Source organism: Anser brachyrhynchus (assembly GCF_964034855.1).
Source record: "Anser brachyrhynchus genome assembly, chromosome: 2".
In the NCBI taxonomy this organism is placed as follows: domain Eukaryota; kingdom Metazoa; phylum Chordata; class Aves; order Anseriformes; family Anatidae; genus Anser; species Anser brachyrhynchus.
This window is the reverse complement of record NC_137695.1, coordinates 78,625,626-78,769,804: the sequence shown is the minus strand read 5'-3', so window position 1 is coordinate 78,769,804 and position 144,179 is coordinate 78,625,626. Positions and strand designations below refer to the sequence as shown.

Below are 144,179 nucleotides of genomic sequence, written 5' to 3'. Positions count from 1 at the left end.
ATTAAAATCCGTTAATTATTTGGGATGGTAAGAAAACAAGTACACACATCTCACTGTGCTTTGTTCAAAAAACTATCAAACCATTTTTCCTACTTCCAACTAAAAAGGACTCTCTGCATTCAAAAATCTCTTCACTATTTGCAAATTGGATGTTCCCATGGACTAGTGTCAATGAAATAATCCATTTTACTGTGTAATTGTATTTGATAAGTTATACACAGTCAGATTTTTCTGTCCCTCAAGCAGCAGCTTACACTGTGGAGATGTTTTGCTGAAATCAATGGCTGTATTTGTAGCATAAAATAATACTTAGCACCAGTAAAGCTTGCAAAAGCTACTGCATAATGACTAATATATTTATTTCTATGTCAATGCCTCTCTAGAATTCATACATTAAAAATTAACCTTTTTAATAATAGATATTCCAATTTGAAAATGAGTGTGCTCTGTGTGCTTACTGCTCCTGAAAAAAAGACATTCCTCATTTCTGTGTCTTTGTATTTTAAGTGCTGCAGTCTTCTGATGTGGTCTAAAAATTATTTTTTCTCTACTGAGAGACAGAGACCACAGCCTCTAGCTATATAAACTTTTACATCAGTGATGTTAATATTCTGCTACCAATGCAACTAAGAGAGGATATGCTTTCATGGACATTTTACTTTGAAGTGAAATCCTAAAGCTTTAATTTTTATTAATGCAAATCCCTGCTAAAAGCTACCTTATCCCTGGTCACATATAAAGCAATATAAGATCTAAAGGCATCTTTGCTTTCAGACTTCAGTATAAAACAGATGGTGCCTGCAAACATACAACCTTAGGCTCTGATAATGTCAGCTTTTATAACACAGGGTAGGTAGAGACGATTTTTTATTTGGGAAGACTTTGGGAAGACAGTGAAAAGACAATGGAGTGCTTTACACAGTCTGAAACTGTGAAGCACTTAAAAAACTTGAAAACCGCACAAAAAAATAATAATAATAATAAAAATGTATGATGGCAGTAATACTGCAAGGTTCACTGAAGAAAATAAGGAAATGGTTGTTTCCTCAGGAACGCATTTCCTGCAAATTCACACTGCATGTCAGAAAAGTGGGATTTCTCCTGTCTATCCCATAGTGCTGTAAAATAAAAGGTCCTGATGGTTTTCCTTGGGTTACAATAACAGCAAAGTTCAAAGGCCAATAGTTAAATCATCATCAACTAAAGAAGCAGCACAGTCATCGAAAGTAGCATTTTGGAGCATTTGGAGCATTTTGGATGCGCTGAGTACCACATTCTAGCTGCAGTTCTGTTTGAGCTGGTCATGTTATAAGGGAAGTACATAATTGTTCAGTGCATCTTATCCCACTCTGCAAAAACCACTGTCATGCTACCAAGTGATATGTGACTACAGAGTGACGTTGCTACACTGTTTCTCCACATATGCCAGTCTAACCTTAATGCTTTCTACTTCTGTGGGACATCAGAAATATTTAAAAACATGAAAAAATATCACATACATGACATATACTAATGGCAGACTGTATTTGGACCTCCGCAGGCATGTTTTCTTACAATTTTATTCTACCAGCTGAATTCTGCAATGACTTGCAAGCTGTTGTAGACCAGATCAACTCAAAACATCCAGTCTCCTCGCAAAGTACACTGTGGACCTACGAGAACCAGTGGTGACTTGGTAGCAGTAAACAGCTTCTTTGTCAGTCACAACCATGCACCTTGTCACTCAGCTTGAAACTTGGGCAGAACAAATTCTTTTCTGATTACAAAGAATTAAATAGATATACCAGTGTTTGTCCTTACAAATGAGGAGTGTTTCCTCTAGCACCACTGCTATCCACAGCTTACTGGTAACAGTAAATACTTCTTTGTGCGTATTGTGCCTGCAAACCACTAAAACTTTATACAATGAATAAGCTACATGCAGGCCTTCTGTGGATGGTTAAATTTACTCTGACAGAATAACTGCATTGCATTGTCAATGGCTGTGTGCGTATGCGTGTTTAGTGTTCAACAGAGCTACTGTTATTTCACATGAAGAAGAGAGCAACAGGGATTTTATTCTCTCTAGTGTGCCTAGAAGGACAACTTCCAGTAACTCGTAGCTTTCCCACAGGTGCCGCAGATGTTAAATACTTCCTGTGTGTTGTACTTGTATACAATGCTTCACAAGTGAGAACTTGACTGTTACAGTCTCTGACAGAAGCAAGCTATTCTGAGGTACTCGCTCATGATCTAGTTAGTGGAAACATATTTCAATGTTTCTTTTGTAAGACATATAATGCACACTAAAATAATCTTTGAAGGAATTGTAATAAACTGAGAATTTTGACACTAACAAAACCCCTCAAGTGACATAGCACACACTATTTTGTATGTCACTGTTGCCTTTTTTAAGAGTAAGGACTTAATTTATCCTTATTGGTAGACATGATATCAAAAAAATAAAATAAAAAATCTAACAAAGGGTGGACTGTATCAAAACATAAGCATTTCCTGGAGAAGAGAGACATTATATGTAAGAAAAATAAAACACCAGCAGCCAAAAGTGCCCAATCATGTCTGTCCGTGTTGAGATTCAGGTACTCATACATGTTGCACATTTGCACTATGCCTACCAGGCCTCTCTGAGACTGCCCTTCTCCAGTGCCAGCTACAGACATAAAGTGGTCATGGTCTTATTTACAAACGGTTCTGCCTACAGCAGAAATAGCAGGGGTGATTAACAATGACACCCCCCATATCTTCTTCATACATGTAAAAAAACACACATGCACTCAAATGTTAAGAGGCTTAGTCAAATTTGTTCGAAGCACAAATATGAGTATCACACCAGATTTATCCTAAACAGAGTGAACAGGAAAGACTTTCAGTTCTTGTTTCAACAGCTGGTACATGCTGTAGCACTTGCCTTGCCACTTCAGTTCCTGTCTTGCTTACATTTTACCTAGTGCACAGATGTATGGCTATGCCTTAAAGACCTGTATCATCACAAACATTTTCAAATATGGTTTTAAGAAAGGCATTTGACCTTAACACACTTTGCCAATATCATCGGTAGCGCAGAGCTGAAGCTGAAGAGTTGCTAACCTTCTAGCAACACATGCTGCTTTCATTGCTGGCCATTTGTTACAGTGCTGGCTGGCTGAACAGTAAATTTCAGAGGGAAGTCCTGTTGAAGAGCTGGGTATATTTAGCATGCTACTGGGAGCTCTGTCCAAATGATACATTGACTCATTGGAACAAGCATTGTAGAAGCTGATTTAGTAGTAAATACAAGCTAACAGTGCAAATATTCCCTAGCAAGTTAGGGAATTACTTTACACCCTTTTTCACTGAGATGTCTTTGCAACCGCTGCCAGTAGTCCCTGCCCTTGAATATCTTTGCATGACATAACATACATTGGATACATGTATGTATGCCAAAAAGTTTAGCCAGGAAAGCATTTGTTGTCATAGCCATATTATCTACAGTGGACAGCAATCTCTTCACAGATAAAATAAGTACCATTCACATGCATGCAGAAAAAAAACTTTAGTAGAAGACCAGGAACTTTATGTTAAAGTCAGCTCCATTTCAATCCATACTATGCAAAAGTCTGGATTTTGATATTCCAAAAGATACTTTTTTTTATTACTAATGTATTTTCCAGTTTATTAATTTAAATGAAAATCACCTCTGTGGGAACAGCCACCAACCCCCCAAATGCATTAGTTTTGATTTAAATTCCATGCTGAGAATAGAGGTCTGTAAAGGCATTGGGACAGACATTCAAAGATATTTAGGTAACTACTGATGCAAGTTAGATAGTGGGAAGGATATTCAAAATAACTGGCCAGTACAGAAACTTTCAGAAATCCTTTTGAAAGGCAGCCTGCTTCATTAGGCAACACATGCCTTTTAAAATATTACTGATGAGATTTTAAGTGTTACAAAAGCTGATTACTTTCAACAGAAATGGGAACTTCACCAGTAAGACATGATACCATTATTATTATTACTTTTGTGTTCTTTAGACAAATGGAAATGGTGATGTGGGGGAGGTGCAATTCATATTTGTTGAAGACACAACTGAATAACAGTGCCCAAGACCCAATTTAGAAAAGGCAAAATTACACCTTTAACAACATGGTATTATTGAATAGAAAAAATATTTCTTACTCCCTGCTATAGAATATTTAGTAGTACTTTAAACTCAGTCAGTATTAAAAGAAAAAAAAAAGTCTTCTTTCCAGTTTAGCTTTACAATTAAATATACATATATAAAAATACAGACATTAATAATCTATCAAATTCATGTTAATTATGTCAGCAAACATAATTTTGATCACATTTCTGTCTTGATGAATATTTGTACAGAAACCTATGAGATTTAAAGGAAAGAGAAAAAACAATGTTACCTACCCCCTTTTACCTGAAGTAACTCAGAAGCCTGAGTTACTTCACTGACATGAAAATGAGCAGACACGTGTTTATTTGTATGTGAGTTTGCAAAAGTTGCATGCATAGTTTAGGAAAAAAGATTACACAATTTACCTTTTTTAGCCCCTTTGTTATTCAGCGTTTGATGGTATTGCAGAAGGCTAAGAAAAAATGTAGGAGTAAAATGGTAAAGGATAGGTAAGTCTGCATTGCTTCTCTGTATTAGATTACCTCAGTGTATTTTATCTGTTCTTTATGAATATTTAAAAAATAAATAAATAAATAAAAATTTGGGGGCTTTCTGTTTCATATTAAAAGAATTAGCCCATTTTCCTTTTCAAAACATTATTATGTATCAGACATTATTTGTGAACAGAAAAACAGTTAAATTTATGTATTTTCTCATTCCCACTACATTAAAAACCTAACTAAACATTTTGACTGTTCAAACTCAGCTTCCTGAAAACCTGCATGAATTTTAGTAATTATGAATTAATTTACTTTGTTCAGAGAAGATTTTCTAAGGTGTGTATATTTATATCATCATGCCAGATTGAGTTTAAGCATTATTTGAGTATTATTTTTCTATCTCTGGCTCAGTCTATATTTATTTATTTCTCATCTGAATATGTGTTCCAAGCATTTTCTTCTATTTTTTAAATTTCATTTTTTAGTATAGAAAATACTTCTTTAGCTAGGAAGTTCACACCTTTAATGGCAATATTAAATGAAGACTTAATATTTATTTACAGATACTGCTGAAAATTTCCAGGCCAACTTTATCCCTTAATCACTATTAGTGTGTATATATACACACTTATAAAAACTGAAGAAGATTGCAAATAAAATAATGCTTTTTGTTAAGATTAGTTGTAAAATGTTTGGCAGAAACTAAACAACCAAACAACTAAGCAATTGCAGCTGGCTTAAGTCACAGGTTTGAATTAAATTAATTATTTCCTGGAACTTCTCCATAAAACAAAAGAACTAGAGTGAGCTGGCATCTAATCGCTGCTTTCCTAAGTAATCCTTGAGTCAGGAACAAGAATCCCGATTGCTTTCCTCCCAGACAAGTGTCCAACAAACCAGAGCACTCTCATTTATCAAGGATACCTGCTTTACATTAAATTAAGCTGGTTAGGGTGTGCTTTAACTGAATTTCCATTCTTCAGTAACAAAGATTGTTGCTATAAAATGCCATCCAACTCACTCGGAGTAGCTTTTAGCACATTATGAAATTGTATCCAGTTGATGGTATCAAGTCCCTCTGCCTCTTCATCTTCCCTGGTCCAAAACCCACATCGTCATAGGCAAAAGCACGACATACGTGCCTGTTCCCTTACATTACTGAGGATTTTGTTTCTTTATTTGAGTTGATTAGCAACTCATATATTTTTCCTGTCTATTCCATGTTCATGTTAACTGGCCAGAATTCAGATCTTGTGATGCTACATAATTGAAGAGAATTTCCCATATTGATCCTTACAAAAAAAATGGTACCAGTCAGTGTTTGCCAGTCAGCTATGCCCTTCTGTATTTGGTGAATTTAAAAGACAAATGACTCCTCATTGGGTTAAAACTAACTGTTTAAGTAATCCACTGACTTCAAACTAAATACATAGGCAGTACAGGATTTGCAGGATTCGCTCCCACTGAGATTTACATCTAATTTTATAATGTTTGTAAAGAAGAAAATACTTAATCACCAACTTTTCTAGTTTCCAGAGTGATTCCATGTTCCACTCAATCAATGGTTATACGCTTGGTATAAAAGATCTTTCTCCAGTATGTAGATAATATTATGGATACATTAGAAGGAATGGCATCTATGTATGCGTCAAATTCCCCTTCCAGCCTTTAAACTTAGTGCCCAGATCCCTTGACTCACAATGGCAGATGCTATTAGTCTCTCTTATGTGGTCTTCTGGATCACAAGGAATGCAGAATAAGCTGCTTATTCCTATACCAAGACACAGGAAATACATGTCCTGGTCCGAATTCTAAACCTTTCCTTCCCAGGTTTTTTGGTTTGCTCAGGGTGGGTGAAGACACTATCCTAAAATCCCAAACTAGAGGCATATTGCAATTTTCATTTTTGCATTTTCTTGTCTTCAGTCCCAATATTTTTAATTGTTTCCATGTCAAATCTTAAAGTGTCAACATTGTAGAAGAGCATACTACAGATGAAGAATAAGCAGAGCTGACATAAAAACTGAAGGTGAAGAACAAATTGAAGGGGTGCATAACAACATAGCCAGAATCTCACTGTAGGTGTTCCTTTAGCAAAGCAGTTCAATACTAATTTTCTCCTCAAATTCATGGTATCTTTTTTTCTTGCAGGTAGCACCAAAGTTGAAATATGTTTTGAAATAAGCTCTTAAGCAAACAGAAGTTTCATTTTCTTCATTTACTGATTCCACTTATATTGTAAATAAGCCCTACTCTGCTGAGATTCACAGTGATATAAAACTAGCAAGAGGACACTCAAACTAGTGACCAGGTAGTATGCTTAATTCTTCCATTAAATTATTTCATTAGAGTTTCACTGTTTTCATGCCAATTTCTTAATTAGTTAAGAAAGGCAGATTGATTGTATTTATTGTGTTATGAAGTTTTAGTTTGTTCTAGTTTGGTCTCAGTCTCTAACTTTTTAAACATCATGGAAGACTAATGGCAGTTGTGAGAAATACTGCACTGTATTTCAGTATGCTCCTTTTCCTGTCATCAGTAACACAAAGACAAAATTCAGAACAAAGGCTTCATGGTAGCTCAGCACACCTCACAGAATTTTGTTGTACAAAATGCAGTAAAGAACTTTCCCATCACATATTTTCTTCTGTGGCAATGCTAAAAATATTTCTTTAACACTGAAATTTTCTGAGGATAAAAAAATAGTGTTCTCAATATTACTAAAAATGCATGGATTTTGATTATTTTAGCCATGACTAAAGCACACAGAACTAAATGTTGTATTCAAGCAGACACTTCTTTTGTAGATCAGCCATCAGTGTTTTGCCTGTGTTATGTTCTAATACGAATGGGTACAAAGAAGAGGACCTCTGTTAAGTGTTAGTCACACCTCAGTGCATAACCAAGGCCGTGTATCACTGAAAGCAGTGGGAGGCTGACAAAGACAATAATACTTTGGATGGCAAATCTTCAACTACAATTTTAATTCCTGTTCAGTTGAGAGCTTAGAGGTGCATATGTTTAATCAGGGAAATCACAAGTTTGTATAATTTTGTCATGGTTTCATTGACATTAACAGAGCTTACAGACATTAAATATCAGCTCTAAACCTCCTTGTGTGTTGGGTCACATTAACTTCATAGATGTGCTCAAACCTTAGCTTACCTAGAAATTTGCAGTTTGTTGGTAGGATGGTAAAAGAAAAATGCTCTTTAATTGGTCTAGATTAATCATACAGAAGCTTTATAGATCTTTCTGTCTTTTGTAATTGTACGTAACGCTTGGAGTTGACCTTAAAACTGATAGAATCCTCCTGTAATCACCTACTTACTGCTGGCATTTAAACAAACACAAAACACTTAACACAGCTTACAATGTTATGTTGATTTCCTTTTACAGGTGCAATGAGAATAGGAAAATACTTTTGTGATTTACCTTGTACTTAAACTCTCTCATCACCACTAAATACAAATTGACTTTATAAGACATATTCTGGTTAGATTTTTAAGGGATTTTGAAAATTCAGTCCTTCAGGAATTAAAGTCAGAACTAGATTTGGGTGAAAATGTGTAATAAATAAATGCAGGCAAACCCACCATGTAAAGTATTTTCAAACAATTACTGATTTTATGAATTCATTTACATCCAACAATTTGTTCATTTTGATGGCTCTGTCAAATAAAAAAATGAACATCAAAACCAAAATGTCTTATTTCAGCATACTAGAATTACTCTTATTTTGTTTACTCAGTGAGCCACTGTGCTGATGTATCTTTTAATTAAAATGCAGCAAACAATTTCATTTGTTTCACTTTAAAAAACAGTGAATATGTTTGCTACGTTTTGTTTACATACAACCTGAAACGTTTTTTACATAATTCCACCACAACCACCAAAAAAAAAAAAAAGGTTAAATGCTAGCAAATCAGAAAGCTGTTCCTTGAACACAGTAGAACTTCACACAGTCAGCAGTTACAGTCTACAATATAGCTTAAATTATTTAAAATTAAAAATAGTTTGGCCCTACTTTTTAACTCATAGTGACAAATGACTTGGTTATACCACCTCACATAGTCAGGAATGCTACAGAAATTCCCTTTCCAAGTCTTAGAGTCAGATTTTTGGATCTAGGTAGTTCTGTCCACTTACAGGTTCATTTTCATGCTATTTCTCACAAAACTACAAGAAGCATTCTGAAAGTTTTTGCAGTTGGAACCAGATGTTGTAAAGCAAAAGAGCTGTGTAGATGTGAAGGAAGTCAAAATTGTTTTGGCAAATAAAGAGCCTTTTTCTGAAACCCAGTTAAAATAATAATGCTAATATAAGGGGAAAATATATTGTGTAAATATTTCAATTAAAGATTTAAAAATGAACAGATATTCCTGTCTACAGTTTCACACTGATACTTTATTTCTGTATGTTAATTTCTCAGTTTATGATATCTACTTACATATCTGGCTGGGCCGCCACAGCCCAGAATATGCACTGAAATGCTTATTGGCATAGTTTCATCCATTATAACCAAAGAAAAAAAAACCTTGACTGTATTATTTTTTCAGTGGGACAACCTGAGAATTCTTCACTGGCTGATTCTACATGATAATAATTTCCATATAAAAGCAAGGAGATTGCTATTATCTAAATTACCATTTTGCATGTATTCAATTGCTTCTGTGGTCCTGGAAAGTATGAGGATGTACTCAGCTTTAACACCTTTTAAAAATTAAATTCATCAGCTGTGATAAGAGCATGACTGGAGATTTATCACAGACCACTGAAGCATTTAACTGATATTCCACTAACCTTTTTGCTCCATATGAACCTGAACAGTGTTCTCACAGTGCAATCAATGAAATGAGCCTGCCCATTCCTAATGACTGCTGCAGGGATAAAAAGTTCCAAGTCCTGGAAAATTACAAAACCAGAATGAGCCAAATTTTACCTGATACCTTTGAAAACACTTGTAGTTTACCATCATCTGATATTTCATACTTCTAGCTGGCAAATCTTTTGCTGCAAGGAAATAGGAAGGAATGAGTGATAAGTAATTCAAGGTTAATTAAAATTATGCAAATTGATTGTTGGTGAAATTCAGCAATTTATTTCTTCTGGTTTACAAAAAAAAAAAAAAGGATTCTAAAAGAATTCTAGAAAGAATGTTGACAGGTTTTGATTATGAATTAATTAGAAAGCAAATTGTACTGATAACACATTCAAAACATTTATAACAAAGTAACAAATATCTCATTAACTTTCTGATTCTGTAAATTTTATTTTTTATGTCTTTAATTATGTTTACTTCTCTTCGGTTACCGAAGATATACCCATACACATGGATAGTCAGGCCTCTTTGAGGTCAATGACAGCATTTTGCAGGGCTCAAAGGGAACAGAACTTGGTCCCTCTATGAAGCATGACATGAATGAAAACAAAAATTAAAAGTATGTTTTTATATTGTTTGGTAAAGTACTAGATATGAGATACCACAGGATAAACTTTGTGTCATAAACAGTAGTTCAACAATGGTTGTGTCATCAACAATGATTCACCAGTTAATGGCATCAACTAATGCTAAAACTGATACTTTGTGCAGATTCTTCCATACCAGCCTGGACTATAGGTATAATGTTATAGTAAGGGATAAGTTGGAAAGCAAGGCAATAATTTAATTTTTCTAACTATAGCACAAAAACTGAATAATTCTATTTAAAACTCAGTGCTTTTTTCCACGTTTCATTAAAAAACAGAACTTTTAAAATTCAGCATGTTTAGTTTTACAACTTTAATAAATATAGTACTGACATTTTTCAATAAGAACAAAATTACAAGGTGTGATAATATATTGTTTGTGATAAAATTCACAAACAATAGAGCTTCAAGAAAAAACAATAAAGCATAATGAAAAAAGATACTGGATATCTGATGTTAAGTCATTAGAGAACATTTGTAAATTTTTCAAGAGCACCTAAATCATTTTCCAAGTTTAATTCAAAGTCTGTATGACTTTGTTTCTCAATGATTAATCACTTCTAAAACTGGAATAGAGTTCACAACAGTGAGAGTAAGTATGTTCGAGAAATGAATCACAAAATGCTAAGGTTCAAGAGAGTCAGCATATTACAGTTGTTTCCAGATTAATATCTGAATTATCACGGTAAATACTTAGTGCACATGCATTTTAAGTTTTAAATGTCTTAGCCTATTTTCTATGATCTACTACACATATAGTTTCTGACCGGAACTTTCTTACAGAATAGTCCCAGAGGATACAAGCCTAAGTTGACAGTTTTATATTATAGAACCACACCAGGCAGGCACAACTGATCAAAACCGGGACAGTTCTCACATACAGCATCACACAGAAGTCTGAACCACTGGACTGGCGGTGCATACACAGAGAACAACGTTGTATAAGCCGTGAGACTTAACTCGTCATCCCTGAGCTCAAGCTTGAGGCACCCAGTCGCACTTCTCAGCTCTACTCACCTCTGTTTGCAGAAGCAGCAACCGCAGCTGGGCTCTGCAACCTCAAACAAAGAAAAATAAATGCCTACAAAAGTTTGGCATACATAAGCCAATATATCCAAAAGGCAAACATTTCATCCAGTTCCTCACCATCTTCTCAAACATTTGACATAGTTTTAAGTACCAGAAAGACAAATATTAGAGACAAAAATTAACTTCTAATCTTTTCTCTAACTTCAAACTGAGGAGTCAAGTTTCACTACCTCTTTTAGAACACCACCCCCTCAATATAGATCTCTTTAAGCTTTTGCCTGAATTGTGTTCTTTCAAATTACACCTAAGTATGCTTTTTTTGTGATTCTTAAAACAAAGCCATGCCTTTGTTTGACATTTACACCCTCCTCATACATAAACAGTTATGTTATTTCAGTCTAAATCACCAGTTTGCAAGGCTTTAAATGTATTTTTTCCTAGCATGTTTTTCATTTGTCTGCCCTTACAGCACCTTAATCATTTTTTGGTGTTCTGTAATTTCCCTGTAATTTGCAAGAGTAGTGCTGATTTGAACTTATTTCTTTCTATATATGTTTCTGGTCACCCACCTTCACTCCATTAATTATAAGACAGTGACTTAAGACATGACTTAATGTCTTAAGACAATGGGAATTTTGAAAGTACTTTTACATGTACTATTGTAAATATTTTCTCTATGTCTTATCTGACATCTCACTTTTTCCTACTAAGCTGTTTCCCACTGTTTCCCACTATTCTTGCATGTTTGTACTCTGAAATGCCAAGCGACAAACTTGTTTGTACAGTGGGTTTTATTTCCACAGAAGCATTTTAAATTTTGAAAAACCTTTCTTTAGGGTTTCTCTTAATAATGACACGCACTGACCTGCATAATGATGGGATCAGCAACCAGGCATAGTGCAATGGCTTTTAAACTTTCAGAACTTTCAGAAAAATGTTATAAGCAGCAAGTTTACATGTACATGTATTTTTTAAACAAACTGTAGTTTGCAGTATATTTGTGGCCCACAGTAGTCTACATGGGGAGTTTCACTGAATAATCTGTCTTGAAAAAAAAAAAAAAGTATGCTGTAATTTAGGATGAGGGCAGAAAGAGGAAGATAAGAGAGAGTTGTCTATGAGGCAGTGGCCGTTTTATATGTTTTTTAAAAATATAGCAACTAAGTAGTCCTAAGTCCATGGTTTTGACTTTCATTAGATAACGGTATGCTGTAATTTAGGATGAGGGCAGAAAGAGGAAGATAAGAGAGAGTTGTCTATGAGGCAGTGGCTGTTTTATATGTTTTTTAAAAATATAGCAAGTAAGTAGTCCTAAGTCCATGGTTTTGACTTTGATTAGATTTGAGAGACAAAGAAAGCCCAGGGGAGTAGATGGGGAGGAGCTGGAAACCTAGGGATGTAAGGCCCCTCTCCACTGAGGATTTCCAGTGGTGGAGGGCTGGGAGCCTGGCCTGCGCGTCAACCACAGGTCAGAGTTAGGGCTGACAGAAATGACAGGCTCACAGGTGTTGTTATAGTGGGACTGGAAAGCAAGCTCCCAGACTAGCCAAGGATGGAGAGGCGGGTTATCCTATGAGGAATATCAAATCCCCGGGGAGAGCAGGGTGCCTGACCTGTGGCTCAGCTGAGCACGAGGGCTGGGCCTATAGCTATGGTGGGAGGGTCTCCCAGCGTAACCCAAGGATGGAGACACGTTTCCCCACTGAAGATACCAATTCCAGGTTTGGCTCTTGCCTTGGGAATCAAGGGATCAATCCCCACCAGGAATTTTATAACCTCACTCAAATCTTCCCTTGAGCCTCTCTCCCACTGATGGCATGCAGCAGCCAACCAATGAAATGCTTTCAGCACAAGGAAGATGTGGACCTGTTAGACTGAGTCCAGAGGAGGGCCACAAAGATGATCAGAGAGCACCTCTCCTATGGGGACAGGCTGGGAGAGCTGGGGACGTTCAGTCTGGAGAAGAGGCTCTGGGGAGACCTCATAGTTGCCTTTAATACTTAACGGGGTCTTATAAAAAGGATGGAGAGGAACTCTTTACTCTGTTTATTTTCTGGTTTTCCATGTATAGTGAGTACGTTCATCATGCTAGTAGTATCTTGATAAGGAACAGTTCATATGGCTGTTTTTTTTCGTTTTTGTTTTTTGTCTCTTACATTTCCTTAACATTACAAGTGCACATATGCACACATGCACAGAGGTCTTCTACCAAAATTTATGTCAAGATACACACCCACCAGCTAAAATGCATTAAAATTGCAACATCCTGGTAGATATTTTCTTTCCATACTGAAGACCAGATGCTTTCACTGAGATGTGACTAAGAAACAGGTTTTCTTTTGATGATGGTAAAGAGAACAGGAAGTGTAAGAGAATTTAATGCTGCTCTATCGTACTAGCAGAGGAGGGTGAAATATTTTCCTTCTCTCTCCAAAACATCAGAAATAACACTCATGAGAACTACAAGAAGAGTTCAATAAATTAACTCTGCATAGTATAACTGGAATTGTAGAAGACCACAAGTATCTAATCTTTGTACTGACCAGAAGTCTGCTCTGCTACTGTAAAGAAACACTGTTTTATATTAAGCTTTTCTTTTTCTTCTTTTCTAACAAACTTAGATATGTTGCACTAAAATTGTCAAAATGAAAGGTTTACCTCTAAAGCAAGAAGAATTTATTCACTCTTTGCTCCTAATCAATACTCAAAGGTTAAAGGTTTTTTTTAACACAATGGAAGAAAATTAAAAGCAAACATAAATCTATCATTCCTGCTAAATGTTGCAATTTATAGGGGCTAATGGATTTATTCTTTTTTTCACTGCATAAAATGCTTCTTTTCAGATGACGGTTACCATTTCTTAATTAAGTATTCACAAAACTGCCATGTAAATGTACATAATTTATTCCCATCATATTGAAGGTCTGGGAATTTTGCCAGTGAATGAAAGATTGTATTCCATAGTTAAAAAAAAAATAAAATAAAAGGAAACAAATATTTCGGTGTCTGAAATGAGAGATTCATTCCTTAAACTGGCATAGTCATAAATCTAAATTAGAGCAAACAGCACAGTCAGGGTAATATCTAATCAGTCTTTCAGCTCAGGATTTCAGAGGCTTGGAATGGTGATTACTTAATAAGGCACAGAATATCCAAACCTTTAAAAGAAGACATGAATGAGCTTTGTTGTCAACCTACTTTCCTCTTTGGAAAACAGAAGCTGGTGCTGCAACTAATCTCTGCTTCTTTGTACACCAGAAGGCGAGTTTGGGGCTTTGATGACTTAAGAGGTTTTCTGTCATATTAGAGTTGCCAACAGAAAACTTGGTGCAGAGCCAGGGAATGAAGCAGATATACGACCAGATGGAAGTGCAGTCTCAGGAGGCTTGACCTTACAGGGAAAAGTTAAAAAAAAAAAAAAAAAAAGCCTCAATATCTCTGGCTTCTGGCAGTATAATCAGAGCATCATGTGTCCGTGTCCTTCCAAAAAAATCTCATCACAGTTTCACATACACTTTAGTACTCATAAGTCCCTGTCACAGGCTGTATTCATTTCTACCTGCAGAATGGCAGTATGTTCCTCTTTGTTGAAATGTGACAGAAAAAGCCATCAGAGCATAATCCAGACTGCTGAGTTCTCCTGTTCATCCCTTCTTCTGCTGCACGCCTGCTGCAACAAACTGGCTTTCTGTGCTCTACCCAAAGTGCCTACCATTAAGTCTGACTGAAAAAACTGCATATGTGACACAATCAGATGCTGGTATTTTACAACAACCTCAGTACTTGCAACCTCCCTAACAATAGAGAAAATCTTGTAGGGACTCCAGGTAACAGTCAGTCTGGAAATCTGGCTTAAACCGGGGCCAGGGGGGAACAGAGATCCACTTAAATTCTTCCTGCCCACTTTAATCTTAAGAAAGACCTCTTTCTCACACCACCGGTCTTCCCAGTTTGGGAGAGTCTTCCTTTAAAGCTTTTACCATCATCCCTTTGGCATAGCATCCAGTGGTGTACACTAATTGTATGGTTGGTTTTGTAGGATAAATAAATGTATATCTCATTTGACTGAAACATTCAATTAACTCCATGGACAAAGATGTATCCTTATTTATATTTTCTGAGGTTAAATATATATATATATATATATATATATTTTAAAGAGGACCAGTATGGTATTCCTACAGTCTTTAAAATATTTCTTAAAGAAAAGATATTAAGAAATGGGGAGAGGAATCTTTGCCTTCAGGTTTTGAAAGTTCAAGCTAGAGGTTTCATCTTCTAATTAACATATTCCAATTAAAAGTCAATTCTAAACAAATACTCCCTCTTAGCAGTATTACTTAGGAGTTGTGACATTCAGGAAAAGGCAAAAAAAATGCTAATACTTGTGATAAAATCATAAGAATCAGTCATGACACAGTAGATGAGGTATTTCTGCTCTGAAAAACTGCAGTGTAGGTTACTGCACCCAGAGAACCCCAAAAGAAATGTGCATTAAACATTTCTTGTAACATAAAATGTACTTGTAGGAAGGTGACTGTCTTAGCAGAGTCTGAGCAGAGCTATGCAGCAATATTTCTTAGTTATAAAGTCAGTGAGAAACTGCCACCAAATAAAGCAGAGCTTTCTTTAAAACCTCAGGTACTCCTGTGATCACCAGCAGTATACATCTGAAAACAGCTGGGAACCTATAGGGAAGTTAACCACCTCAAACCTCTCCTTGTTTTACAGCAGTTTTTGTTGTGACATAGAGTCAATTCTTCTTAAGGGTGAATGAGAAGTCAGGCAATTCTTATCAACTGCTGTCTCATCTGACAGCTACAACATACCCTTATCTGAAAACCGAAGTTGCTCCTGAAGGAGTCAAGATCCTGCCTGAGGTCAGTACTGCAATCTCACCCCAAAACCATTAGCTGATGTAAATCCAGTGCTTCCTACAAAGAATTTGCTTTTGACCAGCCACCAGATACAACTTGTCCGTAATTAAAAACACTGCCCAGTGCAGTGCAGCAATGCAACAGTGATTCAGGAAAGTTGGGAATAACTGTAGGGAAGTTCTACAAAATGTAATAAACAATCCTGATCACAGAAAATGAAAAAAGAAAATTACAACTTTGGCAATAGCTGTCACCAAAACAGCAGTAATGTGATAGGGATAAAATAAATAACACAAGTCTAGTAATCCTAATAGTTCAGGAGAACAATAGTTCATGAGAATCTGTGTTCACTGGACCTAGTACAAACTTTCTTCCCTCCGTCAAAGAGCAGGGACAAAGCTGTGAGAGCACTCAAATGACTTTCCCTATATGAGCACAAACGTTTGTTGATACCCAACTTTTCCTCAATGGCTGGAAATTTTGGTCCCAATTTGACATATTTTTAAATCACTTAATTTTTCAAATAGCCTGAACTTCAACAATTTAAAAATCTATTATGAAAAGAATCATTTATTCACCTGACATAAAATGGCCAACTGCTTCTGAAGATTTACAACTGAAAAACTACTAAACCAAAAATTAATCTGATGAATCTGGTGACTTGATATGAGACAAAAATATAAGGAATCACTTAGATATAATTGGTTTCAAAAGGAGTGAACTCCACAGTCAAATCCTCTTCAGCTCTACTGTCAGTGATTCAACATATAAAATATTTAGAAAGTTAAAAAAGAAAGTTACACCCACTACCAAGCAAATAAAACTATTTATATACTCTCTTCTAACTCTAGCAGATGAACTGAAGTCACTGAGGTAGAATAAATGCAAATTATTGCAATCTGAGAAGATTTATAAATGAGAAATTCCAGAGTTGTAAAGATGCCATGATATCTGTATGGTCTGTTTGTGCACAAAGATTCTGGATGTTGCAATATTAACATGTCTCAGAGACCCCTCCTGTCAAAAAGTCAGATATACAGCACTGTCTGGTGAAAAGCCAGTAGAAGGATTGTTTATGTTTTCCAATTTAATTGCTTGTAAAACTGAATCAATATTAATCATACTAGCTGGCAAATAGGTAAGTGAAATGAAGGAAGTCTACTGAAGAAACAGCAATATAGCATTAAATTCATACAGCTGCAAGCTTGACAGCAGTCACTGCATATCTGAAAATCCATTCTACTTCCTCTCATATGCATATGGTTACAGCTTGCTTTTCAAATAAATCTGATCAACATTTTGTGGTATGTGAACATTTTCCCATCTGGTGGATTGTTCATAAAACTCATTTTCCCTGATTTAGTGAGGCTAGGAACACACCAGCCTGAATGGTTTTAGATTTGTATTTGGAACTTCTGGGCTTTTGCAATCCCTCATATGTCCCATAATATGTTCCTAATTTTACAACAGATTAATTTATGTTTTAAAGCTAATAAGCCAGGTGTCACAGTGTTTGGCTATTCTTTTCTGCATTATGCTATTTTATTGTAAAGGGTCATGCTCACTGAGTCTCTGTATATTTTATATCAAAAGATGAAATTGCCTGAAGTTTTAGATTAATTTTACATCCTTACTATAATGTTCAACCCTCTTAAAATGACTCTGAATATCCCCAAAAATATTTATTAGTCCACAGGCAGTTCTTACTTGCATTGAAAAAGTGGCTGCAACCAATAGCTCTAATGGTGCAAAATGGGTATTATTTTTCAAATTAAATTAAGGCATTACTGTTTCCTGCACTGATTTTTATCTCAGCAATCTTATTGTTTAATGACCCCCAAATGTTGGCACAGTTCAGCAATTAAGACAACATGGGAATATCTTAGTAAATATCTTAGCACCACACCTGCAATAAGTCATGCAAGATCTTTCTGATCATCCCTGGGAAGCAGGGAAGTATGGTAATACAAAATGTAGAAACCAGATACTTTCAGTCTTCAGTGCAAACCCTATATCTGTCCACTAGTTTATAGAAAACAGGAAAAAAAGAAAAAAGAAAAAAAAGAAAAGAAAAAAAAAAAAGAAACTTAATTATCTTGTAACTGGGCATATTTGTATTTTATATGCTTCTGCCTCTGACACTTCAATCCAAACCATTTCATTTAGCCAGTGACTAAATGTCCACCTGAGTGGTCAAAATATATCCCATGATTGGTTTTGTACCTACTCATTGTGCCTCACATGCTTTTCCTTCCAGAAATTTGGTATATTTCTACATTTACTCTTGCCTTGACATCACACGAGGTTGAAAACACCACCTGTGTTGCCATCCTCCCAAATAGCAGCCAGTGATTAGAGCAGACTCAAACAGATATTGAAGTCCCTCATTGGATGGCCTACACTAGGTGCCACCTTCATGTTATTAAAGCATCAATCATGGTAGAGCCCTCGTGGTGTGCAGGGAGCTGCTGAACTAAATGAAGCAAAATGAACCTCTCTGTCAAGCCAGTAGAAAACATGCTAAGCTTATTTCAGGAGCTTCCCTTTTCTTTTCATGTATTACTCAGTTCTTCAATACAATTTAAAAGCAGTTCCACCTTGAATGGACTGCATAACATTCAAAAATCTTCCACCATGTAAGCTAGTTTACCAACAAAGCAGGTTGGAGGTACAGAGCAGAAGCTTCTTAAGCTGAGAAAAGCTTTTGAATGCCAGTCTTCTGCTCATTGGAAAACTTCTGCAATTACTTAGCAGTTGTTGATGAAAGGTATGACTGATACCACCCCATAATTTTAAACAAAAGCAATGATGAGAGCTATGTCCTCTATTAATTTGAATGTTGCTGGGTTGTACAAAATTTGGAGGTACAACAGATTGGGCCTCACAGAAAATGCAGCTGGGAGAGACGTGAAACAAGTGGATCAGAGGCAGGCTGCCGTGTCAAATAGATCAAGCACCCTGGATGAGTACTCCACACCCCAACTGTAAATATTAGGGAATCAAAATGATTGAAGTATTGATGCGTGTGGATTCTCATAAGGCTGTGAGGCTGACTTTGAGACAACCTCACGTGTCACTTGGGCACATGCATGGAAGTAGTACTTCACACATCAATAGCCTTTGTATCTGAATTTTGAGGGGATTTGAGCTTCTAGGCCACTTCTCTTTCAAAATCCTGTTCTGTGATGCCATTGCACTTTATTCCATGGCGATTCTGTATTCCATTTAAGCAGCATTTTATTTTTCAAAACTTTAAAAGGGTGGTGATGGTAGGGAGTATTTAACTGGAGAACAATTGAAGGACAGCTACATTTAGATCTTAAATCTTGCTTATGAGGCAAGCTAAAGCTTTAAAGAACAGAAATAAATCCCCAAAAAAGGCAATAAAAGGTAATTTAATTAGAGACCTGGCAACAAAAGTATGGTTTTTATAGCATCATCCAATGATAAGTACTCTTTCACCTTTCTCTGCATGGGAGGTTGCCAGTTTTACATCCAAGGATTTCTTGGCATCACTGAGCAAAAAACCTCACACATTTAATATAGATGAAGGCTGAAGACAGTTTAGCAGGGTTAAGTATTAGCACATCGAAACCACTTGGAGTATATTTCTTCCTTTCATATAGCAAATTAATGCAGATAGTCATTAAAGAAACAGGTATATTAAAACAGAATCAAAGCCATGTATCAAATCTCATTGCAAATCTTGGGGAACATGTCTTTACAATAATATGTGGCTTGACCTTCAGCTCCAAATATCCATTAGACATTTCTAGCTGCCATTCATTCCAAATTAGTAAAGTATACAAAGTGATTTACTCCTGTGAATTAACATGGCCTGGATCATTACCAAAAACATATGCCTATTTATTAAGTACCTAATCCACTTTCCCTTGATAATGATTCTTTGCACTTAACATAGCATTTTAAATTTCCAAAGAAATTCATAAAGTACCATGCAGTGCTTCCTTCATAAATAGAAAAAAAATACATAGTTTTCACTTGGGAGATACTGTGCATATAAAATGGACAGGACAGGCAGCTAGGTTCTAGGAGTGACAGCTGGTTGTATTTTTAAAGCCAATTTTTAGAAGTTTTTATAGTTTACAATCTAGAGTGTTTGTGCAGGTACTGTGAACAACCATCACCATTCAAGGCAATTAATAGGCTGACAGTCTGTGAGGAACCAAGGCATCCTCTTCACTTCACCACTGTTTGCCTCGCTGGGTTGTTTAGTTGATCTCTCACCTTCTTGTTCTGGGGAGAGGCATACTCAAATCCCCAAGGAAATTGCAGTATCTAACTTAATTTCTAAGACAGCATCAAAACAGGAAGAAAAATACTTTATTTTAATTGCAACCATTATTTGATTTGTTTAATACAGTTTCCTGGAGAGTCAAAACAGCAGATAACAACATTAACAATTTATCAGTATTAGCTGTGATTTCAGGGGCTTAAGTTCTTAATAGAACTTTAGCACAAAGAAAATATTACCTACCTCCCATTTTCCTGAAAACATCCAAAAATTATTATATTTAATAAGGTGATAAAACTGACTAGTTCAACCCTAGCTGAGATTCCTTTTCTGAAGACTTGCTATAAATTTCTCACTGCTTCCAAACTTTAGATTCCTATTCATTTTTATGATTAGACCTTGTATTTAGCTACTTTCTCAGCCCCTGGGCTTCTAGGCCCAGTTCTGAGGTCAGACAGTCTGTCAGGTGTTAGGCTTTGGTATTTTGTTTCCTTCCTTGAGTCTCAAATTAGGTATTCATTACCTTCCATAAGCCCTTTCAAATTTAGCTTAATTTGTAGATACAGTGAATTTTTTTGGCACTCAGGGGACTTTTGACGGCTATAAAAGTAACATCCAGTTCATCTTAAGGACTTCTGTTTTCACACATGATAAAAACAAATACTTAGAGCACACAGCCATGTCTCTGCTTTCTCCCACAGTCCAGAAACACTTTTATTTTAATCAGCACTGCTAGTGATCTTCAGCTTTTCTCCTATCCAGCATAGCTTGTGACCACATACTCTTGCACCCATTTCTATTACAACCTTTTGTTTGTCATTTTTCCAGCTTTCATTCTTCTGAAAAACAAAAACAAACAAACAAACAAAAACAACCACCAAGCCAAATAAAAACAACAATAAAAACAACAAAAGACATTAGTAAATCCATGGTATTTAGCTTGGTTGTATTCACTTTGGAATCGGCCAGTGGTTGAGTATGCCACTTACCTCATCCATTAATGACATCCACGGAGTGTGAAAAGCATCCTCAGAGTTCTTATGCCCAAGCCCTTTAAAAAAAGAAATCATAACATATATTTTATAATATTCATATCATATGTCACTTTTATTCTTCACATTAATGATACTCAAAGCTTCTGATTTCTGGAAAAGTTGGAGTTCTATAACCACTGTTTTAATACAATAAAATAGCTAACTGCCTCTCTGGTGTTGGGCTCAACGCACGGGAGTATGAAACTCAATCATAACAGAAAAGTAACCATAAAACATTCAAAACTGTGCAGTTTTAAGATGCAGAACCAAGCTGACCATCTTCTCTGGTCCCCACTTCCAAAAGATACAAGAATGCAGATTTAGTCATGAGCTTCTCATGTACTTTACTAAGGAAACAGCAATTCTTTACATGAGAACATAGGAACCTTGGAGCAGCTGTATTGGATGAGATCAAAGGAGATCTCCACACAGTTTCCTGAGTTGTGACCATGAATGTGTACTTAGACAAGAATGCAAGAATATGATGAGCTTATGCTGTGTTTCCTCCTGGCATGTTCCCGTGCTCCAAGCTTGTCTAGGGGAGTTCCCAGGCCATCTTTGCTATTATGCAGCAGTTACTGGATTTCTTTTATGTCATCTCTTCCAGTCTCCTTTTGAATCAACATAAACTTGTATTTAAGTCTACGGTACCTTTTGACTAGGAGTTCTGCAGCACAGCTACTTGTGAAAGTTGTCAGAAGGGAATGAGACAAGGGTATCTATTGACTTTGTCAGCACTGACCCTGTCTCCACCATGCAAAGTGTCTGCACCACACAGAGTTTTGTAGGTATTCCTTAAACTTGCTTTCATCTAGCTGCTCAATTTACTAATGGAGATGAAACAATTCTGTTCAGGAAATTCATCCACTACAGACACTTCTCAGTGTCCCCAAGAGTCACATACACCCAATGCTGGATTTGAGAGTGCTCTGACCTCATAGGTGTTAATATGTAGACTATCTGCATTAAATGCAAACTAAGCAACTGAATTAAATTCAGTCATGCCTCCCAAATGCTTGCACAGTAACATTCCCAGAAGCAAAACCAAGCCACTAGTGGATGGGAACAAGGTCTGGGAAATAAGGGTAAAGGGAAATAGGGTAATAGCTGCCACAAATCTGCAGAGCATAAATTGTCATTTATCCATACCAACTTTACAGAATATTATCAAAGCATGGTTAAAATTCTGCTTTTATAGCATATAAATAAACAAACAGTCTTCTTGCAAAATCAATCAATCAATCAATAAGAAAAGTCAATTCTTCTGTGACAACAACAAAATCGTGAACCAGGCCAAATAATTTATCTCCCAGGTTTGCAAAGCAATCACTTTTCTTCCTCTTTAATATCCAACTCCCATGTAGAAACTACTGTAACTTACCCCTCAATACTGGAGTTTAGGACATTTTTTGTTTAGGATATTAAATTAGCATTTAATTCATTTTTCTTAAAAGATAATCAGACATTGTCTATACCTTGTATCATTACTAGTTTTGGATCTTGTATTCTATATGATTAAGTGATTAATTTTGTTTCACGTAATTTATGTACAATCTGTTTTCTACTAGCTTTCTGAAATGACACCTACATATTTTTGCATCTACATAGCAAATTATCTCCCTGAAAATAATTTTCAGACATTTAGCATAGCATAAAGAAGAGCATATTTTGCTAAACCATAAACTATTGCTGTGTAATTTTCTAATTATACAGCAAAAATATAAAGTACTAATAAAAGAAACACAACTCATTTTAAAAGAACAAAAGACGTTCTAATGCAGGGTAAAAGCAGTTCGCTTCAGATAATTATCAGTATATTATATTGATAAAGTAATTACAATAAGGAGCAAAACTATTCCAAAAGCTTACAATAACACAGCAGCAGATCAAGCTGAATTCCTGTTCTAGATAATCACTAACAAATAGATCTGCTTGACATGGTTCAGAACACATGACCATTTCAATGGCTATAGCAAAAGTGTTATTGCTCTGTTTATTTGATGAGGGTGTCAAGTCTTGATCAATAGGGACTGCAAGGCTTAGGTAAATATTCGTCAATGAAAACGTCCTTCTGGAAGATTATCTCTGTAGAACAAGTACTTCATGTCTCCATAACACGAGCAAAAATGTGCGTCTGTGGAAAGTGCAGGGTGAAAGGAGAAGAAATTATCTTCAATTACTTCCAAACAGCAGTGGAAGTGCTTCAAGGTTGTCTGCTGCCTGCAGACTTGTTAGTTTCTTCATGGAGTGTGTCACAAGGGAGGAATTGTTGAAGCAATACCAGCACTGTAAAAAAATGTATATACCAATATGATGCATGAGTCTAATCTCTGCCCAGCAGATGCTAATGCCTTGTTTTCTGCAGTAAAAAAAAAAAAAAATATATAAAAGTGACTAAAGAACACAAAACTGGTCAGTTCATAGTGCTAAAGCAGGATCAGTGTTAAACTACTACATAACATGGGTAGATGGAGTGCTTTACCTTAAAAAAAAAAAAAATGTTGCCAGTCTGAAAACTCCTACAGAAAGTCAACCCTTCTGAGGCTCACTCATGCTCTCTGGACATGATGTTTCCAGGAAAGAAGACAGAAGTGCACACAGCCCAAGGGTTGTGCCATACGTGGTACTTCTCAAAAAATGAATGTAACAAATGTGCCTGTCATAAACAGCTAGAAGCAGTGTTACCCCCTGAAGTTATAAACTCGGGTTAGGCTCATCAGAAGAAAGCCTGCACTAATGATGTCACACTTCTGAACTCTGCTTTCATTCTACAGTGTTTCTACATGATGAAGAAGCCTTCAATTAAGCCTTAGAACAAACTGACTGTAGATTGCTATCTTCTGGCACCTACTCTGCTAAGAAACCTCACTTCTGAGGGACCTTTGCTTTAATAAAAAAGTAGAGCAGTGGTGTTTCAGGGAACAAAGCAGAAACTCAAGACCTGAACTCCTGAACTCTGGCCAAACGGCCTTGGGCATGTCATTTTGCAGTGCCCTCTCCTTGGGTGAAGTGAGGTTGGCTGCATTCTTCATTAGTTTCACTGTTTGCTCTGCTGGTTCTGTAACCTGTCTGCGAAAACCACATTTAACAGAAGAAAAAGAAAAAAAAGAAAGAAAGAAAGAAAAAGTTTGACACTGAAAATCATGTGTTCTTTTTTAGATTTGCTTTAGAATAAAAAATATTTAGCCCCTTTACTTCTGTTGACCATTTCAAATAAAAGATAAGAAAATGTGCATATGCCACCAAGGACACGTGGTGCATTGGAGAGAGCCTGCAGTTCATGTTTTTTTTAAATGCTATGAAATGGCAGGCCAAAGATCGATCTTCTGTGTTTACCTGGGTCAAGGACCTTACTGCTAACAAAGAAAATAAAATGCAAAGGGTATAATGAAGACATAGAAAGTGACAAATTACCATGATACTTACCTGAAATGGAAAATGACAGACTGCTAACATTCTTACTGATGGAAAAGACTAAAGGGGCAGTATAACTCATGCAGCATGTAAACAGGCTGCATGATGGAAAACCTCTGCCTGTCACAAGAATGGTATCAAATTAAAGGGGTGTGGAGTAAGAAAAATAAATAAATAAATAAATATTATCTTCAGGCACCTTGGGGATTTTTTTGTACCCAGTGTAGCCAGTTGTTTAACTTATTTTTTATCTTGAATGGATCTTTACCATGGGACAGTCTTTTCAGTTCTTCAACAAAAGGTGAGATGCGTTACATATTCAAGGCAAACATTCAATGGATGGCCACAACCCCAAGTGTGATGGAAGCTGAGTCAGTGCCTCTGCTCTGGACGTTTCCGAAGTAGGTTAAACACCTCAGACCACTGGCTTATTGTCATCCTAGAGGCAATCTAAAAAACAACCCACTGTACTACTGGGCCTGTGATTAAAAGCTAAAAGTAAAAGTTAATGCCTGTAGAAAATGGAGTTTGATATTCTTCTACTGATAAAGAATTGGTGGTCTCTGCTGATATTTTGTACTACGTACCTTTTTTTATTAAATTATACTGTTGTGTTCTTTAAAATCCTGGAATACTCTCCACCCAGTGTGGAAGACATGCAAGTTTTCCTTCCTCTGCCACAGAGGACCCTCACTAGAGTTATTTTTTATCTTTTACTTGACAAAGGGTATATATAAACCCTGGTAATGTCAAATGCACTACGTGATGTCACCAGAACTTAAACTATTACTCGAACAGTATTTAGCACAGCGTATTTTTAATACTACCTCCTTGTATTTGTCTACCTGATTTTCTTTATTTCTGCATTTAGCAGTATCAAATGCAGGGGGAAACTAGAATTTTGACAGATCGAACATTATAAGAAGCCAGTGTGTCCCCAGCAGAGCATGAACAGAGAGAAGGGAAAACGAGAAGATACTTACAAAGTCTTTACATGCTAAATAAAACTTGCTACAACAGCATGTGCCTCCCACAATGAAACACATACTACAGTGCCAAAAAATCACAGATGCACACTGCAGGTACAGATAAAGCCTGACACTCAAGAGCATGAGGGCATTTCTGAATTGTTGACTGCAATAGTTTTACCCTGTAAAATATTTCTACAATTTGATGTACAGTCCTACTCTTCAGGGGCCATGATAAATCTGTACATGGAATCAGCTGGCAGAAAACAGAAAACTGCTGGGACACCGGAGACTGCAACCCCCGTGAGCTGCAGGTTTCCTCAGAGAGCTTGTACAGCCACGAAAGTCCCAATCCAACCCCACGCCATTCTGGGTCGCTAACTGAGGGCTCCTGCCGGTGTCAGCAACAAGACACAGGAGCTGCCTGGTGGGAGCACGGCTCAGACTGCTGGCTGAACACAGGGATTACCACAGTTGTGTTCTTAATGTAGTTATATTGGCACAGATGTATCTATGCCTCAAAATTAAGCTTACAGAAGGCCTCAGCATCACACTGTTAAGCTTTGAGGCATTTGGGCACCCTATCATGCTTAACAGTTTCTGTCAAAATGCGGAGCTTCTGTCAGAGTGTCAGAAAGGAATCAGTGGCTTCAGAGCAGGGATTTACAGCATCCCAAATGCCGAAAAGAGAGCAGGGGATAGGAAACACTTCAGACAGGGTTGTGACCTGAAAGAAATGAATCCTCTCCTTTCTCTAACTCAAGCACTATTACCAGGGCTGCAGAAGAGTGCCTCTTTCTACTGGTACTCTTGGAAAATCAAACAACTAGGTCTTCCTTTATAAAAGTGAGGAAGATGCTTTTTTTTTTCTTTTCTTTTCTTTTCTTTTCTTTTTTTCTTTTCTTTTCTTTTCTTTTCTTTTCTTTTCTTTTCTTTTTTCTTTTCTTTTCTTTTCTTTTCTTTTCTTTTCTTTTCTTTTCTTTTCTTTTCTTTTCTTTTCTTTTCTTTTCTTTTCTTTTCTTTTCTTTTCTTTTCTTTTCTTTTCTTTTCTTTTCTTTTCTTTTCTTTTCTTTTCTTTTCTTTTCTTTTTTCTTTTCTTTTCTTTCAAAATAGATCTGAAACAGAATACAGAAATTCTGTTTTCTTTAATAAATCAGTGATTCAGTGATTACAATACTCTGTGCCAAGACATGACATGCTAGAAGTTACAGCCTGCATTTCTTGGAATGGGTTTAAATCCCCATTTCACAGAATCACAGAATCACAGAATCGTCTAGGTTGGAAAAGACCTCCAAGATCATCTAGTCCAACCTCAGCCCTAACACTAACAAGTCCTACACTAAACCGTATCACTAAGGGCTACATCTAAACATCTTTTAAAGACCTCCAGGGATGGTGACTCCACCACCTCCCTGGGCAGTCCATTCCAATGCCTAACAACCCTTTCGGTAAAGAAGTTCTTCCTAACATCCAACCTAAAACTCCCCTGTCGCAACTTTAGCCCATTCCCCCTCGTCCTGTCACCAGGCACGTGGGAGAATAGACCAACCCCCACCTCTCTACAGCCTCCTTTAAGGTACCTATAGAGAGCGATGAGGTCTCCCCTGAGCCTCCTCTTCTCGAGGCTAAACAACCCCAGCTCCCTCAGCCGCTCCTCGTAAGACTTGTTCTCCAGACCCCTCACCAGCTTCGTTGCCCTTCTCTGGACTCTCTCGAGCACCTCCATGTCCTTCTTGTAGCTAGGGGCCCAAAACTGAACACAGTACTCGAGGTGCCGCCTCACCAGAGCCGAGTACAGTGGGACAATCACCTCCTTAGACCTGCCGGCCACACTGCTTCTTATACAGGCCAGGATGCTGTTGGCCTTCTCGGCCACCTGAGCACACTGCTGGCTCATATTCAGCTGACTATCAACCAATACTCCCAGGTCCTTCTCTGCCAGGCAGCTTTCCAACCACTCATCTCCCAGCCTGTAGCGCTGCTTGGGGTTGTTACACCTCAGATGCAGGACCCGGCACTTGGCCTTGTTGAACTTCATGCAGTTGACCTCAGCCCATCGCTCCAGCCTATCCAGATCCTCCTGCAGAGCCTTCCTTCCCTCGAGCAGATCGACACACGCACCTAACTTGGTGTCATCTGCAAACTTACTGAGAGTGCACTCGATCCCCTCATCCAGGTCATCGATAAAGATATTAAAGAGGACTGGCCCCAGCACTGAGCCCTGGGGGACTCCACTAGTAACCGGCCTCCAACTGGATTTGGCTCCATTCACCACAACTCTTTGGGCCCGGCCATCCAGCCAGTTTTTAACCCAACAAAGCGTACGACACAACAAAGCCACGAGCAGACAGTTTCTTGAGGAGAATGTTGTGGGAAACGGTGTCAAAAGCCTTACTGAAGTCAAGGTAGATCACATCCACAGCCTTTCCCTCATCCACTAAGCGCGTCACTTGGTCACAGAAGGAGATCAGGTTCGTCAAACAGGACCTACCTTTCATAAACCCATGCTGACTGGGCCTGATCGCCTGGTTGCCCTGCAAGTGCCGCAATTTGCTGCTTTTCAAGGAAGTTCTCTAATTGACAGTATAGGCTGTGCTGTTTGGGAAAAAAGATAAGAATTAACTTTTCGTATTGAAGCTATTCTGCATTCTGTGGAATAATCAGAGGTTTAGAGTGAAAAAAGGAAACAGCAAAGCTAGGACAAGAAATAATATGGCTCTTTATCCTAACGGACGGATAGCTCTTTTGGGACAGCAGAACTGTTTATCGTGGTCTCCGCTCTTATATAAACAGTAATTGGAGCATGTCACATTTTAGCCAGCAAAATCACCAGGACAGCAGGACATTTTATTAGGGAGGAAAAAAAAAAAAAAGTTTAATCTGTCAAAGTGGAACATCTGGTCACCTTTGCTTATATTTTCTGGTGCTGGATTAATAACATTGCACATTTAATGTTCATCATTTAAACTGTAATCTAATTAGGTGCTCAAAGTATTCTAGTGCCTCTTAGCCAAGAAGCCAAAATATTGTTTTTGTTTGCAGTCAGAAGCTGCTGCTTTTCCTGATACTGCACTGATGTACCAAGCTTTGCTTCACCAAGGTCCCATCATCCTAGAGTAAGCACCAGGGGGGTACTAATCTGCACTAGCACTTCAATTTTCTCATTACAAAAATTGGCTTCATCTTCCTAGCGTAGGCAAACCCTGATCAGTGTCACTCAGACCTTGGGGGCCACTGACTGGGAGCAGCAACAGCAGAAGAAGTGCCAACTGTGACAGAAGATATTTTAGCAACAGCTGTCTGGTCTTGTGTGATCCTCCTGGATACCAGTTTGAAAGCTCTGTCTTAGCTGGCTTGTGGTGTCTGTCCCCACTACAGATTACAAAACCCAGTAAGAGCAAGATGCTCTTTAGAATGAAGCAACAAGCACTGTCATCTTGTAACAGCTCAACAGATTGTTAGCATCTTCGTACGTCCTCAAAAGCACTAAGAGAGTAATCAGAGCAGTGATAAAAGTGTAATGATGTACGTCCACGGTAATAAGCCCAAATCATCTTAAAATCACATTTTGCATTTGCACTGAGGCTTTTACACACTGCATTTCACTATTTTTAAGTTGCATTACATAGCTGAGAAGTGAGAAATTTTCACTAGCCGCATTATGACGGTAAGAAGACTGAAACAGCAAAGCCATCATTTATGTGGTGTCACAGAGCAAGTAAATGGCATAATGGGAAACAGCAGCCAAGTCTCTTAACTTTCAGCTTCGTGCCCTAACCACTGGTCCATTCAAGTGAGTGAATGGGTCATTTATTCCTGAAGTGTAGTTTCCACTTCAGTGTTCACATGCAGCTGCTGTGTAGAAAAGGAAATTAAAAGCATAGGATAGGGATTCCTGTTGAATTTCTCAGTTAGTGTGTGTTTAGAAAGGTATAGGGCTCCCTCCACCCCAACCCATGAGTACTTACATGTAATAGTGACACTCCAAGTAATCAGCCAATAGGTTAGAAAATTATTTAATTTCTCTTGGCAGCTCCCGGGTCTGGAAAATAGGACTGTAATTATCATGAATAATTCATATTTACTGCTTTGGAATCAAAACTGAAAAACAGAATACACATGGAAATAACAATATTTATCTCCCTTATCAATAAAGGAAAGAATCATAATAACTGTAATAGTTCTGCTGTAATAGCTATTGGGTTTACTTATGCTTAACCGCTCTTTAGGCTCTGGTCTTATTCAGTAAGAGCAGTGAAAATTCCTACAGGTTTCACATGGCATCAGCCCCAAATTTATTCATTTTGGCAAGGCTTAATCTTGAAGTTTCAACTTTGTTCTCTAACTTATGTCAAGCGGAACAGAAGTATGCATAACAACCAATTTCACCTCTTCAGAAAAATGTTGCTTCTTTCCCTGAACAAAATCCAGGGATTTTCAAAGCTCTACGGATAACTGTCTTTATGTTCTGCAGAAACAGAAACTAACAGCTGAGTTTAAAAACCAGAATAATTTATCTAATAAAAATTCCTACAATTTATAGAGAGGTAAAACATAATTTATCTGACTTGGAATTTATCCAAGGTCTAATATTAACACTCTTCTTTCTTAAAGACACCAGGAGCAGTGTTTCAGAATCTCACTTTTATGTCCCCTTTCAAGCATGTGACCCCAATAAATAATAATAATGAACTTAACATGACTGATTACTGAAGATCAATTGTACAACAGAGGTTCTTTCAAACCTGAAGACCTCTTCACCCTTCTCGGTGCTGATTCTCCCAGGAACATTCTCCCAAGACAAAGTTCTACAGACAAAGAGCCACACGCAGGATTCATTATTGAATGTGCTGAGGGATGCTCCTTTATGGTACTAGTAAAGTACTAGTCATACTTTTCACTGCTTTTATCATGAACTTCGAAGTGTTCTGGCCAGAACTCTCAGCTGGAATTGCTCCTGACACCTTTAGAAAAATAATTACAAAGAAAAACGTTGAAGCTACAAGGAGCCATGGCAAACAACGTCTAGTGCTATGAGCTGATGGAAAGCAGGGAACTGAGGTACTTGTAAGACTGTTTTCCTTTATACTCTCAAGCAAGTAATGTTTAATGTGACTGTCATAGAATGCTGACAGATGTGTGAGCTGCTTTTTTTTTTTTTCTAAATGCACAAGTTTACTTTCCCACAACCACTAATCACACACACAGAAAAAAATGTGCAAACCTTTGAAAATAGCACCCAGCCTTCTTCCTCAATTTGCCATGTTATGTGTTATATTTTCAACCATTAAAGGAAAAAAAAAAAAAAAAGACAAATCTGAATCATCTTTAGATCTCCTTAAACAGAAATTTAATTTAAATAATTAATGACACTCCCTCGATCAAACTGGGTACTGATAAAGACACAACCTCTGAAGAAAGCAAGGGGAGAAGGATATTACATGTCCTCCCATCTGGGTTAACATTAAATGTAAATTCTGGTAAATCTAGAGGCCTCTAGAAGAGAATTTTTTAAGAAGCATGAAAAGCATATTCAACCACTTGTTCAAATTAACAAAAAAAAAAAAAAAGAATTCTCAAAGGTCTGTTACTTATTATTAATTAACAACAACTTTTTAAATAGGGATTCTTCTGTCCTGATAGTACTTTCAGAACACAAACCAAAGCCCTTGGAGAAAATAACTACTGATCTGCACAAAGATTCACATAGCATACTTTTTGAATGACTACCTTGAATTTTTCATTTTACTCTTTCCTGTTCGATGGATATCTCAAGGGAAAGATGCAGCAATATATCGGCCTGGTGACCAGTCCCAGATGATTAATTGGGACTTTGAAATCACTCTGAAATCACAGTATCATTAATAAACAGATCACATACCACACTTTTGCTTAAATATAGCCATAATGAGTGCTTCTCAAAGTATGCTGAGTAACAATTAGGGTGTTTTAAAAGGTCTGTCTGATGATAATTCCTTAGCTAACAATATGGTCCAATTCTGCTTCTGGGAAGTTTTTAATTTTAGGATCTCTTCACAAACCAAATGCTAGTACTTACCTCTCCAACATCCCCCAAGAACACTGACTTCAAATTATTTTATTTTCTGTATCACTAACAGCATTTTATTATGCTGCCTCAAGTTCTTCTGAGTGTCTCTTCAAATTCTAAGCGATCCCCACCTTATTAACATGCGAGAAGTGATACCAAAAGTCTTTCTGCATAAAACCGATACAAGACACAAACTTATCCTACCCACCATTGTGGAGTTCTGTACATGTCCTGGTGATCCCATGTCTTAGTTAAGGCAATGTCCTTTTCTGGAGCCTTGATGAACAGTATCAGCCCTGCACATACGTATCTAGAGCCATGAACGTCTGTCTCCTGACAACCCCATTATCACCCAAATAGTACCCAAGCTACAGCTTCCAAGCGCTCTCATTTTAAGCAGCCACTTTCCAAACCCAACAGTATTTGTCTTATGCTGCATGAAAGAGCTTCCTATACATACATGCTGGTAACCCCACCTCTGCCATGATGAACAAGAAAAGCCATGGAAATAGAAAAGAAAACAAGAAAAGCCAATGGATCATTCACATGCTCAGAATACAGAATTACTGATGTGGAAAAAAATATATATACACCCTTTCCCCTATTCCGATGTATGTTTTCTACCTGCATTAACAGCAGTTACCTGTGGTAACTGTAAGTTTTTTGTTTGTTTCATATGCCATGACATTGAACTTGCAGGACCAGGATTCACAGATGCTGCTCCAGTACAACTAATCAATAGCAGTGCTTGAAACAGCTTTAGTCTTTTCAGTGTACTTGTAACCACAAACTCACAAAACATTACATCTCCATGTATCCTCACTGGCTCAAACCACAGCCTCCTATCTCCTTCCTGAGACACTGATATTGATGGCACAAATATGGGAAATGTACTGGATCTTTTGGTGGAACTAGAAAGCGTGCTCCTGTGTGTGCCAGACCTGGTCACAGCCATTTGCCTCCCACCCTTCCCCTTTGCGTTGCAGCGTGCAGTTTGTCTGGACTATTGGTTCGTCTGGAGGCACCTAGCCTCTATTTTGCTGGTGAGGCCACCACAGGGAAAGCCACACACCATGCACATGACCAGGAAGAGCAGCACAAGGCTGGCTGGCAAAGAAACCTCGCTTGGGAAAGGGAAAGCATTTGGAAATCTTGGGCCAGTTGGCGGATGGGAGGCAGGGGGCAGCCAGGACATTCCTTACGAAGGCAAAACAGGCATGCAGGTCAATTTGACAGACACGCTCTTAATGGCAAGCAAAACTTAAACAGACAATAGCTCAAACCCAAAATAGTTGCCAAGGGTTAGAATTTGGGCTGCTCATAGGAAATGACATGGCTTTCAGCTCTGGCCAGATGATAAAAATGTGTTTCAGAAATGAGTAATATCACAGGATTACCAGTATCAACCATATTCATTCCTGCAAATCAATTGAGGTTAGTAGTAGGAGCAGGCAAGGAAAGAAAATTTTACTGGAGAAGTTATGTTATTGTTCTGTAGTCCAAATAAGAAAGAGGAGACCATTTGACTATTTTGGATTCTGTGTGATTATGTTTATTTAAAGAAACAGAACACTTTTTAATTATGTATGTGAATACTTGGAACACATAATTACTACCCAACAGGCAAACTGTTTGGGTCTGTTGGAATGCCAATGGGCTTTTATTAGTTCAGCCCATCATTCTGTTGTGAAATGGAAATGAAAAGTGGAAAATATGTTTTCCTTCTCCAGGGATCACTTCAGCTCCTTTTTCTCTTTATTTTATCAGACTTCTCATTGCTGTGGGGGTCTTGAAGGCCTATTATTAAAACACCCTGCAGTCCTAAGGGAAGAAAAGCAAGCTGGTGCTGCAGATGGGAGCAGTGTGAATGGAATAAACTATAAGCACCAAAGAACTACAATAAATGCAGTAAAATCTATGTGTTATTCTCTTTTCCTTCCAAAGTTCAGTTAAAGTTTTCATCTTTTACCTTTCATTTTTCATGAATATCAGGTAACCCATAGTACCATCCAAATACAAAAACAAACAAACAAACAAAAAAAAAAAACAGAAAAAACAGTAAAATTAATTAGTTATGCTGGCTCTTCTTGAGTTTCCTTATGCATAAAACAAATTAAATCCAAGTTAATCTATTCTGTACAGACAAAACCTGCAGCGGGACTGGACTTAATACAAAATACTCATGATAGAAATTGTATCATTATCAGCTCTCTCAGAAAAAGAAAGCGAAAGATACAAGAAGTACTTACTTACCAGCTGTTTTAATCTACAGGTCAAGCCTATCAAAATCTCACCTTAAAGTATTTTTTACAATAATCTCATCATTGAATTCAAATCAATTCTGAAAAATAAAATGAAAGCCATTGGGATCTTCTGTAGAACAGGTCTTGCAAGAATTAAAACTTTGGATGCAGGTAATACACAAACTGGAATTTAACTGATATTGTGAGCACTTACCACATTTTTATTACTTTTCTTTAGATGTATGCAGTAAAGATTCATTGTTATCGTGGCCAAAGAATATGAATACCTGATTAAGCTGATGATGATGCTGAATGTCAGGTGAGCCACAGAATGATCTATAAATTGGGCAAAAGACAAGGGAACTTACATGTGAGGAATGCATCAGCAGGAACAAAGACCTTTTTGGTATTTCAAACACAGCCATCTTCTTCAACAGAGAGACAAAGACTATTTTTTAATGATGGAATTATTTCTGATCAACTGCATACCTGCTAGTGACACACTTTTGAAGACTAGTTAAGGAAGCATAAATTGAATTTTCTCTGAAATGGAAGGAGTGTATTTCCTCCCAGAAAGTCATATGAACATTTCCCCAGCAATTTTTTTTTTTTTTTTTTTTTTTTAATTTCAAAAGGCTTGCTGGTTTGATAAAGATTAGGTTTATCTTGGAAATACTTCATTTCTTTCTTTTTTTAAACTCAATTTGTTCTTTTTATTCTATTTGATGAGGTTGGCATCTAGTTTTAGTCTAACTGTACCTCCTGCCAAGCAACTCTACCTGAAACATATTCACAGCCATCAGCTTAAGTCTGTTGTTTTCTTGTAATGGAGTTGAAAGAATTTTGTAGAAGTTTCTAGAGGAATGATAAAAATGCATGCACATGTATAAAGCTAAGCACAGGATTTTTGAGGTACTACATTATGCATCAACAGAGGCAGTACTGCTCTTAAAACTGTTCTTATGGAAGATTTTAAAACTTCTGCATGCCTGCACAAAACCTGTTACTACCGTTCCTATACGATGTCGTTCCTATATGATACCATTCATATAAGCATACTGGTAAAACAAATACCTGCATTAAAACAGTGGATGCCAGGAAACAAAGAAGAGACAACTATAAAGGACCACCCACCATAAAAGTACACCTTCCAAAGTGTGTACTTAAATCTGCTTTTTACTCTTATTTTTTAAAATGCCTCCATTGATCCCATTTTTCAGAGCTTTCAACTTAAAAGACACAGTAAGTACAGCTTTGCAGGTTTACCTCTTCTAAAAAAGTTTTTAAGATTGGGTGACCACCAGAACTTTGCAAAGAACAAAAGTTATGTTTCTACATTGGAACTAAAAGACTGAAGACAGGAAAAAAAAAAAAAAAAAAAAAAGCATTTTGTGTCTGGCCAGAATGAACACTCTGTTGGGGTTTCTTTGTGATTTCGGTTTTTGAGAGAAAAGCAGGCAAAGTGATACCACAGTGGCTACACAGCCACTTAGCCCCAGCTACACTCAAACTGAGGCTGGATGTACTACAGCACTAGGTACAACACCACCTGTCCTACCCACCACACGTCCATATACACTTTATTTGTAATCTCCTGATACAGAATTATAATAAATGTTATTACAAAATATCTTTTGCACACTTACAAATAAATTAGTTGTTTCACTCTGTCCTGGCACAGAGAGACCTAAATCTTTATGTAACAGGCTTTGATTTTGATTTAATTGAAGTACATTGATAGCTGCAAAACACTGTAATCAACATACTGTTCAGATCCATCCCATAGGCATCATCCAGATCTGGGGCCTTCAGTGGAGGAAAGCTCTTTCCTGGCTGACTGACAAGCACTTCATATCAAACTGGTTTGTGAAAGTCATAAATGCAGTAGTCTTGCCTGAGAGTCCCATATATAAAGCTCACAGCACATACCTGTCATTGTGTGGCACTAAATGCATCTGAATGAACTAACTTCATTAATATTCCCAGATCTAGATGGGAATGGATAAAATACTTGGAAGCCTGGAGCTTCAAAGAAATGTTCTTGAAAGCTAGTATCATACCTTCACAGTACTCATGTGTAGTGCAAGACCCAGGAGCTTCCTAAGTTTATTATTAATTTGCACCAGAACTAGATTAGCTCTCTCTTTTTTTTTTTTTTTTAAATCTAATTCTGGCATAGGTGGAGGGAAAATCTGACTGTGAAGCTGACATTTGTTTTAAAAAGATGTTTTTTAAGAAAAGGGGGGTGTTTAAATTGTCATTAGCACCATAATTATTTTTACATAACCCTATATTAAGGCTGAAGAAAATCCAACAATTTATGCAAGTATGCTGAAAGGAAAGTATTCCACGTATAATTTATAGAAGAGTTGGAAGCCTGGACAAGGTATTAAACACTTTATAACTGCAGACACTCTGACAGTATGGCAGAATTTAAGAAGACCAATAGAAACGGAAGTATAGAATGGTCCATTCAAATCTGAATTGGTAATAAAAGTTAACTCTCCATGGGTAACATGAATCAGTGCTTCAGGTAAAGTTGTTCCAACTCCTGCTGTAAAATACCTCCTTTCTCAAAATGTGTGGATACTGCGATGTGTATGGATTGCAAGTTCCACTAAAACTGTTGGGTCTTTCACAACGGTGGCTACCAACATAAAACCAAGAAAGATAACACTTTTTGTTAATGTTTCAGTACGTCTTCTAGCACAGGTACATTGCAGTTGGCAACCACTTCAGGGGAATGCTCCAACCTCTATTTACATATGGGGAAAAGCAGTTAATATTCAGATAACTGAAGCACTATACAATCTCTATGTACTAAGCTAGTGCTACTTTTCCTTAGCATTAATGAGTTAGAATTTTAAAAAGCTAAACAGGAAGATTCATAACCTCTCAAAATTTATTTTCAAAACTAACAGAAAAAGAGCTATACAAGTTTAGGGAGAGCCATAATGATTATTTACAGTGGTAATAACAGATCACGTGTCCTTACTATAGAACTGGAGTCGGGCAAAAAGACTTTTAATATCCAACTGGCAAATGTGTCTGTGATTTCCAAAGCTATTCTACTTGTTTCTTTGTGGTGAAACTAATATCTTACAAAGTTTTTCAGCAGAAAAGAGAAAGACGTACCAACAGCTCTCACACTGGTGCTTACAGCACATCCTTGAAGTGACTGATGGCCAAGTTTCCAGAAACTGAACCTACTTTTCAAATGGAGTAAAAGAATCATAGCATATCCCGAGTTGGAAGATACCCAAAAGGGTCATGGATTCCAGCTCCTGGCTCTACACAGGAGCACCCAAAAATCAGACCACGTCTGAGAGCGTTGTCCAAATGCTTCTGGAACTCCGACAGGCTTAGTGCTGTGACCACTGCCCTGGGGAGCCTGTCCCAGTGCCCAACCACCCTCTTGGTGAAGAGCCTTTCCCTAACACCCAGCCTGACCCTCCCCTTTCCCAGCTCCATGCCGTTCCCTCAGGTCCTGTCGCTGTCCCCAGAGAGCAGAGCTCAGCGCCTACCCCTGCCCTCTCCTTGTGAGGGATAATAATAATATCAGTGATAACCAGAGATAATACTAACATGACATTTCCTACCCAATAATCTATACTAAAGACAGTTTCTTAAGAATCAAGTTTGTCTGCCATCATGTAACACATTTTATTGGAAGTTCCCAACTTACACGTTTCAAATAACTAAACTTTCCTTGAACTAGCTGGGGTTAACATTAGCAAGAGATATCAGAAACAGTCAAAAGGAAATTCCACTGGTTCAAAAGCTATTTCCATTATGATCTCAAAGCAAAATCTTAAACTTTTAGCATTTGCTTTAGAATTATAACAATTCTGTAAAACAGTGATTCAGAGAAACTGCAATTCTATTCCACGTGGTTTATGCTAGACTACAGAAGTGAGAAGAAATAAAATTTCTTTATTTACTTTCATTAAAATGGAATATTTCAGCAATATGTTTCAGTCAATTCATTTTGATATTTGAAATTATAGTTTTTGTAATAATTAGTATTTTTCTGTGAAACATTTTGACATGGAAAAAAGCAGCTTCATCAAAAAAAAAAAGACAGCTATGTCATCTTTTTTTTGAGCAATTATCAAGTCTTCTTCAAGATTCAGAGACACGTATGGCACCTTACAAATGATATGTGAGTAACATCCCAACTAAGAATATACAGACAGCATTTAACATGAAATGTGATGAGAGGAAGGTGCAAAGGAGACTTGCTAGATGGCTGTGTATTGCAATTAGGCACCTACAATTTTCAATTTTTCAACAGTGCTTTAAAACAGCTTTTTTATCTATTTATATTTCACCTTCACACTTTCCCTATGAATATAGGTGGGATAATGATGAGCATTCCTGGGACACAATAATTGCTCTTTGCTGAGTAGATTTGGTGACATCACAAGGAAATTTGTGCATGAGAAGTCAAAAGGACTAACATAATCTGAAGATCAGAGTTTTTGAAATAAAAAGTCAGACAGAAAGGCAAAGGACAAATGAAGAAGGGGATTAGAAAACAAGATAAGAAATTCGTTGTCATGTGTTGTACAACTGGTGATCAAACAAAGCAAACAAGATGATAAAATTGTCGAAGGTCTCTACTTTTTCACTTATTAGAAAATGTTTAAGTAAAACTATCTTAAACAGCTCTGATTATCCTGCAGGATTTACGGGTTTCATTTCATTAGAATTTAATGAAACAACTATTTTTTTTTTCTTTTTCTAATAGGCAAAGTGAATGGTGCAAGCTGTTTAGTGACTCCTCATGCCAGAACAGAAGCCTTTCTTATTCTGAATTTCTCCTGCCTAGCACAATAAAACAATTCAATCTTTAGGATGCGTATTTCTGTTTCCTCCTGTGGCTAATGATGGGAATAAAATCTTTAGTCCCATAATACTCAACTACTACTTAATACTCAGATACTTAAATTCTGCTACTATGCTTCAGTAGTGCTGTTGTCTCTTTGCTTCATTGTCTGAATCTTACAGGTTAAGTGCATAAAACTTCTAAAAACTGCAAAAAATCCCTGTAGGGAAATAAAGTTCTTCGTGCTAAAACTTTTGAAATGAACACTTAAAATGTTTCAGGCTGTTGGTCTTCTTTATCAAAGCCCTAAGTATCAATTTGAATGGATTCGTGTCTATTATTTGAATCATTACCAGTCTCAACAGTACTGTATTTATGAGTTAGTTGCACTGCATTATAACCACTGCCTAATGAAAAACGGCACTCATTAAGACATATCTGAAAAAAAAAAAAATCCCGTTTTTCATTTTTTTCTTTTGCCACTTTTGCTTAGGAAAAGAGGGGAAATAACCTGCCTTTTTTCCCCTTTTTTCTTTTTTCTTTTTTTCATTTCAGTACTTTACTGTGACAGCTGTTGGTGCCACATAACCATTAAAATGTGTATCTATTCTTTGTTTTTTCCAATTTTGCTATAACTAAATTTCATTAACACTTTAGGAAATGTGAACATTTTCCTTCCATCTGCTAGATGGCTTTTAAAACCCATTTAGTTTGATTTAGCAAATCTGGAAACAGCTGGCAAAAATGTATTTTTATTAAGTTCCTCAGATTCATATTTGCAAGATATGTGACTTTCATAGTCTTTCTTAAGGTCTGTAATTGGTTTCTATTTCTCAACTGTACAATTTCTTTCTAAATGCTAATCAACCAGGTGGTCAGATGTTTAGTTATCATTTTGCACATTAACCAGTTTAATGCGTCTCAGTTTAAATGTCTATAGCTGATGATTCAAATGATGTGCTTAAAAACTATAGGAATGGTTATTTAGTTTTCAGCCATTACCTCCTTTTTCTTTTTAATTCTGAAGTTGATTGTGCTGATTAAGTAAGCTAAAAAAGAACATGAAAAATAGGTTACATGTACTGGGTGCCTGTACGCAAAAACATTGACATTTTGCAGGCTCTGATCTACCATCAGGGAAAAGAGCAAGGAAATGAGGCTGCTTTATGTCCCTCTTGTTAACCCTTTCTGCTTAGTTTTGGACGTGAGAGCCTATATCCCCTACTTTCATCTCCCCTTTGTTTGCTTCACTCCCACAGTGGGAGACATTCTGCAGCTAGCAAAAACCAACAGTTCTTTTTTACAGTGACAAGCCCAGGATTCTGATCTTTCAGAGCTGCAGAAAAACATGTCCATGCATATGAATCCATTGACACAGAAAAATGATGCTTTGAGCCATATTCTTTGATCTGCTACATCTGCTTAGAGCTGCACCCTGCCAGCAGACTTCAATTCTTCAAGCAGGGCTAACCTGGCCAGGGCAAAATGTGACGGTGCGGAATCGGATTTCCAACAGAATAATGCTTTACAAAAAGCCCAGAGATCTCTTATACCACTTACGTCCACCAAGCTGGATACAGCTGTATCAAAACAGCATCACAGAAACACTTTGTGTGAAGCCATACCTGACAGGAACTTCCAGCTCCACAAAGACATTTCAAGTTGTCATTTTGAGGACAGGCAGTGAGGAACAGATGTCCACAGAGTGGTGCCAGGATCTGAGATGCCACCAATAAGGCTTGAGTCACCATTACTAAACAGATTTCCTCTGTGTTTTGTTTAGAGTATTCATATTTTAAAATATGGACTCCATTTTATTTTCCCATGACCTGACCCATAAAATACATTTCTGTCACCTTCTGAACAGCCCCAACTCGTGATCAGAGTTTCAAGAGATAATTGATTTCCAGGAAAAAACAATATTACATGTATTGTCATTTGAACTAGCATCTGTAAATCAGAAATTTGTCGTAATATTGTGGCAATAGTATATTCATCTTCTTCATGCTCAATCTATTCCCATAGATTCTTTCATTATCTCCAGTAGATGTCATTGGCATAAGCAGAGTCAAAGACTTCCAATACATTTGGGAATCCAGACAGTACAGATAAATCTTCACTGACTTTCTGCTGATGAGGTTAGCTTCTTTTAAATGAAGAAAATATCTGTGTTCCAAAATAGCCTCTGAAAAATGTCACTAGACACTTGGGCACAGAAGGTTGGCTAATTTGAGTGATGTCTCCCAATAAAAAGATTGAAAAACTGAGTAATACCTGGCTCATCTGACATTTTGCAGTATTTCTAAATAGTATAGCGATAAACAAGTACAACTTTAGCCATCTGAAATTTCCACAGAATACCTAAAATCTCCCTTTGCTCCACTGGACTTGCACCCTCAGGTTCTAATGGAGTTTTCAAATAATAAAAATAAATTCTGTTGAGAGAGTATTTGGGGTTGTGGTGGTTTTACTCGGGTGGGCAGCCGAGTTCCACCACCACCACTCTCTCACTCCCCCTCCTCAAAGAGGAACGGGGAGAAAATACGATGAAAAGGGCTCAAGGGTTGAGATAAGGACGAGGAGATCGCACAGTAATTATTGTGACGGGCAAAACAGACTCACCATAGGGAGATAGTAAGATTTATTGCCTATTACTAACAAGCTAGAGAAGTGAGAAACAAAGGAAAGAAACCAAAAGCAGCTTCCCCCCCATCCACCCTCTTCCACCTCCTCCCCCCGAGCGGCGCAGGGGAACGGGGGAATAGGGGTTATGGTCAGTCTATAGCACTTCTTCGCCGCCGCTCCTTCTCGGTCACTCTTGTCCCCTGTGCTGTGGGGTCCCTCCCACGGGATGCAGTCCTTGCTGAACTGATCCTGCGTGGGCTGCCCACAGGCAGCAGCTCTTCAAGAACTGCTCCAGATATGGGTCCGTACCACGGGGTCCATCCCTCAAGAGCAAACTGCTCCAACCTGGATCCGCCATGGGCAGCAGCTCCTGCCAGGTCACCTGCTCCTGCGTGGTCTCCTCTCCACGGGCTACAGGTCCGGCCCGGAATCTGCTCCGGCAGGGGTCTTCCACAGGCCTCAGCCTCCGTCGGTGCAGGTCCACCTGCTCCACCATGGTCTCCCCCACGGGCTGCAGCGTGGAACCCTGCTCCACCGTGGTACTCCATGGGCTGCAGGGGGACAGCCTGCTTCACCATGGTCCTCACCACAGGCCGCAGGGGATTTCTGCTCCGGTGCCTGGAGCACCTCTCCCCCTCCTTCTTCACTGACCTTGGCACCTGCAAGGCTGTTCCCCACTCCTCTCACTCTCCCAACTGCTGTGTGGTGCAGCGTATTTTTTGTTTGTTTGTTTGTTTGTTTTTTTGTTTGTTTTTTCCCCTGTCTTAAATATGCTCTCACAGAGGCGCAAAACAACATCACTTACTGGCTCAGCTCTAGTCAGCAGTGGGGCCCTTACCAAACATGGGGCAGCTTCTAGATCCTTCTCACAGAAGCCACCCCTATGGCCCCCTTCTACCAAAACCTTGCCACATAAACCCACTACAGGGGTTTATGTAACCTACATAGTGGTGTTCTACCATTACTGTGTTCAATTATGCAAATATGTGTTACACGCTGTGTGTATCCCAGCCGAATAAGGCCTTAAGTCATTAAACAATAAGATTCAGACATTCAACACAAATTGCTAAACATTCATGGACACATCTGCCAACTCATATCCTTATCTTTTTGTGTAAGTAGTTCTGATACGCTGAGATGTAGCAATTAAAATTTCATTCATGCAAAGCTGTATGGTGTACATTTTTAATAGACTAAGTTATGAATACTAGTTTTTATTGATACAAAGTACAAGAAATGCAGTTGTCATGAAAATCTTCATGTAACAGCTTGGCTGTATTTACCTTAATCATTTATCTGTTGACATTGTTGAAAAAAAGGTTACATGCATTTCATCGTGTCACTGTCAGTAAGACACATGGCTTACATGTGGTAAGACACGTGGTATAAAAGAAGCCAGTTACAGGGAATGTAAAATTGGTTCTGCTAAAACTAGTTTAAAAGCCTAGTTTTAACTTGGTATGTTTTGATACATGTAACCTAGATAACATGGGCTATCTCTGCTAATAACACTGAAGCACAGGAAAAAGATGACTGTGTGATGGGATATGCTTCCAGGATACCTCAGAAGTGGCACCGGATAATAATCATTACATGTGATCAGCTCTTAGATTTATGCTATCTTTACATACGTGCCAGAAGCCCAGCTGCAGACAGCAGAAGAGCACAGAAAACAAACATACATGTACTTCTTAAAACAGAAAAACATTCCCATTTGAGTTTCTGACTCCAGGCACTGAGGAGAGCAAAAAGAGAGGGAAACAACCAGAGGCAGTCATATGCCTCGTGGCTTCCCCTCCACTAGCTGCTCCTACCACCCTGAAAAGCCAGAGCAGCAGCAGGAGATGCGTGGCCAGACTGCTCTGCTTGCCCTCTGCCAGCTCCTTCCCACCCCTGCCCCAGCAGGCACCAGGGGGACGCCACCGCAGGTCGGCCAGGCACATCTGTCAGAGCCTGAAGGCACTCTTGAAATGCAGCATATCTGGTGAAAGCCCTGGAAAGGGAACCCAGCAGGGGATTCTCTGAGGAAACAGTTGTTAAAGAATATCTTAGTCTCCTGTCTCCCTCCCTTTAACAAGAGAAAAGTCTTCTGCCCTCATTGCAGTGGCTCAAACCATCATCCTGAGCATCTTAGCTCCTCTTAACACCTTGAGTGCTATCTCTGGGCAAGCAGTACTGAACATCTGATTCTGAGCAAACTTGGCTGCTCAGAAACCATGTGCACATTAGCATCCCTCCTGCCTGCGTGTGAGATGGGATTTGAGAAGCCTGATAATCTGGGATCAAAATTCTGAGTTTATTTTACCACTCATCTTAGCCAAAATCTTTTGCCATTTTGCAAGGATAACAACCCTTGTCTCTTCCTGCATGCTTTTATCAAGCTCCCTGATTTGTTCCAAGTCCTCCTTCTTTGGCTGCCCCTTCGCACCACTTAGCTAAAAGCAGGACAGGACCCAAGGATACAACAAGACAACTGAACAGGGCAGAAGCAGCGAAAACATCACTGTGTTTGTGGCCAGTGTGGTGCCACTGCTATCTTGTCATAGATACTGAGGAGTCTTTGCTTTTTGACAGGTTTCTCTCAGACACCTGCTTGTCTCTCAGACACGCAAAATAGAAGATGATGTCAGAAAGCAAAGAACAAGGCTGATATGGTGCAGTAACATTTGCCCAAACTTCAGAGCTCAAAGACAAACATATTTGGGAAGTGACTCAGTGCTGGCACCATCATTCTCTGTTCTTGTCACAAGGCGAAGCCTACTCAAAAGTATCACATAGGTAAAGAAGTGAAACCTAAACTATATTTGCCCAGTCCCGATTATATTAATCCTATATGCAGTGGAAAACAAAAAAGCAAACAAAATAGCTTTGCTATGCATCTGATGCAACCTTCACACTCTTCTAAAACGTATGAGAAAAGAGGTTAGGAGGTGATAAAAATATCAGTAATAATACCAGATAGGGGAACATGGAAAGTCTCCCTCTGCCTACTCAAAAAAAAAAAAAAAAAAAGAGAAAAAAGGAAAAGAAAAAAAAAAGGGGGTGAAGAAAAAAAAAAACACCAAATTTACAAAGTTAGCAATACAATTATCCAATAATATACAATACAGTTATTTTGGGGAGGTTGTCCTCCATCCCAGGATAGAAGAGAATGTTGCATCAGTGTTGCTAAACATTGCTAACTGATATCAGTCAGCAATTTATTGGTGGATCAAACAGAGTCACAAACATCCATGTTAGGTTGAGGTGTGGTATAGGAGTATTCATGTGTGTTTCTCCTTTTGGCTTATGGCAAACAATTAGCCTATTTATGAACATCCCTGGACAACAGGCAGTCTGCCTTTAGGCTTTTTGTTCCCTGCCCAACACCAAGTATGCAGTGATAAAACCCCTGGGAGTGTTCTGGCATCCCTCAAGGTGCACATGCGTCTCTTCCTTCGATCAGACACAGCCATCAGACTGAATAGCTCATCACATTCTCCACACTGAATTGTGATTGCCCTGTCAGGCTTGTGAAGCATCTCCAGTTAACCCCTCGGTGCTACAACCACATGCAGTGAATGCACTTAGGAAGAGGTCATTTATAAAGTTTGAGTTTCTAAAATAAAATCTAGATTTTGGTAGTAGATATGGAGTTCTTTCTGCATAACTTTTAATGTAAGTGGATTGTCTAGCTCTCATTGCTGTAGAAAAAAGGTTGAAAAATTTTCAGACCTGACAGCCAAATAAATGTTGTGTATTTACGTGGCAAGGTTTTGGTAGTGTGGGGCTGCAGGGGTGGCCTCTGTAAGAAGAATCCAGAAGCTGCCCCATATTAGATAAGGGCCATTTTCAGCTGGCTCCAAAGGGACCCACTGCTGCCCAGAGCTGAGCCAATAGATGATGTTGTTTGTGCCTCTGTGAGAGCAGATTTAAGAAAGGGAAAAAACTGCAGCACAGCAGCAGCTGGGAGAGAGGAGTAAGAACCATCCCTGCAGACCCCAAGGTGAGTGCAGCAGGAGGGCAGGAGGTGCTCCAGGCAGGCAGCAGCACTTCCCCTGCGGCCTGTGGAGAGGCCCCTGGTGGAGCAGGCTGTCCCCCTGCAGCCCATGGGTCCCACACGGAGCAGATCTCCACGCTGCAGCCCATGGAGGAGCCCCCGGTGGAGCAGGTGGATGTGGCCTGGAGGAGGCTGCGGCCCATGGAGAGCCCCCGCAGGAGCAGGCCCCGGGCCGGAGCTGCAGCCCGTGGAGAGGAGCCCACGCAGGAGCAGGGGGTCTGGGGGGAGCTGCCGCCCGTGGGGGACCCGTGCTGGAGCAGTTTGCTCCTGGGGGATGGACCCCGTGGTACGGAGCCGTGTGGGAGCAGTTCCTGAAGAGCTGCTGCCTGTGGGCAGCCCCCGCAGGCTCAGTTCGGGAAGGACGGCATCCCGTGGGAGGGACCCCACATGGAGCAGGGGCAGAGAGTGACCATGAAGGAGAGGCTGAGATGAAGCATTAGGGACTGAACGCAGCCCCCATTCCCCGTTCCCCTGCGCCGCTCAGGGGGAGGAGAAGGTAGAAGAGGGTGGATGGGGGGAAGGTGTTTTTGGTTTCTTTCCTCTGTTTCTCACTTCTCTAGTTTGTTAGTAATAGGCAACAAATTTTACTAATCTTCCTACTCTGAGTCTGTTTTGCCCGTCATGATGATTATTGAGCGATCTCCCTGTCCCTATCTCAACACTTGAGTCCTTTGCGTTGTACTTTCTCCCTCTTCCCTATGATGAGGGGGAGTGAGAGAGCAGTTGTGGTGGAACTCAGCTGGCCACCTGAGTAAAACCACCACAATAAATAAATACGCAAAACTGTGTTTTAAAATCTGTATCATGATCTTTGTGCACACTATCAACGTTAGCCTCCCACCATAGAGAGTTAGGTTTACAGAGCAATGAGACAAAAATGGCAGCCACTGAGATAGCACAGGACATAGCAATGTTCATATTTGCTCTCCATACCAAGAACTCCAGAAGCCAGAAGGCAGGAGCTTTCTATAAAGCTATCCAAGAGCACAAATGTAGGGCCTCGGAGCATAATTAAGCAAATAACTACTTCTGTTTGACATTCCTCACAGAAGAATGTGTTATGTCCTATGAATTCAAAATATGCAATTAAAGAAAACACATTCCCCCTTCTCCTGTTCCCCAAATAAAGTAATCTAAAGGCCATCACTTTGAATTGCTGGCTGTATTAGCTAGCACAGCCATCAAATATTCAGCTGGGAGCCTCTCTGAGTACAAATGCGTTAAGCTGCACTCCAAAAGTCAACAAACATAAGAAAAAAATACCGCTTAAAAACTACTATATACATGATTATGAATAATTCCGTGGCAGTTATTTAAGGAAGACTGTACATCAAACCATCTTCCACTCCCTATTTTTACGTTTTCAACTAAATATAAAGGACAAATATAGCAGTAAGTTGAATTTTTGCCTTCACTGAGATCTAATGCGAATCAAAATTAAATGCCCTCACCTTAACTTTGTTAACTTAAAATCTAATGGGACAGATGTTTACATGCTGATATTTCTACTGCTTTACGTTGAAAACATACAAATATAAGAACTGCACATTGTCAAATATTCAGCGTAAATCTCAAATTATTTTCTTTATGATTGCTGCTGAAGATTACACAATACTATGTGAACTGAAGATATACATTCATTCCACTCCTGATATGGAAAATAGCAAGCATGTTTAAAATATCAGTCTGTTTTGCATAACAAAATATGAAAAAATACATATTATATAGCATAAGGTAAGTTCCAGTTCTTCCACCTGCATTCTGATTCACTGACTGTGCAATATAGTAGTAAGAGGGAAAAAAATATTTGTAAAACACACATCCATAAGGACCTCCTTGATGCCACTCTAATCTTGTAATGAAAAGATCTAGGGCACCAGGTAGGTGTCTAAGGATCCCAAATGTAAGGATCAGGGAGAACAGCTAATGCTTCCTGACAGAACATTTATGAAAACGTGCCATTTCAAATGTAGATATTTTTTGAATGCCCTTGACTTCCTTTGAGCCCTTGACTTGAGCCAGCTCCAAGGCAACCCAGTAAACATACCAACAAAGAGGGATACCAATTAGCTGGGAGCCTCCAGCCACCCCTGATAAACTCAGCCAAAACTTATTTGATGAGGTGTAGTTAGCAAAGAAACCATGAAAATGAACTGACCTTCCAGGAAAACAGGAGTCACAAACAGCTGTTCCCAGAACTGATTTCCTATGTCCACGTAGGTATCTACACCAAAAAAAGTATAAAAAGTTACTCTCTGTCTACACAAAATGAGCTTCTCTGCATGAGATCTCCCAGATACAGCAGAACCTTACAAGGAAACCTAGCTGACTCTAGACTTGGCAACAGATGATTAGTGAAGAAAGACTTTTCCATCACTGATTAGCCCCACTCCTGGTAGCGGTTTGGTGAGCGTGGTACTGGTAATACCTCACACTATATATAGGTGCAACATTTAAGTTCAAATGAAATTCACACTTGCTTTCCCAGTGGGAAATCTATAGGAACTTATAATATGTACTTGTTTTACTTTTAACATGTGGTATATATATTTATTTTACTAGCAGTAATTTTGTAGTAAGTTGTAATAAAGAAATTCACAGAAACCAAACCTCCATGTCCTTGTGTATTATGGGATCTTGCAACCCACAGCCACGACCTTTAGGAACCCGTGGATTAGGTAACCCTCATAATGACATGGCTGAGATAGCCCTCTACTGCTAAGAAAGGAATTCTCTTCTTTATCTTGTAATCTGTAATATGCTAAGTCTTTCACTTCCCAGCTAGATATTAACGTCTGCCATTCATATATTGTTGTGACTTCATTTGCCAGAAAATGCATGTAACCTTCTTAAATTATCATTTTTAAGATAGCACTAAATATGAAAACTTCCAGAATCACTATTTCAAATATACCTGACGAATGCATATGCATAAAATTATTAATTCTGTTTTTAAAAAATACACAAATACTAGTTTATACAGTAGCCATACTCCAAGTGATCCCCTGATGTGGTATATTGGAAGACAAGAACTTAGGTGGGAGAAGGGGAGTACCATGGGAAGCATATCCACTATGGGTTTCCAGGTAAAAGATGAGCCAAGCATTTCTTAACATTGTGATCATGAGGTTTCACGGGCATAACAGATGTGTTCACTGAAAGAAGAGAATTTGGTCCACAATGTGCATTTAGTGAAGCACATTTGTAAATGGAAATTGCAGTTGCAGAATAGAAAAAGCACTTCTGGTACGTTCTAGCTGAAGAAAACATTCTGGTGATTAAAGCAACTCTCTCATTGTTTCTTTGCTCCCTTCTCCACATTGCACTTAATGGATATATAAAAGCAGGCAGTATTTTAGACAAAACTAAGTAAGCTTGGCTTCTTTCCTAAACTAGCAAATGCATGTGCTAGCAGTGGATGAAAATGACAGTACTGAATATTTTCTGACAATTTTTATATTTTTTCAAGCATTTAGTGAGAAAGGATGTTTTCCCTATATAGCTGTTAATAAACACCTTATTCTGGACTCTTATTTTTTGTTTTTCCTTTGCTCAGTGGCATAAAATAGCACTGAAAATGAGTGTTTTCTATAAGTTTACTGTGGTATTCACTTCCCCTGAATGCTACAATGCAAAAGCTGTTTAGCTTACCAAATCATTTGTAACATTAATTACTGTGATCAAACAGAAGAATTTTGCGCCAGCCATCTAAAATAACACTTCAGATAAAATATATTTTTAGTCTCACTTAAGTTTAAAGCTTGGTATTGTGTGCTTGGTATTGAGTTGGTGAATTCTTAGGACACCTTTTCAGATTAATATTGTAATGCTCTGTCAATTGCTATATGCTTTTTACAGGGGCACATAAGAAGTCCTATTAAGATCAAGATCATATTAACTTAAGAACTGTACAAACAAGCATTAAGATAAAAGCCTGTAGTATAAGAAGATAAACAAAGAGGAGGGAAACAGCGAGACTAAGTGATCTCCAGCAGACCAACAGGGCAGGTTGTTGTAAGACACTGGGGTGGAACTCAGTCAATTCCAGTTTACTGCCAGGACCACTGGAGCTATGCTAGCTAAACTTCTACATAGCAAGAATATTGTGACTATACAACACCTCCACAAAAAAAAAAGAAAAAAAACACTTAACTAAGCATCAACCTCACTGTCCTTTGGTTTAGCTTCCAATGACACAGTACTTCTGTACTCACTGGCTGATGGCAGTGCTTCGGACGGCTGTCAAGATTTGGGACCTTCTTGCAGGCAGATTCAGCATAAAAAACAGAATATGAAGTGTGTGATGCTCTGGTGCAATTGGTTTGTTGGACTTTCTGTAGGCCACTAAAAACCTGAGTGATCTTTTACTAGGACATGATGTCAGCCCTTGATAGAACCAAGATACAGTGGACTGAATTTCCAAACTAGTATTTCTTCTTTTCTGTCTGAACAGAAGCAAAACTTGTATGTTCTGATCTGGGGATATGCATGCAGAAATGTAAGATACTCTCTCTTATCAAGAGCAAGACAGGAAAGATTATGTTAAACACATCCCTATGGCAAATTATTGAACTCAGCCTACATGCAATGGATTTGCAATAATCGGTGTTGCCACATCTAAAGGACACCCCCAGTAAAACACAGAAACTGACCACGAGAATCTTTTTTAACCTGCTGCAGATTCGAAGTCAAATGCATTTGCTTAAATTGTCTGGTTTGGTGGCATGTGCAATACGATCTAGTTGTTCACCACATCTCACACAAGACTAATCACCTGAAGTGGAAAGGCTGACATCTTAAAGTTAAATGCTGCTCACAACCCAATGTATTTCACATTATCTCTTAACCAAACCAATGTACTGAGACCTTCCATCTGTCATTATCACATCGTATATTCAAAAAAGGGTCTTCATATTCAGTAAGCTATGTAGTGTACAATGCTTTTCAAATGAGAATCAAGAAATGCAAACACTAATGCTTGTAATAAACTACTCACATGATGGTATTTGTTCCCCATATTCTTGGGATTGCAATTGACAGAAGTTTATATATACACTCCTTATAGAAAACAAACAAACAAACAAACAAAACCGAATGGAATTGTTAAGTAAATTGTGAAAAGTGTGACCGTATCTACTTCATTGTAATGAGCAATAAAGAAGAATCTTTTCCACATTTGAAATCTTTATTCAATTACATATCCAAATACAACCCAGATGTCTCTACACAACACTATGTGCATATGTTGAATAGCTTGTTTGTTCCTTTGTTTGCTTATTGAATAATGAGAAATACTACTGTCCTTTTACTTAAGTTTTTCTTTTGGCGATGAGTACTGAATATGCTAACCAACATCTGATATACAGCTTGCTAACTTCTGTAGTATTTCTTGGAGAGGATCCATTTTTCCTGTCTGGCACTACATAAAGGAGAGTTACTTCAGACTTTCTATTTTTTTAGTTTTATCTGCAGCAGATAACACATTGTGCTCTGATTCTATTCTCCTTAAAACAGAAAAAAAAAAAAAGTAAGCAGCATCAGTACATTCAGTAAAATTGATGAAATTTAATGGGTTGTTCTAAGTTCTATGATTTCATTATTTTTCTATAGCATCCTATTCAATTGCTGGCTTTAATCAAATATGCAAGGCAATTATAACATGCATTTCAAATTACTTTGAAAACAAAGATTAACCTTCACATGAATAATTTACATCAAATGCTACACATACAAACAAATGTACTTCTCCAACAGTTCTGCTACCTTGTGTCTTTATAAGTTGTTTCTACCTTTACAAAGCCAGTGTAAAATGTTACTAGAAGAGTGAGCGTACAGCAGAATATGTGACAGAGGAAAAAATATGCACAGCATCTGCTGGTTCTAACTGATGCTTTAATAATACTGGAAAATGCAGTAAAAATGCAGCTACTTGAACTGATGAACATGGTCACAATTTTGTGTCACTGACAAGTTCATATTAAATTTGTCCTAAAGCATGCATTAATTTATTAAATCTAAGAATTTTCAAAGATTCATAATATCATATTTGTGCTACCTTACACAAACTGTTAACTGATGTCAACTTTTTCTCTAATTCAGGATTCAGAAAACCTAGTACAGTGAGATCTTAACATAATTTTTCAGTGAAGAACGTTGGTGTGATGTGCATAGTTTTTTGGTTTTTTTTTTTAATAAAAAGAAACAGAAACCATACTTTGTTGAAAAGTTGCCCCCTTCAACAAAGAGGCCCTTACATTCTGGAACTTTAAATATGCCACAGAAAATTCACATTGTGATTCCCAGGAAAAACTGACAAAAGTTTTGACAATAAAAGGTTTTGAGAAAAAAAACAAAACATGTTTTTGCACGTGTTCTGTGCAGTCTTGCTCTTGGATATTAAGCTTTGATGTTTCCACCTGAACTGAGGAGGCTTTATACCAGGCTACAGTGAGGGTGAGGACTCACGCTGCAACTTACAGCAACCGATGCTGATGGTAGAGAAACACTGGTACAGCATTAGGGGAAAACAGGACATGACAAACAAAAGAAGAAACTCAGTATATAGGCAATATAGGAATCAGTTTTAAAATGCCACTGGGATACAAAATAGTCCTGATCTGCTTATTAAGCATGAAATTTCCTTTACTCTTTTCCAGACAATTAGCCAAAGAATCCTTGCCGTTCTATTTCTCACTTAAATTTTCCTTTTAACTATTGAATGCTTTCATCTTTTCTTAAAAATTTTTTAAAACACAGCTTTATCCCTAAAAATTCTGGGAAGTTACGTGATGCTATTTCAAAGTGTCATCAAAATCTTTCATCTTGACATTTTAAAATGTAAATATTTTTGCAGCTTTCCCATTCCTTTGTAATTTTTTTTTTTTGATGTTACTACTGCTAAACTGCATTTTCAAGTTGTCCTATTAATCATCACAATCATTTTTGGATAACAGCACTGAGAGCTGAAAGAAATCTCTCCAACTCTGCAGGGTGCTGAAAGTACAAAGCATCACCGTTGTATTTTTGTGTGGATGTTTCTACTTTTTTTCTTTGACAAAGATCTTCCATTTGAACCTTACAGAGAAATGAAACAGTGGTTCTGAAGTAGCTATTTGGCATCTGGTTTCCACTTGCTGCACCTCTTCCTTACTGCTTTATGACTATCCCTATTGTCCTTTCCCCTTACTATGGAATGGATGATGCAGAGTCACAGTTCTATCATTTAAATAGGAACAGATCATCATGACAGATAGCTGCTGAAAGAGGCATGCTGTAACTGAAGCACCAACACTTTAGTACAAACTAGAAATCTATTTAGCTTGGTGAAAGTAGCCCCCACCTGTCACAAACTCAAACCCTGTTATTACAGAATAACTTCAAGAAAAGAGTTCACGTATACTTCCCTACTCTTTTGTGGTAAACTGCTCTGATGATAATATACACCAAGACATCACAAGTTTTTCCATTCCATTTCAAAAAGCAACAGTGACTCCAACTTCCTAGCTCACTTCTTCAGCCTTAGCAGCAACCTTAGCACTATCAGAGTAGAATAAATTCCCAGCTTCCTGGAATGTGTGACAGTCAAAGGTGCCAATCTGTTGATGTAAGCATATGAGGTCAGTATTAATACTTCGCATTAGTGTTGAATCTCTACTTGAAAACCAATTTCAGCACTGTTCTCTGCTAAGTTATTTATGGCTGCAAGATGATTGGAAAATAAAAATCTCCATCGAAACTGATGACAGACAAGACCTAAAAGAGGCCAAAAAAGAGATTCTCAACTTAATCGCTTACGTGAAGATAAATTTAAAAATTCCCATTTGAGAGAATTAGAGAAAAAGAAAGGCCTTAAACTGGAACTGTGCTCATAGTATTACCATTAGCTCCACATCCAAAAATAAAGGAGGATTTTCCTTTAAAGACTTCAAATAAAGAAACAACGAAACATTAATCAGGAGTCAAAGCTGACAAATTTAACTCCTAGATGTATATAGTGAAACAGAGAAGAAATTCAAGTTTATCATATGAAAAAGGTACAAATCACTTCCTAATTTTCAGTACTTGTTTCATTTTTTTACGTCTATGTATAAATACAAATAAAGTAAGCAATTATTTGCCAGGATTAGCCCCGACTATTTTTACATGATTTTGTCATTCGCTACTATTATGTCAGAAATCTGAACAGTACCTTTTTTTTTTTTTTTTTTTTTCTTTTCAGAATTTCTATAGAATCCTGCATCCACCAAAGAAGTCTGCTTATCCCTCTTTACTGCTATACAATCAGGTCATGATGCCATGATTGCTGCTGCTAGATCTTCAGTACAAAATTGATGCTGATGATTTGCCAGCATTTGTGTCACTTGTGTTGGAACAGCCTGAAGACAGAATACAGAGCTGACGTACTTATATTGTCTTGGTGCTGCAAGAGGACTGATGGTACCAGGAAAAAGTCTGTCAGTGCAAAAGTAACCTGTTGATACTTCTAAACATACTTAAACCAGATCGATATTTCTCAACATACTTAGAGCATGTGGCCTCATGTTCTTCTAACCTAGAACTCAAGAGGCTTAGAGATAGAGTTAATGTGGTATTGAATTTTTGGTTTGTTTGTTTGAAGGGAGCTACTAGACCACACAAATGAAGACTGAAGAAGGCACTGAGTAATGGTCTGTGGCCGCTGTTCCTCAATCAACCATGCCAGCCAACAACATGCTCAGTCTTTAACCACTAAACATAGGAGGGGAAGCTCTTTTTGTTGCCACCGGTTTTTCCAGCAGATCTAAATGCCAGGTGAACTTTGGCTTTCCTGGCAGCAACCCCACATTCCTGGGCAAAGTCCTGAATTCTTCATTTGTCCCTGCTTCCACAATGTGAACTGCCCTCCAGGCTGGGCTGTGGTACAGGCTTCTCTGCAGCACTGACTGGATGGGGTTTGTCACTCCTTCATCAGGAGTTTCAGGACCTAAGTGAAATAATTCTTTTATCCTTATAAATCGACTGCATTTTGACTTCACTTTCTGATTGAATATTTATGTGAATAAAATAGTTAATGATTTTATTAAATAGATTAGATATTGTCTCATCAATAAAATGTGCAGCAACCTTGTCAAAATTGAACTTTTTAGTACTGACCTTTTGACATATCTTAATTGGATTCTGTTATTACTATTTCTATTTTGTGAATATTTTAACTATTTGCCTTTATTCTTTAGAAAAGGAAATATTCCAACCCTGAACTTGCCTAGTGATCTATGTATTACAGAACATATCTTCCCAGAAGCACACAGCTTGGAGTAAAGGAAAGAAAATACCAAAAGCATTATCAGAGCCCTGAAAGTCTCCAGAAAATTAGTATCTCAAAACAGCAACAAAAAGAAGAAAATGTCCATGTACCCAGGTTGATAATTGCATTGCAAAATAATAAATAATAATAAATAAAAAATAATAAATATGAGTTAGAAGCCCTTTCAACCAGGAAGTACCATTTCTGAATTACAAGAGAATATCTTTTATAATATGGTAAACCATTTTAACTCCCCATTTTAGAATGCATTAATAAGAATACAGTTTTCTTCATGCTGCAAAAGGTGTGTCCAGAATATGGACAGATGGAGAAGGACATATAAAGGCAAACAACCTGGAATTTGTGAAAAACAAACAAACAGAAAAACCCAACTCTTTTGAAATACACTACATTTGCTTGACTTCCTGCCTTTTTAGAAATATACATTCAACAATCCATCAATGCTATTTCCAATGACAATGTACCCTCAGACTTACCTCAAAATTTTCTCCCTTACAGTCAGTCTCTTGTATGTCCCTAGTCAGGCTAGCTACCACAAACTAAAACCTAAACTGTAACAGGAAGAGGTTTGTTCTTCTCTGATAGCCTATGCTGAAATAACGTTTCTATACTTTAAAAAAATACCATGAATGATAGGAAGTGCATTCACATCAGGTACTTTACGTCATAACGGCTGTAACATTTAAGTATTGTTATTGTCTCCAAATGCTTTCAATTCCACCTTCCTAATATTCTACTGAAATATTTTTTTTTTTCATGTGCCGCATATTGCCATTTCTTCTGAGATGTTTCACACTGACTATGAAGGCTTCTGTATGATTTTGCCATATTCTCACACCATTGTCAGATTTTTGTACAAGGAGTTAGAAACAGATCTGTAAAAATGTCAACTGGTTTTTTTTTTTTTTTTTTTTTTATAAAGAAGGGTTGTTGTTTTTCCTGCATCCACTACCACAAGTCTACACATAGCCTTTAACACTGGGCTCTTATTTTCCTCTTTTCTTCCCTAAGCTCCTTTCATCTTTTGCCAGAAGTGTTAGACATCAGGTGTTGTAATATAAGAATCTGGAAAACTTACTCTTTTTTTTCTGGTCCCACTTCTAAATGAATACCCTTTATTTTATACCAGTATACTTACCTCTTAAGTATACAGGAGTATCTTTCATTTACGAGACCCAGATGAAATATCTCTTTAAATTCTATTGTAGTGACACAAGTATTATCAGATTTTAGGAAAGGTAGTACAGAAAATTGTTTTAAAAAAAGGATTAAGTATTTAATTTCAAGTGTTTCACTAGATGGCTTTGTATCCTTAAGTATGACTTACCACACAGGTAAGTTTAATTTTTTAACTCTTACAGCTTAAATGGTATTTTTTTTCCTATTAATGGAAATGTTTACTGCACATAAAAGAATCATGTTATATTTGTGCAATAAAGGCTGCAGGATTGGGCCAGTAACATTCTCTAAAGTATTATCATTAACATGCTATTATAAATCAGTCCAAGTCAGTTGCACTATGCATGTAAACAGGAGTGGAAACATAGGCTTTTTAACAAAAAGAACCTTCTATGCCCATAACTGAATGACAACTTGATGTTTGATTTCACATCAATCATATACACACCCACGAATTATACTTTTTTTTTCCCCCCAAAGTATGAGATAGATTTGTGAGTCAACAGAGATCACTGTATGTACTCCAGCTCTCACCCCAGCATCCTTGTTTTGTAAAACTTGTAGACAAAAGTAGAAACCAGTCTTAATGTACTAGTTTTCTTATGCTGTCATAACCTGAGAAATATTCTATGATTTTCATATATATTATACTCAAGCTCTCAGCAAGTATTGAATCAATTAGAGTGATTTTCCTAGTTGAAGGTATATATTTGACAACTCTAATCTCTGTTTAATGACAAAAACAGCTTATTTTTAGTTCTTCTGAAAATCCTTTAGGTTATCCTATATGTAAACACTCCTTCAACTGAACTTTCCACATAGCTATGAGATACCTTTCCCCTACTGCTAACAAGAACTTCAGTCACAGACCCTTTGTATCAGACACTGTGTGTACCCAGACCAAAAGGAAGGTTCATGTCCCAGACAATTTGACTTTTAAACATAAGGCAAGAGACAGTGGGAGCACATGAACTGACAGCAAAGTGTAAAGAAACAGCAGGATAACAATGACCTGTAAGACAAGTTTTGGCCACTTTTACTATTGGTCTAAGTCACTTCACTGTTTTTTGTAGATAGAAATATTTGACAAGATAGGCTAGTCTACTGTGACAGACTAGGAATGAAGGACATTTTTTAAAGTACTGAGAGGATCCTTACACGAACATTCGAGCTAGTAGAGATCTTACATTATCCTGGCACCTAAGTTGAATTTGTCAACACCTTTACTATTTGCACCTTGGAAACCTGAGCTTAGGGTAGCAGATGCTGGCCAGTGTAAAGATAAATAAAAGTGTATGCATTCCTGTAGGGGAGGGTCACTGGCACTTGTCTCTCCTGAATACTTCTTGCTTACCCCAAAGGGACAGGCCTTTAACAATTTTGAAGGGCCATTCTGGTTCTCGTGTAGATTACTCTAAAACAGAAACAAAACAAGAAATATGAACAGCTACTGGTGACCTGCATTTAACAAAAGCAGTCGTAGATTTAGCTTGCAATGACATAATATACATGCATAGGTCATGAATTTTTCCCAGCTAATTTTACACGCACTGCCTCCTGTGCACAGCCTAGTCCTAGCACCTGAGCTTCTACATCTGGCTGAGAGGAGGAGCAAGTGCAGGCACCTAACGGCATTCAGATGGTCCCAGCACCCAAGGTTAGGTGAAGTGCTGATACTAGGCTATGGATTTGCAAAAATTGGACCTCCCAGGTCTCTCTCTTTAGATCTCTCTAGATTGTTTGTTGGTTGGTTTTAAGGATTCCTGAAGCTGTCACTTCATCCGGACAGCTGTACTGCAGCTCCATAGTTAGAAATGGCAGGGAGAAAACAAGATTGTTATGAGCAAGCAGAATTTTTCTGACCTTTCTTATTACATGCATTTATCTCTTGACTACAGAGTTTGCTGTTCCTGACCAGCTCAGAGATTTTGAATTAAGGAAAGTGGTCTAAAATCTAGCAATTTGGCATTTATAGGGAAACCTCTTTTACCAGTTTATAATTTGCCCTGAATAAGGTATACTCAGAGATGCTAGGATCTTCACTCTGTTGTTTACATCAACTAATGCATGTGAAACGCAATGTCTCTTATGAGTAAAAAGCATCTCTTATGAGAAGAATATTCTCAAAAAATGTGAAAAATGCATTTATTTATCTATGTTTTGTCTGTGTTTTTGAAACACAATTCAGTGTTTCTTCTCCCTCCTTTCCACCTGCCCCTTAAAACACAGCTGTATTTCATCACAGAGCCAAATTGTCATATGCATCACTCAGAAAATGAAACAAACCAAAATGCACACTGAACCCTTAGCAACCTACAGTGATTGAGGACTGTATTATCAAGATTAATCATAACTGCCTTTTAAACAAAAAGGCAGTTTTAAACCAAAAGACTGTTTCAGGAGGCAGACAGACTGCTGAAATAAAAGTACAAGCAATGCAACATTTCCTAAGCTCTCCTAATGTAGCTACCTCTATTTCTAGTCCTTCCTATTTTCATGATAAGGGTTTTGAAATATATACTTCTAACACCTTTCTAATTTTCTGCTTTTTTTCTTTTTAGTTTCCTAAAGCTAAAACTGGTTTCAATCATATCCATCTGGCTTAACTCATTATAACTGTTTGATTGGAGTTATCTTCCCCATAGCTTTGCTCAGTCCATATATTACTTTCCCTCTGGGAATCTGCAATCTAGTCTCCTCACCTTCCTTCTTTCTCTTTTTTTTTTTTTTTTTAATTAGCTTATGAAACGGATTTAAGAATGATATTTTCTTATCATCTGAGAACTGAAGTTGGCTTTATCTTACCTCTCACTGATTTTGCACACAAATGGCATCTTCACAGGCAACAATGAATGTAAATACACTTCCTAAGCACTCAAATCTCTTGCATAGTAAAGCAAACAGAACATTGTTATTTTGTTTGTTTTTTTTAAGTGACTGAAACACCTATAAAAAATGACAGCAAATGCGTAGAGCAGATTTACGTAATTATGGCTTGAATGTCAGACAATAATGTAATCTATACTGTTTAAGTAAGATTAGCACTAATGCCAATACATTCATCGCCCTGTTCCCTTAGGACCTCGTTCAAACCTTAAGAGAAGGGAAAGAAATTCACTGACGTCAATGAATTTTGAATCAGGATCAGACTACTTACTTATTTTGTCTGGTCTGGTACTTAAGAAAGTACTTTGCCCTATTCACAACAATAAAATCCTTCCTTTGTAGGCCCCAGTTTTGCAACTGTCAGCATAATGACTAAGCAGACAATGGCATTTCTGAAACCATGATATTATACTGATTTTTGATGCAAATGAAAGTCAATGTGTGAACAGAAGGATTTGTACTACAGATCACCTATTTATGTGCAAAGATAATAATTGCTTTTCATCAACTGATCAGTGTGTTAAATGATGTCTTTCTGCTGCAGTTGCATGCAGTGCCCCATAAACAAAATCTGGGTAATATACTTATGACACAAGTCAAGCAGTTTGTCTTTTAGATACACTAAGTACCTACTTTCTGAAAATCATGGTATTTTTAATATGAATTACAATTTGGTCACACACACCACAAAAATAAAGAATTAAAATAAAATACAAGAGTTTAGACTGGAAAGTTATAATACATTGCTCCAAGAGACAGAATGCATGTCACAAAAAATAACTGCAGTTCACTTTCTACCTGTTTCCAGAAATGATAAAGAAAGGTCCATCATCTTAATACAAAGGACATGTACATGTATTGCCATTCAAAATGGAAACAACCTGCATAGAATCTTGGAGGCATAACTATTATTTTATGGAACATATCACTGTATTTGGTTGTTTATGAGACACAGAATGGCATGACAAATGAGGTGTGACACAGCAAGTCAACTTTAAAATAAAACAAAACTCTTCTATTTCTGGATCTGCTGCTTTGGATTATGTCTAAACAAAGCATATCCATGGGAATGGAATGATAAAATATTCAATGCATTTGAAATGTCAAGGGTTGTGGCAGTTCAGCTAGTTTAAGTGAGATGGAAGGAAGTTTGGCTTGCAAGCTAAAGAACAGATATTAGCTAGTCCCTCATGCCTGATTACCAGTTAGAATAGCCTTCAAGAAGTTGAAAACAATTACAAGAGTTTATGAAAACAAACTTCAGGTCACTTCAGTTCTCTGATTCCTCAATACTGAAGGCTAGGAATTATCCTTAAAGCTGTTCACTTGTTGAATCTGTTTACGTATCAACAACATTTGGTAACTTTAGAGCTGAGACACGCTCGGTTCGTAACTACTGAAGTGGTATATCAATGAAATAATGGTTGTGGGGTTTTTTTGTTTGTTTTTTAAATGACCAAAATGTTTTGGGTATTTAAAATGATCCAGTAAACATTGCCTGTCAGTAGTTACAGTAGCATCCTAGAAGGCGCTTAGCCAAAAAGGATATTCAATGGGTCACAGGTGTTGTCTTGAGCCAAGGCTCTGACCACACTTAGAAACTTGAAAATAGATCTCCTCATTTTGCAGGTAAGTCTCCTGGTGCTTTCCTGTCCTGGCAAATAACTGCCAAATGTTAAAACCTGAGTTGGTTTTCTCTCTTAAACAGAAATACAAAGTTGGGCAACAGAGGCAATCTTATCACTTCACTTCTAAAACATGAAATGTAATTATACAGGAGACGGAGATTCTCTCCTCACAAGGATGGCCAGTGAGAGTACCAGAGGCAATAAGCACAAGTTGATTTATAGGAAATTCTGTTGCATGTATGAGGAAAAAAATCTTTGCCATGAGAATGATTAAACACTGGTGTAGGTCATCCAGAGAAGTGATACAGTCTCCCTTGCTATAAGTATTCCACACTTGGCTTGACAAGTCCCTGGATAACCTGATCTAACATCCAGATTTCAAGAGAAGATTACAAAATGATCTCCAGAGGTCCCTTCCTGCCTAAAACCTTCCTCTGATTTTAAGAGAGACAACATTTGCTATCATCTGATTTGATTAAGCTCTTCACAGCAGTGTTTTTTGTTTTGATGTGTCAACAATGGCTAAACCACAATGGCTACAAGAAAGTTCAAGAGTAATCCAGATCACAATCCTGTCCTGAGGCAACATCCTCTGGACCTACTGTCATACTGATGATCAGAAACATCATGGCTTAGTCTGAGAAACCTTACTGGACTGATGCCTTACAGTAACTACTGTAAGGAAGCTGCTACATTCTTTGTGCCTAACTTAAAAGATCTCTTACTGCAGTTTACACCTGTTAATTCCTTTTCTATCAACTATGGACACAATCGTTCTTTTCTTTTCCTTAATCAGTTTTGAATGCATTTTCTAATATCCTCCCTCTGCCTCTTCTTCAAGCTTAGGAACCCCTTTGTTCTGCCTTTCCTGATGGGTACTGGACCTTGATGTTTAAAATACAAAAGCTTGTAATTCTCCATAGGGAGACAGATATCATAAAAGACTTGGTGCTTAGTGCTTTCTTCCCACCCACCCCTTCACTGAAATCACGGGGAAATAAGCACATAAGTACTGCTGTGAAAATATGCCCTAAATTTTGTCATTGTTCAACATAGTGATTGGGTTTATTAACTCACTCTTTTGTCTTTGATGTCAGAATCTTGCAAGGAGAGGTTTGCTGGTACTAGAATTTAGTTAGTACTATTTGCATATGATACAGAGAGTAGAAACTGGTTCTAAGTTCTGAAAAAAAGGTAGGTTTTTTTTTTTTTTAGTTTGGGAAACAAAGTGAAATTTTCATAAAAGGTGACTTGGGTGTTATTTCAAATTTGTGACCTTCTAAATAAACCATAGGTTTTTGTTTGTTTGTTTGTTTTCTTTTCCATCATTATGCTGCTTGTGATCAGGAATAAGTGAAAAACAAAACAACAACAAAAAACAAACCCCACCAGCTCGTGTTCATACATATATGTAAACACTATCTAATGCTTGGTTGGAAATGCCCAGGATAGAAATATTGCATTAATGGATGCAAATGAGATAATGTGCTGTAGAACAGAACTTGAAATCATAGTGCAAATGTAAATGTTTGCTTTAAGCTCGATTACTACTAAAATTATTTCTTGGTATTTTAACCTCCATTTCTAACCTTCTCTAGATATTACTGAGCCATGTAGAAAGGTACAGAAACTATGACCTAGATTAAATAGTGCAAAGAGAAAGAACACACTAGGGATACATTGGTGTTAGCATCCTCATTAGGAAATTAAAACAGTTAATCAAAGAGGAAACATTTTCCTTCCATAATACAGAAATTGTCATCAATCACTGTCTGTTCAGTGAGAGAGAGAAAAATATTAACTTATAGTGTCCAAAATTGTTAAAGTTGTTCCTTAGAGCAATACGGAACCATATCTATTAATTTTATCACAGATCAGAAATGGATACAACACAAAGGAGACATTTAAATAAGATTAAAAGTCTGAGTAAAACTAACAAGGAACAAGAAAAAACTCTTAAAAATGACACTCAATATTCCTACGTTCCAATTTAAAATATTAAAAATAAACCTACACAACAATGCCTCATTTCTTGCTTTTGTCATCTAACAAAGACTGTTTGTATTATTTAAACAACATTCTTTCTTATAGAAAAATACAACAAAAAGTGGTAAATTAAAAGAATCCTATTTAAAGTGTAGATAGCCACTAGGTATTATTTGTGATAAGTTTATTAAACAGTTAATGAATGTTTAGCACCCATTAGGAGAACATCTACAACTCATTTCGTGAAGATGTGACAGGCCATGTTAACAGGACAGATGCACATAGGTATACATAACGAACGTCAGGTTACGTGACTGCTGCTACCTAGAAAACAAAACCATCCAATATTTCCCATAATGTTTGTGCAATTATTTCCAGGAAGTTGTTTTTTTCCCCTTCAGTTTATGTTTACCAAAATTATCAAATACATCTCTGTTTCAGCACGTGTCTTGTGGTGACGTAACTTCAGGGTTCATTCCTGCGAACTGATAAGTATTTGATGAAAGATGATGCAGATTTGAGTGAAACCTGGCAATATTCATGGATAACAGGAAATATTTTCCTCTTAACAGTACATTAACAATAGGTGGGAGAATAATTTCCTATTGTCAGCAGAACATACCAGGTACTATATTATTAATACTGAAGTCTATGGTCTACACACAACAGAAGATTAAATCAGAGCAACAGCTGCATATCAAATCAGGGTAATCAGTCCCTGCTGCTTTGTTTCTCTTCTGAGAGCACTGCAGTAGGTCAAAATCCTAAAACAATTAGAGTAAAAGAAACAAAAACCCAGCAACCCAGCAAAAGGTCTTATAAAGTAGGTGGAAAGAAGGGTTAATAATTTCAGAAACAAAACAAAAACACAAACAAAAAACCACACCTGAGTTTCTCTGTTGCATTATAGCAAATGCTCAAAGCTGTAGCTTGTCAATGCTTCTATTCTGCAGTGAGCTGTGCAGCACCAATAATACTAGTTTAAAGTCTGTTCCAACTGAGCTTTTTGTAAAAAGCAGATGAGTATTAGATGATGATGCTTCAGTTCTGATCAGCTACCTACCTCTCAGTTTAAGCATTAAATGTACGCCATCATTCCCTCTTCTTCCCTCTGCCCCTAACTCCTTGTTTCTCAGGTCAAGATTTTAATTCATTTTCGTCTCTGAAAAGCAGCACACCCATAACCAACAAAAGAATGCAAATGAGCCTATAAACCATACAGGTATACTCCTGAAACCCGTCTTAATACATTAAGAAACTCTAAAGCAATTTTCTCAATTGGAGGTATGGGTAAGTGGTATTTTACAGGATGTTTTTGCCATAAGAAGACGGAGAATGCTTGAGGGCGTACCTTTTTATTTTCTCGAAAACAGGTCATCATTCAAAAGTTTGGGAATGGTTTTGATGGCAATCATGGTTGAGCGCTTATAAAGTAATCTTCGTTCTATCTGCTAAAGCAGATAGCAGATGTTTGAAAATGATAAAATCTTATGTGTTAAGGACCTTAGACTATTAGGCTTAATTTTAAATTCAGAGTATTTTCAGTCACTATGATGAAATTCCTTCCAAGGAAATACGACATCATCTAAGCTATTTCTGCAGAATTAGGATAGCATTTTGCAGATTCAGTGCCCTTCAGAGGTGAAGCAGAAAACCAGGGACATCAAAATGTCTCCAAAGATGTTGTTTTCGAAGTCATCCACTGCAGTAAGAAATACTGTAATCTGGACTGAAGAGTTTTGCTATACCTTTGAACTCATTTAAATATCATGCCTCTACCATCCATACATACTGTCTGCCCAACTCCCTAGGGTAATAATTTGACTTATGGAAGAAGCACAATGGCATAAAAGCAAATGCAGCACAGGAGAATATTCAAACAGAAAATGACGTTTAGCTAGAAAACAAGCAGCACTGAAATTTAAGAAATGCCAGTAGTGACTGTCAAGACTTGAAAGTAGGAATCCTTTCTCTCATTAGAAACAAATAACCCACAAAGAGCAGTGGCTGGAAAAAAGTTCAAAAATGCCTTGGATCAGCCTGGGTTGTTACAAGGATTCACAGGATTCACAATATCCACAATAAAAAATAAAAAATTGGAAAAAAAAAAACAACTCGTCTTCACGATCAGAGGGTGAGAAAAGGGCATAGGTAGAATGTGAAAGGGGAGGTAAATTATAACAGCATGATGAAATGACTTATTGGTTAAAAAGTTGACCCCCAGAATAAAATCCTACTGTGGCTAAACCCCCAGATACTATACCTCAGAGAAACAAATAAACTAACAAAAAACATATTTAATACCTATAAACACATTTTCACAATCTCACTATACTAATCAAATCAATGACTGATTCTCCCTTCCCCAAGCTGGACACACTCTGCGACAGTAAACTTTCTGTCTCACTTCTGCTTCTAACGCATGCACCAAGGAAAACCAACTGTTCCCTGGATCTGGGCACCCTGCAATTCCCCAGAATCTGCAGCCTGGAAGTGTTGTGCCAGTGAGTTATGTGGAAACAGCTTTTTACCCTCTCTCATGTGTTCAGAAGTCCTTACAGGGGAAAGATAAGAATAAGAATAATACATAATAAGAATGAAACAGAAGTTTATCACATTCCTGATGACAATCACAAAAAGAACACTCCCAAAAATAAAACAAGTACAGGAAACGTGGGAAGAGGGATAACAAACATGGTAACTTTCTGGGAGGGAAAATAAATAAATAAAACCAAAAAAAAAACAGCCCCGATTTTATATCTTCTACTTATGTTTTGGTTTATGAATCAAAATTTTTGATCAAAAAATAGAATAGTCTTAAAACTAAATCATTACTCACAAAAACAGTGGGTAAAGAATGCAAAAATATTCTAATTTTCACTTGTCTTTCTATCCAAAGTCTTTAAATTTAGGGGGGGTGGCAGTTTGATTTCAACCCCCCATCATGTTTTTGGGTGGTATTTCCTAGTTCTGAACTCTGACCATACACAGCTTATTAGTGTGGTAGGTATACCATTAGTATGTTTGTTATATATACAGTATCGATACTGCATGTATATTACTGTAATATGTACACTATTACTTTGATTATAAGAAATGACACAGAGTAAGTTATGGTTACACCTTCTCCCCCATGTCTGTGTTATTTTATTGTCAAAGTAAACTATAAGGATTAGGTAAATCTACTGTAGTCCAGAGTTACTACCTTACTACCTAGCCTAGTTAACTGATCATTTGGTAGCTAAATGGAGTACTAAAAAAAAAAAAAAAAAAGTCATTAATGAAATTAAGCCACAAGAGAAAGAATAAAAAAGAATAAAGAATATTGTCTCTGTTCACACATGCAACTTCACTTGACACTGTTGGAATTGATCTGGGAGTAACTAAAGGTATTTTAGTATTTAAAGGTATTTAATTGGCTATCAACACAGCTGTCCCTCATCTTCCCTCATCCTATTCCAGGCATATTCAAATTTAAAAAGTCATTCTACTATTTCACTGAACCCTGTTTTTTTAGGGTTCAGATTATAGATATCAACAAGTAACTTCGCTCCATGCTGTCTGTCTAACTCATGGCGATATGAACATTCCTGGCTATTTCCTGAAAAGCTGCTCAGCCATCATGTGCAAAACAGATCATCTGAATGGTTAATCGGCATTGTATAGTGGTACCACAGGCATTGGATTCATCACAAGATATTCAAGAAAAAAAGTGGTTTCCTTTTAGACAAAAAAAGTCAAGGTATAGAACAATAGCCAAGAGGCTTCCAAGAAGAAAGAGAAAGTAGTAATATTACAGCTTGTACACCCATAAGACATCCAGGGGAAAAAAAAATCACTTCCCTGGACAAAATTAATTACAGAATGTTTTGCCTAAAAGGACTGTTCTTTTCATCACCAACAGTAGATCTGTTCTCACATTTTATCACCACGTGATGCATTTTTTGTTATGAAGAGCATCTTTCTCCTCCTCTGAAATTTCTTCTGTAGTATCAAATTGTTCATACTGCCTTAAATCATTTTCCCTTCCCTTGGTATTATCTTCATACATTAAACTGCTCATAACGCATCATTACTAATAAACAGGCAACAATCTGGAACCAAAGAAATCTGGAACACTCAACACAACAGAAGGATGTGACACACATGGCACAAGCAAAACATTCATTAAGCCCTGTCAGAAAGGGCTCTATCAGAGTCAGTAGTCTTATTCTCCTGAAAATCCGCAAGTCAAGTTCAAAACACCTTGCGAACCTGTGACAGACCTCATCTTAATCAGCCTTTAAGAACAAGTAAATTGCAAACACATAGTCCCAAGCTCCTGCTCAGTACTATTCCCTGGTCACATACAGCAGATGGACTGGTGTTTGACAGTCATTTCAGGTGTCTGGCAATCATTTCAGCTGTTGAACATGATGTTGTAGCGTAAGGGTCTCAGGCCAGTAAGTCCCAAGCTATTTAAAACTTTTATTCTTGCTTCTATTACCATTTTTCTCTTTTCCTTCTACTAGTCCAAACCAAAGTCATCTTCCTTTTCCTTTATCAAAGTGTTATCGTGCTCATAGCACATAGGTTAGATAAAAAAGCACAATATCAAAATACCAACAGGTACCTTATTTTCCACAGAACATTAAATTTGAGCTCTCAATTCATCTGTCATCAATTGCTATTTACTTATTTTTTGTTTCATTTTTTTTCTTAAAGAACACGAATAGAGTGACATTTGACTAAGTCTTTATTACATACAAACAGCAATACTGAGCACAGAAAATATTATCATCTTGTACTAATGAAAGCTTTCCCCCCTCAACCCCCCATGCTTTTGCTCAGCAGAATCAATCATTGATTTATTTTGATCACTGACTTTATAAATACAAAATACATGCAGCTATTGACCCTGGACAGCTAAAAATCCATCTATTCATGAGAAACAATGCAAATGACCCTATAATTTCGAAATCTTTAACAAGATCAGGAGAAAACACATTTAATAACTGAGGTGGTGAATCACTAGAGGGTTGGGTAACTGAGTGGTTTCTAACCTTCATTTAACATGGATGAAGCTAGATGCAATGTTGACACTTTAACAATCCCAACTAACATAATGAGAAACAAGATTGTCTCATGTTATATTCATGTTACTCTGTCTAAGGAAAGAAATCATACATTAGGAAGGGATCTGCAAACCAGCACAACTCACTCTCATTTTAGGCTTCTGGAGTAGCCTGCAATAAGGAAACAATCTACCACCCCACCCCCCAGTATGAGGCATAAACTGAAAAGACCACAGAGTAAAAACCATAAAATGCAAGTGTTCATAAACCACAAATAGTTAAAAAATAAAATAAAATAAGATGAAATGTCTGGACATTTTTCTAAAATAAATATCTGAATAGTTTCCACCAGCCATCTGCTCTACCGCATAATATTAAATATTTGAAACCAAATCTATTTGGCAAAATATCATTTAAAGAATTTGACCAAAAAGTTCCAGATACTTAATGCATTCTAAAGCTGTTACCAATACAATGAACAAGGTTTAGTTAAGGGTATACCAAATACGTTAGACACCCCTGAAGAAGTTTGTCTTCCTTCTCTACACCTCTGTTCACAGAGCAGTGCTTATTTAATATATGTTGTGCTTTAATAAAAATGACAAAATGTTAACAAAAGTAAATGAACAAATTCTACTTTAATAAAGAAGGCAACAGATAAGATTTTTCAGCAACTCTTTTGGTAATGACATTTTTAGCCCTTGCAAAACTAAACCATTTTGTGGATTTACTGCTCTTCTGAAGGGCCTGTTGCTCATGAAAATTAAAGGCAATTTCCACCACTAGTAAAATTTACTATAAAAATATCTTAGACGTCATTCACGTTTCAAGGTAAGAGCCAACATCCAAACCTCAGCCCTGTGTTGCATATAGTTTCTCGCTTCTCCTTCTGTGCAGTACTGTGCAGGGCCTAAAAGACTTTAATGACATTTCTCATGGCAACTTTTATGAGGTTTTATTCGTAAGACAACAACAAAACCCGCAACTACCAAAAAGAAAGCCTTCATTTAAAAGCATATATTTCACAGCTAATTGAGTTATAGTTAAATCTTTGTATTTTTCATTGTGCTAAGTCTTGCACTGTTGGCTAGATATGCAGTCTCAGCTTATCTTTGCACTGATGATTTTTGTTTTGTAAGGAATGTAAAGAATAAATTGGATCTACTTAGTGTTGCAGGAGATATGGTAGAATAGTGTAACACTGACATGAACTAAGAAAGACTATGTAAAAATTCAATATAATAAATTTACACACATGGGCAGTAAGACATACATCTGCCATTTCTAATACCTGTACAGTCACCATAAATACGGGTACACATGTCTGCCTTTAATAACATATTTTTTTAACCTACACTTTTCAGGTCTGCTGAAGGTGACTTTCTATTATGAGATAACATTGTTGGGATTCAGTTGCCTGGACTTTGGTACCCAACTGCCTTTTCAGGAACCTTAAGTGAATATATTTGTATTTGACTGACAAGAACTGAATTTAAGATTTTTTATTTTTTAACAAAAGAAACAAATTTGTGTGAAATTCAGTTGTCTGACTACAAATGTCTAACACCACTTCAGGATATATCCTACCTTCAGTTCTTCCAGAATGGTGCAGGCTTGTGTCATGTGTAAGATCATTCAGGTGTCTCAAAAGTTTGTTTGTAGAAGCTTACACCTCAGGAAGAGAATTGTGACCATAATCTCTTTTCTCCTTTTGTAAATAAAAACTTCATGAAAACATATACTTTTTGAAGTCTTCAGAAAGATGAAATAGAACCTTTAAGTATTTGAAATATTAACTAGCCAAATAGTAGAGCTTAACTCAAATGTATCTCAATGGCAAAAACTGTTTGGAGATTCACTTTTTCATTCCTTGCAGTTTTGATTATATATTAGGATCATAAATGAGAAAGAAGAAAGCAAAACTTTAAGGCTGTGTAATTTCAGTCTACTGAATAGATTTTGTTCCTGCTCTTCTATAGCAGGACTATAGCTCTTCTATAGCAGGACTATAGCTCTTCTATCTCAAAGCCAATGGTTTCCTAAAGTCATAACATTGCCTCTTCCAAGTTGTACATACGAAAATATAATTTCCTGTTAGGATTTAAATGCCTTCTTCTTGCTATCCACTTCTCTTGGTCATTAACTTCAGCTGTCTCTTACAGAACCCGTCCACTTCCTTTCCTCGTGGCTAACAGTAGAATCAAACACACTTCATTTACCTCACTTGACATACTTCCACTTCACATCTTCATACTGTTTCTATGCAAGTAAAAGAGCTGCTAGCTGCTGTGAGAATCCTGAAGTAAGCCTAACAAGGATTAAAAAAAAAAAGTCCCTTTATAGCACTGAGTGGGATGCAATAAAAGATTACAACATGTAAAACCAAAGTAAGGACTGGAGAAAAGCTGATGACTTGGATTTGAAAAATGTGTGTTTAAAGCTGACAGAGATTAGGACAGCTTTATCTCTACTGCAGCTTTATTGACTTCACTGAAGTTACATCAGAGACTCAGCTATAGTAATACAAATAACCAATATTTATTGCTTTTTAAATATTTGTTTTTTAAGGATGTCATTATTTTTTAGCCTACTGTGACTGTCAGCACTAAAAGATGAATCCTTATGGGAATCTGTCAGCGATCCATGTACTCAGCACTGCTTCAGCATGAATTAGCCCTAAATCGGCAACTCACTCTGCTGTCTACAGTTTGTTTCTTTTTCACCTTTGCTGCTATGTTTAAGTAATTAAACAAGTGAAACAATTTATCTTTTTATAAATTTATGAAAAAAACTTTCCTTTTTCTGACTCTCTACAATTTGTGAAAGAAAACACTGATAATGAGATTACTAAAATTCAACCCAGTATTCCAGGTGCAGATGAAAATGATCCGTCTAAATTAAGTGCAAGTAGCCTTTTCCAGCCTTTTGTTTAGGCTGACAATTTAAAGGAGGCTTCCAGCCAGTGCAAACACAAGAGTTTTCCAAAGCCTTCCAACAGCAAGTCAAAAGAAACAAATAGCCCACCATTTGAGAAGGTGAACCTGATCATTTAATGGAAAAGATTGTAATACACAATTGGAAGACCAATCTCCATGGTGTGAATGCCCAACATAGTGCTGTTTTAAGTTCTCTTGAACAGAGAAACAATGATATTCAATCACTATTCCAAAAAAACATAGTAAGTAGAACATAAACAGAAATAGTCTATACCTTTCTCCTTCCTCCATTTCTACTACAAGGAATGTGTCCTAATTACATACCCAAAGAATCTTCTCAACATATTACAGTAAAAAAATAAAATTGTAGGATATACATTGTATGTACGTAGTGGATATGACGCAAGTTGTAATTTTGTTGTCTGCACTTGTTTGTAGGGAAGACTCTCCATAAACAAATATTTCCTACAAGGAAATTACATTACAAAAACCTTTAGCTCATTTGAATTCAGAACCACATCCTAACACTTCAAGCCTGCAGATGTTTAGTTTTGAAATGAAGCCATTTGCCCATATAGCGTGATCAGTTTACATATGTTGTTATAGTTTAGTCACTGTTTGAGCTGATGTCTAACAAATGCATGTTTTTTCCCCCCTTCTAACATTTACTCTTTTTTTTCTTTTTACTATTTATATGATACCACTGCCATGACAAGTCCACTCCCAGCTCATACAATCCTTTCCTTTCCTTGTGCTTCAATAAGCATTAACATCACTTGCATTTTCCTCTTTTTGTGTGAAGATTGAATATCCAGCTGTTACCTTAATTAAGTCTGCCACAGGCAAGGATCTGGCTTTATGTACCTGCAGAGAGAACTTTCATGGTGTTTTAATGACTAGCTATAGATTGAGCAAAGTGACTCAAGAGCTAATGCAAGGAAAAGCTTAGCTCAAATGAGTGTCAGAGCTGTCAATTTCCAATTAGGAGACTTGTTTGTCTCTCCTGACAGTGAACCACCACAAATTACATGCTTTAGCACTGTTGGTTAATCTTTTGCCACCTGACAGATGGAAGTAAATCAGTTGATTTATGTTAATCACTTCCAGGAAGTAGAAAATTATTTAAATCTTGGCACAGTTTTGCATCTGTGAGGACAGCAAGAGGAGGTATCACAACAGCAAGCCATTATTTTCAGGCAAGGTGTCATCTGAAGTGTGTCTGGGGGGGGGTGGAATGCGTGGCAGGGAATATAGGGAGCATGAAAGACATTATTCAACCCTTTCTCAAAAGCTCTCCCATTTGAGGAGAAAGCTTTTGATTGTTCATGTCTTGCACATTTTTTCATAAAGTTTCACAAAATTTTCAACAAAATCAAGTTGTTATTTGTATGTGTAGAAGAAATGCATCCAGGTCCCCTGAGAAGATGTTGGCCAATATATACTTAGCAATAGCATCAGTAAGGTTTCTCTTTAAATGTGTCTCTACTAAAAATTAGAAAATACATTTGGCACTACCAGAAAGAGTGAGATGAATTCTACGTGGAAAAATTGAGAATGAGTTTCTTCATAAAAAAAGACTAAACAATATTTGAAAGATTGTGCAACGTCTACTATGGCCTTTGACATGAAGTTCTAAGAAGCCAAGCTGATGGCACGAACCTTGGACCATTGCCTGGTAACATGTGCCAACAAGAGCAAACTGCATTTTAAAGCATGACAAGACTGACTCCCAGTTTGCTCTTTGTAATTTTCCCCTTTTAATACAAGTGTTTAATAATTTGGAGAACAGCTCAGATTTCCATAGTATCTCTGTCCTCTTCTAGTTACTGAACTATCCATATGAATAAAGTTGCCATAACTGCACTAAGTTATTCAATGGGTACAGGCTTTAATACTTGCTTCCTTGTTTCAAACACTTTTAGTTCAAAATTTCATGCAATATCATATAATGTGATTTAGAAAAACTGATAATAGGGTCGTTATTAAAATTATTTTGCACTTTCCAGTATAACTCAAAATTCAAACTTCCACCGTGCATGGAAGTACATGGAAAATTTGGTATGGAAACACGCTTCAGGCTAGCAAAGAACCTTTTTCTGGGAAATGCCAACGAGAAGTGCTTCAGAGGCATATTTTTACTGCAAAAATAGCAAACTGGTTCTATAATTATAAGCAGGTGCCTTTTTACCACTGTTCATTAACTTGACCTCCCTGTGCCCATGAAGGACAATGCTGTCTTAAACTTCACAGTCCCATCCTACCATCACCGCCCTCCTACCCACACATACATTTACTCCCTCCATCTTCCTTATGCCCTCACAAACGGAGCTCCACTTCACTGAGATTGCAGGACAGAAGCACTCAGGGGCTAGATTAAGATTCCATGGGCATTAACATGTTCAAAACCCCTCCTGAAATTTTCTAATTTGTTTTAATACATTTATTTTTCTTATTTGGCTCCCTTTGGAGAAGGTTCTTTTCTGTGCTGCGTGGTTCTCAATGCTTTTCCAAGGGCTCCAGAAATACTTGTGCATATAGGTAGCATTATAAGAAATTTTAATTAAAAAGATAGCATATTGCATTCTGAGTTGGATACAAAATTATACTAAGAATTTCTAGCCTTTCCCCCCATCACACTTGTACACTTTTATGACTATGATGGAAAAAAAAAAAACATCAAACCTTAAAGGGTGCATTCTACTCTAACTCACAAGCCTTACTTGCTTGTTTTGCTTCTTATACATGATGATTTTTTACCGTGTGCTGATTGATCCACTTTCAGCAACACACAAGGTTAATTATCATTCATACTCAAGACAGCCAGCACACATTCCCCTGAAATGGGGAGAGGAGACTCTGCAGTGCTGTCTGACCATATCAACAGGCTGCAGGAAATCAGTGTGGTAAGTATCACATCCCAGGTAATTAACTCTGATTTGGGTGTTCCCCATCAACCTGCCTTAACATTATATTGATGTTTTCATTGTGTACAGAATGTTGTCTTTAAACATAATACATAAAATAGTATTTACATTATTGTTTACACACAGAGACATGTATATTAAATTTTTCTCCTGGCGTAAACAGTAAAAAGTAAAAAAAAATAAAAATCTCACATTCAGAGAAATAAGAGTTAAAAAGTCAATAGCAAGGTTTCAAAATAAACTTTCTTATGACCTTGTTGGCCTTTAATCTGCCCAAAATGCTTACTGCTACTGTAAGCATATACAGCTCATTGTATTTCAATCAAGACACACACAAAATTATGTATACCACTATTATTTAAATATGCTAAAATTGGTCCCCTGAGATTATATACAAACTTCCTTACACTGTAAGTTCTTTGAAATTTCCTTCTTTGCAGTCAAAAAGTTTTCATGGTAAAATGGGGGTACCTTGTATCATCTTCCTATCCATACATCAAAAGTCCTGTCTGCTCTACCATATTTTCAAACGGGTTGTGTTGAACTGTTATAAATCTCCATATCTTACTTACATCCTCAGACTACAGCTACATTAATACAGAGAGCTTAGTGTAAAAGATAACACAAACATCCACCAGTACTGAGGTGCGGTCATTGCATGGCCTTCTGCTACACTATATTCATGTTATAAAGCTGCCATTTTAAAAGTATGTAAATATATATCTCAGTGAAACATCTGATCATTGCTATTCACAAGTAATTGGGAGAAAAGCAATATCTGAGCTGGAACACTGAAAGCCTGCCAGACTAAGAGCTATAAAATGACCAAAGTGAAATAAACATGTATGTAAATAAAAATAGAAACAAAAAAAAATCATTAATATGCATGTCATTATAAAAGATAATACAAGGGGTATGTATGTATTAAGTAAAACCAGCTTGTGTTCAATTTTTCCCACTTTACTGACATACCTATTTGAATGTCCAATGAATGACTTTATATACTGATTAGCTCATTCCTATTACTATATAATAAACCACAGCCTCAAGTTAGTACAATGTTTATGTCATAGCAAGCTATAGAGGGCACAAACAAGTCCTTTGAAAAATAATGGAAAAACGGGAGAAACAAAAATAGAAACTATAATATAATTTCAGCTTGATTTTATCAAAGAAATTTTGACAGACTGAAAAAAGAGGGAATTACATTTTTTGGAAAGAAAAATTCAACTTTAAGTAATTGTTGCAGAGAAGAAGCTAAAACTTTCATGACTGACAAGCCTAGAAACTGAACAGAAAAAACTCAGAAAGTATTTAAAAACTTATTGGTGAATGCCAACACAATACTTTCTCTGAAGAAGCATGGATACTCACATATACTAATCTTAAAAGACAAATATATATGTGTTTATAATAAATATGTAGGTACATAAAACATGCTGTCAAGCAATTTATAAAACAATTTTAAAACAAACAGAGTTTGGGTCTTCCACCTTTTACCTTGAGTGTGATTTTTTACCCTTAGAAAACAGAGAAACAAACCTTGAAACCTTACCTTGAAACAGAGCAATAAGCAATGATTCAGGAAACCTGAAAAATTTGGATATCTTCTGCAAATAGGAATTTTGAAGAACACACATTGGTACATATATGAACATAAAACTGATGCAGAAGGTTTGGGGAAAAAAAATGAAGAGAAAGTATTTTGATAATGCTTGATAAATATTTGTTAAAATAGTGACTTTCAGAGGAAAAACAGAAATATATGAGGTTCTTGGTCAGTCTAAATGAAACACTGCTATTTCCACTGCTTAAGTGGAAAATCACAGAAACTGTGTCACCTCTTGTTGAAACTAATGGCTTGCCAACAGATGCAGAACTTTAAACTAGCATGGCAGTGAAAAAAGTGAATATATTGTGAACAAGCTTTAAAGTTAGTTGTTTTTAAACCTAGTTATTTCTCATTCCATAAGAAACAAATTTAAATCCAGTTATAATTGCAATTTTGACATCCACGTGGAGAGAAGTACAACATTGAGTCGAGTACCACAGAGATCAGTACTGGGACTTAGTTTTATAATTTTACAGTTTCACTAAGAGCATACTGGAGGATATGAGGTTAACTTTTTTTCTTTTTCTCTTTCCTCCCTGGTTTTGAAAGAAAACAAACAGGAAGACAGCCGACCTAACTTACACACGTATTTGGATATTATGGAATAGCAGCTCACCTTCAATACAACTCCTTCAAATATTAAATAAAGAGCATCCATATACCAGGAGATATCTAATAAACACAGCCCAGACAAACATTCCTTGACAGCAGTGTATGAAAACAAGATAAAGAAACACCTATGGCATGTGAAACTGCCAACTAAATGCAAATTTGTTTATTGAGATATAATGGTGTGACTATCAGTTGGCAAGTAACTGTGAAGATCAAAAAATAGAGAACCACTAATTTTGCTTGCATACACAAGATTGGGTATGACTGCATCTAAAAGAGATTTTAATCACAAATAAAAGAATATCAAAAATAAAAACTGATTTTGCTTTGAAGCAGGGTATAGCTAATGTAAGGGGGATATAATGACTTTCCCCAAATACATTCAGCAATGCGAAGTTGTTTCAAGACAACCATGTAAAACCATGGCAAGAAGAAAATTCATTTGATTTCCCTCCTTCCTCATCAAGACCTATAGCAATGTAATTCTTTAAGGAATATTTCTATGGCTAGGACATCTGAGAATGGGGTCCCTATAATCTCTTCAGCAACCTATTTTAATATTCTCTTCTTTAAGAGCAGAATGTTTTCCATGTCTTATCTGAGGAGTCTGTGCTAAAATTTACTTAATACCTCACCCTATATGTCATGATTACAATATAAATTCTTTTTTTTTTTTTTTTGATCAAAACAGTGTAGTATTTTTATTTATTTGAAAAACACTGAGGTAACAGGAGGGAGGGAGGGAGAAGAAAGGACAATCAACTCTTTAGGATAAATTCTTGCAATTTATTCAGTCTCTGCTTATAAGCCATTTTATTGCATCTTCTTTATTTTATTTTTTTTCTGGTTCTGCCTGTGAGTTTTCAGTCTTATGTGACTGCATTGAGATGCCCATCACTGAAAGTATTAGCCAATGCTTATGTCTGTACTAGTAAAAGAAACACTTCCAGGGAATACTTACAGGCTGTGAGATTTAATTTCTTACACTGTTAAATTGTTAGAATGGTCCTTCGTCATATTTTGACCGATATGAACTACCATTTTTTCAAAATAATTCTCAAAGATATGAAAGAAACAATTCTCAGCATGTGGTCTGGATCCAGTCATCCTCTTCTGAAAGGTAGTAAGTGGCATAATGGTTTGGTATCAGACATATCTGCCATCCTGCGCCAGTTTTTTTGTGACAGCCTCTGGCATATTTAATTTACTAGAACACACACAACCTGACTACTGTTGAGTAAAGTGAATCACAGAAGTATTGTTTTATATATAAAAGACAAATGTCAGCCTGATTTTACTAGGTCATATCCATCTTGTGAACCTGTGAAGTTCTTCATTTTTTAATTTTTATTAAGAATATTCTTAATTAAGGAATTGACAAAAGAGAGAAAAGACATAAAAAATGAAGGACAAGATTAGTTTGAATTTTAACTCAGGCTTCGAGATACTGGACAGTGTCAACCATCTTTTTGTTGCCTTGAGTTTAATAAACATACCATCTATTCCATCATTCAGTTCCTTAACAAAATTACTCAACGCTACTGGATCCAAGACAGATTTCCTGCAGATTTTCACATGATTCTGAATTATGAAAATAGTGGCTGTATAATGTATGCCAAGTCACTTAGAAACTAAAAATACGTACAAGTCTGTAACAGTAACTATTTTGAGGAAAACAAACAAGAAAACAAAAACAGTGGACTTGCATTCCTTTTGTGAAGTGTTAGGGACCAGAAAGAGCTAAACGACTTCCCAGGGTCCCACTCATAGCTATTCTTTGTGAATTTACACTTAGATAATCCAAAGATATAAGATAAAACAGAACTTCCAGTGCTGTGATGCTGAACATTACATCCAGAGCATACAAAGTAAGAATCTTCAGTGTTTATAGGAATGTGTTAGGTGTCCTCTTTTGATACCCTGGCAAACCCACACAAGAAAGTTCAGGAAGGATCCAGTGTTAGAATAGCCGAGACAATGAGAAACTCCACACAAAGGCTTTCCCCCACAGAAGGGCTGCTGAAGATAAGACATTACAGACACTGAATCTTCAAATTGTTCGACCTACCCCATAAATTTCTGATGCACTCAAATGTATGGGCATCCCTAATGTTACTTTCTTTCATCTACAGGCTACACCATTATAGTGCCCAGCCTTACACAGCTGCTGCTAGGATGAAAGCTCTTCTAAAATGAACACATATTTCATTTTAAAAAAAGCTGGATGAACTTCATGCCCATTAACTACTGCAAACTCTGTGGATTATAGAAGAGTTTTGTTACTTTCTTTGTTCAAGGCCTTCTGCTTTGAGCCATGTAATTATCCATAGTAGTAGAAGCAATGGTACAGACTAGGGTGATCTTTTGAACTACAGAATCAGTGCTTTCTTGTGGGATTCAGGGAATGTGATCTGAAGCTTGTACAACACCGCAAAATTAAGACAGACATATTCTTAATACAGATCCTGATGAATATAGTAGTATTCTGGTGAGATAGAAAAGTTTACTAAATGGTGGTTTATATTTTACATTAAAAATTGAAAAATTTTGTTTTTAGACAACTGAAGAACAGCTGCTTTCTATTTGTTTTCATTCAATTTTTCACAAACACAGTACACTCATCTAGTTCATCCCATCCTTAGTTGCTCACTAATTTTACTTACTAGTTTATCAACCCTGTCAATTATCATGGCTTGATGAAATGAACACTCTGAACTCATCCTGTGATTGTGTCCTAAACTTTGGTCTCCCTGGAACTGCAAAGAAAGAAAAATAAAGACAGAACGTTAGGCATTGCATTCTTAAGAGGTACATCCCTGAGGCAAGAGAATGCAACTTATTATATAATGTCAACAATTTAAAGGAAACAAAAGGAAGTTCAAAATATATATCTTGAAACTTTCTACAATTCTATAAGTAGAATCCTTTTATGCTTTTGCATATTATAATTTGAGAGCTACATTGAAGAGAAGCTTTCAATTTGAAATGTAAAATAGACACTTTGAATGTTATGTAAGATTCACTTAAAATAAGAAAATGTTTTATAATTAGGATAAATACGTAAGCAAAGTGATCGTTGACATTAAGATTTCTCTATAAGGTGTGAGAGTGTTTCCTTTTGCAGGAGCACAACATATTCCTTGATGCCAACTTAATTTAATTGGATGCTCTTTAATACTGCAGAGCAACTGAAGTGTTCTTAAAATGGTAAGCTGTATCAAAAATACAACTAATATGTTTGGGAAGTTGATTCTAGAAAACATACCTTTGTTAAGAGAAAAAAAATTCAGTGTTACTGTTCCAGCTTAACAAAATAATATGAAGTACGAATAGACAGTGGTAATTCAGTATATAAATAAGAAACTTACAGCAAAAACTTTTTTAAAGTATTTCTAATGAAAAACAATACAATTTGGAAAAAAGTGAAAAAACGCACACTCCTGGATTAGTATCTGAAGATAGTCACTAATACATGTAATTGTGTGTATAATTCACTCAACTGACAAAGAAATGAAAATGATGGTAACCTTTCCTCAAGGCTTCTCTCTGGAATCAAAAATACTAAGTGGCAAGAAAACGTTTTGGTGCAAAGCACCGCTGTCCGTTTATGCCACGTTAAGCCAGATCAATTAAATTTCACATACAGTAAGCGCAGTTGAAATGCCAAATCTGTGTACTCTTAATGGAAGCTGTGTACCCTTAATGGAAGCCATCCCTCACAGCATCACTCCATTTCTAGATATCTAGATATGCATAATGCATATTCCAATATGCAAATTTGCCAGATTTTCAAAAACAGGCTCCGGGATTCATTTCGTGATCTAGTGATGCTGCTCCTGCAGAAGGAAGTGCAGAGTTGTTTAACCTCTGCACAAACCAAAACTCCCCACCAGTCCCAATGCAAGCAGGAGGCCAGCTCTGTATTTTTTTTCCCCCCAAGAGATGCAGGTGGAATGGCTGGAACGAGGATGAGGGGGAATCTGGAGGACTCTAGGTTGGCTTGAAAGGGCATGTAGTTAATAAGGGGCATGCATCTCTTTGTATTATCTTCTTAAAATGTGAACTGAAACCTTTTAAGTTCCTGTCAGTTTTGTATTCCTGGTTTCCTTCTCAATATGATCAATAAGCACTAAACTTTTGCATGTGTTTCTTGTTTTTCACTTTTTGTTTAAAAACAAACACACACCTTAAATTGGCACAAAGGAAGAAATAGATTTTGTTATTATTGCACTCCTTAGAAATATTAATTCCCTTCTTATAGGATAGTTCTGCCCCCTGAAGTTATCAGGGAGCTTAGCTTTACAGTATGTTCTGAAAAAGATTAGCATAATGTTTGAGGGATCCTGACTGTTTTAAGTTTCAGGAGAGTCAGGGCTCATTATAACAGACTTGTATAAGAAAGCACCCTCAAGTCTTCAAGCACAATTAGATAAGCAAACAAGTTTCAAAATTAAGGCAAATTTATCTAAAAACAATCTGTATGAAATAATTCAGAGCCTTATAAGAGAAGAGGTTTGGAGTGACTTAAACAGAAAACATTTCTCATGCAGAAATGAAACCATCCTCTTGACCATGCATGAAAGCACAAAGAAAGCACACACCATCCAAACTTAAAATCTCTGATCGCTTACGCACAGGGCTGTGTAAGAGCAGGAAGCAGGAGGTGAAACTGTAAGAAAAATAAACCCATCTGCAAGTTGTGAAGCTATCCCTATGTTCAACTTAAAAATATGTTTTCAAACAAGACCACCATTTTTTCAACAAAAAAATGTCTTCAAACAAGACCACCCCAGTTAGAATCTGAAATGAATTGTATTCATAGCTCTCAAACAACTGAATTTCTCATATTCCCCCACTGCAACCTTATTTCAGCAATAACTGCATGTGATTCTAAGTGAAAGAAGGGCTGTTGCCTTTGCTTCGGTCTTCAAAAAAAAAAAAAAGCAGAATAGGGAGGGTATAGTAAGATGAGAAAATAAAACAGCATCTGTCAGAGAACAATTATGTAAGCCATTTTGCATTAGTATTTGCTGCTGAAATACTACACAGCAAAGAGCATCATTACTGTCTAGTAATATTAATGCTCCCACAAAGATGAGTTCAGAAACTCTTTTTTTAAATGCATGGGTGTAAGCTGTATCACTATCCAAACAAAAAATAATTTTGTCTGTATGAAGGGGAAAAAAGTGTGTAGGAAGCTTGTATTTTCACACGGTCCAAACAAAAACTACATTTCTCACAAGGCGCTGCTACTATGTTATCTATTCAAAAAGAACTTGCAAAGATAGACCCTGCAAAGCATCTGGACACATTTGCAGCTGAATGTTCACACAGATGACTTGGGTTCTTCTAAAAGCAAAACATTTACAAATGCTTGTGCTATTCCATGGGGAAAATCTGCATAGATTTGTCACTGTTTTGACATAAAACAGTTTTGAAAGCTGAACATTTTTGTATCTTTTAAAGCATTCAGTTGTAAGCTTCAGTAGATTAATCTAAGGTACTTATGTAATTTGTTAGCAGTTGTGTAAATTACAGGCTTCAAGAAACTCATATTCCTTCAGTAGGTTTTGTCCGACATTATTGGAGAGCTTCTTCTTGTCCTTATATAAGCTTCTCTTGGGTATATAGCGTGATGCTCAAGTGTCTCCCTACAGCTATTCTCTGAAGCAAGTAATATATTTACATTTTAATTCCAGTAAATAATATGGATTTGTGTGAGCAAACTTGCCTCTATCTGCTCTTATCTCTAAAAAAAAAAAAAAAAAAGTATAACAAAACATCAAACACTGCATTTTCTCAATTTTCATTTTTTTTTAAACACTTTCACTACCTCAGAAAGCCTCAGCCAACTCTCAGAATACAGGGAAAGACTGGTGGAGAGAAATAATATCCTCACATCGCATATGCTGTGTAGACTAGATACCAGTTACAAAACTTGAGCATACATATATAGTTTAAACCTACATATCACATCAAGCTACATTACATACAGGTACGGAGTATCTGCATAAGTCCCACTGACTTTCATAATCCTGAAACACATGATTTACCATGGTTGTTAAGGCTCCGCACCTGTTTTTTTTTTTTTAGGCTTTTAGATACAGTTGTGCTCAACAAATAAAATTTAAAAATGCTCCATCTTTTATAAAAAGAAATAATGAATTAATAAGTCGTGTGTTGATTCTTGGAATTACATAAGATACATTGTCATTCACCGTATGTGTGCATATACATATATGTATGAATAAAAATAAGGAGGAATTTCACTGGAAACCATTTAAAATGGCAGGACTGAATTCAGTAAGCCTAGTCCGTACACTGTTTATAATAGCTGTATCTAAAGTTGACTTTATTCTAGTTCATGGAAACAAGGTTTCTGACAACTGAAGTATGGATAGGTTTACAAATGTAAAAATGTTCAGATATCAGCTAGAAGTAGAAATTCATTTCTTGCATGACAGTCTACAAAGAAAGACTGTGAAAGTCTTCCCTCCTTCAACATAATACCCTGTCAAAGGCAAATGGACAAAAAAGGATTACAAAGAGGTGTGAACTCTGCGCACCATTTTGATTGCTTTTCCTATATACAGATAAATATTTTTCAAAAATAAAATTCAAAGTAGACATCCTCCAAACACTTCATTTTCCTCCCTTCCTCGTGCCTTTTTCTCAGTTCACTTCTGGCCCTTTCAAATATATATCCTATTTTTTTTTATGCAATACCCTTAGCATGTTATGACATGGGATTTAAGGGCAGCAAGGGGTGATTATTGTTGCTATTTTAACAAGTGGAATATTTGTGTGGAAAATGATTCCAAGGGAACCAAGTGTGCCACTAGACTATTTCAATACTCCTGCGACCCTGCTACCGTATGAATGAAAAATGCCAGAAGTTCACTTACTAGAAGCAAGGACCAAGAATGCCAAAGATGACGTGATCTTTCCTTTTCTGCTATTGCTTGTGTCCTCATTCTGTTACCAAACATTCCCACAGTAGCTATCAGCATAGAAAGCAGCAGAATTAGACTGTTAATAGCTGAACAAGTCTACCACCTATCATGTATGCATACTATGAGAATTAACTCTCGTTTTTCCATGAAGCTATTAAGTCTGTTGCTGAATTGTTTTGCTTCCAAATTCTTTTTCAAATACCCTTTTTCTTCAATGGAAACAGATTATTTGTTTTTAAAAGGAACAAATATTTAACCTTAGAAGCTACTTTGCCACAATGAAACAAAATAGCTTCAATATATCTGGTCTCCCCATTGAACAATAATCCATCTAAACTAGCAATTCAGAATTCTTGCAAACTACAACACACCCTCCTTTGGTGCACTGAATTCCTCACACAAAACCTCCAAGCTTATGCGCAAACATGGAAATCTTTGTTAGGAAAAATGCATAAGAACAAAAGGGAAAAGTAAAAGTGGAGTAACTGTCCTACAAGAAAACCTAATATTTAATCCTTTCAAAACAGTGTTAAGAAGGTGAAACTTGAACTTTTTTTTTCCATAATGGGAATGCCACAAATACTTTGAGAGGGAAGTGCTGAAGTATTTCAATGAGAAACAAAATATTTGATGATATCTGATACTATAATATTTATATCTGTTTTCTTGTGATTTCATCACAATACTTAAGGTAAAATGATCGTGGAACTTTTTTTTTTTTTGTGATGCACTGTATATATTGTGGAATTTCTTGTTTCGAAATTACAGCTCTTTTTACTTTAGGTGTGATATTTCGAGTCAACTAGCTATTTGGATTGCTCCCAATGGGAGGCAATCTAATTTCGTTATTCAGACCTAAGATGACAATAAACAGACTGTGCTTCAAGCTGCTTCTGCCATCTTTGAAATCTCCTGCTGGAATGTCATCAGTTTGTGTTGTGTTACACACACTTCTAGAGAAAAGGTGTGAAGAACATGTTGGAATATTGAAAAAAAAATTCCCCCTTTTGAGTAACAAGAGATGGATTCTTGAAAAATCTGTATTTTTTCATAGAATAGCATCACCTTCCTATTTCAAACCTCTCTGGGAACTAAACTGAGCTTTATATCCAAGTTGGTTAGCACACTTCCCTAAGTAGCAGCCGAGAAATTTGCCTAATAGATTTGCAGACAAAACAGCATATTGGCTACTTACGATTTCTTCTATGCAAAATATATAATTTTTAAGAGTCTGGTCTTTTATTGTAGGCTTATATTAAAAATAAAATAAAAACCTTACAAACTGCTTTTTTAGAATTAGGGTAGGTGAAACAGATGCTTCCAGATTAAATATATATTGCAACATTGCCCACAACAGCAACACAGGTTTGGAAAGGACCCTGAACTATTTCAGACCCCGGGCTGTTTTCAGTTTCATAGGAGTGTTATGCAGAAAACTGTCCAGCTGTGTCCTCAGGGCTTCTATGCTGGCTGCTGACAGAAGCCAAACCTTCATTAAAAGAAAAGCGATCGCAGCAATTCATGAGCTGTTGCTCCGGCAAAACATGCTATTCCTGAGTTGTAGAGCTAAAATCTTTGTGCCCACCTCCTGTGAGGCCACCTGGCAGTTCTGCCAGAAGCCTGGGTGTCCTTTCACTCTGTAAGACAACTTTCCCGGGGCTGCAGCTGCTCAAACACAGGGCTGCTATATCAGCTCCAGAGCTGACAGCTGGAAGCACCAGGTCCAGGCAATGTAGAAGGCATCTGGGGGCAGCTCCTGTGGAATCCTCCAGTGCTCCAGAAAACTGCCAGGTCCTGGGGGAGAAAAAAGTTCTGAATTCAGTATTTTGGGATGTAGTACTGGTCCCTACCATGATAATACATGGTCAGTAAACTGCCTTAGACTGTAATTTCTGTACTAAGATAAGAAATCTACTTCAGTTAGGGTATTCTAAGAGAGATGTTAACAGCTGACTTAAAGCCTTCAAGTTATGGAAAGCTAGCCACACAACTCTGTGGATTCCTCCAAGAGCACCATGCCTCTTAAGAAATAAAAGTTGCTGGCTTTGTTACACACGCTTCACTTTTTAAACAGCATGTGACACCTCTTTCAAATGGGACAATGATACTGCTCTCTCCCCACCACCATTTCAAGTGTCAAGTCTATACTTGAGTAGGAAGACTTAACTAAGAAGAGCACTAACAGACAACTGTATTCCCACATGATGAATTTAGGCAAGCTGCAATATCATTCTACATCGATAATAAAGCTGAATGTTTATACTACAACTACTTGTTGTAGATTTTCTGCTGGCATGCTCCCCCTGTTGCTCTAAAAGGTGTTATACCATGACCATCATAAATATACATTTTCAAGGAACAAAGTTACCAATTCACATTGGGTGAAGAGTTATTTAACACCATTGCTTGCGTTCTGATACCTTCTTTCCATTACCTGACTTTTAGCATTCTTTCCAGACCCAGTGAGAAACAGTAAAAAGAAGCTATAAAAGTGAGGCAGAACAAGGCTTGAATCCAATTGTTCCTAGTTCTTTTCTCATCTCCAGTTGACACATGGCGCTGTGAGATGTGAACCCACAGCCAGACCTTCTACAATCTGACTGCGGATTTTCAATAGGACGACAGCTAAAAAAGATATAGGGGGAAGGCTTCTCAGAACAGCAGGTGTAAATCCAACTCATATAGAAATAAATCTCTCTGAAATAAAGGTTTAATGTGATATTTCCATTATTTTTTGATTAAAAACATACTTAAAGTGACAGAACAGTAAAACCAAACGTGCTTGTTTATAAATACTAAAGAGAAAATTGCAGATAGGAGAAACATTACAATTACAGTATACAATAAAATTACATTCTGCTTTACTATTGACGTAGAAGGACATTGCAGCTTGCCTAGATTCATCACTTGGGAATACAACTGAATCTAATGGAACTGAACACACAACCAAAATGGTATGGGCATCTACATTGCTGATTGCATAATGCTTTGCCATGACAGGGTCTCTTTGACTCAGCCCCAGTAGATTCAGGAATGGTCACCAAACACAAGATATTTTTACACTAACATTACAACATCTTCCTGCTAAGACACTGCCACCAAATTCCTCCCCTGCAGTGAGAAACATAGACCAAGTAACAACAGCACATGGCTTGGAGAACATGCTGTCTGAATAAGCAAGGCTGCACATGCTCTGCGTGTTGCCTGTCTGAGGGACAGAAAGGTAAAGAAACCTGCACAAATTCATGCAGTAGGTCAGCCCTACGACCACAGTAAGAACCACAGCATGCAACGCTGGCTGCGGAGCTCTATCACGCTACATGCGAAAGACCTCTCAGTGCTGGCAGGTTTTACATCAAGCCCTAAGGATTACAGAATGTGGCTGATGACTGTGATTAGTTTTTATTGTTTCTTGTGTACCAACAGCATGCTCAGAGCAAAAAACAAAATGAAGACAATGCCTGCTGTAGGGAGAGGGGAGAAAAAACTAAACGTGGCAGATAAAGAAACGAAAACAATTACAGATCTATCATGCTGGCTCAGAATCCATGCAGTTACAAAAATAATAAAGTTAAATAATAAAGTTGCCTGCAGGCAATCTAAAAGGGATTTAATTATTTTTGAATTAACCATCTTGGATGAAAAATCATTTCCAGCCAGAACCAAGAGAATTAAACATTCTTTTGACCCTGGCATGAACTATATTTTAAGGAACTTTTAATAGCACAGCTGTGTATCCTTGCTTTGTTTATAAAATGTATGACATTGCATCAGACACACATTATATTACATGAAAACACATTAGTAAACACAACACGGAGTTGTGATGTATTTAATAGTAAATACAATAAACCGTAACCAAATTGTTAGCTGGAGTATATAGTGTTTATAGATTAAAAAAAGAGTTTCAAGTGTTTGCAAAATGTTTGCTTTGCTAGCACTATTGTATTTCCCTCTGCTTTACAAATGGTACTTTTCACCACATGCAAGTTACAAAGCATAGTAGGGAAAAAAACAGTGTTTCTTTTTTCCTCACTTTTTTGACTGTAGATAGACAAACTGATGCTATCTATTACACTCAAATGCACACGTAGGATGGCATCGCAAGACTAGCTAAAAATTCCACTAATCAATGTAATTTAACGTCATTAACAGCCACGTCCTAGTTCCATTTCTTTTTAAAGGCAGCCTCACATTGACTTGTAACTCACTCTGAGGTGAATATACATCTGTGTGCTATAAGGTCTGGAAGACAACTATCCATTGCATGAGTAGCTTCCAGAATCAAACTGAATCATTCATCCCTGCAGCTACAGCAGCCTACCTGCAATCCCAATTCCTTGTCCACATCTCTACATGTTTTGTGGGACCAGCAAAGACACCCTCAGCCTCTCATTGCTGTTTGCCTGTATCGATTCCACCCAGAACTCTGGATTTACTGGTTGATCTGGAAAGAGGAGGGTCGTTATCCAGGAGGAGGGAGGGGAGGAGGAACTCCAGGCACACAATCCAGAACGCTTCAACTACCTCCTTGACATAGTTCACTACAGACAGCCTTAAGTCCCATGAGTATCGAAGAACTTTACAGTTTCTCTTGGGAAAAAAAAAAGTCACCTTTAAAAGGGCCATACAGTAAAAATAACAAGGTAACCCCCGAAAAACATCATTTTTCTTTCACGGCACATGAACGTGATTTTTAAAGGTGTTACCAGATACACATTCTCAGATATTATAATAGCTGATTAGCTGTTAGTAAATAACTGCTTTATCACTTGCTTAAAAAAAACTAAAAATCAGTATTTTTAAATGGGATACATCAAGAAAATACTACCAGAATGTTTTCTTCTGTTAATCCCAATACTTTCTTAATAAAAAGTTAATTAGTCCTTCCCCTGCCTCCAAAACATGGATGCCTAACAGTCGAGAATTACAAAATTTTTGGAGTTGGGCCAAGAATATAGTAACACTAGCGTTTCATGATGCCTCCTCACCAGAACATGGAAAATACAGAGATAGAAAGCTGAAAGGCTATGACAAATACCTTCCCAGCTTTCTGGAAAAAAAAAAAAAAAAAGGCAATTGGATGTATAAATTTACTTCAGTTCTTATCGAATAGAATATGATTAATGGATTAAAGCACCTACATTAAAACTATTGATTCAAGCTAACTATTGCAGGAATAGCAAAATATTTTTAAATACTATACAGAGAAGGTTTTTAAATTACCTCTATATCTCGTTCCATACAATTATATTACAATACAATAACACAGTTACATTTAATTATAGTATCTAACTTCACACAAGAGGAATCCAAAATTTTAAAAGACAAATGTCCTATCTACCTGCAATAAATACTCTACTGCTAGACAGTTAAATTGACTGTCAAATATTCTCATGAAGCTTTGATGGGCACTTCTATTTTACTATAGTTTTTTTTTTCTTTTTACTTACATTAGAAATACCTTGTCAGAATGAAACTACTTTAGTGGTCCCTGCCCTTTGCCTCAGAAAAGAGTCTGGCATAAAAATTAAGAGCACATACTTTCTGCAGGCATTCTGAAAAAAAGTTCCCTTTGCTCCTCCATTTGGAAAGCGGACCTATGTGTATTTATTTAAAGTTATCTTTATCAACAGAGCAGCTACAGCTAAGAAGTGCCTTTTGGCCTTCTTTGGCTGAAAAGTCATCATCAACAACATATAAACCTATAACTTATTCACAAGGTCAAAAGCTGTTGTCTCTCAGGAAGTCTGGAAATAAGGTTTACAATGCTTATTCCTGTGACCAGCAACACAACCCAGCCTCCTCCTCTGAGCTCCCCCAGCTGTGAACTCCCAGGGGCAGAGGGGGCTGCACCTTCTGCTCAGCCTCCTGCCGCCAGCATGGTACAGGAGGAGGAACCACCCCTACAGGCAGAAGCCCTTTCTAAATCTTCTAGTATTTTCAAACAACATACCTATAGGACATAGCTTAACTACCTGAAATGTTTAAATATTTGCTTTTGAAAGAGCAATACCAATCAGCAGAAATGGGTAAAATTAACATACACTATAAAACACTGAGATATTATTTTTCTATATTTTAGTTGATTCATGATTAGTTATTGTCAAAAGAATCAATGTAGCTAATGAGGTATTCTTTAATAATGGTTATAATTTCCTAAGAAAGGAATGTACTGTTCATATGTAAATGACTTTCCCAGTTAATGAATAAAGCCAGTCAATCAACCAGCTCTACAAAGGTAAAAATTATGAATAAGAGATGTTTTTTCAGGCTGTCCTCTGTTCCTTCACTGCAGAAAACAACTGCGGTTACTCATGTGCTATTGCCAACAACTTTGTATTTTATAAACAATTATCATAATAATTAAAGGCAAAAAAAAGTACGTTTATCCAGACGGACACATATGAAAAGTGTTTTAAACACTCCTTGAAATGAATCATTTAAAGATTTTGTGCAGAATGACATACCAGCATCATACCTTAAAATACTCAAACAGCACAGAATGACCACCACTGAAACAATACTCGTGTTTCCTTGATCATCTCACTGGTAAAGACTGCTCGAAAAACATGGTAGGAGGAAGTAGCAGTTGCTCTACTGAACTTGCAATAGAGCAATAATATAGAGGTGCTACAGTGTATTCCGTTGCAGTTGCTGTCTGATTGCAATTACCTGGAGTAATGCAGGTTAATAACATTTTCCTAAGATGGGTATGTTACAAGTAGATTTGCAACCCAAGTTAGAATTCTGGTATTCATTACTTCGTAAGAGTTTTAGCAAGTAAATGCATTCTTCTGCAAATGCAGCTGCACCTTTTTATTGCTGTCATCCTTCTCTCTGCACAAGGACTTTGGCTTTGTTTCTGGAACTATAGGTACAAGAGGAGGCCATTCACTGACTGCAGCAGAACACAACCCACCACTCTCCACAAACTACATTTAACAATAAACCCACTTTGGAAGCTTCCAGTTAGGTTCTACCAACAGGATGCTGAGCAGCATTTGAATCTTTCTTTCCAAATGTGCAAGTAATGTTGTTTAGAAGCAGAAGTTTATTGTGCACTGCGCTCAGACATTAGATGGATAAGAAACTAGAATACTTTGCACTTCACAAAACCAAACAATATAGTTTACAAATTAGAAAGTGGTCTAGTTGAATCTCTTCCTTTTGTGCCCATGGCCATTCTTATTCTCTAATAAGAATTCAAAAAAAAATACAGAAAGGAAATAAGATCAGAATAGTTCAAATGCTTTATCTAGCATAATATAACAGCACATTTCAAGATGTATGACCTTCATGTTCATGATCCAACTCTTAAATGTTGATTTAATTTAAAAAAATCACCTTCTGGCCTCATAATGGACACTATGCTGTTCATTCAAAAGTTTTTCCATTAATATTCAGCTCATCATCACCACATATGACCATTTCATGGACATTAAAAATTACTAAACTATTTTCTGATATGAACAAAGTTGTCATATTTCTATCTAAGACTTGCCTAACTGCAACAGTGAGCCCTACACTCTGAACAGCATTAATACCTTTTCACAAGCACGCAGAGTAAATCGAGTGCATCTGGGACACACCCTACTTTCTGTGATAAATCATGAGCAATAACTATATGCCATACCTCCCACAGGCTTTATTCTTTGCAGCACTTCACATGCTATTTTGTTTATAGGTCAGATGGATCCTGGATGCATCCAGTTTACCATGCACTGTAAAACTATGCAGTTTATGCAGAAATCTCATGATTTCCTTGAATTCTTCTGAGCCGAGTTTTCAAGAAAGAAAAAAAAAAGGAGAAAAAGGAGACCTTTTGGTGGAAACTCAAAATACAGGTAACTCCAGATGCAGCATAATATATCAACTTATAGGTAGATGATAGTGAGAAGCATGGCAACGACCTGCTTTGTCCCAACCCATGAAGAGACGCTACAGTATGGCCAAGAACTATCCATACTCAGACATCCCATCCCAATCCCAGTTGCAGCCACGCTCGTGACAGCATTTCTTAGACAACTCAAAAAAGTTACTTTTGCCTAAGTGAAATCAAGGTACACATGTGAAATACCTCAATTTCACTTAATGTGAACTCTGCTATTAGAAATTATTCATGCTACTATAAATTTCTTTGGAAAATACTTCTTGCTTCACACAGTACAGTTTCATGCAGTACAACATCATTACAGGATAAACCCTGTAATCTGAGCATTATAACTATTACAGCACGTCTTTAGGAAATTGTAATGGCACACTGCTAATTAACAGCACCAGCTACACTCACACTTTCCTGCAAAGCACTATTGGGAAAGGAAGGAGAGTGATGATACTACTATTTATGAGTTGCAGAACCCAGACTGCCTTCCAGCTGCTTGTTACTATTTTTATTTATCTACACTGAATAATTAAAACAATGGAGTAAATACAAGAAAAGAAGCCATCAACAGTGTTTAGCTGCAATCAGAAATGGATAAGGTTTTATAAGACATGCTAGTAAGAGGGAGGTGAAAGAGAAAGAGAGACAATGCTTAGTGACTATTTTTTTTTATAGCTTACTCTTTATGAAGCTACTATTGTTCCTGTAAAAAAAAAAAAAAAGGCAAAATAAGAAGTTATCCACTGCTGTATCTTCCCTTTACCTTGGTATCCATAGAATCTTCTCCTATAGCTTTCCTGTATTTTGTCTCTGCTTGAGTTCCCCACATGTATAAGTGAAAGCTTTCCAGTTTTGCCTCTCAACACTATCAGAATCGGACTTCAAGTTGTCTGGATCTAAAATAAAGACTCAGACATCATGTTAAACAGATGTAACATAACCAGTCCAACTATATTTAGAAAGTTATTAGACTGCTTCCTCTCCAATATTGACATATGCACACACAAATTATTTTTTATTTAATGGTGAGCAAAATTAGAAGTTTATAAATCAAGTTTATTATGCATTTCTGTAGCCTTAAGGTGATGAGCACAAATTAAATTTTACGTTAACCTGCTTGAGTAGTTAGCACACAATTAAGATCCTGAAGAACCACGCTGGTGGTAGTAACAGTATGTGACAACTTGATCTAAATCTTGGGATTTAACAGCAGTCTGTGAATGAGTTTTTATGCAGTCTATCACTGCTGGAAAACAGTGTAATATAATAATACTGGACTATAATAATTCAGTGGAATATAATACTGGAGGAAAAATGAGTGAAGCAGTGAATAAACTAAATGTTTTCCTCTATTTGCTAATGCAGTTCTCATTTACTATCATTTCAGTTAGAAACTGTTTTGTTTCACAAAACACAACCCCATAAAACAAAGAGCCCTACAGATTTTAAGAATGACAGTCTCTAGGTCTGTTCACAGTCTTAAAAAAGACTAAATAAGGAAATCTTTATTACAGCTCAGATTTCTTATTATCCAGAATTGAAACATTCAGAGATGAATGCTTAAAGACCAAAATTCATTATTTGCCAGAGACTGAATATACCTGGAATTCAACGCATTTTCCTATGTTTTAAGTATTCTTTTTAACTGAAGGCGATCATTTTTCAGATTTTTTTTTTTTTTAAAGTAAGAATAGTGTATTAGGATTTTAAGAAGTAGATGAATAATTGGAAGGAAAGATACAAGTAAATATGTGATTTTAAATATATATATACTCCTTCATCTTCGACATACTGCATTATTCCTTGTTCTTAAGCTAACTCACAAATATAGTATCCAAAAAAAAGCCCCTAAATATAACCTTGTTCTGGAATTTTTACTTTCCAACTGCAGCACAATTGTGGGTCTCTGATTGACACATTGATTTATTCCCAGCAAGGGTCCTGTAATTAATGTGACCTTTTGATAAGGTGGGAGATATGGGGTGAGACAAGTGCTCTCATGAGAGCTATTAGCAACTTCTGAGCAATTGCTAATGGTAGAGAGTTATCTTTTTTTAAATACACTTTGGAAGATAATTGACAAACCATGATAATGAGTATGTATAGGGAAGGAAGGCGAGCATAAAAGAGGTGCAGGAACTGCTAATTACTCCAAAAGAGGCAAGCTTTAAAAACTGGATAAACTGCATTTTGGGCTACGGCCTCAGGAATGCATTTAATAATCCCAATAAAGTGTAAGAAAAAGAAATAGGCCTACGTGGGCCAAAAAATAAAGAAAAGCAAAATTCTTCATCTATCTTAAGAAGCCTTAACTCTGCCTTTACACAGCACAACAGGTGGTTTTATTTCTTCTTGTCAGATGGTATTTGTACCAAGGGAGTTCTCCTTTCCCTTCCCATCTGGTTCTACACAGTGATATAACATAATACCAAGATGACAGAGTTCTACTAATGCTATTTGAAGATTAGTTCTGTAACAGAGAAACTAACTTGGTATTTCCATAATCAAGATCTAGTAACCAACTCCTGACAACCAAACTACAAGTATTTACTTTATGATCATATTTTTAAAACACAAGGTAAGATTAAGCTGACCAGTAGTAAAAAAAAAATTTGCATGAATATCTGTCACTTGGCAGTCAAAAGGATATTTAAGTTCTGTTTTACTTCCTAATTGACTGTACACATGTACCATATAAAACCAGATTTGTTTACAGTTACTGTAAATAAATACATCTCAAATGTGATATATCTCATTACAGACACAGCAGTTTGTGTGGAACACAAAATAGCAGAAAAGGTTGTAGGAACATAAGAGGAGAAATGAAAACAAATGAAAAAAAGAAAAACTGTGAGGAGACTGCTTTCAGATCTAAAGGAAACAGTAATCTGTGACTATAGACAGGAAAAATTTGGTCATCTAAACAGAAAACCAAAAAACTCCACCCTCCGGTGTATACGGATTTTTTTTTTTTTTAATATTCAGACTGCCTACACACACTCCTCCCCCCCCCCCCCCCCCCCCTTTTTTTTTTTTGTCCTTTACCAGTTGTTGTTTAGGTCTGAAAGCAAACCACTTGACAAAGCTTGTCTTTTTGGCTTAAAACATCATCATAAGACTTTGGAGACTGAAGGAACAGCAGAGGTTTTCAGCATTTCTCCAACACTAATTTTGACAGCAATGGTGGATAGCCAGTAGCAAATGGCAGTAGATTACACACCAAAACCTTATTGACAGCAAGCTTCCTTTGGGCAGTGAGTCTTTATGGAGTTGCATGCAAAACTCAGCTAAAGCAGGGTGCAGTGAAGGAATTGGAGCCACAGAGCATATTTATACCACTTGAAAGAAGAAAGCATACAATAATTTCAGTATCTGTGAAGAACAGGTGCTGCTGATGAATGAACAGCTTTTTAGAATTCGGAATTTCTCAAATAATTTATAAAAATAACAACCTATGTCACATCAGGATCCCCAATTAATACTTTCATTTCAAAATCAATGACTTGTGAGACGGCACTGTATTCACTTTATAAAATTAAAATTGAAGTTATTCTCACAGCTTAAAAATTGCTGTACAAAAAACATTAGTATTTATCGCTACTCTTCAATATTTTAGACCTTGTACATTGTTTGTTCCTACATATATATACACACATACTTTAACACTTCGGTTTTACCTAAATGTATTTTAACAACTCAAGTGTCATGAGGGAAATAAAGATCAGAGATGATGAGTGGGTAAAAAGACAGACATAACCACTGTGTAATTACTGGTTTCTAAAAATCTCAAAACTGATCCTTTCACATTCTTCTAACAGGAAACATTAATAATCTTGTTGCAAATCTTCTTCTTCCCCCAAAATCTCCTTTTTTCATTTATTTACAGAGAAGATAAGGCTTCAGACATTTATGCTAACAGACACTGGTTGTTGCAATTCCAGCCCTCTGGACTGCGTAAGGTATTCAGTCATGGATCATGGAGGAGACAAATCTGCACCCAGAATGCAGAGTTGAAGAAACTTAATAACACGCAATAGTTTGAGACCTGCCAAGAATTACATCAGGGATACAATCATCTACTTTTTGCAAAAAGGACACAAATCCAAGACACAACTGAATATACCTGGAACACAGGATACAACAAGGGAGCTCTACCTGCCTGCACATCGGTGCTTCCACGTAACCTTTTCACCTTCTGGTCAAAATGGAAAATCGTCAAAGTGGTTCCTTTCAACTGCTGGTCAGCACTGCAGGCAACGTGCTGCATCCGACTGCAATGCTGGGGCTGGTACCCCATGCCAAGTACAGCCACAAAGGTGTGCCTTGTGACGTACGCCCTTCACGAGCAAACAGCAACAGCACCCTGTGGCAAGAAAGGAATCTGAAACGCAGCCAGGAATCGTTAGGATTTCTTTCTCTCAACTTTTCCAACAACAAAGTTGCTGCATTTATAAGAAACAAACTAACAAAACAAAACACCAAGGCAGGCACCTTAGTTTCCCTTCCTCCTCCTCACCGGTAACTCTGTTCCATGAGAAATGTTAAGGAATTTGATCACAAGGCAAGTGAAATAAAGGTCATCAGTGCTCACTTATCATCATCACAAGAAGGCCTCAAGGTATTATTTGCCTCACGCTGAAGTTTCTCAAGAGAAAAACAGCACACATATACTAGGGAAATTAATCTTACTTTAAAATGTTTGAAGTGGCATGCCCTTTTGAGTTTTTGGTGAGGCTTTTTCTACTCCAACAAAAGCCAGGTATTTCTAACTTTAACGTTCAATTTACTGGCACTTGTATGGGGTGTGGGCACCCGTGGGTGCAGGTGTATGGCTGCATTGTTGCTGCATGGGGCGATGCGGGGGCTGCCCCATGCTGGCCCCAACGGCCCCACGGCAGGACACAACTGGGCCCAGCAGCCAAGATGGTGGCGCCTCGCCTCAGGGACAGCCTGGGGAAGAAAGGAGGGCACAGCGCTGCCCAGCAGCGAGTAGAAAGAAAGAAAGAGGGAGAAACAGCCCTGCCAGCACCCCACATGGGGGAGAGGAGGAGGAGGGCAGGAGGGGCTCCAGGCACTGGAGCAGAGATCCCCCTGCGGCCCCTGGGCAGGAGGCCCTGCTGGAGTAGACACCCACTCTGCGGCCTATGAAGAACCCCACACCAGTTGCCTGTGACAGCAACTGGTAAAAGATCTCTGGGTCTTCATCTCGAACCATAAAGCTTTTCCAGCATATTTACTGTTGAGGAAGGGGAACGAGAGTGGTTGGGTGGGCGTCTGACAGCTGATGAAGGTCAACCCACCACCACCATTAACTTAAACTACATATAAAATGCTTATTGATAAATATTTAAACATATGTATTTTAGTTGCTTTGCTTCCTTTTTAACTTGGATGACTTGATTACTACACCTGCTCTTTCATGGAAAATTTCTTTGGTTCACACTGCATTAGTGCAAGCATCCTTCCCTGGTGTTTCTCTTTCCTTCATTTTCCTCTGGGATGAGTACCAGGATGATGCAGGTAACTTACATCTCCCAAGAAGCCTAAGCTCTCTCCCTCACTACACAAGCACGCCAAGAAATAGGGGATGGCAGTCTGCTTTAACACACACAGCATGCAGCTGGTGCCAGAACAACTGGTGAACAGTTAGCATGAGCATCAGAAACCTCGACACGTGCACGAACTAAAAGCCATCATTCAAGGACATTGCAAATGGTCCAAACCACCAAAAGAGACTTCAATGCACAATGGCAATAAACTGCATATGCATCAGCAGAGTGTACTGAACACATGAACAAAAGAATAAGTCAGAAAAGGCAGAAGCTGCAACAGAAACCGTAACATCTAGCAGAGTTGCTCTATGAAACACCACTGGTCACATGTACATGGCTCTGGATTAGCTACATTTCTTCTGTTTTTATTTTTTCCCTCCTTTTGTAATACATTACATTGCTTATGACGTGAGCCTTTGCAGGGAATAAAGTCTGCAGCCCTATACAGGTGTTAGTTCCAGAACCAGAAATAGTTTAACTGTGTCACTGGTGCTCATTAGTACTGCTGAGAACTGCCGTGCCAGCACAGTCATTTTGCTGTCGGCATTCATCTGCTGCTGCACTGTGCCATGCTGATGCTTCGGCCTGCTTGGAGCTAGCTGGGGACTGTTTGTGCTGTGCTCTACTACACAGTGTCGACGTACCCTCAGGGTCCAGTGCTGCTTATTCACTTTTCCTAATAAGTGCTAACCCACTAATAATAGTTCCTGCAATTGTTACAGAGCAAGCAGTGCATATCCATCCTGCAAATGTTTCCTCACAATTTACCCGGTGGCACTCTTAGCTGTATCAAAATCTATCCCTTAGCCATCCAAAACAGTATAACAGAACATAATGGAAAAGAGTAGAAAGATTTTGACTTGTGTTCCCCTCCCCCCGCCCCTTCTCCCCCTTAACTGTTTCTTTCTTTTCCCTTAACTGCTTACTTGCAAAGCCACTTTGCATTATGTTTGGGTAAGGAATTTCACCAATAAAAATATCCTGCTGAACACTAAGCAAAACAGAAACACATGAGAACAAAAAGAAGTTTAAAGAAAAAATGTCAACGCCCTAACCCTTAATTCATGTTACCAGAATGCAAAGCAATTATGATACCATGCTAACACTATTATCATTAGTAGTAATGAGAAAACTTCTCTAAGTATCAGCAGACATGCAGTAAAAATGTATGAGAATAAGCATTTTAAGGGATTAATAATTCTAGTAACCTAATCTGCAACACAATTAAAAGTACCCTATCTAGCAAAGGGATATTAATCTTTTTTGAAAAAAAAAGAAAGATAAAAAAAGAGTAACTTAATAATAGTCAGTGTTCAGCCACAAACATTAAACATTAACATTTTTACGGAAAAGACCAAAGATTTCCATCACAGAAGGTATAATCCAAATGCAAGGAAAGTGAGACATACGAAGAGTTCAGAGCTCTGCTTATCTCCCATGCCCAAGAGTATCGACATCTCCCTAAAAAGCCCGTATGTATTCTTAAGAGGCCTTGTACATTAGCAGTTTCAGACTGAGATAAAAGCATACAGAGTGAAGAGGAAATAGAGAAAATGCCATTTAATAATTGCTAGTCACTTACAGAATACATTCAAATTTTAGAGCAATGAGGAATGCATAAGGACCTGAGAATCATTAAAAAAAAAAATCACTCAGTTTCTTGCACACCTTTTTCTGTTCATAATGAGTAACATATCTATTCCTTTGCCAAAAACAGCCTCTTATTTTTTATTGCAAAATTAGAAAGGGGGGAAAAAAGGAGACCATAGAAGAAAGTCAAAGATTTTAAATGTTTAAGGTAGTAGAAAAACAGACCTGATGGAATATGATCACAGGCAAAAATAAAAAAAAATAATAATTTAAAAAAAGTGTATGAAATCTAGCTCTGTTTGCAGTTAAAGGCTATAGCTCTGTTAAGAGCACCAGAGAAACCTGTCCTCTCAAGTCTGTGAAACACTCTGTACAGAGCTTCAGAGACTACTGAATTAGGAAATTCCCCTTGGAGGATCGCTACCTCAGAGCGCATAAAGACCCACAGAAAGCAAGCGTAGGATTTGAAAGAAGACAGAACAAGGATGTTTGAATCTATTGCTTTGTAGGCAGGGAACATTCAGAGCCTCCTGATACATCTACATGCATGAGCTTATCACAGAAGCATCAAGAGGAAAATCTTAAACCGTTACTCATTTGCAGCAGAACTTACCTGGTGCTCATTTTGAAGTCTTTTCAAAGTATCTCACTCCAACAGATTTCACATTTCAGACGTTTAAGCTTTGCCTTTTTTTACCCCCCAGCAATCAATTATTTGAAAGAGACTGTCACCATTTAGTCCTATTACTCGCCCCCTAAACCCCTTCTGCTTGCTCAAGTTCGCAAAAACCTCCTCACTCCACTTATTCCAATGAATTTATAAATACATCACTGAGAAATGAATGCTATGAGGACAGTTTGAGCCTGATATCTTGTAAAGATAAAACAGTTAATAGTTAAAATTGTTAGTAACACAGAATTTACCCTGGATCACAGTCAGACCCAGGCAAGCTCCACTTTCTGAGGATCTCCTTAAACACTTCCCTACCAAACCTAGAAAGCCTCTAGCCACCTCCTGCTCAGGTATCAAGTTTCTCCTGCTACTAGGAAGGCCTAGGTCCAGAAAGGTGATTAGTTGTTTAGATTAGACTGTTGGAAAATGGAGCATATGTAAGCAGTAAGGCATTCTACCACACAGTATCTCCAGAAGCTTTTAGTGGTAGGGAGACATTTTTAACAAGCACTGAGGAGGTGTGCTGTATTCAGGAGGCAGGCTTAGTAGGTCAGGCTTAATAATGTGGCACACAAGTAGGAATAGTTAAGGTTATATTCGAGTATTCCTCTTCATGGGATTCTTATGACCCCCTAATTACATTCTCACTTGAATGAATTTTAAGAAAAGTAATTTTTATATTCTATTGCATCCTATATAATGCTGTGTTCCGACACATTAACAAGTACTATGCTAGCTCTTGGCACAGGACCATGCAATTCATTCAGCTTTTAGAAACGGATGGCTATGAAAGAGAACTTGACTAAAAAGCATGTACAGGCAGCAGCAAGTAGCAAAATTCAAATATTTGGAAATTCTAGAATTAGAGTAATTGCTAAGGAATTAATTTACAGTCCAAAACCATAGAAATAAACACATGAAAATAAACTTGGCTTACTTGCATCCACCCACATTGTTGAAGAAGAAACAATGAAGAACACATGCAAGAACACCAGAGCTAGCTGCCTGCCAACTAGCTAAAGCTTATTCAGTCCAGCTGCAAAACACAGCACTGTGCCCATATTAGTGTTGCTCTGGACCAGAACCACAATGTCTATTGCACCATGTGGCCATACTGCCTCAGATCTCTGCTACCTATAAGATTTCTACCCACTTTCCACTGCATAATTTAAATGCTCAACAGTCTGGCTTCTAACCTTATTAGAAACATTCATGAGCTACCTTGGAAAAGCCACACAGCAACAGCATTCAAGACACTGCAGAAGAAGACAGACTTTTAGCAAACTCTGCCCAGGTGCTGCTGCTTTCTTGCAACTTTTTCTTCTCTTCAGAGACTCCCCCACTCTATAATCCAGTTGCAGCATTACAGCTCATCACCGTGACTCTCCCCACCCCTTCGCAGCATTATGTCAGGCTGAAACCTAGTCTATCCCACAAAGCCTCAGCTGTTCCCAGTAGACTGAAGCACTCTCTCCATCCCACCTGGGTTTCCCCTCTCTTCTTATAAGGGAAAGCCAGTTCTCTAAGAACAAATAGACAGGTACAAGCCATCACACCACAATATATGAAATACTGCAAATATTATTCATATCAAAGATTAATCTCCAGGGTCCCAAAGGAATATTGCCCAAAAAACTTCAGTGACAGACTATCAAAAGAGAGAAAAGGAAAGAAATAATAAGTGTCAAATGGAAAGAGGGGGAGAAGGAACAATCTAACACCTCACCTTATCCCCAGAGGTTGATGATGACTAAAAAACAAAAACAAAAAAAAACCTAAAGCTAGTCCCTCTGAGAACCAGGTGCTTAGACATTGCCTCATTGTGGTGATTTTCATTTCTAATCACCCAATGATTTCAGCCCTCATCACCTTCTCATTACATTTTTAGTAAGTGATTTTATGCTTTTTCCTGGGCTCTCACTCTCAAAAGACCTTCCCATAAAGCCACTTCTCAGTTCCCCTTCAAGTATCCCCATGAAATCTTTTCTTGATGTAAAGCTTATAAAAATATTAGCAATGGCTAAACAGGTGATAGCTGTGGCCCCAAATGATCACGTGGACAAATACTCTTTACTTTTCTTGTGTTTCTTGATCTTTCTGTCTGTGCCTTATTTTCAAAGACCAGATACTCTCTTGGCAAGCACAATCTTCCAGATAGTTTGCACGTTGTCTAGCACAGAGAGCTGGTAATCTCCAGGCTAGAAAGACTAAGCAATTTTGCAATGCAAACAAGTAACAACCACCACCACAGCATGAAGCATGGTATGCAAAGCCTCCTTATCCTGAGTAAACTTACTCAGGCTGCAGATGGTGAATGTAAATCACCTGGATGTCAATCATCCCATGCCATCATCCCACCCTTCATAAACTACTTCTCTGTAGGAATGCAGCAATTTGCTTCTTTTTTCTTTGAAACAAATCTTAAAACCATTTTTATTTATTTATTTATTTATTTTTTGGTTGGTAAACCTAAAGGGCCTAGTAGCTAGCATGCTATAATTAGGAGAAAGAAGTTTTTCTCCTGTCTTCCCAGATATCTGACAATGCTCCTTCTGCAATTAGGTATCGAATGAATACATCTCATAAGATTACTTTTTTTCTGCTTGGGATTGGATAGTAAAATTGGAAATGACTAATAAGATTTACCCTACTAGGAAGTATTAAACCCCAAACATTTAGCTGGAAAGATCAATTTACCAATCTGATAAATTTTATATTCTTTGCAGCAGACTTCCAACGGGCACTGTTTGATGGGCTTATTGTCAGCTGAGGATCTGGGTCCTATTGTTGTATTTTGCTTTTTTTCCACAGTGTCACTAGCTGCATAAAACAATAAGGGGGGCTAAAACAAATAGTCTCAGTATTAATTTCTGCTGACTTAATTAGTTTTTTGTTTTGGTTTGGTTTTTGGTTTGACTTAGAAATGTGAAATTGTCTTTCACCCTTTTAAATTCTTAGTGAATTTGGGGACATTGCAATCCCAAGCAATAAACATTATTGAAAGAAATGCAAATGCAAACAATATCATATCATTAGATCTTTAGGTATTAACTTAAAGTAATTAGTCTTCAACTCATAGTAACTATAATATCACCACACAGCTCTGCTACAATGGTTTAATTAAACCAAATACCCACTAGATTTGAAGTCTTAATAAAGATGAAAAAGATCAAGGCCACAAAGTTTGAAAACTCTAAGAAAAGCAAAAAACTCAGGTGGACAGTGGTTCACGTTTAAAAAAGGTGCAGAAGAAATAAGTGACCAATTTTCCACATCAGTAAGCTGTGAATCACGTAGGAGAAGCTACATTTGAAGGGATGAACCCAATTTATGACCTTGCCTCGCTTCCAAATTCCACAGAAGAGTTTCACCACACTTGTTACCACACAAAGAAATTTTTAATTAAAACAAAACAAAACCAGCAACAGCAGTGAAACAACAGAATTAGAACTTTTGTTTCAGTTACTTCCTTACTCCTTGTGCTGCACTGTGTTGCCAACATTTTCCAGCTTGCAAACACCACAGTGCTTTCACTGGCTTTGCTGGGAAGAGATAAAAACAATCATTAAAATAAACATTTCATCCCTAGCTAGCCAGAGCAAAAGATAACTTGAGACTTCTTAGGCTAAGACAGTGGAAAACAAAGGCAACTCTGGAAGTGGCACAAGTTGATCTAGGAAGCTTGCTTTAAGTACACTGATCAAAGGAGATACAGCTACAGGGCATAGGCTATTATCTTTTACAGTCTGTTTTGTTTGCTTCTTTTAATAGCAACTGGATAAAAATCCCACTCATAAGCTCCCGTCTGTTCAGCCAAAGCAGAGAAATATTCTGCACATAGATCTACTTCTGAAAATTAGGCTTATTCTCTAATTTTTATACTGTATCCAACTGTTTTGAGCCCTTGCATATACCCCCAGTGATATTTCTGTCACAGTCATACAGAGCTGTATGTATAAGCACAGAGAGTAATATTCACAAATGCTTAAGTGCCAAAAACTCTAAATGTGACCTGAAATTAATTCCCACGCAACACACAATGAAAATTCTCTCCATATGGTCAGGTTTCTTTTTTATTGCTACCATCAGGAACTTGCAGCTTATACTAGTACAGTTTGTGGAAACCTAACATCATCCTCTAAACTCTGAAAAACTCTACTCAAAAAAAACGAAGTTCTATTCTAAAACCTCATTTCATATCAAATGATCCATTTCGATATACTACAAATGCTAACATATATCAAAATCATAGTCATTCAACACGCTGCTTATTTTTAATGCTATATTCTTAAATATGTGTTCTTTTACATAAATCAACGGTGCAATGTAATTTCATGCATCACCAAACTAAATATGTCCATCATTCTTAGTATTTTATTTCACCTTTTCAGTATGTTGTGTTTTGAATTTTAATTTTTCTTTATACCCTAACATAATTTCTTTTGAAATTTTTACTACATATTAGGGTAGATTCTGTAACTTTATCTTCAAGGAATTAGAACACAGTGAGTGTCTACGCAGTTGTGAATCTCTATTCAGGTAGAATTTAGCTATATTTATAGAAAATATATCTCGAGCCAATTTTATGTATTGTACATTCTTGTATTGGCTAGTAAGAAAAGAAGAGTATAGAGGTGGAGATGAAAAGGTCAACTAAATTTTGAAGGAATTGCTGTGGAGAAGGACAGAAAAAGTAAGTCACTACACAGATTCCTTAGAGTATGCATTTAATCTGTTTTACCATTTGGACTTTTTCAAACAGTATTTTTTTCTAATTTAAAAAAAAGGCTACTCTTCTACACTTGCTAGCTAGGCATGAACGCAGCTCAAAAGCATATCCTTGCTATGCATCAATCTAAGGAATGGTTTTTGTTTGGAAACAGATTTTAATAACCCATACATGGGATGGTCTCAGCCACTGAGAAGTTACTCTAGGGAAAAATGCCTGGATACTTCGGTTGCTCTAAGACTGTGCATAATAATACATTAAGATTTCAACTAATGACATTCACAGCTACATGCTCTGCCGTAAGAGGTAACCTTCGTGCAAAAAAATGAGCAGTGCAGATGTTCTGTGTCCCTCTGGTTGTTGTTGTCTGGGAAACCTTTTTTTTTCCCGTATGCTTTTTTCCACCCTTAGAGGTTTACTCTTTACTTTTCTAAACCCTTTCAGTCTACCTCTCCCTAAATAGTTATTTTAGAAAAGACAGCTTGAGGAAGAGCATTTATTAATACAAGTTATACAGAAAATGCATTCAGCTCAGACACTTCATAATATTCAGTAAAACAATACTCATTATCATGTATTGTTTCCTATAGAGTAGTTCAACAAATACTTGAATAATTCCGTCTCCCCCAAATCACAAAAAGTCTAAGTGTACAGGTACAGCAAAATTTCCTTCTGTTCCTTGTTTCATCAAATTTAAGCTAAAAAGAGTATTTTTCATTTCTTAACTAAAGTATGTAAATAACAGTGATAAACAGCTGTTAAAGTAGTAAGAGAAGTCAGTACTCTGTGTAGAGTACGGTTCTGCATGCAGATGAGTACTTCATCAAAAGAATTATCACTTAGCAAGATGGCGAGGGCAATAAATCAATTATCAAAAATATCTGTATTCTAATCTGGTACTTTGCATTATTTAACATTTTCTGACACAAAATATATCTTAACTCCCTTTTTTATTCTGTGTCCATTAATCCCCTCATGTAAAACACAAAAGCCAGTGACATAGCAAAACACTGCTGAGATTAAATTTTAAATGAAAATCAATGTTTCAGTTGGCTTAAGAACTAACCTCTCTGACTTGCTGAAAGGTAAGACGGGAAAATAAAGTCCACAGTTCCATTTCATGTACAAACTTGGGTACTTTTTTATTCTAAACTCATTCCAAAGAATACTGTAATGACTTAAAAAACAAAAGTAAAAAAAAAAAAAAAAGTGCCTGAAGAATGATTTCAGTTTTACTGAAATATATTAGAACATCTCCAGGTCAAGCATTCACTTGCTTTAGCACTACCTGACAAGCTACTCTTGCTGAAACTAACTTTGTATGCATAATTAATTATTCAGTCCCATTTTTTCTTCTTTTCAGAAACTTATTTGGATGCTAAATTGAAGAACTTATTCGTGTATCCTGGTTAAAATCTGGGGAATCACTAAAAAGCTGCAATTATATTAATGAACTAAAAATCTTATAAACCTCCATGACTGTCACTTACTCTGATTTTGACATGCCTGATATGACACTTTCTTTTGAAAGTAGAATTATGAAAAGAAATAGTCTTTTTTAGCCCATAAGAGCTTTGTGCTCTATTGCTGAAAATCCACCAATAAATCTGAGGTGCACACAACCCATCTCAAAACTCCACAGAAGTTTCCCTGTAATATCTTTGAATATAGAAGACCTGAGTGTGTATGTTAAAAAGTCCTGATTTAGTTTGCATGTTAATATGGTGCATGTTTTCTACACCTATATAAGAGAATTCTTCCTCTATCCTGTCCCCATAAATGATAATAAAAAATTATATTCTCATCAAATTAAGATGTCACATCTTCAGTTAAAGCCTCTGAGAAAACACCAACTGAGACAACATCTACTGGCATGAATTGGAGTGTACACTTATTTAGGAATACCCATTACTGTCAAATATGATGAATCAGTCCAATGGCACTAATTTTAATGCTGCTAAAATTCCCTCCCTTCTGATTTTCTCTTGATCACCCTGTGTCAAGGGTGAAACAGTAATAGGAAATATACTCTGTGAATGACCACTGCAAACCAGAAAAAAATAGGTTAATTGGAGGCAACACTAGCATTGAGCAGCTTTCTCTAAGAGGGTATCATCAAACTGTACCATGTTACCTCTTTAAGTAGCCTATGGGATAAAAGAGGGGCTTAATTAAAAATCCAGTTTAGTATATATGTGTGAATGAGGAAAATTCTACCAGACAGCAGAAAACTCGAATGTTTTGGCACTGGTTTAAACATTCACATGTAAAAATCTGATGCTGAAGTCCTCCCTTTTTTTCATTTGATTTCTATGCCTGCCTAAGGAATTACTTTGAAGCTGTGTAAAATATATACAACACTGTAGACATGCACAGGAAGCAGCTGCTTCAGACCCCCAAATAATGCCAAGCTCAAAAACTGAATGCTGACTGCACCCCTCCACTACTGCATTCCCTCCTGTATGTCCAACTGAGACCCAGGTAAACTACCCTGGGAAGTAATGCTGCGTGTTTTCCAGATGGAAGACAACTGTATCACCATGCTAAGGTTTGTTTTTACACCAGCCTGTCAGAGCTCCCACAGCTTTCCTGTCCTTTTTTCTACTACCCTCACTAATAGTGTTATTGAAAAGCTGCTGAACGTAAGGAAGTTTTTTATGTTGAATCTGACTTAGACTGCAACATCAATTTAAATGCAGTGCACCATGAAAGTCATCTCATCAATGTACTTCTGTAAAAGATTTGCACAGGGAGGCTATGTTGGAATGTCCTATAAACTTGGGCTCCAAATATTTCACTTCCAAATAGAATTTGAGGAGAACTTGTTATATTTATCCTTTTCCATTTTAAGAATAACTTCTCCTTGCATTAAATCTCTGCTTTCTTCTCAAGTAATATGTATATTATTATAATGTGATTTGCATAAAAAGCAGTGAAAAATTCTTCTCTATTTATTTTCAAACAGTTTCTTTTTCATCAGGATAGCATCACTGATTTAGGCAGAATTTAGATGTACAGACTACTGACTGCTACTGTGCAAGTCAAATTTTGCAGTGTTCAACAGAACAAAATCCTACACCAAGACGCCTCTATAAGTATCAACTAATTTCCCTCCATGTCCTAATTTTTGTCCCCCTCTCCATGACATGAAAGCATATTACAAATACTTCCAATAATGCAAAGACTGTGTTATCCTTCCCAATCAAAGGGTTAGCAAAACTCTATTATGTTCTTAGGCTCCTTTAGGGGAACATAGGTGCTTCTCTGCAAATGCTATAAAGTAAATAAATGTAAAATTGCACTGACCTAGCAAAAGCACAAGCAGAAGTACCCTCCAACACTGTGTTACATTGTTCTATGAAGAGCTGACATCCTTTTGCACAAATAGTGCATTAAAATTACATATTTTTAAATAAAAATGTAGAAGCAAATAACACATCAATAAAATACTAATTGCTAGATGTGAAAGATGGGTTTATAAATAAATATACCGATGTATTTACAGCTAATTAGAAAGAATGTTGCCAAAGAAATTACTAGGGAAATAAAATTCTGTTTTTGTGGTGTTTAACAAAGACAGATGAACTTGAAGAAAAGAAGTACTTCCAGAAACCATTCTGTTGATATTCATATTACCACTTCAGTTGATTTTAAACTATTACCTTTATTATGTTTGTTGTACTAGAGTACAAAGAATTCAATTTCTTCAGCAAAGCAGAAGCTTTTAATTTTACATTTTACCCCCAAAAATGTACTCCCTCTGTAAATAGCTTTTATTACCATTACAGTACATGTGAGAGGATGAAATTACTTAAATAATTTTGTTACACATCTTTAACTTGGCTAGTCCAGAACACTTCAGTAAATTAAGCAACTCTGCATCCCTGGATAGGCTTTCTTATGTAGTCAAGTTGTAATAAATTTCTCAAAATATTTTGAATCTCAAGACTGATCACTAAGGACAATTCTCTCTTTGCATCCATGGGAAACATGCTATTTTTAAAGAAAGATTTCTAGATAGCTAAGATGAATACTGAAAATGTCTCAAATATGCGATGATTTAGAGCATTATTTTAAAGCCTGTCAATAGTAATCGGGGAATGAAAAGGAATCATTAAAATAAATTTCAAAGTTCGCTTTCATTAGAATATACCGTATCCTTCACACACCCATCCTGTTCATTTATTCATAAATATTTCTCCTTTTGCTTTCTATGGAGGACCTGAAATCTCAGTAATATTAGGAAGAATAACCTCCATCTTCCAATAGTAAGCATGTGATTTCCCATGTCAAGTCCAGCTCAGCCCTCTGCTATTCCCCATTCCTCTGCTATATAGTTTCAACTAGAGTCATCTACCATTTCCTAGTGGTAAACAGTGGTTTCAAAATTGCAAAATCAGATGCTATTCCAACTCTTCTCTACACAGCATTTCAAATGATGCCTATATTTCTAACTGCTTTCTACCCCACTTGTAACAATTCTTCTTTTTTCTTTTTTCTTTTTAATTACATGTGCTTTGAAAAAAAAAGTAAAAAAAAAAAAGTAAGAAAGAAATGGCATTTTAAGTTCATTGCATTTGGAAGCCTGAGAAATACAGATGTAGAATACTAAAGTTGTTAAGAAAAAGTTAATACTTACTGGCTTATTGGAGTTCTAGAAGTATGAGGAATACAATGACAGCAAATTAAGGTGCCATACTCAAGAACCTATTTTCCTATCAGTCCTTTGCCAGAAATGGCACTATGCAGTTCAACTTCTATTTGCCTGTTCTGCCAGGATCCTGAGATGAATTTTCCCTCACAAGTACTCTATACCAGGGCTGAGCTCCCACCTTTTAAGAGATGCTATCAAGAAACTACTGATGTCTTTTCTCCACAACTTCTTCCTTTAGCTACTTGCACCACCCCTGTTTGGCACATAAACTCTTCCTATCATGCTTTTGGACAACTTACATGCTTTGACTTAAGAAGACCAATTTGGTTTGCAATAACTAATCAGCTTTGCTGTGGAGTACTTACATAGTCCTTCTAGAAAGTAAGCTCATGAGGGGCTGGAAATGCACCAGACTATCATCAATGAAATACTATTTATTGAGAAGTTTTACGTTGTAAATTGCAGAAGGAAGTTCTTTCTTTGCTGTCTGAAAACACATGAACAAACCAGTAGGGCTCCCTCAGCTATGAAGCAAAGGTTCTATTATTTAAAGTTAAGTAACTTTTTCTCCAAACTTGGTTTGTTTTTAATGTCTTACAGCAACTCAAAAAACAGAATATGTAGAGAGATTTTCTATAAGGAAACATGACTTACTGTGTGCACAGATTAAAAAGAAAATCCATTTGAATACTACTGACTCATAATGACTGACAAGAAAGATGGTCAAGAAAAGGCATAGTTAAACTTAAACAAGGCGTTCTTGGTTCTGATTATGGTTCTTAACCTTGATAGTTTAATAACACGTGGCTGTATTTATTACATTTTTGGTAAATGCACATACTTAGGTATATAGTAACAAAATTATTTCTTCCTGAAATACAAAAATATTATATATTAGTAAATAACATCATTGGTATTAAAATATGGTATTTAATAAAGGCATAATGAAAGGAAATAATTCAGACCTTGTTCCAGAGCATTTCATAAGCAACCTCAAACTAGTTTCACTGCTAAACATGAAATAGATTGGTACCTATTATTATTATTATTGAAAAAAACAGGTTTATGTTGTTAAACAAGACACTTTTTCAAGAACTACTACAAAAATAATCAGCACCAGATGGAATCATTTTTATGCCTGAGCTGCTTATATTTCCAGGGCCTTTAGATTTGACCTTGGATTTTGGTTGAGGGGTTGGGAGGGTATTTTGCTTCCTACTTCCTCAATTGCAACTTCTAATTCCCCTAAGGTGAACAGTGAAAATGTGTAATTTAAGCACATGAATATATCTAAGCCAGATATATAGTATATCTAAGTCAGACAATACAGAATGCATGTAATTTTAAACAACAACAAAAAAAGAGTTTACACAGTACTTGTACTCAGATGTCCTCTGAGTCAGTATAATTTTCATTACATTTTTATTTTCCCTTTGGTTCTTTCTTCATTCAGTTACTTTCAATTTGTCATCACAATAAAATGCTCTGTAAAGAAGCACATTAGCTGCATCAAATGGAAACTTTAAAACGTGTGGGTACAAATCTCATTTTAATAAATACGACTGCGTTGACAATACACTGACAAATGCTGTTGCTGCCAGCTTTATGTTGTGATTAATCATGTCCTGGATAAGAGCTTAAACCGGCTGATTTCAGTCCAAGCTTTGAAGGCAACCAGGCATTTTCAATGACAACTGCCACCCTGGAGAAGTGTTTGTATTTAGCATTTCTCTCCCTCTCCCTCTGATTCAAATATAACTGTTTCTTGTAAAGTATTGAACTCTTGAGCTGAAGAGATCTTCTTGAACCTCAGTCTAACAAACACTGTCTGTGAGGCTGGCATGCATTTTTATCAGCTGAGCTTTTCCGCATTCCCAACACCCATCCCAGCACCTGGTGTAATAACAGCAGGAATACAGAATTCCAGTGAATTCCCTGGTTGAAAAAAGTGAGGTACCTTGCAGATGATGAGGTATCTGCTGAAACCCTTATGGATTTATTCAATTAAAAGTAATACTATGAGATTCTGACTAAGGTCTGTGAGGACAAGTGAATTTTATTTGGGATAAGCAACAAAGTACTTTAGGTTTAAAAACCTTAATTTGTTCTATATGTTGTAGAAGATTAGCATCCTTCCTGCAGTACAACTGCTTTATGCTCTTAAGTAAATACACTGAACAAAAAGCAACACCTGTTCTTTGATTACTTGCAGATTGGGTGACACTGTTTGTTCATATAATGAGAAAGCAAGCTTTTCTAAATTCTATTTCACGTCTTACAAAATAAAATTAAAGTGTAAGCTGGCACAGGAACCTCATGGTCAGAGACCCCAGTTTGAAAGAAACAAAGACATTTGGCAATTCATTCTATTGTTTTAATTTCACAAAGCACCCAAAAACTAAAAGTGCTTTTTTTTTTAATCTTTTTGATATGGCTTAAACTCCAGAGAATAACAGACGTGTTGATGTTTATGCAGTTCAACAGTGAGTGGCCTCCATTACAGCTAAGATCAAGAAATTTATCTAGGCCTTGGGTAAAGTACACATAGAGAAACACAAAAAATGTGAGCCATACCAAAACTGAGGAATGGCTTGAGTTCAGTACTGCCCAGAGTAATTTGAGTTCCCAAACCCCTATGCTTCCCCTACAACCATAATTCTAGCTGTACTTATTTCAGAAACAGCTTCTGTTAGAGAAAATGTAGAGGCTTTATACAAACAACAAAAGATGATCAACTCTGTTGTAAATATGAGTATTAACCCCCTGTTAAATGAGAAAATGAGACCCATGGTATTTTAAGTCATTTATCATTTACCATGTCACCTGCAGCAGAAGACAAGCCTTTGTTAGTACATCTTTCCTTCTTAAGGGAGGAGATCATTTACTTCTAGTGAAAACAGGAGAGAACTTAGTGTAAATGACCACTGCAGAATTATCGTTTAACTTTTTTAGGTGGCTAGTACTGAAAGACATGTCTTACAATAAAATCTTAGTGAAAGGGTCCTAGCTTCTTTCACCACTGCTGTTCCTCCCTCTCTTCTACCAAACAAAACAGCCTCAGTTCTGCTGTTTCTGCTACATCTGAATACTTCCACCCACTGCTTGTGCTCTCCCATCCAGACAGAAAGATAAACACAACCCACCTCTCATGTAGGTTAAATGTCCCTGTCTTGTTCTGAGAGACATCCATGAACAAACTGCAAGGCCTCATCCTGCTAGCTCATGGTCTGAAAGCTGCATTAGGAAATGACAGCCAGAGAAACGAACATTAGGGTGAGCCACATTGCTCCTGGCAACAGAGGAGGGTGGCGATCATTTCCCCTAGCTTCCAGAAACTCTTGCAGCACAACAGGTTTTTTGGGAAGCTTAGGCCTTTCAAACAGGTCTGTGCCCAAACTGCAGAAGAGATGTAGACGTGGGGTTTTTGAACTTCTTGATGAGTAAAACACCAAACAAGCACGAATTTACCTCAGACATCACACAGAGCAAGAATGACAAAACACATGCTCATAATGCAGATCAATTAATAGCCAGGTGTGGACTATTATAATCTACTCACATGAAGATGATGGTGAGTAGGCTTATGTCTGGAGATGGTTACCAGATGCCCATCACCTCTCCTCTGTGGAGGGCTCCATTAATCCCCCCGCCCTCTGGGAAGAAAGCTATTCAACAGTAATAAAGCTGGCTTTGTTGCTAACTTTCCAGAAGTCTTCCCTGTATATAAAGTAGCATACGTTTTACTTTATGCCATTTTCTTAGGTAAATGCACAGGCTGGAAAAGCTGTAACCTGATTTATCAGAAGTAGCTCTCTTTTTTGATCACATAAATCATCAATTCTACAAGGTATATGTACATACTGGGGAGTGAAACTACGTATATGACAGCAAAATATTTTTACACAGCTCTCTTTCCTCTGTTAGATTGCTACATCCTTTGCTATTTTAACTGTCTTGCTGCAAATCCACTCATTCTACGCGGTCAGGTTGATAGAGAAACAGAGGGGCAGAATTGATAGGAAAGTAGACACCAAATAACTCCCTCACCCCTGCCCTGAGCATTACATGATGCTGTGTGTGCATCTTCAGCTGCACCACTGCATGCCTCTTGCTGTTCTTTACTGATATTTAGCTGTGAGTTGCCTATGGCATCTTTCAGGTTCAAGCATTCAAAAGCACAAAATAAGAATCCTTCAAATAACCCCAGCCAAATTTATAATGAAGCCCCATCAGCTTTCAGACATAGCTCTGATAGATGTAACTGTTTTCCAAGTGACTTTGTAATTTTGACTACATCATTTCGTCATGTATCACCCATATTTCTACTAAGGCTTTAAAAAGAGATTTATTTTTTTTTTAACATTTCCTTCAATAACCTAGATGTTTTCACAGTACATTAACGGACAAAATTTCTTCACTTGAGTTGCAGTAGAGGGAAAGAAGACCTACAAACAAAGAGGACAGAGGACAGTATTACAAAAAAAAACCACAAACTTTGTTTTGATGGATGAAACAGTTATCACACTACTACTAGAAGAAGAAAGTGGTCTAATTAGTGCTTGTTGCCACTGATTTCATCTCTGAAATCAGCACGAGAACAAAATAACTACAGAAGTTTCAGAAATAAATATTAAAAAAAAAAAAAAAAACAAGCAGTAACAAAAAGAAGCAAAGTTTAATTCCCCATCTTTACAACTTACCTTTACACACTACTGATGGGAAAAAAAAAATAAAATAAATAAAATAAAATAAAATAAAATAAAATAAAATAAAATAAAATAAAATAAAATAAAATAAAATAAAAAGAAGTGATGAATGATCAAGTTGTATCTTATGCTTTCCTTTGTTTCTAAAACTGACTTGTGAAAAACTGAAGAAAAAAAGGACGTTTATGTTGCCTTCAAATTTGAATAACATTATTCCAAAGCCAGAATTAACTTATTTTTTTCTTTTACTACAGCTCTGAGTTACAGACATTAATCCAGGGTCACAATAAAGGCAGATTTGGATAGCTGTAGGCCTTTTCTTTAGCTGAAAAAAATCTGTCTTAAGCATTTCATTTACTTCTTTTTTTCCTTCATCTTCAGATTCCAGTAAATTTTCTGTTTAGCTCATGTTGATATTTAATACAATCTATTTACAAGCAGCTACTATTGGTTTTCAACAGAAAGTTAGAGCTCAAGTCCCTAACCGATCTGAATATCAACCAGGAAAAAGAGTTAACATTAAATTATGGAATGATCATAAATTATTTTAATTAATTATACACTGTATTATTTTATGTTACATTCTAATTTTATTCTTTTGCTTTTAACACAGCCAACTGACCTCTTCCTAAACTCCAGTGAAATGTAACATCCAGTTTTTCGTCTTCTTTTAAAAAAGAATTTTCTAAGATTGTGTAAATTTCCAGACTTAGTTTTTCCCCATCAGTTTTAAACTATTATACCTTGATTACTTAGACCAGTAGGCAATTATGGGATGAAAAGGAATACAGCACTGCAGGTGATTTCCTGGATCATTACTCCCACAGTTCTGTTATCATTGGCAGAACTGCTCAACAAATAAAAATGATTACCACACATATATTACATGTAGTTGTGAAGTGTCCAACCGTTATGTTCCAAAAAAAAGTCCTTAAGTTACACTTGCAAATATGAAGGCTAAGATTTTCAAATCAATCCTGTCTACTGAAGTTTGCAGGACTTTTTTATTGACTGTAGAGAGATCAGCATCATAACCCAAATTAGATGATTGAGAAGCACATTCTCCCAATACAGAAATTTTGAAATATTTTGGCTTTGCTTCTTAATAACATTTACTTACACCTCTAACAAGTGTCTTTGAAGAAAGTAACAGAGTGCAAATATGAATATATGTTTTGAGCCTGGAAAAGTTAGGTAATTAATTTGCATCAGCGTACATGCTGCTGAGCTTCTTTCTTCAAGCTACAAAATTAAGCCCTTTCTTTAAAATTAATCTTTTATTGAATCACAGAAAGTGGAAGATCACCTGCTACAGTGGGATTTCAAATATTTGAATCAATGGCAGCTCTAGTCCAGTAGCCTTTTGTGAAATAGTTAGCATGAGAGCTATCTGCAGAAAATAAGTTTACATTCCCTTTGTGACTCCTCTGTCCTACCTATGAATTTCAAAGGAAAGTTTATCTTTTTAATTTTATTCTCAGAAATAGGTCACAGTGACTTCTAGAAGGCTTAGCATTAAGAAATCACTTTTCCTTTAGGAGATACAAATCTTAATGAAGAGAGCCAAAAATGTCTTACTCTTTAGAATAGGTTTATTACTGATTTATCAGTTCATTATCCTCCTAATTTCCCCATTTATAAATCTGGAAAATCTGATTAACTCTTGGACTATCCTCATGTCACTGTCTACGCAATATTACATTAAATCCTCTGATGACTTACCAAGATCATTTCCCTGACTTTCCTGAACTCTACAGATATTTTACGTGCCCTGAGGTAAAAAAAAAAAAAAAAAAAAAAAAAAGAACACTGCAGTATAAAATGGAATAAAATGGACACAAAAGTACCCTAAAACTACTTGACACCACAGAGCAAGTAATCCTAAAATCTTTAGAAATTCACTTTAAATAACAAAAATCATGATATATTCCTAGAGATGTTCATACATGGGGGCTAAGCTTCTCCGTTATGCTGGTACTAACATCTTTTTAAGGTAAATGCTACCAGAAGCTGTCAAACATTATTTGTTCTTCTAATTTCACATCCTAATATCTCTCTTTCAGGAGTGGAAGAAGATGGGGAAGAGAAAATGAGATAAATTTGCTTCAAAGCCAATGATTTCTTCCCCCTATTTTACTCCACTCTTTGTCAAAACAAAGTCCCTTCTAAGAGAAGACAAAGGGGTAAAATGTCTTGGTGATCCAATACAAATACATTTTAATAGTACTTTATCATAAATAAGAACACACATTAACAGTTTACTCCTCACACTTTAGAATTACAGATAGTTTTTCAACCCAATAACTTAAGCTGCTACATTAGGACTAAACAGCATAACAAATTAGAGTCATCTCAATTTATTTAGTTTCACTTCAGGGATAGTAAAGTGCTTTGCCAGCTTTTCCATTTTCACCAATCTGAATCATTAATTGTTTTAAATATCATTTACATTTTCTGATGAAAAGCAATACTTAAAATTTCATAAATAATACGCATACATAATTTGTGTTTCAATTACTGAATTTATAATCTCTCTGAATGCTATTCAATGCATTGCTAATGTATTTTCAGCCAATAATTTCTAAATAGATGGCTTTCTAATATATACATTTTTCCACTGCAAATACATATTTCAAGCTTTTCCACATCCCGTAAATACAAATAAATACAAGTTCTTCAGTGAATCGATTTCAGGATTTATGACTAATTTGCCTTTTTATAATGCAATTAGATTCATGCTTTCCCCTTCTTCATCCTAGAGTAAATTAAAATGTAAGAAATTAATCTTTTTTCATTGGTCAGAGTTACATTGAAACCACCAACCAGACTGGAAACTAGAAACAAAAGTTAAATGTTATTACAATGAATCTGTTATATTCTATAAATATGATAGGGTTAGTTTCTTGCTCTTTCTAGCCAAATAAGATGCATCACATCTGCACTATGTGCCTCTAAACCATTTACAGAATTACTGGAAGCAAAATCAAAACCACTTTTGCAGTGATTATGCACAAGTGCATTATCCCTACTGACCTACAAAGGTAGAGAATGAAATATTTTGGTCCAAAAAATACTGAACTGGACATACACTAGGTTTAAATTGGAAGCTGTATTTGGAATAACTGATAAAAATTATTTAAATATTTTTCTTTTACCTCCTTCCCACACCACTAAGTTCTGTCATGGTTTTAGAAAACAGCTGTTTTATGGGGACCACCAAGGGCCAATGTATCAAATGATCTCCAAGTCCATTTTGTCTATTTGTAAAGATATTAAGAATGATTCAGTACATTTGGGAGAGGAGTATCATAAGGTAATTGAACTGATCTGTACTTATATTGAGGGGGCCACAATTAATAATGACAGACATTATTACAGCTACTTGACCTGGCTTAGGGACTCCATCAGATGGAAACTATTTTAAGATTGCATGGGGTCTCTACTATTTGAGTGCCTAGAATAAACAATTCCTGAACACCTTCCACCTTTTGCCATCAGAACAGCGGAACATAGCCCCTTTTCTACTTTTTTTTTTTTTCTTTTTAATTATTAAATGCTCAGACTAGTGTTAGTGAGGAAACGGTGAATGTTTATTAGAAGTCAGTCAGGAGTCTCCAGAGATCAGGTAGATGAACATTTATAGTGAAAGTACCATTCGATAATTTTAACTGAAGGCCTTTGGCAACTAATGCTTAATTGCTCTGGTCTGTTTGAACCTTCAGTGAACAGTGTTTCCAAGTAATTCTCTCAATTTAAAATAAATGTAATTGCTAACAAAGCCATATGCAACCTGCACAGTGAATGGTTCAGTGATTAGTGACTAGAATTTCACTTAGGCAACGATTCATAGTGGAAGCTCAGGCTATCAAAATCATTCATATTTTGCTGCTCACTACAAGTTTCAGGCACAGTCTGTGTGGATTAATTTTGCTTCTGCAAGACAAAAACTAAGAGCAGTTCTTTTTACTGATGGAATTTACTATTGTCAAATCAGAAATCAAGCATCATATGTTTTATTTGTGAGATTAAATATTATCCTCCTTTTATAATCTAAAGAAATACTTTTTTTGTGTGTGATAGGGCTACCAAAATTTAAGAAAGTATGAGGTGACGTTTCATAGTTTTGGAAAGCCTACCTTCAAATCAATCTCTTCTTGTCTGTGTATGTTTTATAGAGAGTCTATTAGAAGGTTATCACAAGTCAAAATGGTCATAATTTCTCTCATTAATATCTCTCATTCTGTATAACTTTTCGACTATATACCACCATTCAAGCTTGAACACTGACACACCTTTTAACACTTCTACTTCCAAAGGAAACAGTGGGAGCTCTGCACTGAAAATCTCTGTTTTCATAGATATGAAAGTTGCATATGATCTGTATTTAGCTATTTATTAATGGTAGGCAAGGGTAGCTTCATTTCCACAAACTACAACGTTATTAAAAACAAAATCCCAAACCACTCTACATATTTTCTTTGTTTTACATTAATATAAGTTAACCTTCAGAATAAACCACACCCTATCAGTTCTTAACTTAGAGGACCAGCACCCCATATTTCAACTGGATTTTTGAAGTTTAAAAACATTTAAAGTATTTTAAAACATGGAAAAAAAATTTTTTTAAAAGGTTTCTATCTCATTAGCATCTTGTAGACCCCAGTAGCATATCATTTGCTAATGAGAAAATCAAAAGTATTCAAGTCTGAGACAGTTCACTGTTTTTCCTTGATTTTTATCCATTAAAAGTATCAAGGATATTGAGAAACCATTAAAAAAAAAAAAAAAGTTGTTCAATGATATATTTTGGAACTTACCACAAGCTTAATCTGACCCACACAACTGAAAAATATTAACCTCTAGAAAAATATATATACTTCGATGCCTCAATTTATCATGTTTCAGAAAATTATATAAAAGAATATTGTCCATAATTGTAATATGAGTGATCTATATAAAGAGATAAATCAATAATATTTGTCAACTAAGGAGGTACAGAAGCCTGGCTAGCCAAGCTTTTCACCCATCTGCATTACCTCGTTATCCTCACGTTGAGCCTTCTATTGAAATAGCACAGTTGAACACAAATTCCATATAACTATATAAAGTCAACACATTGCAAAAAGAAAAGAATCTCACCTTTACTTTTATCCTTATCTATGATTAAATGACTGAGTTTCATTTCTGTTGCCTATGAGGTAACCTAATTTTGGTTACCCACAGACTATTTTGATATTTAACTTCCATTGAAGCCTGTGGTGAATTATGGCTACCATGGAAGGTAAACAATTATATATACTCACTTGGTATGGAAACTTCTGAGACTTTTGGCTCTATCAGACACCCACTAGGGCTTACACAACTTTTTAAGGACCCAGAATTAATTGGATCCATAAACAGACACTGCATTATCCTACAGAAGATGCTTGATAAATTCATTTAAAAATAAACAATAATAATTAAAAAAATAAATAAATCACACCATGCAATGGAAACTGTGCCTTGAACTAATTCTGACCTGAATTAAATACCCTTTAAAACACACCTGTGTTTGGAGGCAGAGTACACTGTGTTTGTGTTATCATGTGTGTATTTAATGAGAAGGTTGTAGCTGGTCCAAAAAGTGTTCATCAAGTCACACAGAGCATCAGAAATTGCACAACTGCAATCCACGCCTTCCTCATCCAGATTTGGGTGGCTTTAACCAGCAGTTAGTACAGCAGCAGAGCTGAATTCAGACTGCTTGTTCCTCCAGCCTGAGGAAGCTTGGACAAGTGCAGCTCAAGCCTCCCTGCCTGAACGCTGCTGCTGTGCATAGCTGAACTGGGGACAGCTGGAAGTTATTTCACCCTTCAGCAATGATGTATCTGGTTAAAACCAAGCAGAAGCCACCACAGTTTGCTGATAACATGCTCAGATGTACTATACCCACCTCTTACCTAGCTCAGGAAATATTTTTGAGGACACTAAAAAGCAGCTCTTCTCCTTTGCATCTTTTAAATATTGCTGGTGTTTGTATTTGATGTTTGTATTTCTGTTTCGACACTCAGCTACAACATCAGATAAACATGGTTCCTTATTTGGAAGTGTCTGAATCCTGGTTTAGACAGACTACTTGAGAAGAAAATAAATGGATATGGGAATCGGGCAAAGTAAAGCACATATTTACATAACTGTCAAATTGTGCAACTTCTCCCAGACAGCTGAGCAGGTACTTCTTTAAGTAAAACACTGCTTTGTTACCTGCCGCACAGGTCTCTGCACCCCACGGATGTGGTTTGGGAATGTCAGGTACTTTGTACAAGTGGGGGACCCAAACAGGTGGATAAGTCGTGACCTCACAAGTGATACGCTTAAATGCATGGTTCTGAGTGACAACAAAGACAATTCACTGTCTCTGAAATTGCAGATAGCTGCATAATAATAAGACTAAAGTAAATAAAATCTGCTGCAAAAAGTAAATAAAATCAACTGGACTTTCCCTAGCTGCCTATAAGTGCACACCTTTCCATTAAGACATACAACTTGAATCCCTGCCTCAAAGGAGGGTTTTTAGAGAGGCAACCAGGAACTGGCAAGAATTCCAATGAAAGACAAGGCATTTACAACCATCACCTGCTAGTCAGCTCAACAATAATTTCAGGTGAGCCCCTATCATCACTGTCAATACTGTTTTCCAGTTGCAATTCTGCAGATTAATTCAGCTGACAGCTAAAATCCTATTTAAAAATAAAATAATAAAATAAAATAGGACTTATACATATGCTTAGGTAAACCTTTCAGAGTACAGGGTGTACTGAACCAAAATTTGGGGCTTTTTTGAGGCTGTACCGGGTGCTGGTGGCTAAGTGCCACGGCTGGGCCCAGCAGCCAAGATGCCGGTGCCGCGCCTCGGGGATAGCCTGGGGAAGAAAAGAGAGCACAGCGCTGCCCAGCAGCCAGCAGAAAGAAAGAAAGGGGGAGAAACAGCCCTGCCGACACCTGGGGGGAGGAAAGGTGTTGCCCATGATAGTATTCGGTGAGTGCTCTCCCTGTCCCTATCAACACCCATGAGCCTTCCCTTCCCATTTTCTCCCCCTGCCCTGCTGACAAGGGCAACTGGGAGCATGGCCAGGGGGGTGACTGGCAGCCAGCCCCGGTAACCCACCACAGGGAACTCTGCTGATAAAAGACAAGTGACGCCACAAACTGCAGGCTTGATTACTTTAATTTAGAATAATGACACAGTTTTCTATCTATAAAGAGAATAATTTGACTACAAACTAATTGTGAGATGAAAATACAAAACATTTAGCAAGCAGATAGAGCACAGACTGCGCTCAGCTGTGGGTACAAGACTTGTGAGGGACCTTGTTGCTGTTAAAAACCTGTTTCACTGTAGTAATTGCACTGCTGTGTATTTAAAGTCATACAAGAAAACATTAAACGAGGCTGTAAGAAGACCATCTACTAACTCAGGAAATAAAACAAAAAGAGGTAAAGTGAAATATTACTGCATTTCCACCATGCTCAGTGCCTAGAGTTTATAAATCATGCTGTAAAGATTAACTCTCACCTGTCATTCACTGGTTTAGAGCATTTGTCTTCCTATGGATAAGGTTCCATAAGTAACAAGACTTACTAGGATATACATATATTAAAAAGAAAAATGCATTAACGCATAGGCTAAGGTGAATGTTCGCTGTTACACATAATGACATTAATGCTGCAAAATCCATATCGGTCTAGCATACATCTAAAATTCTATTACTACATTATTGATTAATCAGTTGAACTTTAAATTTAGTTTAGAATGATCTGAATGATTCAAATACATTGTCAATTTATTCTAGAATATCTTGCCTGTCAAAATGATGGGATTGGAAGGTGTTCTTTACTTGAGCGGTAAAAATTCTTTTTTGCTCAGTTGCCCTTGTAAGTACCATGTATGGTACAATCGTAATTGTACATATAAAATCATTGGAAGTAACAATGAGGAAGATTTCAGGTATTTCATATAAATCTGAAAAATACACTTTCCTGTAACAAATAATAACTTACCTGTTAGTTCTATTTTACGAAAACAACATACACTGATGAAATTCAAAACTTTCTAATATGCTACTAGATCACGACAGAATCTGTATTTACTAAAACTGAGTACTTAGATTTATGAACATTTATGTATCAAAGCATGAACTAAAAAGTTGCTCCAACCACTTCTCTGCAAAAAAAAAAAAATCAATCTTATTTATTTATTTATTTATTCCTTTATTTATTTTCTATAGCCTTATTTCATATCTGGCAACTCTTCTAGTTTGTAAAATATGTATTTCAGATTAAAAAAATCATTATCCTGTGTGTGACTAAGTTGGACTGGACTGACCTGGCAGGAAGACCCTATATCTATAATTCACAACACAAGATTTTACAGCCACAGCCTAACGTAATCAAGTGCAGGAGTGTTCCACTGTCTTCGTGTGGTCTAGTCATATTACACACTTCAGATTCTTCTCACAAGAATGATATCATGCAGCGATTTATGGCAGTGATCATGTTATGAAGGGATGTAGCAAGTATAATATTTTCATTGCAAGGTCCAGTTATTTAATATTTTACTCACATCTGTATTTGGAAAACAAAAACAAAAACAAACCAAAAAAAAAACAAAAAACCAGCATGAAGTCCTTTAGGCTTAATAAAATGTACATTAACAACATGGCTGTATTAAACTCCACACTATATAAACATTTATCAAATCATGGAGGAAATGAAAATATTTCTTGTAACCTGGACTTTAGATTTATATTCAAATTGGGAAAGTAATATTGTATGTATTGATTTGAGTCAGGTCCAGATTTGACTTAGCATGAATCGTCATACAGAGAAGGACCTATGTGAAGGATTTGTCCTAGAACTTCCCTGATTGAGAAGAAAATCTATTATTCAGAGATAACAGGACAAAATGAAACCCAAGGAAATAAGGATATAACTTGAAATACTGTGACACTATGTTTATTCTTGTGACACTATGAGAATAAAAGAAACATAGTATGATTTTAGGACTATTGTTGAGAAATTTTTGTTGATTTGTTCTTATCTGTTGTTTTTTTTCTTTTTTTTTTAAACACAAACTAGCCATCTGTGACATAACACCAACCTCTTTTTAGCAATGAGGAAAGGATCAGCTGAGAGACCCTAACCATTTACTTGGAAATCATCAACTTTTGTTAACTTGATCTGGACAGCTACAACTCTCCTATCTTGCACCTGAGTTGAAATTTCAACTCATGAAAATTGTTTTTCAAGCTTAGTTAGTATTAACGTTGACATCGTGCTTAACTCTACATACAATAGAAAATATAATTACCCATAACTACTTTATACAAAGATAAGTCTGTAATATGCCCATGTACAGATACATCTGTGAAAATGCTTGCATCCAAAGTCAGCTTGTGTCTTCTCAATACACTGAATGTATAAATTAAGCAGCCTGCAACATTTACATTGAAAAATTTAGCTTCATTTTTGATGCCAATCATGTTCAGAGCTGTTTCTGATTAAAGCTGAGCAAATTTTCCACTATTTCAGAAGGGAATTTTCAGTTAGTTTAACAGAAAGCATTATAGTTGCCTTGCCTAAATGTCCCTACCCCAAAAATGTGCTCAAGATCAAATGACCTCTTTGCAGAAGTTTTTTTTTAGTTACAAAAATGTCACTGAGAACAATCACACCTTTTACCTTTTGGGATAAAGCTTTTTTGTTTTGTTGCTAAAATATATGTAGCATTTATGATGTAGTTGACTAAGTTATTTACCTGAAAAATACTGTTTTAAGTTTATTTTGAATGGACTACCTTCCATACATTTACAGAGCATCCTCTGCTGTGACATATCTACTGATAATAGACTCACCAAAAAGAATCACACCTTACAGCTTTCAGCGAAAGGGGAGTTATCCCTTCCCCTCTGGCAGTGACTTTTTAATGTACTTTTCCAAGGGACCATACCCCATGTCTTCTTCCCAAGGCATCACAATCAGAACTATTCAAAGACATGGTTATTGTTAATGACTTTTTTTTTTAAACAGATCTTCTTCTAAATTACATGAGCAGACTCTAATTAATCTTTGGGATGAAACGGATTTTTTTTTTTTTTATAAGAATGTAATGAAAATGTGTCCAGACATTGCTTTGATTGTATTAGCTATATGGTCATTATTCTACTTTGTCACCTTACTGATTAAGAGTAACTCAAAAAAAAAATATATCAGTGTGCTGTGAACAAAAAAAAAAAAAAAAAAAGACAGAAAGCATTCCCAAAGTAAGCATTTAGGAGCTAAGCAATTTGGCACCAGCAATCACCATCTTCACAGGTGAGACTGATGGGGTGATTTAATAATTATGGACCCCAGGCTCTCACAGACATATACAATCACAGAATAAGAAGAGCCTATAGATGTAAACTAATGCCAGTAATTTTAATCTACTAGCACTGACTACTTAAGCTGAAGAAAAATAGATTTCAAAATAAATTTGGAACAGTCTTAGCATCACAGCAAGAGAAGAGACTTAATATTTCATTGGGAGATAGAAATAAGAAAGCACCCACAGTGCTAAGCAGTGGAACACAGTTTGAAGATTTGTGCCCCAGTTATGTCTCTGTGACCTCCCAGACATGCACAGCATTGAAATTCAAAATTTCTCTCACTTCTGTATTTTATTTTTCTCTTAGTAGAAATTAGTGCATGCTAAATGAAAAACACAATTTCATTTTAAAGCCAGGAAATGTGAAAAAAGAAGGGAACCAAGAGAGTAACTGAACATAAATATGATTCACAGCTGATGTTAACAGAATCACTCGTTAAAATAAATAATATTTCTAATATTAATTTATCCTAGTTCTTTTTTCTTTCTGGAAACTTAATAAAAGAGAGATAATTTAGTCTGTTGCTTTTTTCAAGAGGTGCAAATATATATAACATGACAAACTCTTCTGACGTTAAATCAGAGGGAAATCCCTCCATCCCCCTTTCCTCCCCTTACATTTCAATATATATCTTGATGGCGGTTTTTTTGTAAGAAATGTTGCTTTCAGGTTCCAGAATTTTGTCTTCCTTCTTTTGATGATTATAGCATTGGACTAAAATGTCTCTGCATTGAATGTCTCCAACTAAAAATCCTGCACTTCACAAGAATTTGACATACTCCATTTTAAGTAGGAGTTGCTTCAATATCCTGTTTTCTATTTCTAAATTTACAATAATTTAGAAATGGTATTTCTAAATTGCACAATAAAAAATCCTATAATCTGATTTCCTCTTTGATTATAGCTCCAGGTTCAGTGCGTCAGGATGAAATTTTCAGTGGTGAGACATTTCTTCAATAGGCAGCAATTGGTGATCTGTACAGTCAGGGATGTTAGAAACCTCTGCCCAACACCAAGAAATATTATCTGTTGAAAAACCTTAAATATGATGATTATAAAATGTTTATATCCTGTAGTTAAATAGTATTCTGGCTTGAACGTTCCTCATCCTGGAGATAACTCATTTTAATTTAATTGCCTGTTCTGGATGAAGTTATGTCATTCTTAAACTCTTGTCAGTAGTTCACCATTCAGTGCTCGCAGTCAGAATATGCAAACCATATCTTGGTGCATTTTTTTGTTGTTGTCTGTCAAGCAGTGATCAGTTTATAATATATGTATGGAAATATATATTTATCCAATTATGTGTTTGGCCATGCATGCATTTTTTTTATAAAGAGAAAGAAAGCATTACAAGGATGCACATGTAAACACCTAAATTACAAAAAAAAAAAAAAAAGGGAAAAAAAAAAGGAAATTGACATAGGAAGACCTAAAGATAGAAGGGAGGGAAACATCTCAAAATAAGTACAAAGTGCATTCAATGCCAATTTGTCTAACGGATTGGCTTTTTAACTGTGACAGAAGCCAACTTTTGTTCTCAGGAAGAAAAACATGTCTTCCTTATGCATTGCTGTAAAACCAATATTTTAAGCAGTGGACCAGATTGAACCTTCAGAATCATTCTCAGAATCATAAACTTGAAACTGGAGTCCACAAAAAGCAGACATCACTATACAGTGTGATCTTAAGCAAATCTAAACATTTATTCTCTGTATTCCTTTACTGTGTTTTGGTTCATAAAGGATACAATTTGGTAAAAATAGCCGAGACGTACTGCTGTTGGTGTTGATGAGACGAAGGCCAGTGAGAGATGCCTTCCTGTGGAGGCTGCTGGAATGTGTAAATATATGAACTACAGGGTTTTTTTGTTTGTTTGTTTGTTTATTTTTATTATTATTTTTTTTTAATAAGGATTTATTTAAGCAAGTTTACACAGCTTGGGGATAATTATTTGCTAAGAAATTAAATCTGTCCAGCTCTTCCATCTTACTTTCATACTTGTCAACTCTTCCTATCAGCTTTCTTCCACCTTTCAGAGCAATGCTAATTCACATTAGTCAAGGCTGTGTTTGTGTTTTCTACAATTAAAGGAAATTGTACTTAATGAATGCTGGATCTAGGATTATGGATGTTCTTTACGTTGAATACTGTCTAATTGAAAGGGACATACAATGTTATCTGCAAAAAGTGTTGAATTGTTTTTATAATGATAATTATATACACTCGATAATTTTTAATACAATTGCCAAATCATTTCCAGAAGCCATTTTTCCATTGCACTACAGCAGGAGAGGATCAGGATTGCTTACAGGGCAGATGAGATGTGGTTAATATTATGTCAATTAAATTACAAGTTTAAAAGGTGCACATAATTAAGAACTACAGCCCTGTTCCAATATTTTAGCATAGTTCGGAATAATGCCAAAATACTATTAATAATGTCATCTGATATCCAAAAACAAATGAAAAAGAACTGGAGTCTTTTCTAAAGGCTCTTCAGCACCATAGAAGACAAGAAAAAAAGAAATCCCACAATCTTCTTTTTTCTTAAACTAATTTTAGAAAGTAAGGAAAGAGAAAAGTGCTCTAAAAATTTGGTTGTTGGAAACAAAAAATAAAATTAAAAAATTATAGTCAATTATGTGGTTTAATAATAGACCCATTGAAAAAATATGATCAGGATTAAAAGCAAAAAAACTTTTTTTCAGAGGAATTTAAATGTTACCGTGAACATATTAAAAAACATGTTTAGCAGGGATGCTCCAGAATTTATAGCTTGGTATGCTGCTCTGTGAACAGATTGAGACAAAAAATTTGGAACTCATTAATACAGAAATGAATCTGAGAATAATGATTTCAGATACTCTGGAAATTAAAAAGTAATACATCTTCATTTGCAGGAAAAATAAAATAAGTGAGTTACAATCCAAGTTCTGAAGGTCAAAACTGTTTAAATAACTACATAAACACAGAAACAGTCCAAGCTTGACAACAATGGTAATTTAAGGAACCTGTTATAAATTAAGATACAATCTCACTTTTGAACAAAGACTTAACTTGCATGCTAACTCTGGACCAATGGCAAGCACAAATACAGTCATCATCTTGTATCATCTTTATATTATTATCTGTATTACAACAAGAAGAAGCTTTTCAGGAATGCTTCTGTTCATGTGGCTAGAAAAGTGAAACCTTGGCTTTTGGAAGGTGTTTGGGTTTATGTAATAAATATGAGTTGCATTCAGAAAAATGCTAATCATTCTATAAAAGCTTGTCTTGGTGGGAAATACAATCAAGGCAAAGGAAGTATAGAGGGAGAACATTTGAAACTTGTAGGAATGGGAGGTGTACTTGATAGTCCATTTGAATATCATTTGGTCTTTTCTAAGTGAGTCTTTGGTGACAATTTGGAATCAACAATTTAGGTTTAAAATCACATTTTTAAAAATGAGGGGAAAAGCTGAAAAATAATAATTAAATTAACATGTTGATTTTGGTTTATTTCTGAATCAAATTTAAGAGACGAAGTCCTACTCTGTAGAAATTTGGTCCACTCTCTATATAGCCAACATGATTACTGATTTTTTTTCTGTGTTCCCAGCAAAAAACTTAGCAATGTAGTTAAGCACTGGAAAAACATCACAAAGAACCAGACCCAAGTGAGAAGTTGGGCCAGGGTGAAAAAAATTGCTAGAAGAAATGTTAAAACTTACAATACTTAGATTTAAATGCAGAAACCATCCTTTCAAAACCAACTTTATTAATGAATGGTATTCGTCCTATCCTGTAATGTCCAGAAAACAAGTGGGAAAATATATTTTGTATACTACTGCATTTACTTTGTTAGAATATACACAACTGAAGCTTTTGAAACTGATGGGATAGCTAATCAAATGCAGTATATGTTTTCTATTCTTATTGTATCTATTTGTTTCTATTTAACTAGAACCTGTTACTTAAAATTCTGGATTTGCTCTCACCAACTTTTTACAATACCTTGACAGGGTAACCAAAGTATGCATATCTAGGTGAAAAATTAGATGCAGTCAGTAGATGGGTAGAGAACTTGAAATCAAGCTGATTATATCAGTATCAGTTTATTTCTTTCTCTTTTTTACCACAGACTTTAAGGTACAATGTCTGAAATACATATATATTTATTTTTCAGATGCAGTACAGATAAACTGATATTCACAAGTTTTTTGAGGGTCTTTTTTTTTTTTTTCCCCCAGAACTCAACAATGCAATTTTAATACACATTAGTGTGTTACTAAATCAAAAAGGCCCATTTGTACATATTTGGCTTTGGATTCTGGGTCCTACTCGTATATACTAGAGCATTAAGTTTTGAAGTTTAGTTCAGATCTCTCCTGTGTAGGTTATATGCACTACAGTAAGGAAAGTGGTGATCTAGTTTTCAGTAAAAGAACCACAGTCATTTGTGCATCTTAAATAATATGAATTTTTTTTTATTATTATTTTTTTGGCCCCTATGGTTTGTTTCCTAGTTGAAGTACCTCATTTCACAATTTGCTGTCTTTAATTTTTTTAAAGTAATTGTGTTGTTTCCTTTATTGTAGTTGGTCAACATTTTATAGTTGGCCAACCCACTTTCTATTGTTTTTTCTAACTTACTTGTTCAGAGACTGTTATTGAGTCAGGCTATAAGCAACCAGAGAATTCAGTTTTTTCAGTTTTCATTAATTCAACAAGAATTGCCTTTCCCTACTTACAGAATTTTTCCAGCTTATTTGGCATACTAGTGAATTCTGTTATGGGATTTGGAAGGTATCTGTATTGCTTTAAATTCATTTAGTAAACCCCAAGAGAGTTTCAGAGGCAAAGTTTCTTAGCAAAGGATTGCAGACTTATTGATGAGAAAAAGTTCAGCTAAAATTCTCACAACGCCTGTAGTTCAATGCAATTCAGTTACCCTGAGAAGTTAAACTTGCTTATTTGACTTAAGATTTATCAATTCAGTTAAGTGGTAGTACATACTATGGAGCAAAAACTGGACACACAGGAATGTATAAAGTACCTCTTGGACTGCCAAAAAAAAAAAAAAGCTAAACAATTGTCTCTTACTAGAGACAATTAAAGGAGACATATATAGAGATACATAATGTTTCAATGTGAGAATTTGTTGTGCTGTTTAATCAATAGTTTAGAAGCTAATACCCACAGTCATTGCTGTAGGAAACGTCTTTTTAGCAGAAAACCTAGTACACTCAAAATTTTGTAAAAGACAAAAGACCTGCATTTTTTACTATTGGGAAATAAACTGAGCAGAAAGTAATGAAAACACTCTGCATCAGTAAGAAAACCAACCATGTTTCTGTACAGTTAAAAAATATATTACAAAACTATGAAATTCATCAATGGTATGGAATACCACATTCTGCTTTAGGAGAAAAAAAAACGCACACACACACACACACAAAATGCAGTTGTCTAATTAAAGAAAAAACTCGAATCAACATTTTTTCTATATCTTAGTTGCTATATTGACATCAGGTTGTTCTACAACACAAATTAGGTGGATGGAAACAGTCATTAATATCTTCATTATATAAATGAAGTGAGATTTGAGTTACCTGAGATTTCATAAAACATGGGATGAACAGCCAAAAAGGTATATAATCTTTTATTACTCTTCACGCTTAAGGTCTCTCTCAAAATGCTGTCTTCCACTTTTCAGTGCATATTACTGAAAAATCTCTTGATATCATAATATGCTTAATCTCATTTAGATAATTTGTGACAGGGCCATGATTTAAATCCACATTTTCAAGACTGCAACCAGAACACTAGCATACTATTTCTCTCATAGTCACAGTACAAAAAATAATGGATCTTAAAAGCTGTCTTGCCCCAAACCCAAACTGCAATGCTAATGAAAGTGACATTGAAAAATAAAAATAAAGAAATATTCCTCACACTTTATACGAAAAACTGAAACATGTAAAATCATTCATCAGAAAGTGTAGGACAAAATAAAGGAAAATCCTGTGAAAACAATGAAAAATGCAGTGTGAGTTGAAGCTCAAAGCTTAAATTTCTGGCAAAAGCTTACTCTTTACCCTGAGGTTTCCATTGCCTCTGGATATGCCCTATTACTTCAAAGGACAGCATTTTGATCATACTAAGGGACATAGACACATTGTCTCCAAGACTAGAGCTCTGATATGAGACTTGAGACTCAGTTTGCCTCCAGCCTCAAACAGATCACTGGTACTGTTAACCTTTAAAAGCAACTGTACTTCTGTGATGAAATGAGTAGCTTTTCTTTTGACCCCCAAACTCCAACGTTCCATGTAACATGCACTTTACACGATATTTTGAACCTCAAATATTTTGTGCAGCTCCATTTGTTACCCGACATACAGCAAAAAGCCCCAGAATTTTGCAGAAGGACAAGTAGGTGACAGAAGATACACAAAAAGACTCGGATCAAAACATGGAGAAATATCTGCACTTTTTAGGTAAATACAATTATTTTTTAAATATAAGTTGATAAAATATAAATGGAGGGGTCTATTCTTAACCCCAACAAGGAATATTTTGATAAGAGGATGTAACTGAATTTCCTTAAAATTACTGAGGGATTTAGGGACCTGCTTAAATTATCTCTCTTGTTTAATTTGCCATTTGGACATGAAGAGCTGAATATGAATCTTCATAGAACTGGGGAACTTATGATGGAAGAAAAAGCCCTTAAGTGATGGTTTCCCTATGGGAAACTATTCTACAGCCTAATGTATCTTCCTGTCAGAACGTTTTTCATGATACTTAGTATAGGTTCTTCTGTTCCTAATTCCATCATATTATTAATATATATCTTAATGTTGTACATTAAAACCACTTCTAGCCTTCTTGACATTTACATAATTATATTCTTATGGACGCCCTTTTAAGTCAAAGCTAAGGTGTCCCTATTTCACTGCTAAAAATTTTCCTTCATTCAGTCTGCAGTATTTTTTCCTCTTCCTTTCTCTTCTCCATTAATAATAAACAATTTCACAGCATAGTCATTTCATCCCATTTAATTTCTTCTATTTTTTGTTGGAAGAATTGAGGGTGCTGGTTCTCTCACAGGCAACGGAAATTTTAATTCATCCCTCCATTTTGCAAAGCAAATACATAGTTGGGTGGAGGAAACCTCTGCGTCCCTTACCCTGGTTGACTGTGCTGCAAGGCTCTGGGTGCACCCATCCCCTTGGCAACACCACCTTCTCTTTCAGCAGCTGTTACTGGAAGCTGGGAGCTGCAAACATTCATAGGCATGTGGTCTTCATGGCAAGAAACACAACCCCTGCACACTTCACAGCTTTTCTTCTCTGATTTTAGGAACTTTTCTTTTCTTGCTTTGTCACACCTTAAAAATAAATAAATAAATAAGTAAATAAAACACAACCGATCAGACAAATAATAGAAACCGAAACAGCAGAAGAGTTCTGAATACAGAAATACTTTCTGGTATATACTCTGTTTATTGGGATGTTCATTGCTTACTTAAGGTTGCCTTCTTTGGTTGCTTAAGGTGCCTCAGTTTCCTTGTGTGCACTACACCAAAGAAATGCAGTGAAGTTTTTACATCAAATTGTGATGTTGTTTAGATATAGAGTGTAGGAAATAAATTACCCCAAAATTCTAATCATAATGAAAATAAAAAGTAAATATATCATCATGCAAATTAAATGCATTTCTGAAGTCCTTACCTACATCAGAGAAAAGAATCTATGTTATTTTGAATGGTGAAAAGCATATCAAAAGGCAGGATACAAAGGTCTTGTGTGGAAAAGGGTTGTTTATTTGCTGTCAATAAGAAATTCCAGTCATGTATGTCATAAATATCTATCAGTCAAACATATTATTTGTCTAAGTTACTCCTAATGTTTGACTTCTGTAATCCCAATTAATTATTTCAGATGAACTTGTTGAAATAATGGCTCTTGAATGCAAACTTAGCAGAACTAATAGTCTACCACTTAGCCTCACTCCGAAAACTTGATCCTAATAATAAATTAGGAAATTACTTACTCTTTGAAAGAAATTATGCCAAGCAAGTTTAATGGAAGCTCTTCACAGACCAGCACTGAGTGCTGCTAGTTGGTTTCCTGTTGCTCTGAAGTAAAGCAGGTACAGAAACATAAAGTCTAGCAGAAGGTAATAATTGGAGTTCATGTCCTCAAAAATGCATTTAACGGGAATTGCTCTTAGCTTTGGAGCACACTTAAAAACAGTAAAGGAACAGGTAGAGGAAAAACCAGGCTGGGAGAACAAGGGTAAACAGGAAAATTACTATGACAAATAACAAAAGGTCATTCCAAATCATCAGGCATATGAAATATGTCTCATGGATAGAAATACTCTATTCCTGCATGCTAGAAACAATTACAGAATCGCTACTTAATGCATTCTTAAACATTTATGAGTGTTGCAACATACCTAAACAAGACACAATTACTTACTGAAATGAGTTGAAAAGATGAGATGATCTGTTAATATAAATAGTTGAAAGAGAGAAGAGTTGGAACAGCACACATAGGAATTTGAAGCTCGTGAGACAGTGGCTAGAGAGCCTTTCATAAATTGCACACTGACACTGCTGGGCCCTTGCTATTGCTCATAGCCTATAGCATTAAAATCATACCAAAACAAACAGATTAACTAGCACAAGCATAAAATGAATGAACAACTGTTGCGGGCTGAGTATCACTACTAGAGGGTAATAGGCAACATCCAGGGATGGGAGTAACTGCTTGTCAGCAGCTGAACCATTCGTACAGCAGCTGTTTCAAATATACCTACATGATGTGGGATATGTGGTACAATTTTACTCCAAACTCTGCTCTGCTGTCTGTTTCTCTTCAAACCATTATAAAGGTTTAAATTTTGAATGATTCATACGGAAGAAGGCAGTTAAGTGTCAGAGTGTATGAAATATAAATCATATCATAAAAATCTAATTACATAAATTTATCACAAAACTTCAAATGTAATGTTGGGTTTGGATTTATATTAAGGGTATATTTTTAAATAATTTACATATGTTGTTAGATTGTTCAGTCACTAAGTGTTATGCTAAATTCAGAATATAGTAGGTTTCTTGTACTTATGCACAAATATCATTTAAAAAGCATCTACTGCCATACTTATTACCACCAGTAACAAGTAGCACTTCATAAGTAAATATGACTCAAGTGCAGAACAGGCTTAGGACATCAATTAATCATTTATTTATCATATATGAGCTATTAATAAGTCATAGTCAATGGAAAAAGTTCTTCTAACGTTACATAGGGAAAAGGAGCAACAGCACGGAGACCAAGCATTATCTTGGATGAAACCTGTAACAGCAAACTAGGAAAGGAGCAGGTTCCCCCTGTGCTCAGCTCCCAGATGGAGAGGAAACTCAGGCATTACACTGTGCTGCCGACGGGGTGCTGAAATGCTCACTGGATCTGCACAGGGCTGAAGGCAAGAGCCGGAGCACGTCATTCGGTGCAGTTTTGGCCCTTCAGCATTCTGGGAATATGAATACTTTACTTAGGGTCGAGCTGGTGGAAGTACAGCAGCTACATGAGCAAGCTTGGGGAGAGCCCTGAGAGCAAGCTGGCTGATCTCATTTGGAGCAGCTGTAGCTATGAATGCTCTGAACAGCAGCAGTAGCGGGAGGGCCAGCTCTGTGTGATCAAAGGACTTTGGCAGTTGTGATCTCTGAACTAATTCCAAAATGTCAATAAAATTGGGACTAAAAAGGGACTGTAAGCAATTTAATAGCTCAGGAGGGCCATTACAACCTTAATTAGTCCCCCAAAATTAGATTTGGGGAGAAAACCAAAGTAAGCTTTTATGAATATTAAGATAAGTACAAATGGTTTTGATTTATTTTCCTTCCTCTTTGGAAACCATTATTTATAACAAAAAGTGATTTACATGGATTTCACAGAAGTCCGAAAAATAAAAACATTATATACAAGTGAAAGAAGTTGTGTGCACAAGGAGAGGAAAACAAAACCACAATAATTATTAAAACTGAGATTTTAAGATCTTTTGAGTGAATAGGACATTAGTACAAAGAAACTGTGAGCATTATCTATAATTGTGTGAATAAAAGGACTGTTTCTGAAGAGTCACCTTTGTTACTATTTCTGTCTACGTAATTAAATAACACGGCAAAAATGAAAGCCAGAATTTTCAAAGTAAAAGTTAAAATACAGACGAATAGGAATGCTAGAACTTGCATATTTTATAGGATAGAGAAATGGACTAGTTTTTGCCTAGCTAGCTTTGAACAATGACAACCTGGATTAGATTTCCTAATTTGCTTCAGGTACCTTATTTAATCTGTAGCTAATCAGAGCTATAAGTTTAAATGTATTTAAAGTTTAAATGTATTTAGATGTATTTAGATTAAATGTAACTCTCACTGATATGAGAGAGTAAGTACCTTTAAAAAAAAAAAAAAGTTGTCTCTGTGGAAAGAGAGATTCAGATCTTCTGATTTTAAAGTCTTTACTTTAGGGGTGCAAGGTTCCTAATCTATGAATTTATGTAGTCACTGACAAGAGGCAGGCTCACAAAAGAGGAACGGTTGGCTACACATGGCATCTAGACTAATTCCTACAAATGTAAGGGATATCTTGCAGATACCACAAAGTTGGATATTTTTGTACCTGAACCTTTCCCTGCACGTGTTTGTTTCTTCATTTTTGTTTTGGTTTCCCTGCCAGATGAGGATACTTTTCTCTTATTTAATTTGCAGTGGTTTCTTAAGATATAAATGCACAGTTCTTTAAGAAAGCAAATCATAATGAAACATTCTGTGAAAACTTACAGAAATTGTCAAGGATCTGAGAAACAAGTTTGACTGAAAAATATCAGGATTGGTTATGTTAAATAAAAGGAAGTAATAAGTGACTTAATGTACATGGAATTAAGAATGGGAAAAGAATCTAGAGGAAATGTTTTTGTTCCCTCTGCTTAAGACAAAGAAATATTCAATTATATGAAAAGATGACTAATGATCCATCATTAGAAACGTATATTTTTCACATTGTGATTAAATGGTGAAACCCAGTGCCAATGGAAGTTGTTAAAAAATGCAACTGTAAACACAGAAATTGTAAATCTGCTGCTTCCAGGCTTTCAAAAATCTCTAGCTATGCAGCTATGAGCATATGATCAAACATTGCGGTGTTACTGTAGTTTTGACCCCGTCTCTGCCTTGAATGTGACTGACAGTGCTTCAGCTTGTGTGTACTCTCACCCAGCCCTGCTGTGACCAAATGATATTGGTTCAATGAGCCCGCTTCATCTGGAGTGCAGGGCAGGCTAAAACCTCAAGCACAGTCATGTCTAGCAGCTGGTCATTTATTTATTTTTCTGAGGACATTTAATCTTTAGAATTTAAATTACATTCAAATGTTGACAGTAAAGTATCCCTCTGTCATTTCTGCAACGTCCATTCGCTTCTCTCTGCCAGAGACACCAGAGTGAACAGCATGACCTTTGATTCCAAAATGGTACAATATGCCTTATGTATTAAATATTATGGATATGGCTTTTGAAATGCTTAACATTGACACTCAGCTTAATAAGCTTTACCCTGACTGATATTAGCATAAGATCTAAAAAGATAAAACAGATTTTGAACCAGACTCAGAAATGTTACGTCCTACAGCCTCATGTTCCAGCCATGATCTTCTGAAGACAAGAGTAACTAGCTGGTCAGCTGAGATACAGACCTCACTGGGAATCTAGTTATTAAGAACACAGACATTAGAGTTAAAGGTATCATGAGAGACTACATGGAGACTTGCTTGCTATGTGAAATGACAAAGTTCACAAAGCACTCAGTCCTTATCACTTTTATTTGTAAAAGTACTTTAGAAATGTAAACTACATTAAAAAAAAAAAAAAAGTAACTTAGAAGGAAATAAAACCCAAGCAGTTAAATTTGCAAAATGCCTGCAGATGGCGTGGAGATTGTTTGAAGACATTATACTTAGACGCAATTATTTATTCATGCTTCCCCTTTACCACTTCTTTCTACCTCTTCCCCTTCTTCTCCTCCCCAGGGAAAAAAAAAAAAAAAAAAAGTTGAAATGCAGACTACTACATCTCAGAAAGGTATATTCAAAGACATATGGATCATACCCTAACAACAAAAATATTTAAGAACTTAATCTCTGACAGTTTGCATATAATATCACAACAGGGTAGGCCAAAGGGCTAAGAAGTAGCTTACCATTTTTTATGCCTTTAATAGCAAAGTTCTCCCATACTGGAACTTTTTAAAAATGAAAGCCAGAAGACCTGAAAGGTGACCAAGAGGTGAAAGAACCTCTTATCCAGCGAGGATAAAGCTGTCATAGAAGGGCTAAAATCATTATTTGTATTGGTATTCCTACTGTTGCTAAGACAGCTCCTGCGCCTGGATAGGGATCTACTGTCAGAGAAAAGGTTCAGAGATGTTAAAGCAACTGAAAACATACAAAACACCAAACAAAACAAAATACATTGAACAACAGCCAATCAACAGGATCAGCAATTTCATGTCTGTTCAGTCATAACACTTGGTTAAATATCAAGTCTCACGTGTAACACAGACTCAGTGTCAGAGGAATGAAAGATGGCAAATATCACATTGGTATTTACGCATATTTTCAGAAGTGAACTTGTCGACTACAGGTGTGAAAAAGTAATTTCCACACCAACCTGTCTGATAGGAATTACAAAAATTAGTAGAGGCCTCTTAGGTAGGAGATACAGTTCTGTCATACCAGGGTGAAGTAATACAGGGATGTGACACTTCACACATATAGCTGTATTTCTTCCACTGATCCAACAAGTTTGTTGGTCTGGGTTAATGATATAACATGCTTGGTTTTCGGATAGATATTGATGCAATAATGTCACCAAAACAAACAAAGCAATTAAACTGTTGTGAAATATAAAAGTAAACTAAATGAATACTGGTTTAAAAGGTAGAAAGCAAAAGACTGGCATAAGTAGACAATTTTCACAGTGAAAAGAGATTATTTATTATGGTCATATCCTTGCACGTATTTCTTGCAAAGCCTAGCAAGGTAAAGGCTAAGAGAAAGCAATTAGGTAAAGACACAAAACAGATCATTAATGAATATAAAGAATAATAGTTCAGATGAAATGTATAGCTTTGGAATCCCAAGATAAACTACTGATTGCCAGACCAATATAATCCTTGTTTTTACTGTTTCCTCTGTGGTTTTCCTTGCAATTTCCACTTGCCATACATGAAGACAAGCTATTGAGACAGACTTCGGGCTGGAGCATTGCTGCAGTTAAATTTTTAAATGGTGTATGGAAAACAAGAACACCACAAATCTGATATGTAAAATTTTTTATTCATACTTGGTTAATTAAAGGGTGAGAAGACCTTTCTCTTCTGCATGTAACATTAATAAATTCCTCAGATGTATGATCCCTTGATGTTAGCTTCAGAAGGGATATTGAAGGCACGAAGGTAGCTGGCTCATCCAGCTACTAAAATGGATTTCTTAATTTCATGTATATCATAAAATATCGCTGTTAACAGACAGTATCCTATAACACTTGCACTGAATTTTTAATGTCTAGAACCTACAGAATTGCAAGGGCTTTTAGGTCACAAACAAAAAAATTACAAACAACATTTTAAAAACAGTCTGATCTTGACATTTAAAAATGTCCTATTAACTCACAGATCCATGTCCTGTGATCTAGGAGAAAAACTGTAAAACTTCTCATCAAATCAAGAACATCTGCAGAGATTTTTTCTCCACTCAGATTTGAACAATAACTAGGTGCTTGCTGAATAGAGACAGCAATAGAGAGCAGCTTCTAATCACCTTGTGAATTTATAGCCACAGCTTTGGAGTTATCAGCATCACATTCGAAGCTGCTCATCTGTTCATGCTCCACTAATGGTGTCACACTAATGCAAACATAGGCACATCTGTGTAACAGTGCTAACTATTACCTCATGTGCATGAACAGCATTTTACTGGTATATTGCATCAGAAACATTCATGTTACAGATCCAGATGTATTCTGTACGCTAAACTTTGTTCCAGGATGGTGGAAAAATACCACTTTTACTTCAGCATTTGAGCCAAAATAAAACACAGAGTAACAAAACAGTAAGTTTTTCAATAGTCGGCTTCACCCATCTATCTTCCAGCAGAACAGAAATCATGCCTTTTGACACCCTGATTTGACTGAAATCACTAGCATAGACATCTCCTACTTTTGGCACCAGAAAGGAAATAAATTTCCCAGGGTAAGCAGGTATATATAGATATAAATTAATCATACTATGATTGTATCAGTTTAATCACTTTATAAAATATTTCAATAACTTCATTAAAACCAAATTCAACAGAGGGAGATTCTTTAGCTATTTCCAGGCCCAGTGAGACATGTTAAGGCCAGTTTAAAAAATTCTATGTGACATACCAAATAAATGTCGGTGCTTTCCTTTCAATAATCTCTTGAATCCAGCTGGCATAAATGGGCCTCTCTCCAAATGCATTCTAAATACACATATTAAGATTGAATTGTTCACTCTGATCTTCATACACTCTGTCAAAGAAATAAATGTCTTCATTCTTTATCACTGAGGCTTTTAGGGGTTGTGGTCCTGAACTGATTCCCCAGTGCCTCCACTTTATGACATCATTCTCCAGTAGTTTATCAGATACACCTTTTAAATCCAATTTAATTTGATTTTTCCCTGTAGGTTAAGGTAGCTATAGATTTCTCTACCACTTGTTCCACTGATATATCAAATGACCAAATGTTAGGGAAAATATTGAATCTCTGAACCTTGTTATTTATTTAGGAGGTGCAAGGTATTTAATCTTCCTCAGTATGTTGCAAAGAAGTCAAGTAAAAAGGATGAACTTCTATGAGTATGGGTAATATGCCAATAAATTATTCACTGTCCTCTATTATCTTTTGATGGCAACTTTTGCTAATGTCTTAATTTCTTGGGCAACTTTCACTTTACGTGGCCTTCATTCCAAAGCAGAAAATACATGCAAGGAACCAAAAGTGAAAAAAAAAACCAAAAAAAACTCAGCAGTATTATTAAATCTCAAGTGGAGGAAATAATCACAACTTTGAAATGAAAATAGTAGCTTTCAATGAATATTGTCATAGAAGACTTAATGACTTATTTCTTTCAGATAAATGAATGAATGAATGCTTACAGAATATTGTTAAAAAAAAAAAAAAAAAGACCATAGATACTTTAAAATAACCTAAGTTGCGCATCCTAAACCATGTTAATGTGCTGTAATGAAACTTCAGTCACGAAAAAGTATTCTGGACATTGCCTGAGAGGTGCTTTGACAGCACTGACCATGCAGGGACTTTGTGGTGAGGCAGAACTGATAGTGGCCATAAAACATCTGGATTCTGCTGCTGGGTGTGGTAGAGAGAAGCACTGTGGGAGAAGGGAAACATCTCACTGAAGTGTTAAGCTTTCCTTTAACCCTGATTTTAGACTGCAGTTCAAGGGTTTCTAATTCAGAGTTTTGTCAAAGATGTTTGAAAAACTTTCACACAGAAACAGTGCAGAAAGTAAGATTTAAGCATATGCTTCCTCAGTGTATCTGTCAGAACAGCTTGGGGAGGAGTTAGTTATAATTGCTTTGAAAAAATGCACAATACACGCTATGCCGGCAGCTGATTTTTTTTTAATGAACCTTTTGCAGTTCTCAGAGCATTACCAAACTGCTTTCATCAACTGCAATAAGGTTCCAAAATAAGCCAACTGGTGTAAGCAGTGGAGTTTGCTTTACGAGACTTCTGACGTTAATTTGTACGATCAAGTGTGACTTATAAACCACTGTTTTTTCCTGCACAAAATCACCCCTATGATGGCCATGTTTAACAAGAAATTGGATCAATGCATTGTATTCCATACTCAAATTTCACCTCCTGTTTTCAGACATGGAGACCCAGAGATAAATGAGTGTTTCCAACACATTTCAAAATTAGTCACATATTTCTTTCATCATTTCTTTTTATCATTTTCTCAGATCATTAACTGGATGAACGGGTGCGTGAGAAGTTGGTTGATTCTCATTCTACCCCATTTATCACTTCTGCTTAAATTGATAGGACATAAAAACTATCCTGGTTAAATGTAGTGCTCTAAAACCTGGAGAATCATACAGTCAGTAAGTTTTTTGTCAGACTCCTGGCCATGCCAGAATGCAGTAAGTGCAACTAAGAAATCTTCATTCTATCAAATCTTAAACTAAGCTTTTACAGCTTAGAGGTAAACTGTTTTTTGGAAGGTCAGTATGGTCTTCAGCTTTAGCTCACTGTAGAACTATGCCTTTAAAATAAGAGTATTGGCAATTTAGCTTAACTATTTCTACATCTATCCAAATGTGAAGTAGAATAATGTGAAACTGCACAAGCACAATTTTTATGGCATTTAAAAGGCCACGAAGAAAGCTTCTGCTGTCCTTCCCCATTTGTAAAGGTGCTTTGAAGAAGACCTGCTGAAGTAGCAGCCACCAATGCACTCAGCAGCATTCTGGGAAACAAAGCAACCACCCTCTGCTGTTGGAAAAAGCATTTCTCCAGACTCTTTACACTCTGGACCACCTGATATATTTCATGTTTTTGACATCCTATGAAGAATGACATTCATGAAGAATGACTTTACCATTTGATAGTCTAATCCTTCCAAATATACTCAAGATTTCATACACCTCAGTGATCCCCAGGGAACAAACTGAGGAATAAAAAGCATAGCTTGAACAAGAATGCAAAGTGACAAATATAGCCATCATTTGTCAGAGCTAGCTATATCACAAGAAGAGATTTCTCAAGAAGCTGTTGTGCTGTGGTACTAAGCTCACATGGTTAACATTCTCTAGAAACCTTGGATTTCATTCCTGGATGAAACTAATCCCACCACTACAATCTGCTCTACAGACTATATAGACAACATTTTTTTTTTATTATTTTTACACAAAATCAGGGAAATTTTTCATTTATTTCATCTTAGCTACTGTTCTAAAAGGTGTTCTATATGAAGACCTCATTGCTAAAGCAGGATGTAATACATAACTGATTGCCTTGCAAAACGCAGTTTATTCCCATATAGTGCCGGGGTATGCTTTCCTAGAACAGTGACATGCTGTGGAATATGTTTTGCAAAATACTTCCAGAGGACGTGGAAGCTTTGCCTGTGCTAGTTTACTCTGGCAGATGGAGCTTTTAAATATTTATTAAGCATTTGCTATATCCTTGCTGTGATGAAAGAAATCTTAAGCATTTTACTATAAATGAGCTACTCAACCAATAGTGGGGAGAAAAAAAATGTAACAATATCTCAGAAACAGAGAGTTACTAATCCAAGCATTAAAGAACTAAGTTTATGTCACATTAAAAAAAAATAAATCACTAACATTATGGTAGATTACAAGCTGCTCTGCATCTATTCTTTGCACAAGACATTTGTGATTAGATAATTGCACACCTCGTAGGCAACGGTTCACGATTTTATGTTGAGAGCATTGATGCTATATTTTTAATTTGAAGGATGTACAAAAAGAATACACTAAACCACGTGACCGTATAAAAGTATGAAACTTCTGAGGCAGGTTATGTTAACCTCAAATTCTATAAAAAGAACACAAAATATTTGACATGAAAAAGAGAAAACCCTTTGTTAACATTTTGAAATGTTCATACTTAACAAAGGGAAGAGCGTGAGTAAAATATTATTATGAAATAAATATGAATAGTTGCTACTCCCTAGATGGCTCTTAAATAGGCAGTAGGTTACCACAAGGGCAGACAGAGTATGCTGCAGAACAGTTGCTCTTTCCCACAGCTGAGTACAGCATATAGCAAAGTTATAGCCCAACAAAGGTAAATACTGATAGGCCCTCAGGCTTAACACATACTTTACTATAGAAGAAAATACTTCAACTAAAATAGGGATAGATTAGTTAGCAGGTGGCTAACCAGCATGATCCCAAAAATAACCACAAACATTTCTTTTTGTAATTTTCATCTCAATTGTAGCTTTAAATACATTGGAAGTCAAACAAGATGAAGTGATTTTATCTTTCATGGGATGGCTATCTGTAGTTGATCACTGTGGTGTTACAAAGCATCAGGAAACAATCTAGGAATGTTATGTATCTTTCCATAGAAATTCTGAAAATTAAACTGGTGATTCTGTGATTCCTTAGGGGCCTAATTTACAGTTTCAGACCCAGGCTAACTTGGCAGTGACTTGTCTTTCATTACCATAGCAGAAATTTATGTAGTAACAGCTGTGGAAGAACAAAAATAAAATAGAAAAGTTTGCAATGAATGCATTTGCACATGTAGGCCCACAAAAGCTTGCACATAAACTATTGCTGCCATCATAATGAGCACTTCAATTAGAGAAATGGTTGACATAAAACTAGACCTTCATATGTATCAATCAGTTTTGACCTTTAACTGAGAGCTGGCTAGGAAAGTAAGAATTCTGTTTGGCAGAGTATTTTGTAATTTTGAACCATAATTTCAATACCCACAGAATGAAGCACTTAGAAAAATGCTAATATACTATGTTTAAGCACACTACATTAAAAACATAAGTAATTTCATAAGTTTTATATGTAAATTGTTGTCCTAGATAGATAATCAGGGTAGTGAGTGGAAAATTCTATACATTAGAATGTTGTCTACTGTTAAATTGGTATCAGACTGAAAGTATTAAAAACAGCTTCTCAGGCCCTGAATATGCAACATGTTAAAGATACTTTTTATCTGGAGATTAAAAAAAATGTGAGGATAACTAGAATAAAAATAGATACAGATACAGGATACAGCTTGATTTACTTTCTAATCTGTTGGTAAAGGATCTTAAATCTTTGTTAGTGTTAGCAGTTTTGGATTTAAGTACATAAAGGCATAGGCCGCTGGATTCATGGTCCTACCAGTTAACTCTTTGGGGATTGTTGGATAAACTCGCATTAATAGTAAAATATATCTATAAATCCACTGTGTTCCTAAATCTTTTGCTCAAGATTTGGTTGAAATGAGGCTTGGATGCATGGTCACACATTTTCAACAAACAAACATTTTTTTTCATGTTAAAATATAGAAAACATACCTGCAAATGTTTTCCCAAACTTGCAAAGGATTTGCAGAGTTCTAGAACTTTCTTTAGCTTGCATAAATCCTAGCACAGGTAATCCCAAATACCAGCATGAGGCAGGGCTCCACTAACATTAGCAATTCTGTCTCACAGCTATATCAGCCTGCAGGTGGAACTTTTTAGAACAAGATGCTGATAGGAACCAAGCTCATAATATTGTTTAGATGGTACCCTATCATTACTTTTTAAAGATAGAGTAAACAAGACAGAACAAACCACAACAAAATGTGTGAGTAAGCAAATGGATACAGTAATGTGAATAAGCAAAGTAAGTCCTAGGTAAAATAGAATTTAGGGCCTTTTAAAATTATATTCAATGTGTAATGGGAAAACAGGTTGAACTGTTTTGTCTTGGATCTGTTTCAGGCTTTTCTTTAAAATGTAAGAAGTTCATGTTCGATTCACTAGTCAGGGTAGTATGGGAATCTGAAATTTCATTCATTCTCTGAGGGTGCTTTCAGGCAGTACAGCCAAAGTCAAGGATCTCTAAACAGTTCCTGGAAATCAGGCAGAACTTACCGTGTTCTGTTTGTTAGTATACATTTAGGCAGGAACAGTAAGGCTGGTCATTAAAGAAGGATGCTTCCTCTCACTTGTATCAGCTGAACAAGCTCTCCTGTGAGTTATTGAGCATGGTAGGAATTGTCTGGAATGCAGGGTTGGTCTCATCTGGGAGGAGGGCACCTGGGACCACTAAGGATCAACTCTGAATCACGTTGATTTCCAGGAAAAAAATGTACAACTGTTGACTTATGAAGAGTGGAACAGTCAGACTGATTTTTAAGGAATTTGATAAAAATATCCTGTAAAACATGGAGTGCTAACGGTAAAACATGATTTATTAAAACCAAATATTTCAAAGTCATGTAGCCGCATGGAATTATCATCTGTAATAATGATTTAAAAAAAAAAAAAAGAATGCATGTTTGAAATACATACCATAATGTACATAACCTCATAACTTTGTTACCCTTCAAGCACTGAAAAATGGAAAAGATAAAAATTCCTGCTGCTGCTGTTGCTATCTATGTCTCATAGCAAATGCAGCTAAAAAGTTGTAGCTTTTTTTTTTTTTTTAATATAAATACATAAAATCTACCCCTATGCTAGGATTTATTCATTATAATACAATATAGGAATATCATTTCTACATTAAGAATACGAACTTATCCATATATTGAAAAGTCTCACAAATGCCAAAAGTTAGAACATAATTTAATTATTTGCGTTTAGTCTGAAGATGAATGAGCCTAAACCTTTGAGTAATTAAATATATTTGAAACTTAAGTTTTCAACGAGACATAAAACTGAAAAGACATACCAAACTCTCCCTCCATGCTCCTCTTATTCCCCTGCTTGAAGATGCAAAGACAGCTGCTTGGAATCTGCTCTTTCTAAGGGAGACACAGTCTTTTGGCACAGGCAACAAAATAAATTGGAATGATACTACTAATATGAAGAGGGAGCAAGTTCTGTTCTCTAATACATGTCTTACTAGCACACTGTGAACTCACGCTAAGATGCCCAGTTCCTTTTGATTTCAATGGGAATGAGGCACAGCATGAAAGTCTGAGGTACAAATGTGAAAGCACTGCCATCTGGCCTGTAAAAGTATTTAATGTATCTTTGACCTCCAAAGGTGAGTGTGGTGACAGCTGTGAAAGGAAGAAACTGAAAGGTTTTATGTATTTTGGGGGGACATTAATAATAAATTAATACTTTATTTAAAGCTAAATTAAGTTTACATTGTAAGTAAAAGCACTAGTAAAAAAATAAAAATAAAAAAAAATAAATGATATAATAAAATTTCCAGGCTTTTCAGCCTGGAAAAGAGGAGGCTGCGGGGAGACCTCATTGCGGTCTACACTTTCCTCATGAGGGGGAGTGGAGGAGCAGGCGCCGACCTATTCTCTTTAGTGACCAGTGATAGGACCCGAGGGAATGGTGTCAAGCTGTGACAGGGGAAGTTCAGGCTAGACATCAGGAAGAGGTTCTTCACTGAGAGGGTGATCACACACTGGAACAGGCTCCCTGGGGAAGTAGTCACTGCACCAAGCCTCTCAGAGTTTAAGAAGCGTTTGGACTATGCTATTAGTCATATGGTCTGAATTTTTGGGTTGACCTGTGTGGTGCCAGGAGTTGGATTCGATGATCCTTATGGGTCCCTTCCAACTCAGGATATTCTATGATTCTATGATGTTACAAAGCTAAGTAATAATACCTTACTGATAGTGTAGATTCATATCAACAACAGATCCTTG

At 36.5% G+C, this 144,179-nt stretch overlaps 1 protein-coding gene across 41 annotated transcripts; it reads right to left on the bottom strand.

Annotated features, from left to right (window-relative positions):
• Positions 1–28,151: 28,151 nt before the first annotated feature.
• Positions 28,152–123,341, bottom strand: LOC308190318 (uncharacterized protein). Of its 41 annotated transcripts, none has more exons than XM_080581516.1 (9): positions 100,288–100,588; positions 99,940–99,963; positions 91,162–91,294; positions 90,150–90,288; positions 86,838–86,960; positions 84,099–84,307; positions 82,466–82,560; positions 78,224–78,316; positions 76,885–77,579 (listed from the first exon to the last, which is right to left on the bottom strand). In XM_080581516.1, exons 5-9 carry the CDS (start codon positions 86,861–86,863, stop codon positions 77,439–77,441), a joined length of 564 nt encoding a protein of 187 aa, XP_080437642.1. In that variant the 5' UTR covers positions 86,864–86,960; positions 90,150–90,288; positions 91,162–91,294; positions 99,940–99,963; positions 100,288–100,588; the 3' UTR covers positions 76,885–77,438. The 41 variants fall into 41 exon arrangements, 35 of the variants coding, with proteins under 35 accessions (XP_080437664.1, XP_080437661.1, XP_080437651.1 ...); XM_080581508.1 differs by lacking the exons at positions 99,940–99,963; positions 100,288–100,588 and adding exons at positions 98,154–98,227; positions 99,435–99,926 and having other exon boundaries at positions 91,162–91,306; XM_080581539.1 differs by lacking the exons at positions 99,940–99,963; positions 100,288–100,588 and adding exons at positions 98,154–98,227; positions 99,435–99,926.
• Positions 123,342–144,179: the final 20,838 nt, after the last annotated feature.

What these genes read in the sequence shown, in the direction of transcription:
- LOC308190318 (XM_080581507.1), bottom strand. Translation starts at nt 99,577, where the DNA reads ATGCTGCAACTGGATTATAGAGTGGGGGAGTCTCTGAAGAGAAGAAAA. An exon ending in GCCAGGTGGCCTCACAGGAG is followed by an intron (nt 82,561 to 84,098) that starts GTGGGCACAAAG and finishes CTATGCTGATAG; the next exon opens with CTACTGTGGGAATGTTTGGT. An exon ending in ATTCTTGGTCCTTGCTTCTA is followed by an intron (nt 78,317 to 82,465) that starts GTAAGTGAACTT and finishes CTTTCTTTGCAG; the next exon opens with TTCCAGGGAGACCAAAGTTT.